This window comes from Macaca fascicularis, chromosome 4 (genome assembly GCF_037993035.2).
Source record: "Macaca fascicularis isolate 582-1 chromosome 4, T2T-MFA8v1.1".
NCBI classification, from domain to species: Eukaryota; Metazoa; Chordata; class Mammalia; order Primates; family Cercopithecidae; genus Macaca; species Macaca fascicularis.
In genome coordinates, this window is record NC_088378.1 from 118860026 (window position 1) to 118972568 (window position 112543).

Consider the following 112543-nt stretch of genomic DNA (forward strand, 5'->3'; position numbering starts at 1 on the left):
AAATGAGGACCTTCAATCACCAGGAGCCACTGAAGGGCTTTAAATCTGAGTGTAATAGATTAGATTGCACTAGGGAGTGAATTTTGTGCAGAGGAGCTCAGTGAGGAAGGTGAATGATAGCAGGCGCATTTGGTGGCCCATGTAACAGTCATTTCTCAGTTTTGTTCTGGCATCACCCTCTCGTGGAATCAGTTCCATCACTGAATTTTGATTAGTCTAAGACAATCATGGTCATGTGTTTATGTGTCCATGTACAACCTTGACTTAAAAGGAGAGAGAAGTCAGCTGAGAAGCTTGCAGGAGAAGTTTCACTTTCTCACAAAAAGACATGCTCAGGAGAAACCCCCTCCTGCCAAAATGTGTCATGGGAAGGCTGTGGTGATCCTCGTCTGGCACAGGTCACAACCTTGATGAAGCCACTCAGTGGAATCACAGGGTCCTGGATCACGTTGTGTTGCCAAGTTAATCATCTCTAGAGATACTTCCAGATTTATTTTGCTTTTATTCCCTAGGCTGGACTGCAGTGGTGCAATCACGGCTCACTGCAGTCTCAACCTTCCAGGCTTAGGTGATTTTTCTACCTCAGCCTCCTGAGTAGCTAAGGAGCACAGGCATGCGCCAACACGCCCAGCTAATTTTTTAATTTTTTGTAGAGACAGGGTCTCGCTGTATTGTGAGACTGGTCTCAAACTCCTGGGTTCAAGGGATCCTCCCACCTTAGCCACCCAAAGTGTTGGGACTACAGGCTCAAGCCACTGCACTTGGCCTGCTTCCAGATTTCTTGCTGAGATGTTATCTTTCTTATTGCTATTCAAAACACTTCTGAGTTTTCTCTTATACGAAGCTGAAAGCATCTTAACTAATATATAGGGAAAACCAAGGGTCAGCGAAGGAGGCTTCCGTAAGAACTCAGGTGACTAATGACAGGGCGAGAAGTAGGGCAGAGGAAGAAGTGTGGGGAGGAAGAGATGGATTTAAACACAATGAAGAGAATCAGCAAACTTGATGGAAGGTTGGGTTTGGGAGTGAGGAAGAGATGGAGGGAAACACATGACTCTCAACCGGCCGCCAACTCCTTAGATTCTTCCAGCAAAATCGTGCTTGTGTTTAACCATATCTATGGGAGGAGTCAGGATTGATGACAGGTTTGCATTTTACACAAATTGAAGCTCAATAGATTCTTTTGAAAATTCATAGTTGCTTCATCTGTTCTTTTATGACATTTTATTGAACGTATCTAGGCATTATTTGATGACAAGTCCTTGGTCAGAAATAAAAGCTATAAATATAACATGGTTTTTAATGGGGGAATACACTTTAATTTATAAAACCTGCTTTAGAACATAGTTTCTAGGATCACATTCTCATGAAAACTTGGGATTCCATTTATTTTTTGAGCCATTGCCTCTGCTGTCTGGATGCAGCCTGTCCCTTCAAGGTCCCAGTCCCAGTAGGTGCAGACAAGTCTCTATGTTGATTGCACTGACCCGCCCTCCCCCTCTCCATCCCTACAACTGGGTGTTTTTGTTTATTGGCCCAAATGATCTTAATTTTTGTGTTTTATTTTGTCTTTAGCTTTGCACTTGCTTTGGATTGCACTTCTGATAACTGAATCTTTGTCTTGGCCCAGACACTCCTTTTGTGAAATTCTACCTGGAAAGTCTCCAGCAGAATTTTATTTTATTTTGTTTATTTATTTATTTATTATTTATTGAGACAGAGTCTATCTCTGTCACCCAGGCTGGAGTACTTTTTTGAAATTTTAAGTTAATTTTTAAACTTAATATATTTTCTTCTTTTCTTTTCTTTTCTTTTTTTTTCTTTTGAGATGGAGTCTCGCTCTGTTGCCCAGGCTGGAGTGCAGTGGCATGATCTTGGCTCACTGCAACCTCAACCTCCCAGGTTCAAGTGATTCTCCTGTCTTAGCCTCCTGAGCAGCTGGGACTACAGGCACCTGCCACCACGCCTAGCTAGTTTTTGTATTTTTAGTAGAGATGGGATTTCACCATATTGGCCAGGCTGGTCTCGAACTCTTGATTTCAAGTGATCCACTCACCTCAGCCTCCCAAAGTACTGGGATTATAGGCGTGAGCCACCACAACCTGCCTCTCGCAGAATTTTAAACACTGCCTTTGCCCAATTAACCAACACTCTGGCCGCCAACCGGCCTCAGAGGCTGAGAGTCTCGCAGTTTGGGCCTTGCTTACACACACATCTCCTGTCTGTCCATACAAAGCTCTACACACATGCTAATAATAATTGTAATAATGGTGACTGTTTTTAATAATTAGCTGCTATTTTACTCATAGTACCTCGTTTAAACCTCACACTAATCTGGTGAGGTAGGTGTTACCATCTCTATTTTACTAATAAAAATTAGGCTCTGAGATACTAAGCAACTTACCTTGTTTACATAATTTAATGAATAGTTGAGCTGGGTTTTGAGCCTAGAACTCAAAGCTCGGTGCTCTTCACGTATCGTTCATGTGATATAAGGAGACACTAAGCTGATAGAATTTAAAGTAAAGCAAAGTTAAACCTATGCCAGTCCACACCATGCTAATGCATATTCTGGGAGGCACTAAATGTGCTATGCAGGGCAATGTAGTTCGGTGCTCTTCCATATTGCATAAGGCTGGCAATGTTAAGTATACAAATCTGTGTCTAGGTCAAGTATATTTCCTTCTGCCTCATTCTTCCTTTCATCTCTTCTTCCTTGCCTCCATTTTCTACTGGAAGTTCCCTTTTGCTTCATCTCTGTTCTGATTTATATTAATTTCTATGAGAAATGATACTATACTAAAATTCCAGTACATTTGATGGGAAAATTAATTTACCCATAATCTCATAACCCAACACACATTATTTTTCTCGTTCTGTGTTCCTCTCAGTATTTGCCCAGGCACATACAAGTCTTCATACTGATAATCATAGTGTAGAAACAACTGAGTATTCTGATTCTTTTTATTACTTGCCTATTTAAAATATTACCTTTTTTCTAAATGTCAAACATAGTACAAGCTTACTGCACAAAACTTGCACACACAAAAAAACCCCAAACCTAAATGCACACACGCACTTAAGAGCTCATGCACGCACACATCACCTCTAATTCCATGAGCCAAAGATAACCATTGTTAATTATGAAAATGTGTATGCATCTCTATTTTTCTATACAGAATCTACAATCTAGTGGGATTAAAGTTTGGCATTTAGGAAGCACTATGATTGATGCAGATATGTAATGATTAAGACTTACAGATCGTGCTTTTATACTATCAGGCCCTGAGCTAAGCACTTAATGTTTAATCCTTAACAACAACCTTATGAAGTAGGTATTATTATCACCCCATTGTATATATGGGGAAACTGATTCATTCCAAGTAATTCATCCCAAGCCACACAGTATCAAGTGCCAGTGCCATGATTTGTTTATTTATTTTTTGGGGGATGGAGTTTTGCTCTTGTTGCCCAAGCTGGAGTGCAATGGTATGATCTTGGCTCATTGCAACCTCCACCTCCCAGGTTCAAGAGATTCTCCTGCCCCAGCTTCCCAAGTAGCTGGGATTACAGGTGCCTGCCACTATGCCTGGCTAATTTTTGTGTTTTTAGTAGAGATGGGATTTCACCACGTTGGCCAGGCTGGTCTCGAACTCCTGACCTCAAGTGATCCACCCGCCTCGACCTCCCAAAGTGCTGGGATTACAGGCTTGAACCACCACACCTGGCCTTGTGCCATGCTTTGAACCCAGGCAGTTTGGCTCCAAGACTGGCTTGCGAACTACACTGACATGAAGCTACACCCTCACCCAGGCCTGGATGTGTGGGTATGTCAGGGAAAGCTTCCAGCAGGCAGTGGCCTTTCTGTGGCCTAGAAGTTTAGAAGGAGGTAGCCAAGAGAGGAGGTGGAAATGAAGACATGCAAGGAGTGTGTTCTAACACTCAACAGCCTGTGCAAAGGCAGTGAGGGCAAGAGGGCAGGAAAGTCTGAAGGTGAGCATGGCTAGGTTAGGGAGGAAGAGTGGCCAACATGAGGCTGGGCAAATAAAGAAGGTGGGTTATGCAGGGCTTTGTAAACTCTGTTGAGTTTGGATTTCACCGTGAGGGCATTAATGACTCACTGAGGGTTTTGAGCCAGAAAATGATGTAGAGGGCCCAAGAACACCGAGTCCAGTGTGCAGGACACTGCAGCAACGGGGCCGGAAGTGAGGGCAACCTGCTGACTGGACAGAGACTGAGAAGGAAATGGCAGGACACATAGGGAGATGGGGGAGTTAGGGTGGACGGCGGATTTCCAGCCTGGGCAACTGGGTGGACCAACAGTGTGGATCTTTAATCTCTAAGATTGGAACTTGACTTCAGTTTGGGACAGGGTCAGTTGGAGTTGCCTGAGAGGTGGGTAGGTGAACATGCCCAGAAGGCAGATGTACAGGATAAGGGGTCTGATGCCCAGGAAAAAGGTTTGGGCAGAGTGTCTTCCCAGAAACCTGCCTTGCAGTTCAGTTGCTGATTTCACTAAACTCTTCCGGCCACATCTAATGAAGTTGATGTGCCCAACTAGAGTTGCCCAGACCTTTCTCTACCTTAGAGACGTGGGAGGGATTGCTGTCCCAGGGGAAAACAGATCTGAGTGGCTCTTCCCAGGGCTAGCTCCAGGTGTGGAAGTTGACACCAATCTGTCTCACTCCATGAGTGTGATGTGCCTGTGTTATAGGAGTCCTAACCAGTGACCAGGACACACTCTCCACTCTCTCTCCTTGCCAACCCCCAACCCCCAACAGAATGGGACCCAAGCCGTGGCAAGTCTACCTCCTAACTACCTCACATATCTCTTTCCTTCTCCTATCCCCTTCCACGTTGTGGGTCAAAGCCTCATGGTTTCTCATCTCCACCACCCCAGGGTCCTCCCAGTGGATCTCCCTGCCAGCAGCTTTGCTTTGCTCTAGTCTCTTCTTCACTTACAACCAGAGTAGGTTTGCTCAAACACAAATCTGAATATCATCGTCTTTCTTCAAATTCTTCAGTGAGTCTCCATGCCACGCAAGATGCATCCTTACCACACTCCTCGATCTCATCTCCAGCTCAATAAGCCCCTTGAGAACAGCAGGGCCTCCTTTCTCCCTGCCTGGGTGCATTTGCTAGCCATGCCTGGCAAGCTCCGTCCCACTGGCCACATCTAACTCCTATCTCATTGCTTCCTGGGAGCTTTGGCCTCTCCTCTGTGCCCTCCACAGAGTCCTGGTGAGCCTCTACTAACACCTGAGGGACACTGTGTCTGCACAATTTTCCTGTGACCTCAGGGTTTGTGGCATGGCCTGCTGGGTCCCCATTCCTGCACCACCAAAGAACAATAACAGCTGCACAGCTCCACACATATTTAGAGGAACTGAGGATATAAGACTGGGCTTTGAGACCTCACAAATCCCCACACCCTCTGCCCTACTCTGCATCTCACCCATTTCTACAAAACATACTGACTTGTGTCCCTCAAATGCTATGTATGGACCTTGCATGGGTCCTGACAAAAATAAACCAATGGCAAAGAAATTTTTATGAGACAATTGAGGAAATTTGCATGCAGTTATTTGACAAAATTAAAAAATATAAATTTTTAGTGTTATAGTAGAATAAAATTATGACGTCTAGAAAATAAGCACTTACATTTTAAAGAAACATACTAAAGTGTACCTCCAGCAATACTAAAATGCATATGCACGGTGTTCTTCATTGCAGCATTGTTTGTAATTCCAAAACATTAGAAACAACCTAAATGTCCACACATATAAGAGTGCTTGCAGGCCAGGCACGGTGACTCACACCTGTAATCCCAGCACTTTGGGAGGCTGAGGTGGGCGGATCGTGAGGTCAGGAGTTCGAGACCAGCCTGGCCAATATGGCGAAACCCTATCTCTAATAAAAATACAAAAATTAGCCAGACATGGTGGTGTGCACCTGTAGTCCCAGCTACTTGGAATGCTGAGGCAGAAGAATTGCCTGAACCTGGGAGGCGGAGGTTGCGGACAGCGGAGATCATGCCACTGGACTCCAGCCTGGGCTACAGAGCAAGACTCCGTCTCAAAAAAATGAGTAAATAAATAAAGAGTGCTTGCATAAACTATGATGCATTCATATGGTGGAGTCTTTTGCAACTGTAGAAAAATAAACGAAGACATCTATGAACTTAGATGGAGGTGATTTCCAGAATTTATCATTAAGTGTGTGTGTGTGTGTGTGTGTGTGGAGGGAGAGGCAACAACCACACAAAACAAGGTGCGAAAGAGTATTATAGTATGCTGCCCTTTATGTAAGAAAGAAAGGGTTATAAGAAAATATGTACTTGAGCAAAAGAAAAACAAAAGGGGAAAGTTAGAAATTAGTGAGATTGGTTATCTACAGGGGGATGAGTGAGAAAAGGGTGGGAAAAAGAGGGACTAGGAATGGGGAATTAGGGACAGAGAGGGACAGTGTCTCCAAAGACAGTTTTTCATTTAACTCTGGCTCTTAGAATCATGGTGAAGTTCTGCATACCGGAAAACTAAGTAATTAATTGAAACCAACCAGGATGTAAGGAAACCCCAAAGTGGAATATACAAACACTAACAACCTAACAGCATTTCAAATGAATAGATAACCAAACTGAAGGAGGTGGGAGGGGGAAAGAACTGACCTAAATAACCATAGAAAACAGCATTTTGACTGGATATTGTAAGGCTCAAGACCAAAAAAAAAAAAAAAAAAAAAAAAAATACAGAAAGAAAGAAAAATACTGTATTCTTGTTAGTAGATTTGTTTTTCACAGAGGTATGCATTGGCAATTCTGCAGCTATTTTATGTGTACTAGGATTAAACGAATATGCAAATATTGTATATTTTAGATAATCATAGCCAGGTTTCTCACTTGTCAGAGAAGTTATAAATAAGGAAAGGAGATGGCTAAATGAATCTATTGAACTGAAATAGTAGGTATCAGTATGAACTCATTTTTAAATCATATTTATACAGGTAGATATATAAATACCTACAGAAGTGTATGTATGTGTGGGTTAATATACATGCATATATTTCCCACTGGGGAGAGCCTAGAAGCATTGAAAACCCAGAAGCAATGAGTACACATAGTTCCGAGATCCTAGTTTTGAAATACCTTCCCCAGTAAAAGGAAACAAGGATCTTTGGCTGACTTCAAGGCTGGGGCACAGACAATACAAGATAAGCCTGGAACATCTTTGGCACAGAAAGTATCTGGAAATACTCACAATAAGAGAGGAGATTTGTCATAAAAGACACAGAAGCCAATCTGAAGGAGCTCCTACAGGCTAAAGCTTTATTTGAGCAATAAAATAGATATTGATGGTATTAGATTATAACCTTTAGAATAAAATATCTATAAATCTGTACTAAGAAAATAATTGAATGAATGGAAGGATAAATAAAGGAGAAGAGACAACTTTTCTTTACAGAAGAATTCCAATTATTAAATGTAGGTGGAAAGAGGGAAATAGAAAGTCACTATCAGATACACATTATAGTAATATTGGCTGCATGCAAGATCCATAATGGATGCTCAAGTTAGTGAGCAGAAGCTTATTTTGAAACTGAATATTTTTATAGTCACAAAGTATCTTCCACAAGATATTTATGAATTCCAAAGGGATAAATAGTAATATTACAGTTGATGAACCTGGCAGACACTACTTTAATCAAGGGATTAAGGCTAAGATCACAATGAGTAAGACATACTATGTCTTGGATATGAAATTATGTGTGGAAATGATAAGCTGAGACTGGAACAACTGCTGTGACATTTTGCAAAAACTGTGTGTCGTCAATTGAGTCATGAGAAAACATCAGATAGACCCAAATTGAGGTACATTCCACAAAATAATTGACCATTACTCTTCAAAAGTGCCACCATCATGAAAGACAAGAAAAGACTGAGGAACTGCTGTAGATTGGAGGTAACATTGGAGATGTGACAATGAAATGCAGTGCTGGGGTCCTGGATGGGATCCTGGGCTAGAAAAAAGATACTGATTGGAAAACTGGTGAAATTCAAGTAAGGCCTGGAGTTTAGTCAATAGTGCATCAATGTTAAATTCCTGGTTTCGATCATTGTACTATGGTTACATAAGATGGTAACATTAGAGGATGCTGGGTGAGGGGTATTTGGGAAACTTGTACTAGTTTTGCAATTTTTCTGCTACATAAACAACTCCCCCCCACAAAAGTCTAAAAGATACACATTAGATTATGGAGGAAAAAACTAAGTCTGATATTTGCTTCAAATATTGTCAATAATTGTTGAAGCAAGGTGATGGGTACATCAAGGCTTTGTAGTGTTCTTTCTAGATTTATGTATGTCAGACAATTTCCTTTAGAAAAATAGAAATTACATATACATGTATTAAGCCCTTTCTATATGCCAGGCACTGTGGTTAGCCATGGGGACTTGGCTAACAACCAGGACTTGAGGCCCCGCCTCAAGGAGCTCACAGTCAACAGAGGGAAAGCAGACATGACACGCAGGGAGTGTAGAAAGAGTGATGTGATAGAGGAAGCACAGGATGCCTGGGAGCAGGCGAGAAAAGAGTGAGCCAAACAGAAGAAACAGCATGCAGAGCCTTGGGCTAGGGAGAAAGGCTAGCTTGTACTTCATAGAGAAAAATCTGCAAATGACCTCAGGGAATGCAGCTGAGGTCTTTTGTCTGCCCAGGGCAAGGACAACTCAGCCAGATTCTTTGGGCCTATAAAACTTTGTGACATTATTTGTAATTTAGTCTTTTTAAACAAATTTAGAAGGCAATCTCTCTATGCTCTTTATCAAATCTCCCTATCCTCTTTCCTGTCATCACCCTCTTATGACACTTTCCTCCTCTCTCCACAATGTTTAATCATCTGTCATAAAGCTGCAGCCTATTTAACCAGATCCTCCTTAAGCAGTGTTTACAGGATACTGGTCCCCAGTGACCTTCTGAGGCAGCCAAATAGATCTGAAATCTTGTTGTGCTTTTATGGATAGCCTTGAAATTAATTGCTGTCATTTTCTTCCTAGCAGAGCTTGGAACTCTGGAGACTAAAGTGGTGTGGGCGTGGCCGCTCCCAACTAGACTCCACCCTCTTCAGAAGGCAGTTGTCATAGTATTAAAACCGCTAACATACACATCAGGAGGTGGCCTTGAGAAGCTGAGCGGAGACCAGCTGGACTTTAATCAGGTTAGTATTGACCTTAAAACTCTTCATAAATGTTCTCATGTCTACTTCACTAAGGAAAAACAATTTTAAATGTGTTAGTTTGTGTGAGTACTTTATGTCCTTGCTGCTTTTGTGTGTGCTTAGGAGACAACTTAAGCATTGTTTGTTAGCTCCTGAAGGACATGTCGGTAAAGAAAAATAATATTCAACGATTAGAAAACAAGGGCAAAGAATTTGATGATATGAGAAAAGTGAGAATGGTATCATTGTGGGCAATCTGAAGATACAACCACATCGGTGACAGGCGACATGCTGCAGCTTGCTTATGGTAAAGTTGTTTATTAAAAACATGTATTCATGTGATTCATACAGGAGTCAACACACAATTATACTAGATTTAAAGTTGGCAGGGTCACACATGTGGGAGCACCACTTGATCAGTGAAAAGAAAATACATCTGGATGGTTGTATTTCTCTAGAACTGGTACTTCCAAATGGGTAACCAATCATCAATGCTTGCCAATCAGAATCTAAATTTACACTTCCATCATTGATTTTACACAGATTAGTTTATTGCTCATACAAGTGACTTTGTGACTGAGCACCAAGTAGCATGCTATTTTTCCTTCTTCTTCTCCTCCTTCTTCCCTCCTTCTCTTTGTTCTCTTTGCCCTCTTTCTTCTTCCTCCCCCTCTTTTTCCTCTGCCGCCTCTTCTTCTTCCACATCCTCCTCCTTCTTGTTCAGCATATCTGGGAACAAAGGGCAAACAGGGTTTAAAGTCTCAAAATTGCAAGTGAATCTAAATATATAGGACTTTTAGGGTAGTAGGCAAGTGGATCTAAGAACAGTAATAACCCCCTCTTAAGCTGTTATATTCCCTGTCCAACAGAATATGTAAAGTCCTTCTATGTGCAAGTTCTTCCTATCTGCCAAATTAAATATTACCCTGGGCTACCCTGCCAAAGCACTTACTCAATTTTTTAAAGTAATTTTTTGTGTAGTCATGATGTTTCTACTATGTGGGAGAGTTTGGTTGCTTTGATCATTCTTTTTAAACAGCAGATTGGTGGGTTTCATAATCAGGATTGGTTATTTTATTGCCATAATCCTAGCTTGTTTTTGTTGTTTTTTTCCCCACACTTTTTGTTTGTCAATTTTGAGACAGTCTTGTTCTGTCACCCAGAGTGGAGTGCAGTGATGTGACCATGGTTCACTGCAGCCTTAACATCTTGGGCTCAAGTGATCTTCCTGCCTCAGCCTCCTGAGTATCTGGGACTACAGGTGTGGAACACCAATCCTGGCTAATTTTTTTGTTTTAAATAGAGACTTTATTTAATTGCCCAGGCCAGTCCTGAACTCCTGAGCTCAAAGCAATCTTCCTTCCTCAGCCTTCCGAAGTGCTGGGATTATAAGTTTGGGCCACCATGCCCAGCCCTGGTTTGTTTTTTAATTACTCTATACACTGTATTCTAAAACAGCGACCCCTATGAGGCAAATGCGAAAAAAAAAAAAAAAAAAGGATTGCTCTTGAGATATCTAGCCATGTTATATCGTATGAAGCACGGACTGAACTTTGAGCAATGCGCTACACTGTGCTTAAAGACGATGACAACTTCTCTGCTTCCCAGGAGCTCACAGTTTGAGGGGTGGGGGACACAGAAATGGTAACTTCCGCAGGCTGTAAATATTCAATCATAAGTCATAACAGGAAGAAACTAGTCTGAATGTCAGAAGACCTAGGTTCTAATCCAGACTTTAACACTAACTAGCTAGTTGGCAAATTGCACAAACCTGGAGGAAGGGCTAGCTAGATCCCTTCTATCTCTATAATTTGGGAAGTCTTGAGGGGAGAGCTAGATATATCAATAGAACATACAGTTTTTATAAGGCACATGAAGTCACCAAACAGGTTGGAACATAATACAAGTTAGTAGTGCCTGGAATAATTACCAACATAAAAATAAATAAATGAAAACAAAGGTCTTACACAGGAAAGCCTCAGAATCTCAGAGGGACCCTGTGAAGTCACATTGGTGTTGGACCTGTCTAGTGCAAACAGAATTCACAGGTGAAAACAATCCTGCTAAGAAGAAGGAAGACACTCCTGTTGTTCCACCATATATATACTATACTAGCATGCATTTTGCTTCTCTAGACTCATTCATTCATCCATTCATGCGTTCATTCATTCATTTTAGAGAAACCAAGAGACTGTTACCATGGCGGGGAAGCCCAAGCTTCACTACTTCAATGGACGGGGCAGAATGGAGCCCATCCGGTGGCTCTTGGCTGCAGCTGGAGTGGAGGTATGTTCTGAGTTAGGTCATCTTAAGTTGGACCTAATTGATTGTATCAAAATGTTTTAGTAAGCCAAGAGACTTCCATACTAGTGACCTGTGAATATTTTGGCCTCCAATAAAAACATCCCCAGTTATTTTTTTTAAAATGGACAAATTTTACCAAATGAAATTTTAAAAATCTGTCCATCAAAGAGCACATGAAAAAGAAGACATGAACAATGAAAATATATTTTGAAAAGAATCATCAACTAATCACAATGAGTGGACCTTATTTGCATTAGGGTTTAAACAAACTATAAAATATAACTTATGACACATAACAATCAGGAACCTGAATATTGATTGAATATTAGATAATATTAAAGAATTATTGTTAAATTTTTAGTGTGATTTTGTGATGTTAGGTATGATGTTTCTGTTATGTTTCTGTTATGTTTCAGAGATACACACTGAAGTATTTAGGATGAGGTAATATGATGCCTCAGATTTGTTTCATATTATGACTAGAGGAGGAGAGAAGCTGGGCATACAAATGAAAGACTGGCTTGGGTTGGGGATTATTGCAGCTAGATGATTGAAACAAAGAGGACTGTTGTATTTTATGTGTATTTTATATACATATGAGAAATTTATACAATAAAATGGTAAGCACATAAGAAACTAAGTGTCATTAAACATAAACTATAAATCACAATAAAGGCAGGGAGGGAGTGGATTGTAACAAACTGCCTGTTAAAGACTGAGCATATTCAGTCAGCAGTTATTTTGTTGTGCACCTACTAAGTGCCAAGTTCTGTCTTGAGGACTGACAGTGAAAAAGGCAGACACAATTCCTGCCCTGAGGCAGACCACATACATGTTTACGAGGACTCAGATAAGTAAACAGGTGATTAAAATCAGGAGTGGGGGCTTCTAGAACACCCAAGCATTCCCCAGTGCTACCAGGCCATCCTTCCAGTGTTTGAGCAGGAAATGCTGGGAGGTGTCTGTGGGACTCCGCTAAGTGCTGCCCTCTAGAGGTGTCACTGAGAAAAACACTTCCCAGTCCAGACAAGAGTCCCTCAGTAACTGCCTGAGGGTTTTCCTCCAGAGAAAGTAATGGAAAAACTCAGAAGATCTTGTCCCTCGGGTGTCAGCAGAAAAGGAGGGTTTCAGGTGAGGTGGAACTTCTAGCACACCCCTTCAGCTTCACAGCGCCACGTGGACCTGAACCTTGGGATGGCGCTTTCTCCATTGCTTCACGAGGGCCTCAAATTTTAGCCTCACCCTTTCTCAATCCGATGAGGAAACAAGCACATAAGAAATCCAAACACTGCCATTCCAGGTTGTTTCTTTGTACAAATGAATACGCTGTTTCACTGTCACCCAGACATCAGTTCTGCAGCTCAGTGCCTTTTCTCCAGTGATGTTCCCTCCCTAATCATGGACATTTGTGAGACCGTGGGGAGGTGAAGTGAACTAAAAGACGGAGCAGGCCAGGAGCAGTGGGTCACACCTTTAATCCCAGCACTTTGGGAGGCCGATGGGGGAGGATTGCTTGAACCCAGGAGTTCAAAATGAGTCTAGACCCCATAGTGAGACCCCAGCACTACAAAATAGAAATAAAAAATTAGCTGGATGTGATGGTGCATAAATATCGTACCAGCTACTCAGGTGGCTGAGGTGGGAGGGTCACTTGGGCCTGGTAGATCAAGGCTGCAATGAGCCGTGATCACACCACTGTACTCAAGCCTGGGCGACAAAGTAAGACTTGGTCTCAAAATAAATAAATAAATGAAAAAGAAGATTGAGCAGTTATATGGTCTGACTCATGCCTGTTTCTTGAGGGATCTAATCTAAATTTCCAAGCAGCCATGACGAACTACTTCTGTATCCCCTGCCAAACTCAGACATCTTATGTTCTCCAAATTATGTACCAGATGGGGGCCATTCAAGGTCACAAGTCTATAATGCTATGGAACGAACTAACAAGAACCCATTTACTGTTTCTGCTTCCAGTTTGAAGAGAAATTTATAGAATCTGCAGAAGATTTGGAAAAGTTAAGAAATGGTAAGATCAAGTCTCTAAGTGCCTCTGATGAGGGTATCTGGTATCTAGTAGAGAAGGTACAGTTGAAGATTTTTTTGTTTGTTTGTTTGAGACAGAGACTGGCTCTGTTGCCCAGGCTGGAGTGCAGTGGCGCGATCTCGGCTCACTGCAAGCTCTGCCTCCCGGGTTCATGCCATTCTCCTGCCTCAGCCTCCCGAGTAACTGGGACTACAGGTGCCCGACACCATGCCAGGCTAGTTTTTTATTTTTAATTTTTTATTATTTTTTATTTTTTTTAGTAGAGACAGGGTTCCACCGTGTTAGCCAGGATGGTCTCTATCTCCTGACCTCGTGATCTGCCTGCCTCGGCCTCCCAAAGTGCTGGGATTACAGGCGTGAGCCACTGCGCCTGGCCATAGTTGAAGATTTTAACACCAGGTGATGCCTATGTGTGTGTAGGGTGGTAGTTGCGTTGGTGGAGAGGGAGAAAGTGGTTAAAGTGGAAGGGATGTGGCTCCCTGAACAGATCTGGTAACTCTCTCCAGGCTAAAAGGCCAGACCTCTCAGAGTATTTGCTAGAGGAACCACTCCCAGTGCCCTGAGAATGCCCTTTCCTTGTTTTCATGCTTGGGGCACCGTGAATGAGCTGTGGTCATCAGCTCAGGATCCCACACAGACTTCCCCATCCAAGGACACACAAGAACATTAATAAGACGAAAAGAATAGAAATAGATGTGGCCATTACCTTGAGTTGTTTTCTTTCATGGGTCATGTGACAAGGTCATATTGTAGTAATATTGTAGGCTTGGAACAACACAGAAAGGGACCTCTACATAAAATTGTGTCTCAGAACCTACTTTAAAGGCCATGGATACCGTGAGACTTACCCTGGGAAGTTCTCATTTTAAATGACATCTTCCTGGCACTCCCATTGTAACCTGTCTCAACTTTTTCCTAAAGTATCATGAAGATAAATCAACGCAAGAAAAATACAAGGGACCTACTATGTACCTGGATGGGGAATAAAAGCATAGATGTAATAACAGGCTAAGAGGTAAAAGGAATCAGATCGGAAAAAGAACTACAGGCAGCTAAAATCAAAATACTATTTCATTTTGGAGGTTAATAGGCAATAATTTCTTTTTCATTTTATAACCTCAGTCATTTCAACTATCGTCTTCTATTTCTGAAATAGTGGGATTCATAGAAATTTCATGCTCCTTTTTTTTTTCCTTCTTTCTAAAGATGGGAGTTTGCTGTTCCAGCAAGTACCAATGGTTGAGATTGATGGGATGAAGCTGGTGCAGACCAGAGCCATTCTCAACTACATTGCCAGCAAATACAACCTCTACGGGAAAGACATAAAGGAGAGAGCCCTGTACGGTATATTTTCTGTTCTTCCATCCACAGCGAACACAGAGTGATTTAGGTCCTTCCCTGAGTGGGTGGGACCATGGCAGGGCATCATGACTAGCAGGAGGCTGGGCCTTGGGCATACATACTAAGGTCCAGTATTGCAGAGTCCCATGGAGATGAGGGAACAGTGGACATGGGGAGGGTTCAGGCAAGGGTGATTCTAGAAGATGATGCAGACCATGGATCCAGCACCCTGACAAAGGTTTCCAAACACTCATAAACCCTATGAACTGAGGGGGATGGGGAATCATGATTCCAGGTGGTCAGGCCTTCAGAGGCTGGACTCCAGCCAACAGCTTAGGACAGGCATAGAATGTTTGAGAGTCTGTAGATGAAGGCCTGGGGAGGGAAGATTGCAAAGAAGCTGAATATCAGGTCCCAGTTATTCCAAGAATGATGACCAGGAACCCAAGTTACCAGCCAATTATATGGACTGGTAAACTTGAGCAGGGCTAGTAGAGGCTGGCACCCAGAACTCTGGGGTTACCCTGACACATTGATTCAAGGCTGAAGCAGCTGGATTTATAGAATACCAGCAAAGCCATGGGGTCTTCTCACTGTTGCCATAGGGCTGCCTGATGCTAAATAACATCCTATGTGAAACTTCAAAAAGTTTAATGTAAAGTTACCAATGACCCAGCAACTCCTCTACTAGGTATATACCAAAAGAATCAAAATACGTCCGTCCCAAATCTTGTACATAAACATACAGTGCACATAACAGCAATTTTCATGGTATTCAAAAAGTAGAAACAACCCAAATGTCTATCAACCAATAAACGGAGGAACAAAGTGTGCCTTAGCCCACTTTCCATGCAATGGAACAATATTTAGTCATGAAAAGAAATGAAGTACTGATGCATGCTACAAGAAAGTTGAGCCTTAAAGACACGTTACATGAAAGAAATTAGACACAGAAGGCCACATATTGTAGGATTGTGTGTATGAAATGTCTAGAATATTCAAACCCGTAGAGGCAGCAAGTAGACGAGTGGTTGCCTGAAGCTAAAGGGTTTGGGGTTTAGGGAAAATGAATACTCAATGGGTACACATGTCCTTATCAGGGTGATAAAAATATTCTAGAATTAGAGTGTGATGGTATTTGCAGAATTCTGTAAATGTAAATAAAAGTGACTGAATAGTATAATTTAATGGGTGACAACTATAATATGTAACTCCACATCAATAAAACTGTTGTTTTAAAAAGTACTGTAGAAAACCCAGTTAAACACAAAAGAAAAAAAGGTCTCCTAAAGTATGTCCTGGTTGTAACTGTGTAAAGAATTTCACCAAAGAAGGGGATCTTTTAGGTGGGGTCTCAAGTAATGCACATGTGGCTAGAGTCAGGCAACAGCACATGGAGAGGGCTGTAGAATTATGTTTCATGGGAGTTACGGGAAAAACTGGTAATATTGGGCACAGAAGTGGGCCTGGGAGATGTAAAATGATGAGACAGGATGAGGAACATGACAGAGATGGCTGTGCCAGGGACTCTCTTGGGATTACTCAGTAGGCAGGTCTTTGACAATTTGACTCACACTAAATTTATGCACAGAACAAACCATAATAAAGATGATCTATCCTGGCACAGCATTGGTGGGTACTGGCAGTGATTCCACCAATTTCTCTCATGACTGTGACTGTAGACAGGTCACCGATGCTCTTTGTACCTGTATTTGGTCATGTGCATAGCAAAGATTTTAGAGATATATCTACCTCGATAAGTTGTTTTAAGAAATAAATGGCAGCCGGGCATGGTGGCTCATGCCTGTAATCCTAGCACTTTGGGAGGCCAAGCCGGGTGGATCACGTGAGGTCAGGAGTTCGTGACCAGCCTGGCCAACATGGCGAAACCCTCTCTCTACTAAAAATACAAAAATTATCTGGGCATATTGGCAGGCATCTGTAAGCTTAGCTACTCAGGAGGCTGAGGCAGGAGAATCCCTTGAACCCTGGAGGCGAAGGTTGCAGTGAGCCAAGATTGTGTAACTTCACTCCGGCTTGGAGAACAAGGGAAACTCCATCTCAAAAAAAAAAAAAAAAAAAGAAAGAGAGAAAGAAGGAAGGAAATGTCAATATACATGCAAAAATCAGAGCATACTGACTAGAATATAAAAGGCACCCACTGGAGATGAATTACTTTGCCACCATCTGACCCTCTATTCTCTTAGGTTTTTATAAACCTACAAAATCTAAGGCAAGAGGCATTTGATGCTTTGGCTGTTTTTGTCTTTCAGAATTGATATGTATACGGAAGGTATGGCAGATTTGAATGAAATGATCCTTCTTCTGCCCTTATGTCGACCTGAGGAAAAAGATGCCAAGATTGCCTTGATCAAAGAGAAAACAAAAAATCGCTACTTCCCTGCCTTCGAAAAAGTAAGTGAAGCTGTTCAGCATTTTGGGGCACTGAGTTTAGAGGCCAGTAGAAAAATAGTGGCTGGGCATTCCTGGGGCACTGACCTTTACTTTCAGTGAGACTTCCTGAACACCAATGCAGCTCTCTGACTCTCAAGGCATTTTATGAAAATTGACTTAGAGGAGCAAAGATACCACTTATCTCCAAGTTATAATTTTCCAGCAAAATTTCAATTTACTAGACTCCAGTATAGAATTCTGTATTCAACAAAATTTTGTTTGTAAGTAGAACGTGGGCTGTGGAAGGCTCTGAATCACATAGAGGTTGCTGTTGAGTCTATGGAACATATGGAGAAATGAAGACTCTGAAATAGTCTACTCCTGGAGGAAGAGTGCTGTCATGAAGGTGGAGTCATTGCCCAAGACAGATTGGAGAGGGAGAGAGCAGAGTGTAGAGCCACATCCTGAATGTCAGGGCTACACACTGTAGGGCCTGGGGCAGACAGAACATGCAGCAGCAGATGCTAAAACCCTGGCCCATGTGGAAAATGCAAGCAGGGTGGGTGGTGTGGATGCCACAGTGATGCGGAATGAGAAGAGAAAATGGAGCCTGGGCTCCAACCCAGGAGTGAGCTAGAGCCACATTCTTGCTCCCTCATTCAATCAGGGAACATAAAGGCCTGGACCTTCACACCATCCAGTTAGGCCACACAGGTGGGAATGTCAGGCTGGAAAGACTCAGGGAGAAGCAGGGGTCCCAGCCTGGGTGGGCATGTGTTTCTGATCTGATGTCTCAAATTCTCCAGGTGTTACAGAGCCATGGACAAGATTACCTTGTTGGCAACAAGCTGAGCCGGGCTGACATTAGCCTGGTGGAACTTCTCTACTATGTGGAAGAGCTTGACTCCAGCCTTATCTCCAGCTTCCCACTGCTGAAGGTGACCCATTTCACAGCCTTCAGAGAGGCAGCTCCACATGTCCCATCTTGGGGTCTAGTATCTGGGTCCTTGGACTGGCCATGTTCTGACCCCAGCCTTTTTCAGGCCTTCACTACCCCCAGGTCTCCAAAATGAGCTTCCAGATTCCAATTTTGAGGCATGAAAGACTCCTGTTATGGAAAGGAAATTTGTGGTGCATGCTACCCCATGAAAAGTATTTTGCCTTTTATCATGGAAAGGACCCAGGGCCCAGCATCTTCCTCCCTCCCCCATTCCTCTGTGGTCTGTTCCTGAGTTTTCTGTGATGCCCTTTATCCCAAGACTGTCCTTGTGTTCCCACACTGAGTTAGTCTGAGAGGGCCCTTTCCATCTGGTTCCTTCCTTAGGCTCTGGCCAGGGTGGCCAGCAGGAGCTGTCAGATAATTGTGTTCCTCTGTGCACAGCTCACCAACCACACTGCCCCCAACCCTGTATCTATCACTGAGAAAAGGTGGTCCCATGGTTTGACTTTAATATTTTCTATAACATTTTACCTTCTAACTAATTTCTCTGTATTTTCACTTCTGCTTAGAGACTGATCTGTGTTGATATCTCTTGGGCACATTATTTTTTCTTGTCTTATACAAGATTCACTAATCTACAGGATTAATATTTAAGGAGAAAGATAGGGATGACTGAACTGATTAAAAGTTTAAGACATCTTTGGGGAAAATAAAGTGAGCTACATGTCCTTCCTCTTATCTTCATTTCTCACTGGGTGTCTGTTTCTGCCTCCATGCTGGTGCTGATGGAGGGGACTTGCTTGGTCTTTGGCAGGAGGGGTCAGATTCCCTGGGCGGTATAAACGGTAATGGCAGGCCCTGGCTTCACTCTGAGGCTGTGCTTTGTGAATTACAGGCCCTGAAAACCAGAATCAGCAACATGCCCACGGTGAAGAAGTTTCTACAGCCTGGCAGCCCAAGGAAACCTCCCCCAGATGCAAAAGCTTTAGAAGAAGCCAGAAAGATTTTCAGATTTTAATAAAGCAGCCATGGAGGCCAAGAACATGCAAGACCAGTATTCTAAAGTTTGCAACAATGAAGTGCTTTACTTAAGTGTTGACTGTGCCTCTTGTAAAGCTAATGAACCCTTTCCAATTACATGCTAATTAAATAATAAAAACTCCTATTTGCCAACTTAGTTAAAATTTAAACCTTTTCATTAGGATCTGATATGAATTCAGATTTCTAATCTCCTCCTAACCTGTCTCTTTCTTGAAATTAAAAATTTAGTAAAAATGTGAAATGTAGGTTATATGATTTGTTTGACTTTTACCAAGAATTATCCTGTAACATTTGTCATACAATCTATTAAAATGTCAATGTAGAAATGCGCTCCTGACATTTTCAGGTATGCACAGGAGAAGAGTTACCATTCTGGGGAATGGCATAAAGCCATTTTCTTCTTTTCCTGGACAGTCATTTTATTTCTGATAAAAGCGTTCTTTCTCCTGCATTTTCAAAACAACGATTCTGTCTGCTGTGGATTCCTGTTTTCTAGGAGGTGAGGAAATATTGAAGAGCAAACAGACCCATCCTCTGCTCTCAGGCCACCCTGTTGTCCCTTACAGTGTGTGTGCTCCTGGCTCATCCTCACACTGCTCCTTAAGGCTCTGTGGGGACCCAAGCATGAACCTTCCCTCAGTTCCCTCAATGCTACTCAGACCTGGGCTGCCAAGATACAGATGGTATATGTGAATTACACACAAATAACTATATGCAAAATCATTTTTCCCTAGTGTGTCATTGTGCCAGAATGCTTAGATTAGGAGTGCTTTCTAGTTTCAGCCCCTACTGGGCCTATAATGTTACTCTCTCCCAGGACACCTGGGCTCTGCAATTTGAGTTCTCCTGTTAGACTGAGCTTCCCCACAGTTGGCAGAGGTGGTTGATGGAGCAGACAGACACACAGGCTTCCTACCTGCAGCTTCACTTTGCTCTAGTCTCTTCTCCACTTACAACCAGAGTAGTTTTTCTGAAATGCAAATCTGAATATCACAGAATTCTTCAGTGAGTCCTGACTGCATGTAGAATGCATCCTCACACCCATCCTCACTCCCTGATCTTCAGCCCAATCAACCCTCTGAGCATGGTGGGGCCTCCTGCCCTCCTGCCTGGGTGCATTTGCTAGCCCTGCCTGGCAAGCTCCTTCCCAGTGGCCACAATTAAGTCTACCCTGTTGCTTTTCAGGAGCACTGGGCTGTTCTCTGTGCCCTCCTCACAGCCCCATTGAGCCTCTAACAACACCTGAGGGCCACTGTGTCTGCTCCCTTGTACTGTGAGCGCAGGTATGGGACACTTACATGAACTAGAATGCTGAAGCTTTGATGAATCTAGGAAATTATAGAATTTTAATATGATGAGAGAATTGTGTGATCATGTTTCAACAAGTAGTTCTTCCTTTCTAGAGATAAATACTAGTATTCACCAAAGAAATGATATGCTGTCTGGCAATTGCTTCAAAAGAATCCCTTGGTAGTGGGAAGTTTGTACTGTTTTCTTGTGACTCTTGTCACAGATTCCTACAAACAAGGTGGCTTGAAACAACAGAAATTCTGAAGGCCAAGAAATCTGAAGTCAAGTTGTGAGGGCCACATTCTTCTGGAAGCTCTAGCGAACAATCCTTCCCTGCCTCCTACAGCTTCTGGGGGCTGTTGACATTTCTGGACTTTCTTGGATCTTGGCCACATCACTCTACTTTCTGCCTGGGGCTTCCAGCACCTCACCCTCTGCGTGTCTGTCTTCTCTGTTGTGGGTACACTTCTTATTGGATTTAGGGCCTATTTAGATATATCGGGATGGTCTCATCTCAAGTTCCTTAACTTCATCTGCAAAGAGCCTTTTTCCAAATACGGTCATATTTACAGGACCCAGGGGTTTGGATATGGACCTATCTTCTGTGGGGGCCAACATAACCCACTGCATGGTGTAGATGAGGAAAGGTTTTTGTCAATTGGTGAATCCAGGTCATGGGTACTTTCAACTTTGTTATGTTATTCTGTCTACTTTTGTATTTGCTAGAATTTTTCCACGTAAATTAAAAAACTTTCGTATTTTAGGAGCTCCTACAATGGCCAGGTTTTGTGCCAGACAATGAGGAATGGAATTAAACAAGGGGAAGAAGGCTTTTCCCTCAGGAGCTCAGGGTCTAGTGAGGAAGCTGATATTGAATACGTCATGTGAAAACAGCATAGGGTAAGAAGACACAGTAGAGAAAATACCGTAGTAGGTGAAAGTAGTGCATTCCAGTCAGGACAATTACCATGTGCAAAGGCCCAGAGGTCAGGAAGGATGACCTGAGTGATGCAGAGAGGAAAGAGTATGCAAATAGGGTGGCTAGATTTGGCAGATAAAATACAAGACACCGAAGTAAATATGAAATTCAGATGAACAATCAATACTATTTTTGTATAATCATATTATCTACAGTGCTTGGGACATACTTATAGTAAAAAGATATTGATTATTTGCCTGAATTGCACATTTTCCTGGGTTCCCTGCATTTTATGTGGCAACCCAGTAAGAGAAGCCTTCCAGAGGGCCATCAACCTGCCCTTCACAGACATCCCTTCCCAGCTATGCTCCCAGCAGAGATTTCTCATCTGCCTTAGTCCTTACATTCAAGTCATGAAAAGTGAGCATCTGCAAAAAGCCAGTTTCTGCTGACTTGTAAAGAGAGCAAAATCTGCTGAAATGTTTTGTTAAACTTTTATTGCCAACCCTGAAAAGGAACATATTAACCAGTTACCTTGTGATAAGAGGATGACTTGCCATTTTTCTTAGAATCTAGTAGGCAGTCCTGTGACCCTGAAACTTGTGGGAGTGGCTTTTTGCTAAATTGACTGTATCTCTTTCAATGGGAGGGAGCTATGGAAAGGAAAATGTAGCTTATAAAAGCATTAGGACCTTAAATTAAGCTGTTGAACTATGAGCGTGACAGCCTTTAACAAACTAAGCACTGATCTTGTAAATCTTCTCACACTGCCTCATATCCTCTCATCTAGGTCACCAGAAAAATACTTTTAAATGTATCCTTCACACAATAAAAACAAATCTGTTTAATACTCACATCAGTGCCTTCTTTGTGTGCTTGGATGAGAGTTCGAGTTGTGCATTCAGCTGCTTTTGGATACATTGTGTCAACTCAATAAACAGAAAGAGACTCTAAAATAAAAGATATTTATTTGGGAATAAAGTTTTGTAATGAGTAAATTACATAGTAAACCACGCATATACTTAGGGAGATAAAGGAAGACAAAGGTTTTTTAAGAAAACAATGAAAAGGATTAAATAAATTTATAAAATACTTATCATTCACTACAAACGTCAATAACAAGGGTGACGTCAGGCCAAGTTTGAACTGGCAGTTGCTGGTCAGATGTCCTTGCAGAAGTTTTTTGTATAATGCTGTGATAACCTTTGTGCAAGATTATGTTTTTTGTAACTTTTTTTCTTATCTGACATAAAAGAATGAAAACCTTTTCTTCATGGCTTTTTCAGCTCTGTTTGTCAAGGTTTTCTTAACATTAGTAACTTCATTTTGTTTCTGATAATGTTCACGATCATTACAGAAATGTAAAAATGAAAAATTTATAAAACTAGGGCATGAGTATATAATAATAGGAAAAAAGTTAATGATCTAAGGTAAAAAAAAAAAAAAAGTGATGGTGCCATTTTAGATAATCTGAGAATACGAGCAGTGCCAGAAGAAACACAGGTGTTTGTGCCAAAGTTGCTTTCTCTAGACAAGCAGTCAATACACCATTGTTGCGAATGAAAATTTGGCAAGATCACAGACCTGGGACTCCCAATGACCAGTGAAAGAGACACGTATCTGCACAGTGCCACGTCTGCAGTTGTTTCTCCAAATCTCCATCTCCTGCTGAGGAAAGAGCCACCAATACCTACCAAACACAATTGTAATTTACAACTTGATGGTAGATATCACACACATTCGTGCTTGCTTCCGGAAGTGCTTTGTGATTTGTTGCCAAGTGTTGACGTCACTGACTTTTCAATATTACTTTAAGGTTGTTATGCTCCAAAGGGCAGGCAAAATCTTCTGTGAGGCACTGTGTAGAACTTGCAGGTTAATCTAAGTCTGTAGAACGTTTAGTTTTATAAAGCAAGATGACCTAGATTTATGATGAAAAAAATTAAGAACAAGAATGCCCTTCTTGTGAATTTTTACATCCTGATTCAATGATTATTTGTTAATCCTTGTCCTTTGCCCAGTTGAACATTTGTCCGAAAACCCTGCTCTTTCCAAATTCCTCCTTCCTTACTCCTTCTGTGCCTACTTAGTGGAACAATCCCATTTCTTTAGTAATTCTGCTTGAACTGCAGAAAATTGAGTCTGACAATCAGGATTGGTTGACCCATTTTCATGATTCTATTATTTAATTTTTCTATTTAATTTTTTCTATATTATTTAATTTTCACATCAAGCAAGCTCGAAAGTGGAAATTGGAGAAATCTCTGTGACCACTAAAATGTATAGCAGTGCTATTCCTATTAGAATAAATTAGTCTCTGAATGTCAGGAAAACTAGAATCTAATTTAGTCTTTGCTACTAATTAACGGGATGACAAGTCACATTCTCTCTCTGGGGTTCAACCAACTCATGACAAACCTAGAAAATAGCTAAGAAAAAGTCTCTCACCCTTGGCATCCCTTGGGTTGGGTAATTATTTGTGTGCAAGAGCTGCCTTGTGCATGAGAGGACATTTCAAGGCATCACTGGCCTCTACCTACCTGATCTTGTAGCACTACGTACCCCCAAGTTGTGACAACCAAAAATGTCTGCAGACATTGCTGAATGGGATAGGGGAGTAAAATCTCTCCTCGTTTAGAATCACTTGACTGCATGACTTTTCAAAGTGTTAAAAGTCAGAAGTCCTGATAGGAGAACTACATAGTCATTCGAGCGTACAACTAGTTTCTAAGAAGTGCCAAAAGGCATCTGACTAGAATGTATGATGTCATTAGAGTACAAGAGTCGACGACGGCCTGGAATAAATGTTTAATATTGAGGGGCAGGAGATGTTATAAAAGGAAGACCAGGAGTTTCAGTGAGATCCTCTTTTTGGATCCAGATTTGAGAGCTATGCAAGCTATAAAATAATTCACAGGAAAGAAATACAGCACCCATGTGAGAAGATGCTGAAATGAGAGTTGCAAGAGGTTACAGAGAGCAATGTGTAAATACAGATGAGTGATCCTACTTTGAAGGGTAGGAAAGCAGACATCTGGGAGGTACAAAATCCACTGAACCTGCGGATTGAGATGCTACTGTGGAAAAAAGGAGCCCACCTGGGCAGAAGAGACTGGGTCCTCAGCTTTTTCTGAGTCTGGCAGCATTTTCCCCTTGCTCTGATTTGCTTGGCTAAGAGAATTATGATTCTTGGGTTGGAATTTTCAGGAACCCATTAAAATGAAGTCACTGCTAAGCACATTCTGTTCTGTTAGTTGTCCACAAGCCTGTTTTTCTTTTTTCTTTTCTCTCTTTTTTTTTTTTTTTTTTTTGAGACAGTCTTGCTCTGTCACCCACGGTGGGGTACAGTGGCATGATCTAGGCTCACTGCAACCTCCACCTCCTGGATTCAAGTGATTCTCCCACTTCACCCTCCCTAGTAGCTGGGACTACAGGCACATGCCACCATGCCAGGCAATTTTTTTTTTGGCATTTTTGGTAGAGGTGAGGTTTCACCATGTTGCGCAGGCTGGTCTCGAACTCCTGGGCTCAAGTGATCACCTGTCTCGGCCTCTGAAAGTGCTGCAATTAGAGGCAAGAGCCACCACACCTGGCCCCACAAAGCTATTTTTCTGACTAGATTTAAACCCTTTAGAGTAAGGACCAAATCAGACCAAATATTTTTTGCTACAAGCCATCATCATTGCTTGAGACACTGAAACTGTTTTTAAAAGAGGCGAATACTCCAGAAACAAGGAATTGAGAAAGGATCAGCAAAATGTCTGCATTTCAGGTAAGTAACAGGATGGGGTAGAGAAGTGACTGTTTTCATCAAGTATTAAGAGTGAGAACCTGCTCAAGAGCTATGAATAGCTGGAGAGAGGCAGTGGGGCTCCCACATGCATGGCTGGAGTTCATGCAAAGGGGGCCTGGCAGTAGGAAAGGCTCAGACTGCCCTGAGCAGGGGGTGAGTGGTAACTGGGCCTAGTCTGAGGAGAGAGGCCCACCAGGTGCAGGGTATGGGAGTCTTTTTCTGGGATATAAATTATCTCTTTTTCAAGGTTAAAAAACAACCTGGGAACCAGGGGTCTGCTGCAGTCTAGGAGTTAAGCAAGACTGTGTTAACGACGGGTCAGGCCTCCTTGAACCTTCACTGAAAACTTCCTGTTAATCCAGTATATTAGTCTGTTCTCATGCTGCTAATAAAGACATACCTGAGACTGAGTCACTTATAAAGTAAAAAGGTTTAATGGACTCATAGTTTCACGTGGGTGGGAGGCCTCACAATCATGGCAGAAGACGAAGGAAGAGTAAAGGGACCTCTTACATGGCAGCAGGCAAGAGAGTGTGTACAGGGGAGCTCCCCTTTATAAAATCTACAGATCTCGCGAGGCTTACTCACTATCAGAACAGCATGGAAAGACCCACCCCCATGAGTCAATTATCTCTCTCTGGGTTCCTCCCGTGACACGCGGGAATCATGAGAGCTACAATTCAAGATGAGATCTGGATGGAGACACAGCCAAACCATATCACCCAGGTTGACTGGATTAGTGAATATCATTAACCTCTGTACAGGAGCTTTATAGAAAAGACCCATTGTATGACTTCTTTGGAAAAAAATCTGGATATACATAAAATCTTTTTTTTTTTTTACCAGAGATTGATGGGTTAAGAGAGACAGAGAGAGAGAGGGGAGACCCCGGTACTACCCAATGTGTTCAGAGAGACTCATCCACATCCCAAGAAGTGGGGGTCGGAGGACACTGTCATTACTCGGTTCCCATTATGAATTTTATGCACATTATTTTATTAGTCTGTTTTCACACTGCTATAAAAAATACCCGAAACTGGGTAATTTATAAAGAAAAGTGGTTTAATTGACTCACAATTCTGCATGGCTGGGGAGGCCTAAGGAAACTTAACAATCATGGTGGAAGGTGAAGGAGAAGGAAGTACCTTCTTCACAATGCAGCAGGAAAAGGAGAGAGCGGGAGAAACCACCGCTTATAAAACCATCAGATCTCACGAGAACTCACTATTGTGAGATCAGCATGGGGGAAACCGCCCCCAAGATCCAATCACCTCCACCAGGTCTCTTCCTCAACATGAGGGGATTATAGAGATTACAATTTGAGATGAGATTTGGGTGGGGACACAGAGCCAAACCAGATCAATTATTTCATTTAACTTTCTCAACAGCCCTCAAAAATAGGTATGGAAATCCCTATGTTTTGTTTGTTTATTTTAGAAAGAATCTCTCTGTGTCACCCAGGCTGGAGTGCAGTGGTGCAATCTCAGCTCACTGTACCTCCATCTCCCGGGTTCAAGAAATTCTCCTGCCTCAGCCTCCCTAGCAGCTGGGACTACAGGCGCCCACCACCACACCTGGCTAATTTTTTAATTTTTAGTAGAGATGGGGTTTCACCATGTTAGCCTGGCTGGTCTCCAACTCCTGATCTTAAATGATCTGCCCATCTCGGCCTCCCAAAGTGCTGGGAGTACAGGCGTGAACCACCACACCTGGCCAACAATCCCTATTTTGAAAAAAGAAAATTAAACTCAGAATTCAGAGAGCCTGCTGAGTTTATGAACCCCATAATGGAAGGAGTTGTGGTTTATCTCAGTCTACCTTCTCTCTGACAAGAAACAGTGTAATTAGGACCACCCAGAGACCTAACTCTTTTAATTTACTACTGGGATTATCATAGGTTATATTTCTTTCAATACAAGCTCATTTTCTAATTGAGGTAAATACACTAGTCCTCAACTCACTCAGGTTTTTAGGTTGTCATATCAGGGAAAGGCACAGTTTCATTAATTTTTTGTTCTAATCAAGCTCCTGAAAAGTTGCTAACAGAAAGGAACTCAAGATTCAGATGTTTGTCTCTTGCCCTCGCCTTTAAACCTTTAGCTGGCTAATGGAGTCTGAATGGGAAAATATGAAACAATTTCTCAGACAGAAGCAGAGCCAGCTTATAGGGTGGAGTGGAAAAGCTCTGGACCTGCAATTAGAAGGAGTTCAGGCTGACCCAACAGGCACCACGTGTGCAGCGTGGGCCAGTCGCTTTAGCTCTTGAACCTCAGTGTGCCCATCTTTCATTAGGATATTAGGAGCCATTTCCCAGGGTTGTTGCAGAAGGTAGACACACTCCCTAGGTATTGACCATGAATGAGGAGCACGTGTGTGTGACTCATGGCAAACCTTTGAGCCTCTCTGGTTCTCAAATTCTGTTCACCCAGCCAAGCTCTGCGTCAAGTTTGTCCCAGTCTTGGTCTGGCTTTTGGAAACCTCATATTGGGAAGGTGATATGTTACTTATAAGCAAGAGCATTATGATAAAATGCTATGTAAGATAACAATTCATTTCCCTTTGAAACATGATCCTCAGTAATGGCTAAGGGTACAAGGGTGCGACTTGAGTCACTCTGTGAACTCTAGTTGATAACAATTAAACAGACACACCCACTCTCTGGGTGAGGTTCACTCTCCCTTTCCTTCTGCTGAATCATGCTATTTGCATTTCCAATGAGAGGGAAGTGCAATGTGCAAAGTCTCTAATTACAAGACAGATGAGTTGATTAAGTATGTTCAAAGAGTTCTTTACTTTCTAAAAGTTAGAGTGAGTTCCACATTTTAAAATGTAAATATTTAAGAGATTTTGATTTCCAAATTCAAGTCATACATACTTTTTTAGAAATACATCTGTTGGTAAAGACAAGTATATTTTTGTACCAATATACCAACCTTGACGACCACAAAAATTTGCAGGAAGAATCTTAATATTTTATTACAGAGCTGGGGGTTTGGAGAGAAAATCCCACTGTTCCTAAGTCCTGGCACTGGAATGCCTGCTTTCAATGAGTCTTGGGTGTTTCCATTCAAACTCATGATAAAATTATTTATGGTCTGTCCCGGTAGACTCGGTTTTCACTCTCTGATACTCTGCTATGTTCCACCTCCCAAGCAGGCTAGGAGAGAGCAAAGGCTATCAAACTTCCTTGACAAGCCCCGATAAATTTATCTCTAACCATTTGCAATGGCCAAAATGAGCTGCACACATGCAAACATCCATACACATAACATACATATAACTGAAACTAAAAACTCATGAAACATTACTTACTCTTCAACATGTCATGCTCTCTGGTATTTTTTATTCTTTTATATCTTACTTTTAAAGTATTGGGTTTCACAGTCTGCTGAAAGATTACCATGTGTATTTGAGAGACATTAACACAAAAAATAAGTCCCAATCTTTTTTTTTTTTTTCTTTTTTGAGACAGAGTCTCACTCTGTTGCCCAAGCTGGATTACAGCAGCCTCTACCTCCTGGGTTCAAGCGGTTCTTGTGCCTCAGCCTCCTTAGTAGCTGGAATTACAGGCGCGCGCCACCATGCCTGGATAATTTTTTGGTATTTTTAATGGAGACAAGGTTTCACCAATGTGGCCAGGCTGGTCTCGAACTCCTGACTTCAGGTGATCCACCCACCTTGGCCTCCCAAAGTGTTGGGATTAGAGGTGTGAGCCACTGCACCCAGCCAGTCTTTGGTTTTGAATAGCAATGGATTTGAATCCCAGATCCACCACTTACTTTGGGCAAGTTACTCAAAAAATCTCAGTACTCTCAACTGTAAAATGACATTAACAACAGCACTCACCTTAGGTGATTTTTGTAGAATAAAATGAAGATAAATTTGTAAGAATGGCCAGTGTGTGACTGACATTGAACAAATGCCAGCTCCTTCCTTTCCCTGCAAAATTGATGCAGCATCTCTTTTTCCAGGTTATAAAACAAAATGCACCCTATAGAGGTAGAAAATAGAATTCTAAGAGAATCAAGAAAATTATGATTCTCTGTCTGTTAAGAATTTGGATCTCATAGTTACAGTTAAGCAAGTCTGAGGCCCTATTTCTCCCTTTGATCAAACGTAGCTGTATTAGTCCATTTTTACACTGCTATAAAGAACTTCTCTGAGCCTGAGTAACTTATAAATGAAAGAATTTTAACTGACTCACAGTTCCACACAGCTGGGGAGGTTTCAGGAAACTTACAGGCATGGTGGAAGGTGAAGCGGAAGCAGGCATCTCTTCCCAAGGCAGCAGCAGAGAGAGAGAGAGAGAGAGAGAGAGAGAGAGAGAAGGGGGAACTGCCCTTTATAAAACCAAGAGATCTCGTGAGAACTCACTCTCAGGAGAACAGCATGGGGGAAACCGCCTCCATGATCCAATCACCTCCCACCAGGTCCATCCCTCAACATGTGGGGATTATGGGGATTACAATTTGAGATGAGATTTAGGTGGGGACACAGAGCCAAACCATATCAGTAGCCTAACAGCCAAAGAGCTGAAGAGTGACTTTGCTCCTTCCTGGTCCTCCTTGTCATGATATCCTCTGGTTTCTTCGTCACTTACTGGGTTCCCAGGGCCTTCACCTAGGTGGGTTCCAGATCTGCCTTCATTTTAGTGAAGTGGGTGTGGATTTTCATGTTTATCACCACCTAGAGTGTGATTGTGGACATTGCATTTCACTTCTCTGATGTTCCATTTCATTAACCAAAAAATGGAGATACTAATAGGTATTTCATGGGACTTAGGAGGATTAAAGATATAACATATTAAAAGGGACTAGCATTGGGGAAGTATCACCAGGATGTTTTTAATAAATATTACTTCTTGAATTCTTCCTCTTCCCGCTACCTTCCATATATGCATTATTACCACAAACTCTCACCTCTTAGCATGACGAGAATGGCTACATTTAACCAATGGGCACGTGAGACTGGTTTGCTAGAATCTGAGGGTGGCCACCGATGGGTAACAATTTGGGCCAAGAAAACATTCCAGGAATTCCTCCAACCCAGTCATGAAGAAGGCAGGTTCATCTTCAGTATTGTTGGTGGTTTTCAACCATACATCCTAATGAACATTTTTTATTCTATGGCTTCATTCATTCATTCATTCATTCATGCTTAGAGAAACCTCCAGGAGTCTGCTATCATGGTGGGAAACCCAAGCTCTACTACCACAATGGACGGGGCAGAATATAGTCCATCCGGTGGTGCCTAGCTGCAGCTGGAGTACAGGTAGGTTCTGAGAGGTCATCTTAAATTGGATCTAAAATTGACCTTACCAGATACTTTTCCCTCAGAAACGATGAGATGTTTCTTACTAAATGACTTGTCAAGTGTTGTACCTTAAATGAAAATTGGCAGTTATTAAGAAAAAGATGATGAATTTGATCTAATAAATTGTGAAAATATCTTTTCATCTAAGAGCATAAACATTAAGATACATTTAAGAAACTAATCAAAATGTGTGAACCTTAACTGAACTTGGATTTAAACAAACTATAAAAAAAATTATGGCATTTATATAACAGTTAGAAACATAGATATCGATTGAATATTTGATGTCATGAAAAAATTATTGTTAATGTTTCATGTGTGATAATGTACTACGGCTATACTTAAAACCATTCTTCTGTTTTAGAGAAACACATTGAGGTATCTAAGAATAAAATATATGGTATCTGGGATTTCCTCACATCATTACAAGGAGAAAGTGGGTGGGCACGTAGGTGAAAACACATTGGCTTTAGTTGGTGTAAACCAAATATAAAATTCTAAGCCTCTTCCCCAGACGCAGCCATCTGAATGGACCCTCTTCTCAGCAAGGGCATTACTAAGCTAACCTGAAAAACCAGTTTAGGCCATGATGGGAAGTGGGGAATTGGACATGCCCTCCTCTCTTTTGGAATTACTGATAGAACAGACTCTAAGTCTGATAAGAAACATAACTTTCAATGGTAAAAACCGTAATTACTTTTGGACCAACCTGACACAATTTATTTTCTCTGAAGCCTGCTACCAGGATGCTTCATCTGCATGATAAAACTGGTCTTCACACCCCCGTATTATCCTAACCCAGATATTCCTTTCTATTGATCCCAGGTCTTTAGATCATAACTCTTTCAATCAACTGCCAATTGGAAAATTTTTAAATCTACACAAAACCTGGAAGCCCACACTTCCAGTTGTCCTGCCTTTCTGGACTGAACCAACGTACATCTCTATAATTGAATGATGTCTCATGTCTCCCTAAAATAAGCTATATCCCAATCACCTTGAGTACACGTTCCCAGAATCTCCTGAGGACTGTATCACGGGCCATTGGTCACTCATATTTGGCTCAGAATAAATCTCTTCAAATATTTTACAGCATTTCACTCTTTTCCCTAACATTGATAATCATTGATTCTATGTGAGGAGTATAAGAAAGGTCATTATACTTTTGTGTTATTTTTATACATGTTAGAAATTTATACAATAAGAGGATAAAAAGGCATAAAATTAGAAAGTGAATGTAAAGTGAAACTGCATACTCACCTGATAAAGACTCAGAATATTAATTCAATGATTACGTTGTTGTGCACCTACTAAGTGCCAGATTCTGTGTGAGGTTCTGGAGGTAGAGAGTGAACAAGACAAACTCAGTCTCTGCCCTCGGGTAGCCTATATATCTATAAGAATGGAGACAAGTAAACAGGTGATTAAAATCAGGAGCTTCCAGGAGAACACCCAAGCATTCCTCAGTGTTACCAGATCATCCAGCCAGCTTCTGAGGAGGAAATGCAGGGAGGTGTCTCTGGGATTCCGTTGAGTGCTGCCCTCTAGAGGTGTCACTGAGAAAAACACTTCCCAGTCCGGACCAGAGTCCCTCAGTAACTGCCTGAGGGTTTTCCGGAGTGAGTCTTGGACAAACTCAGGAGATCTTGTCCCCTGGATGGTAGCAGAAAAAGAGGGTTTCAGGTGAGGTGGTGTCCTGTGAGGGGAACTTCCAGTGAGCCCCTTCAGCCTTACAGAGCCGTGTGGACCTGAACCTCGCGACGGCACTTTCTCCATTGCTTCACGAAGGCTTGGGACTTTAGCCTCACCCTTTCTCAATCCTACGAATAAACAAGCACACAAAAAATCCACACACTGTCAGGTTTTTTTTTTTTTTTTTTCTTTTTTCTTTTGTACAAATGAATACCTCGTTTCACTGTTACCCAGACGTCAGCTCTGCAGCTCAGGGATACGTTCAGAGCCCGGGCAGGAAGAGTTCAGCAGGAGGCAGGGAGGGGCAAGGCAAGGAGGAACCCAGGCTCCCTGGTCTCCTTCCAGTCTGACTTGAAGACGGGGGCAGGGCTCACTGCAGCCCTTGCTCAGGCTTCTGGGGTCTCAGTGCCCTAAGGCTGATGATCACAACCCAGTCCTCAGCCTCACAAGCACATCCCACTTGCCAACCCCACCCCACCTCTGTCACCCTCCTGCCAGGACCACCCACCATTCCTAAGGTTTTTCCTGAACTGGACGCTGGATTAATTGCTGGCACACCCTTTCTGCCCCCGCCTACCCCCACCCCCCCACCCCGCCCCGCCCCGCCCCGCCCCGCCCCACCATGACCTCTAGATCCTGGTCCTGTGTGATCACAGATCCACAACCAACTCTGTTCCACGGAGCAAGCTAGAAACCCCCAAATTCCTGACATTTCACCATAAAGAAGTCTACTAAGGCATAATTAGCCACTTCAAACACCACTACTGTTTATTACTTGATGTATGTGGGTCCGGCCCTGTATGATACATTTTGAAAACATTAAAACATTCTGTTAAGAAAACGTTCTATGCCCATTTTGCAGATGAGGGAACTAACGCTTAAAGATGTTAAGTGCTGATTCCCAGATCACACAGCTATTATGAGGCAGAGCCAAGATTGGAACCAGATCATATTAACAGTGAAATCCTGAAAATCTTTGTAAGTATCTGCTTTAACTTTTATTTTTATAGATTCTGCCTATTAAGTCAACTGCATCATTATGTAACAACTGATTTTCATATTTATATTAAATACCTGCATCCACTCAGAGTTTCTGATCAGATTTAGACAACCTTGCTGGCTGCCATTCCAGCTACTCTCAGGAGAAAGTGTAATTTATTTCAAAGTTTAAATTACTGGACACAGGTCAACAAGAGAGTATATATTCAGTGATCTTTGATTTAAGTTTTTTGAAAAGGGTGCTATGAAATAGCAGCCATCTCTCAGAGTTCCAAAACGTGTATTTAATGAGCATTTATTATATACCTGCTACTTTTCCAAGTGCTTTGCATGACTTTGTAATTTAATTTTCATACCAATCTTTAACAAAACCATCATAAGTATATCCATTTCATAGGTTAGGATACTGAGACACAGAGAGATTCAACAATGTGTCCAAAATCAAGAAGCCAGGACATGAAAATAGTGATATTAAACCCACACAGCCATATCATAAACCAGAGATTTTCATTAAAAATAACATTACTGTGGGGACCCTAATTCCTTCCTCAAATTGAGAATTCTACTCTATTGTGTTCCATTTACTCCAGGAGGGGAAATTATCGTTGCAAGAGTTAAAGTTGTGCAACAGCAGGACCTATCTCATGCTTAGTAGGGCTCCTAACAAGTGGGGTGATATAAACTACAACAGAGGTTCCTTGGTGGCAGAATCTTTGATAGTTGTTAGCCCATTGCATAGCCCACACTGAGGACACAAAGGCTGTGGTCTGATCTCACCCGGAGACACATGGTTTCCTATGATATGACAACACCGAAACTAGAAGAACTGCCTGATCCCTTAACTCCAGTGACATCCTCTCTCAAATCATGACCTAATCACGGACATGGGAGCGATCAGGGTGTACATGAAGTGAACTAAAAGATTGAGTGGCTATGTGCTGTGATCCATGCCTTTTTCTTGATGAATCTAGTCTAAATTTCCCAATGGCCATGACCAGACCCCTCTGTGTGCACTGCCAAACTCAGAAATCTTATAGCCTCCAAATTGTTTACCAGACATTAGCCATTCAAAGTTAAAAGTCTATAATGCTATGGAATGACCTATCAGGAGCCCATTTACTGACTCTGCTTTTGGTTTGAAGAGAAATTTCTAGAATCAGCAGAAGATCCGGAAAAGTTAAGAAATGGTAAGATCAAGTCTCTGCATGTCTCTGACGAAGGTATCTAGTAGAAAGTACACTTGAAGGTTTTAATACCAGGCAGTGTCTATGTGTGTGAAAGGTGGTGGTTGGGGTGGTGGAGAGGGAAAAACATGGTTAAAGTAGAAAGGGTGGGGCTCCTTGAGCAGGTCTGTCAACTCTCTCCAGGTTAAAAGGGCCAAACCCCTTAGAGTATTTGCTAGAGGAGCCATCCCCAGCGAGTTGAGAATGGCCTCTCCTTGCTTTCATGCTTTCGACACTGTGAATGAGCTGTGGTTGGTTCAGGATCCCACATACCCCTCCCCATCTAAGGACACGCACGGACGTGCATTGGAGGAAAGGAATTGAAACAGGTCCATCTTGAATTCATTTCTCTTATTAATTTGACAAGGTGATATTCTTGCAACATTGTAGGCTTAGATGATGAGACAGTGTTGAATTGGTTGGAAGTCCAGGTCAGAGGGTGAGGAGGGACATGAGCCAGGGCAGCAGCAGTAGGGTGAGGAACACAGCACCCACCCTGTGCACACTGTCCAGTGGGGGTATTAAAGAGCACACAAAGGGCCTACATAGAAACTTCTCTCAGAACTGTGTTTAATGTCTTTACACCATGAGATTTACTTTGAAAAATTCCCATGTTAAATGGCGTCTGACTGGTGGGCTTGCAGCAACCTCTCCCAACTTCTTCCTAAAATATCCATGAAGATACACCAACACAAAAAATACAAGGGACCTATTATGTATCTGGAAGAGGAATAAAAACATAAATGAAATAACACGTTAGAAGGCAAGAGGAAGATTAATAAGCAAAAGAAGGACTACAGGAAGCTAAAAACAAATTCTATTTCCTTTGAGAGGTTATACCAGGCAATAATTTCTTTTCTGTTTTATAAATTTAGTCATTTCAGTGAACATTTCTTCATGCTGAAAGACTGGGATTCATAGACATCTCACTCTCCTTTTTTTTCCTTCTTTCTAAAGATGGAAGTTTGATGTTCCAGCAAGTGCCAATAGTTGAGATTGATGGGATGAAGCTGGTGCAGACCAGAGCCATTCTCAACTACATTGCCAGCAAATACAACCTCTATGGGAAAGACATAAAGGAGAGAGCCCTGTACAGTACATTTTCTGTTCTTCCATCCACAGAGAACACAGAGCGATTTAGGTCCTTCCTTGAGTGGGCGGGACCGTGGCAGGGGCATTATGGTCAGCAACAGGCTGGGCCTTGGGCATGTATGCTGAGGTGCAGTATTCCAGAGTCCCATCTCTCGCCCTAGGCATGTCTTTATCTTTTCAGTGGCTACATGATTTGAGCCTCCAAACTACAAAAGAGATTTTTTCACCCAACCGTATGGATTAACACCTAATGGGAATAAAGAAAACCTAAAGTCACAGTCAGTACCCTGCCCCAAGTAGAAACTGTAATCTTCTGCCTGGATCACTGCCAATTTCAAAGAATGACAAGAACAAAAGCCAAGAGTGAAGAACTTCTTTTAGTTTCAGGGATGACCCACAGAAGAGTTTGTACACATGGACAGAGGTCCAGTGAGAACCTCAAACTCAGTGTACGGTGAGATTGTCTTGAAAAACAGGCTTCTGGGCCTATGCCTATGTGCTGCCTCTTTTTTTTTTTTTTTAATGACAAACAACACTTCTTTTTTTTTTTTTTTTTTTTTTGAGACAGAGTCTTGCTCTGTAGCCCGGGCTGGAGTGCAGTGGCCGGATCTCAGCTCACTGCAAGCTCCGCCTCCCGGGTTTGCGCCATTCTCCTGCCTCAGCCTCCTGAGTAGCTGGGACTACAGGCGCCCGCCACCTCGCCCGGCTAGTTTTTTTGTATTTTTAGTAGAGACGGGGTTTCACCGTGTTAGCCAGGATGGTCTCGATCTCCTGACCTCGTGATCCGCCCGTCTCGGCCTCCCAAAGTGCTGGGATTACAGGCTTGAGCCACCGCGCCCGTTCTTGATAGCATGACACAAAGCAGTACCACAAAAGACTGAAAAGAAACAAACAGGCAAAAAAGGCCTGGTTCTATTAAGGATGGTAAGCAGATGGGAACCAATAAAAAACCAAGGTCCAAACTGAGAATAAAAAGTGAAAGAGCTCCAAGCAAAGAGAAAAGAGTTCAGCCCAGGTGCAGACTTGCCACAAGGCACAAGGAGCCTTTGTGGATACTGCACCTGGTTGAAGGCTGGGGTCCATGGCAATGGGCAACATAGACCATGTCTTGTCACAACCTCCAGAAAAACTGTGAAAGTGAGTGAAGACAACCCAAATGAGAATAAGCAAAAGGTGTTTATTTTGAGCTTGCTATAGTAAGGAAGTCAGACACCATCACTTGCATTTGCCAGAGATTCAGAGGCAGTCGGGAAAGTCTGAGAGATTTATGGTGAAAAAACATATGTCCTGATTGCAGGTTGTTGGCATGAAGATGCTATAAGCTGGCTAACTAGAAGCATTAATTTCTATGTGATTGGTCAGATTTACTTTCTGTGTTTGGTCATAAACTGATAGTGGAGGCAAAAATTAGGAAAGTTGGCAGTTATTGACCAAATGCTGGCATATTTGAGTGTTGCAAAGGTCATGATGGAAGCTGTTTAGTCTATAAGGGCACTAAGAGGTAGAGGGTGTCTTAGCAGTTTGGCTGCTATAACAAAATACCATAGACTGGGTAAAGAACATATGTTTCTATCTCACAGCTCTGTAGGCTGGGAAGTACAAGATCAATGTGCCAGCAGATTCCACATCTGGGGAGCGCCTGTTCCTTGGTTCATAGACAACCAATCTCTGACTGTGTCCTCACATGGCAAACATGCCAAGGGAGTTCTCTAAGGTCCCTTTCATAAGGGGACTAATGTCATTCATGAGAGCTCCACCCCATGACTCCTGAAGGCCCCACCTACTAACAGCATCACATCGGGGGTCAGGATCCCAACATATGAATTTTGGGGAAACATAAACATTCAGTCAATAACATAAGGCAACAGAGAAATAGTGCCTGTGCATTTGTGGGACATTGACCTTCATGTCCAAAAAGCCTTCCTTGATGTTAATTGAGCACTTGACTCTCAAGGCATGGTATAAAAATAGACTGTCAGGAAGAATTTCACAGGTTCTACCAAAGAGTCCCATGATACATGACTCTGAACTATGTATGCTACAATATAGCATTTGATGTTGCATTTTCTTTATGTATCAAGTAATTATTTACACTTAGATATATATACACAGTCTGAAAGGGTATTTGTCAAAATGTTACCTTAAATCAGTGATGTTGTATGTTTTCTCATTTTATTATTTATAATGTGAATGTGCTGAAATATTTTAATAAATATCACATATCACTAAAAATTTTGTTATGAAACATTTTATATATTCACAATAGTTGAAAGAAATATTTTAAGACCATATATACACCAACCACCTAGACAGCAAAATTAACATCTCCTCATCTGGGCTTTATCACATGGGGCAGTCACTCCACCCCTGTCTCCCTCAGTCAAACACAATTTTTTTTTTTTTGCATTTCAAAGTAAGTTGCAGACATCAATGCAGTTCACCCTGGATACTGTGGCATGCAGATTATAACACAGTGAAATCAGTAAGCGCCAATGTTTCAAGAAAGGGGATGAATTCAAGTTCACCCAGGTTTACTTCAGATCCTAGAGCAGGAAATAAGGAGAGCATACAAGGAGAAATGAGGACTCTGATATAGTCTCCTCCTGGGGGAAGAGTGCTGTCATGAAGGTGGAGTCACTGCCCAAGAGATATTGGAGAGAGATAGCAGAGTGTAGAATCATGCCCTGAAAGTCAGGGCTGCATGCTGTAGGGTCTGGGGAACCCAGAACATGTTGTAGCAGGTGCTGAGCCCCTGGCCCATGTGGAAGATGCAAGCCAAGTGGGTGGTGTGGATGCTGCAGTGAGGTGGAATGAGAAGAGAAAATGAGAGCCTGAGCTCCAACCAAGGAATTAGCAGAGCTACACTTCTTACTCTCAATGAGTCAGGGAACATGGAGAAAACTCCAGTTCTCTCCACCCATGCAGTGAGGCAGCAGAGGTGGGAGAGTCAGGCTGGAGAAACTCAGGAAGAAGCAGGGGCCCCAGCCTGATTGTGCATGTGTTCCTGATCTGATTCCTCCAGTTATCCAGGTATGAAAGAGCCACGGACAAGATTACCTTGTTGGCAACGAGCTGAGTAGGGCTGACATTCACCTGGTGGAACTTCTCTACTACGTGGAAGAGCTTGACTCCAGCCTTATCTCCAGCTTTCATCTGCTGAAGGTGACCCATTTCACAGCCCAGAGAGGCAGCCCCACATCTCCCATCTTGGGATCTCATATCTGGGCCCTGGGACTGGCCACATTCTGACCCAGCCTTCTCCAGGCCTTCAGTGACCTCACGTCTCCAAAGTGAGCTTCCAGGCCCTGATTCCTCACAATCAGGGAAAGATTCTTGTTATGTCTTGTTCCTCACAAGCAGGGAAAGATTCTTATTACGTTCATGAAATGTGTGGTGCATGCTACCTCATGAAGAGCATTTGCCTTTTATCATGGAAACGACCCAGGGCCCAGCATCTCTCCCCATGCCTCTATTTCAGTGTGGTTTCTGTTCCTGAGTTCTCTGTGATGTCCTTTATCCCACATGTCCCCTTGTCTTCCCGCACCAAGTGTGTCTGAGCAGGGCCCTTTCCATCTGGTTTCCTCCCTGGGCTCTGCCTTCTGCTTTCTGACATTGTGTTCCTCTGTGCACAGCTCTCCAGCACTCTGTCCCACACACTGTATCTCTCACTGAGAAAAGGTGGTCCCACGGTTTGTCTTTAATATTTTCTATAACATTTTACTTTCCAACTCATTTCCCCATATTTTTACTTCTGCTTAGAGACTGATCTGTGTTGATATCTCACAGACACATTGATTTTTCTTGTCTTATACAAGAGTCACTAATCTATAGGATTAATATGTAAGAAGAAACATGGGGATGACTGAGTGGATTAAAATCTGACTGAACGACATCTTTGGGGAAAATACAAGTGAGCTCTTGTATTTTCTTTTTCCTTTTCTCTTTATTTCTCACTCAATGTCTGTTTCTGCCTCCATGCTGGTGCTGATGGCGCAGACTTGCTTGGTCTTTGTGTAGAAGGGTCTCAGATTCCCTGGGCGGTATAAATGGTGGTGGCAGGCCTTGGCTTCACTCTGAGGCTGTGCTTTGTGAATTACAGGCCTGAAAACAAGAATCAGCAACTTGCCCACAGTGAAGAAGTTTCTACAGCCTGGCAACCCAAGGAAGCCTCCCATGGATGTGATAACTTTAGAAGAAGCCAGGAAGACTTTAAGGTTTTAATAAAGCACCCATGGAGGCCAAGAACATGCAAGACCCATATTCTAAAGTTTTGCAGCAATAAAGTACTTTACCTAAGTATCGATTGTTCCTGTTGTAAAGCTAATGAACTCTTTCCAATCACATGCTAATTAAATAATAAATCTCCTATTTGTTGATTTGGTTAAAATTAATTTCTTTTCATTAGGATCTGATATGAATTCAGATTTCCAGTCTCCTCCTAACCTACCACTTTCGTGAAATTAAAAGTTCAGTAAAAAAAATACTGTAGATTACGTGGTTTGTTTACTTTTCCAAGAATTGTCCTGTAACATTTGTCATACAGTCTATTAAAATGTCAATGTAGAAATGCGCTCCTGACATTTTCAGGTATGCACAGGAGAAGAGTTACCATACTGGGTAATGGCATAAAGACATTTTCTTCTTTTCCTGCAGTCATTTTATTTCTGATAAAAGTGTTCTTCCTTAACCATTTGCAAAATAACCATTCTTTCTGCTGCGGATTCCTCAGTTTTCTAGGAGGTGAGGAAATATTGAAGAGCAAACAGACCCACCCTCTTCTCTCAGGCCACCCTGTTGTCCCTTACAGGCGGGTGCTCCTGGCTCATCCTCACTCTGCTCCTTAAGGCTCTGTGGGGCCCCAGTCGTGAGCCTTCCCTCAGTTCCCTCAGTGCTACTCAGGCCAGGGCTGCCAAGATACAGATGGTATATGTGAATTACATACAAATAACTATATGCAAAATCATTTTTTCCCTGTGTGTCATTGTGCCAGAGTGCCTGGATTAGGAGTGCTTTCCAGGAATCTTTCCCTGCATCTTCTAGCTTCTGGGGGCTCTTGGCCTTTCTGGACTTTCATGGATAGTGGCCACATTGCTCTAATTTCTGCCTCTGTCTTCCTGCACCTCACCCTCGCCATGTTGTGTCTTCTTTTCACTCTGCTGTGACGATAATTGTCATTGGATTCAGGGCCTATCCAGATATACCAAGATGATCTCATCTCAAATTCTTTTACTTCATTACATCGGCAAAGAGCCTTTTTCCAAACAAGATCACATTCACAGGGTCTAGGGATTTCCGTATGGACCTATCTTTCTTGGGGGCCAACATAACCACCTAGATGGGACAGATGAAGAAAGATTATTTGCAATTGATGAATCCAGGTGATGGATACTTTCAGATTTGTTATATTATGGGCAATTCGAGTGACGCAAAGAGGAAAGCACATGCAAACAGGGTTCCTGGATTTGGCAGATAAAATACAGGACACCCACCTAAATGTGAATTTCAGATAAACAATAAAGAATATTTCAGTATAATCATGTTTCATGCCATGTTTGGAAATAGCTATAACTACAAAATTATTAATTATTTGCCTGAAATTCACGTTGACATGGATGTTCTATACTTTATTTGGCAACTCGGTAAGAAAAGAGTGCCATCAGCTTGCCCTCCACAGACATCCCCCCCAGCTATGCTCACAATAGAGATTTTTCAGTTGCCCTAGTCCTTGCATCCAACTCATGAAAAAAAGCATCTTTAAAAAGCCAATTTCTGCTGACTTGTAGAGAGAGCAAAATCCAGGTGACATGTATTATTTGAACTTTAATTGCCAACCTTGAAAAGGAACATGTTTAACCAGTTTCTTCTGATAAGCAGATCACTTACTCATGTCTTACAATCCAGTAGGTGGTCCCTTGGCCATGAAATGTGTGGGAGTGGCTTCTCCCTAACTTCACCCTTCTCCTTTCAGTGGGAGGGAACTATTGAAAGGAACAATGACCTTATAAATACATTAGGACCTGGAACTCAGTTGTCGAGCCACGACAGTGACAGCGTTTAACAAAGTAAGTACTGATCTTATAAATCTCTCTACATTGCCTCACACTCTCCTCTCTAGCCTCCTAGAAAAATATGCTAGTATGTGTCCTTAAGACAAGAAAAAGTCTGTTTTTACTCATATCGTGCCATCTTTGTGTGTTTGGGTGACAGGTCAATAATTGTTTATTTCTTTTCTGTTGGATATATCTTTAGAGAAACGTAAAAATGAAGAATTTAGAAAACCAGGGCCTCAGCATTTAATGGTTTGGGAAACAATGACATGAGGCGAAAAAAGAAATGGTAGTAATTTAAACAATCTGAGAATAATCAGTGCTGGAAGAAGTGGCAATGTATGCAAAAATTTCTTTCTCTATGTAAGTAGTCAACACACAATTGCTGTAAATTGTGATACTGTAATACTATATTGGCTGTGAAAATTTAAAACTAAGGTTTATTATAATTAGAGTAAATTAGTTTGAATGTCAGGGGAACTAGATTCTAGTAGAGCCTTTGCCAGTAATTAGCTCCATGACAAGTCATATTTTGTCCCTGGAGTTCTACCGACTCCTGGCCAATCTAGAGGATAGCTAAGAAAGAGACTCTGACTGTTGCTGCCCTTTGAACTGTGTAATTCTTTGTATGGAGAAGTGACCTGCCCACTCTAGGATGTTTCTAGGTATCCCTGCCCTCTACCTACCTGATTTGTAGCCCCCTCTCCCTCCCTGCAGATGTGACAATCCAAAATATCTCTAGATCTTGCTCAATGTCCTCTGGAGCAGAGGAGCCAAATCCCCCTGGTTGAGAACCATGGGACCACATGACCTCATGGGACTAAGCAAGGCCGTGTTACTGATGTGCCCCACTGCTTGGACGTTCACTGAAAACTTCCTGTTAATCCCCATGGACTGATTAATGAATATCATTAACCTCTGTACAGGAGCTAAAAAGGAAAGAGAGAGAGAGAAACAGAGCCATCATATGACAGATTTCATATAAGTCTGGATTCATATAAAAATGTATTCCTATTAGAGTTCTATGGCCAAAATACAGAGATATAGAGAGATGGATACAAGATAGATAATAGATGATGAAGAGACAGATTACAGATAGATAGATGCATAGAATGATAGATAAAATAATACATACGTGGATGGGTAGACAGATAGGGATTATAAATAGATACATATACATAGATTACTGATAGGTAAAATAACTGATGGATAGATAGATCAAAGAAAAAGGATCCATGGGCTACTCAGTGTGTCCAGAGACTCACCCATCTTCTAAGCATTGGGACAAGAGCAAACACCCATTGCTGAGTTCCTACTATGAATTTTTGGTACATTATCTCATTTAACTTTCTCAACAACCCCCAAAAGTAGAAATAACTACCTCTATTCTAAGAATTAAAGAGATTAAACAACCTACAGCTTTTATGAACCTCATAATGGGAGGAGTCGTGATTTATCTCATTCTCCCTTCTCTCTGATAAGAAACAGTGTCATTGGGACAAACTCAGAGATATAAGTAACTCTTTTAATTAACTCCTGGAATTATGAGAGCTTACATTCCGTTAAAACAAGCCCATTTTTAATTGATGTAAATACAGTTATACTAGTCTTCAACTCACTCTGGATTTTAGGTTGTCAAAGTAGAAAAAGGCACACTTTTATTAATTTTTTCTTCCAAGCAAGCCCCTGAAAAGTTGCTCACAGGAGGAACTCAGGAATTAGATGTTCCCGTCTCACCCTCTCCTTCCAACATTTAGTTGGCTAATATACTCTGAATAGGAAAATATAAAACAACTTCTCAGAGAGGAGCTGAGAGCCAGGTTACGGGGTGGAGTGGAAAAGCTCTGGACTTGCAATCAGAAGTTCAGGTTGACCCAACACTCACCAAGTGTGCAGCATGGGACAGGTGCTTTAGCTCTCTGAGACTCGGTGTGCCCATCTTTAATTCAGATAGTAGGAGCCATTTCCCAAGGTTGTTGCAGAAGGTAGACACACTCCCTAGATATTGACCGTGAATGAGCAGCATGTGTATGTGACCCATGGCAAATCCTTGAGCTCTCTGGTTCTCATTTTCTGTTGACCCAGCAAAGCTCAACGGTAACCTTTGTCCTAGTCTTAACCTGACCCTTGGAAACCTCATATTGAGAAGGTGAAATGTTAGTTATCAGCAGGAGAATTGTGATAAAATATTATGTAAGATAAAAATTCATTTCCTGTTGAAACATGATCCTCAATCAATGGCTAAGGGAGCTTAGTGTGGGGATTAGAGTTACAACACTGTGAACTAATCCATAACAATTAAACAACTACACCCCACACTTTCGTGTGAATTTCACTCTCCCTTCCTTTCTGCTGAATAATGCTATTTCCATTTCCCAAGTTAGGAAAGTACAATGTCAAAATATCTAGGTACAAAACAGGTGAGTTGATTCAGTATGATTTCAAAGAATTATTTACTTTTCAAAGGCTAAACTATTGACTCCCACTTTTTAAAATGTAGACATTTAAAAGATTTTGATTTCTATTTATGCATCCAACTAACATATGAAAAAAAGCTCATGATCACTGGTCATTAGAGAAATACAAATCAAAATCACAATGAGATACCATCTTATGCTAGTCAGAATGGCGATCCTTAAAAAGTCAGGAAACAACAGATGCTGGAGAGGATGTGGAGAAATAGGAATGCTTTTATACTGTTGGTAGGAGTGTAAATTAGTTCAACCATTGTGGAAGATAGTGTGGTGCTTCCTCAAGGATCTAGAACTAGAAATACCATTTGACCCAGCAATCCCATTACTGGGTATATACTCAAAGGATTATAAATCATTCTACTATAAAGACTCATGCACACTTATGTTTCTTGCGGCACTGTTCACAATAGCAAAGACTTGGAACCAACCTAAATGCCCATCAGTGATAGAATGGATAAAGAAAATGTGGCACATATACACCAAGGAATACTATGCAGCCATAAAAAAAGGATGAGTTCATATCCTTTGCAGGGACATGGATGATGTTGGAAACCATCATTCTCAGTAAACTAACACAAGAACAGAAAACAAAACACTGCATGTTCCTACTCATAAGTGGGAGTTGAACAAGGAGAACACATGGACACAGGGAGGGGAACATCACACACCGGGACCTATAGTGGGGTGGGGGAGTTGGGGAGGGATAGCATTAGGAGAAATACCTAATGTAGATGACTGGTTGATAGGTGCAGCAAACCAGCATGGCACATGCATACATATGTAACAAACCTGCATATTCTGCACATGTACCCCAGAATTTAAAGTATATAAAAAAGATTTCGATGTCTAAATTTAAGTCATACATACATTTTTAGAAGTACAGTGGTTGAGGGCAGGTGCAGTGGCTCACGCCTGTAATTCCAGCACTTTGGAAGGTTGAGGCAAGCAGATCATCTGAGGTCGGGCATTCGAGACCAGCCTGGCCAACATGCTGAAACCCTGTCTCTACTAAAAATACAAAATTAGCTGTGTGTGGTGGCATGTGCTGGTAGTCCAAGCTACTTGGGAGGCTGAGGCAGGAGAATCACTTGAAACTGGGAGGCTGAGGTTGCATGAGCTGAGATCACGTCATTGTACTCCAGCCTGGGAAAAAACAGTGAAACTCCGTCTCAAAAAAAGAAAAAGAAAAGAAAGAAAAGAAAAGAAAAGAAAAGAAAGAAAGAAAGAAATACATTATTTGTTAAAGGCAAGTATATTTTTCTCCTAAACTCAACAACCACAAAACATTGCAAGAAGAATCTTAATGTTTAATATCAGAGCTAGGGGTTTGGAGAGAAAATGCAACTGTTCCTAAGTCCTGGCACTGGAACTCCTGCTTTCAATGAGTCCTGTGTCTTTCCACTCACATTCATGAGACAATTAGTTGCATCTGTCCCTGCAGTCACTGGTTTTCATTCTCTGATACTCTGCTGTGTTCCACCTCCCAAACAGCCTGGGATAGAGCAAGGGCTATCAAACTTCACTGATGAGCCCACTCAATTTATCTCTAACCATTTACAATGACCAAGTCAGCGTGCACACATGCAAACATCCATACACACAACATACAGATAACTGAAACTAACAACTCATGAAACATTACTTACCCTTCCACATGTCAGACTCACTGATATTTTCTATTCTTTTCTATTTTATTTTAAAAAGTAGTGGGATTTCACAATCTACTGAAAGATTACCATGCATATTTGAGAAACACTAACATAGAAAATAAGACTCAGTGCTTGGTTTTTAATAGCAGTGAGTCTGAATCCCAGATCCACCACTTAATCTGGGCAAGTTATTTTAAAAACCTCAGTATCCTTAACTGTAAAATGAGAATAGCTACAGCATTCACCTTAGGTGATTTTTGTAGGATAAAATGAAGAGAAGTTTAGAAGAATGACCAGTGAGTGACTGACATTGAATAAATGCTAGCTCCTTCCATATCTTGCAAAGTTAATGCAGCAGCATCTCTTTTGCCAGATTATAAAACAAAATGCTCCCCCACAGAGTTAGAATATAGAATGCCAAAAGAAGCAAGGGATTAGCATTCTCTGTCTGTTGAAATAATTTGGATATTCTAGCTATAGTTAAGTCTGAAGCCTAATTTCTGGTTTTGATCAAATGCAGTCTCACAGCCAAAGAGCTGAAGGGTGACTTAGCTCCCTGCTGGTCCTCCCTGTCAGTGACATCCTCTGGGTTCACAACCAGTTCATGGGTTCCCAGGGCATTCACCCAGCTGGCTTCCAGGCATGCCTTCATTTTAGTCCTTGGTGTAGATATTCATGTCCATCACCAACTGGAGGGTGACTGTGAACATTGCATTTCTCTGATGTTCCATTTCATTAACTAAAAAATGGAGATAACAACCATTTCATGGTACTATAAGGAGGGTTAAAGATATAAAATATTAAAAGGGACTAGCATTGAGGAAGGATCATTAGGAAGTTTTCAATAAATACTAGTTCTTGAATTCTTCCTCTTCCCATTAACTCCTATACATGTATTATTACCACATACTCTCACCTCTTAGGCTGCCAAGAAAAGTCACAGTTAGCCAATGAAGACTTGAGACTCGTTTCCTGGAATCTGAGGGTGGTCACTGCTGGGTAACAATTTGGGCCAAGAAAACATTCCAGGAACTCCTCCAACCCAGTCTTGAAGAAGGCAGCTTGTTCTTTAGCATTGTTGGTGGTTCTCAACCACACATCCTAAAGTACATTTTGATTCTATGGCTTCAATTATTCATTCATTCATTCAGGCCTAGAGAAACCTCCAGGAGACTGCTATCATGGCAGAGAAACCCAAGCTCCACTACCTCAATGCACGGGGCAGAATGGAGCCCATCCGGTGGCTCCTGGCTGCAGCTGGAGTAGAGGTAGGTTCTGAGTTACGTCATCTTAAGTTGGATTTAAAATTGCATTATCACATGCTTTTCCCACAGAAACTATGCAATGATTACTTACTGAAGCATTGTGCCTTAAATAAAAATGGACTGTAATTAAGAAAAAGATGAACAGATTTGACCTAACAATTGTTAAAATTTCTTCTCATCTAAGAGCATACATATTAAAATATAATTAAGAAACTAATCACAAAGTGTAGAACTTAAGTGGATTAGAATTTAAACAAAGTGTAAAAAATAATTTATGGCATTCATACAACAATTAGAAACATGAATATTGACTATTTGATGACATGAAAGAATTATTGTTAATATTTAATGTGTGATAATGTACTATGGCTGCCTTTAGAATAGTTTATGTGTTTTAGGAAAACACACTGAAGTATTTAAGGATTAATCATATGGATCTGGGATTTCCTTGGAATTATTACAAGAGGAGAAGTAGGTGGGCATAAATATATTTATTTATTTACCATAAATATATTTATTTATGCCCACCTATATATAATATCACATTGGTTTTGGTTGATAATTATTTATTCTAGGTGAGAAGTATAAGCAGAATTATTACGCTTTTCTGTTTATTTTTATTCTTGTTCATAATTTCCACAATAAAACAATAAAAATACATAATATTAAAAGAAGGTTGTAGTCAGAGGTAAAATGCAAAATGTAAACTACAAATGAGAGGCGGAAGGAAGTGGATTGTAACAAATTACCTATTAAAGATTGACTACATTCACAGCAATTATTTGGTTGAGCACTTATTAATTCCAGGTTCCATACTAGGTCATGGAGATAGACAGTGAAGAAGACAGACACAGTCCCTGCCCTGGGGCGGCCTACATGTCTATGAGGATGTAGACAAGTAAACACGTGGTTAAAATGAGGGGTGGAGGCTTCTAGAACACCCAAGCATTCCCCAGTGTTACCAGGCCATCTTCCTGGATGTTTGAGCAGGAAACGCTGGGAGGTGTCTGTGGGACTCCACTAAGCGCTGCCCTCTAGACGTGTCACTGAGAAAAACACTTCCAAGTCCAGACCAGAGTCCTTCAGTAACTGCCTGAGGGTTTTCCTCGGGGGTAAGTCATGGACAAACTCAGGAGATCTTGTCCCTCAGGTGGCAGCTGAAAAGGAGGGTTTCAGGTGAGGTGGCGTCCTGTGAAGGGAACTTCTAGCGCGCCCCTTCAGCCTCACAGCGCCGTGTGGACCTGAACCTCGGGACGGCACTTTCTCCATTGCTTCACGAAGGCTTGGGACTTAAGCCTCACCCTTTCTCAATCCTATGAAGAAATAATCACACAAGAAATCCAAACACTATCATTCCAGGTTGTTTCCTTTGTACAAATGAACACCCTGTTTCACTGTCACCCAGACATCAGCTCTGCAGCTCAGGGATGTGGTCAGAGCCTGGGCAGGAAGAGTTCAGCAGGAGGGAGGGAGGGAGGGGCAAGGCTGAGAGGAACCCAGGCTGCCTGGTCTCCATCCCGCCTGAATGCAGACCTTGCTCAGGCTTCTGGAGTCTCAGGGCCCTAGTGCTGATGATCATAACCCAGTCCTCAACCTCACAAGCACATCCCACTTGCCAACCCCACCGCACCTCGGCCACCCTCCTGCCTGAACCACCCACCATTCCTTAGGTTTGTCCTGAACTGGACGCTTTGTTAATTGTTGGCACGCACCTCCATGACCTCTAGATCCTGGTCCTGTGTGATCATAGATCTACAACAAACTCTGTTCCATGGAGCAAGCTAGAAACCCCCAAATTCCTGACATTTCACCATAAAGAACTCCCTAAAGTATAATTAGCCACTGCAAACGTCACTACTGTTTATTACTTGATGTATGTGGGTCAGGCCCTGTATCTTGCATTTTGAAAACATTACAAAATTCCATTTAAGAAAATATTGCAGATGAAGAATGTAAGGCTTGAAGATTTTTTTTTTTTTTTTTTTTTTTTTTGAGACGGAGTCTCACTCTGTCGCCCAGGCTGGAGTTCAGTGGCCGGATCTCAGCTCACTGCAAGCTCTGCCTCCCGGGTTCACGCCATTCTCCTGCCTCAGCCTCCCGAGTAGCTGGGACTACAGGCGCCCGCCACCTCGCCCGGCTAGTTTTTTGTATTTTTTAGTAGAGACGGGGTTTCACCGTGTTAGCCAGGATGGTCTCGATCTCCTGACCTCGTGATCCGCCCGTCTCGGCCTCCCAAAGTGCTGGGATTACAGGCTTGAGCCACCGCGCCCGGCCTGCTTGAAGATTTTAAGTAATAATTCCTAGATCACACAGCTATTTTGAGGCAGAGTCAAGATTGGAACCAGATCATAACAACATTGAAGTCCAAAAAACCATGAGAACTTTTGCTTAGACTTTTGGTTTGACATATTCTGCCTACTTAAGTCAACTGCATCATCATGTAATAACTGAATTTCATATCTGTATTAAATACCTGCATCCACCCATAGCTTCTGGTCAGATTGAGACAGTCTTGTTGCTGGCTGCCATTTCTACCAAAGTGACTTGTCCAGGACAAGGTGGAATTTACTCCCAGGTTTAAGTTACTGGATGTAGATAAAGAACTAAGTATAGTTTCAAAATTCTAAAGATAACTTATATTTAATGAGCAGCTACTATACACCTGCTACTTTTCTAAGTGCTTTGTGTGACCTTACAATTTAATCTTGATATCATCCTATACCATAGGTACCGTAAGTATACCCATTTCATAGATTAGCATACTCAGACACAGATTTGGTACATGTCCAAAGTCAAGAAGCCAGTACATGAAAATGGTGATATTGAACCCACAAAACCACATCAGAAACCAGAGGCTTTCATTAAAAATAATGTTAGTGTGGTACTCTAATTCCTTTATTAAATTGATAATTTAACCTATTGGGTTCCATGTACTTGAGAAGAGAAAGTTAGAATTACAAGTGTTAAAGCTGTGCAACAGCGGCGACCTATTTCACCCTTAGCAGGGTTCCCAAGAAGTGGGGCGATATAAATTACAGCAGAGGCTCCTTGGTGGCAGAATATTTGATGGCCATTAGCCCATGGTATACCCCATACTGGGGACAAACAAGGCTGTGGTCTAATCTCACCTGGAGACACAGGCTTTCCTAAGATATGACAACACCATAACTAGAAGAACTGCTCAGTGCCTTTTCTCCAGTGACGTCCCCTCTCAAAACATGACCTAATCATACACATTCATGAGGTCAGGGTGGAGGTGAAGTGAACTAGAAGATTGGGCAGCTACGTGCTGTGACCCATGCACTTTTCTCAATGAATTAGGTCTAAATTTCCAAATGACCATGACCAGACCCCTCTGTGTGTCCTGCCAAACTCAGAAATCTTATATTCTCCAAATCATGCACCAGATGGGGCCATCAAGGTCACAAGTCTATAATAGAATGAACTAACAAGAATCCATTTACTGTTTCTGCTTCCAGTTTGAAGAGAAATTTCTAGAATCTGCAGAAGATTTGGACAAGTTAAGAAATGGTAAGATCAATCTCTAAGTGCCTCTGATGAGTGTATCTAGTAGGAAGTACAGAAGGAGGCTTGAGAAGCCGGGAATGCCTATGTGTGTAGGCGGTGGTATTTGGACATGGTGCAGAGAGAGAAAGTGGTTAAAGTGGAAAGGATATGGCCCCTTGAACAGGTCTGGCAACTCTCTCCAGGCTGAAAGGACCAGACCTCTCAGACTATTTGTTAGAGGAACGATCTCCCACCCCCAGAGAAAGTCCTTTCTTTGTTTTCATGCTTGGGACACCGTGAATGAGCTGTGGTCATCAGTAGAGGATCCCATACAGCCCTCCCCATCCAAGCACATGCAAGAACACGTGCTAGTCGAAAGGAGGAGAAATCGATGTGGCCATTGCCTTGAGGTTTTTCTTTCTTGGGGCAGGGTGTGACAAAGTAACACTGCAGCACTATTGCAGGCTTTGAAGAGCAGAGAAAGGGACCCTTACATAAAAACCTCTCAGAACCTGCCTTAAATGTTACAAACACCATGAAACTTACCCTGCGAACTTCCCGTTTTAAATGGCATCTTGTTGCCAGTCCTATTGTAACTTGTCCCAACCTCTTCCTAAAATATCCATGAAGATAAATCAACACAAAAAATACAAGAGTCTCACTATGTATCTGGAGGGGAAATAAAAACAAAAATGAAATAACAAGATTAAAAAGTAAAAGGAAGCTTCTTAAGAAAAAGAAGAACCACAGGAAGCTTTTAAAAAATGTTGTTTGGGCCTGGTGTGGTGGCTCAGGCCTGTAATCCCGGCTCTTTGGTCATTTGAGGTCAGGAGTTCGAGAACTGTTTGGCCAACATGATGAGACCCCATCTCTACTAAAAATACAAAAATTAGCCAGGTACGTTGGTGCATGCCTGTAATCCCGACTACTCAGGAGGCTGAGGTAGGAGAATTGCTTGAACCCAGGAGGAGGAGGTTACAGTGAGCTGAGATCGTCCCACTGCACTCCAGCCTGGGTGACAGAGTAAGACTCTGTCTCAAAAAACAAAACAAGGAAAAAGGCTGTTTCAGATGAAATCTTACCAGGCAATAATTTCTTTTTCCTTTCACAAATTTAGTCATTTCCAAAACCATTTTTTTCATCCTGAAAGGGTGGGTTTCATAGACATTTAATGCTCCTTTTTTTCCCTTCTTTCTAAAGATGGGAGTTTGCTGTTCCAGCAAGTACCAATGGTTGAGATTGATGGGATGAAGCTGGTGCAGACCAGAGCCATTCTCAACTACATTGCCAGCAAATACAACCTCTACGGGAAAGACATAAAGGAGAGAGCCCTGTACGGTATATTTTCTGTTATTCCATCCACAGAGAACACAGAGTGATTTAGGTCCTTCCCTGAGTGGGTGGGACCGTGGCAGGGCATCATGACCAGCAGCAGGCTGGGCCTTGGGCGTACATACTGAGGTCCAGTATTGCAGAGTCCCGTGGAGATGAGGGAACAGTGAACATGGGGAGGGTTCAGGTGAGGGTGATTCTAGAAGAGGATGCAGTCCATGGATCCAGCACCCTGACAAAGGTTTCCAAACACTCATAAACCCTATGAACTGAGGAGGATAGGGAATCGTGATTCAGGTACTCAGAGCTTCAGAGGCTAGACTCTAGCCAATAGTGTAGGGCAAGGCACAGAATGTTTGAGAGTCTGTAGATGAAGGACTGGGGAGGGAAAGCTGCAAATGAGCTGAATCTCAGATCCCAGTAATTCCAAGAATTATGACCAGGAGCCTAAATTACCAACCAATTATATGGACTGGAATACTTGAGCAGGGCTAGTAGAGGCTGGCGCCCAGGATGCTGCGGTTACCTTGACAAATGGATAGAAGGCTGAAACAGCCAGATTGATTCAATACCAGCAAAACCCTGGGGTCTCCTCTCTGTTGTGAGGAGACCGCATGATTCCAAATAAATCCTGAATGGAACTGTTGGCAGCTTCTCAAAAACTTTAGCATAGTATTACCAATGACCCAGCAGTCGCTCTAGTAGGTACATCCCCAAACAATCAAAAATACATCCACACTACATCTCTTACATAAATGAACAATGCAAATAACAATACTCATAGTATTCAAAAAGTGGAAACAACTCAAATATCCATTAATCAATAAATGGAGGAGAAAAATGTGCCTTAGCCATGCCATGGAATGATGTTTGGTCATGAAAAGTAATGAAGTACTGATGCATGCTACAAGATGGTTAAACCATAAAGACATGTTACATAAAAGAAATGAGATACAGAAGGCCATGCATTATAGAATTCTTTTTGTATGAAATGTCCAGATATTCAAATCCATAGAGGTAGAAAGTAGATTAGTGGTTGCCTGGAGCTAAAGAAGTGGGGCTTGAGGAAAAATGAATACTGCTAATGGTACAGATGTCCTTATCAGGGTGATAAGAATAATTCTGGAATTGGACTGTGATGATTTTTACAGAATTCTGTGAATGCACCAAAAACCACTCAGTAGTATAATTTAACAGATTGCAATTATAGTATGTGCACTTACATCAATAAAGCTCTTGTTTTAAAAAGTATTGTGAAACTCCAGTTTGACACAAAAGAAGAAAAGTTTGCACTGGTTGTAACTGAATAGAGAATTTCACCAGGGAAGGGGATTCTTAGGTGGGGTCTCCAGAAAGTCACACCTGGCTAAAGTTGGGCAATAGCACATGGAGAGGGCTGTGGAAACACGTTTCATGGGTGTAATTGGAAGAACTGATAATCTGGGGCATAGGAGCCCTGGGAGCTGTAAAATGATGAGAGAGGACAAGAAATACGGCTGAGAAGGTTGTGCCAGGGAGTCTCTTAGGATTACTTAGGGGGCAGGTCTTTGGCCATCTGACTCACACTAAGTTCATGCACAGAACAAACCACAATGGAGTTGATAAATCTTGGCACAGCACCAGTGGGTACTGGCAGTGATTCCACCAATTTCTTTCATGACTGTGACCACCGATGCTCTTTTTCCTGTTTTAGGTCATGTGTGTAACAAAATTTAGAGATCTATCTACCTTGATAGGTTGTTTTAAGACATAAATGTTAATATACCTGTAAAAATCAGAGCATAATTACTAGACTATAAAAGGCACTCACTGGAGGTGAATTACTTTGCCACCATCTGACCCTCTATTTTCTTAGGTTTTTATAAACCTATAAAATCTAAGGCAAAAGGCATTTGACCGTTTGCTTGTCTTTCAGGATTGATATGTATACAGAAGGTATAGTAGATTTGACTGAAATGGTCCTTCTTCTGATCACGTGTCAACCTGAGGAAAGAGATGCCAAGACTGCCTTGGTCAAAGAGAAAATTCAAAACCGCTATTTCCCTGCCTTTGAAAAAGTAAGTGAAACTGTTCAGTGTTTGGGGAACTGAGTTTAGAGGCCAGTAGAAAAATAGTGGCTGGGCATTCCTGGGGCACTGACCTTCACTTTCAGTGAGACTTCCTGAACACCAATGCAGCGCTCTGGCTCTCTAGGCATTTTATGAAAATAGGCTTGGAGAAGCAATTGTATCACTTACACCCAAGCCATAATTTTCCAGTAAAATGTTAATTTACGGACCCCAACATTAAATTATCTGTTCAACAAAATCTCGTGTTCATAAGTAGAACATGGGCTGTGGAAGGCTCTTGACCACACTAGAGGTTGCTGTTGAGTCTATGGAACCCCATGGACTTTGATTGAAGACGAACATGATGAAAGTGATCCATCAGAAAACATTCTGGTACCATGTGCAGGAAGACAGGAGACCAATTGCCCAACCAGAGAATACTGTAGTGTTTCAGAGATGGGTATTTTTAAAAAGGAGAGTGATTGTGGGATGCAGAGGAAGATTTTGCAAAATGCATTTTATAGTAAGTTGTAGACATCAGTGCAGTTCACCTGTAAATGCTTCAGCTTGCAGATTATAACATAGTGCCAGTCAGGAGTGAGAGTCAATGCTGTAAGAAAGATGATGAATTCAGGTTCACCCAGGTTTACTACAGATCCCAGGGAGATATAGCGGGGAATGAGGAGAGCAGACAAGGAGAAATGAGGACTCTGAAATAGTCTCCTTCTGGGGGAAGAGTGTTGTCATGAAGGTGGAGTCTCTGCCCAAGGGAGATTGAAGAGGGAGAGAGCAGAATGTAGAGCCATGTCCTGAATGTGAGGGCTCCACATTGTAGGGCCTGGGGTAGACAGAACATGTGGTGGCGGGTGCTATGCCCCTGGCCCATGTGGAAGCAGCAAGCTGGGTGGGTGGTGTAGATGCCACAGCGATGTGGAATGAGAAGAGAAAATGGGAGCCTGAGCTCCAACTGAGGAGTGAGTAGAGTCACATTTCTTACTCTCTCATTCATTCAGATAATGTGGAGAAAGCTCTGGATTTCTGCACCCATGCAGTAAGGCAACAGAGGTGGGGAAAGTCAGGCTGGAGAGGCTCTGAAAGAAGCAGGGGTCCCAGCCCGGGTGGGCATGTGTTCCTGATCTGATTCCTCCAATTCTCCAGGTCTTAAAGAGTCATGGACAAGACTACCTTGTTGGCAACAAGCTGAGCCGGGCTGACATTCACCTGGTGGAACTTCTCTACTACGTGGAAGAGCTTGACTCCAGCCTTATCTCCAGCTTCCCTCTGCTGAAGGTGACCCATTTCGCAGCCCAGAGAGGCAGCCCCACATCTCCCATCTTGGGATCTTGTATCTGGGTCCTGGGACTGACCATGTTTTGACCCCAGCCTTCTCCAGGCCTTCAGTGCCCCAGGGTCTCCAAAATCAGCTTCCAGGCTCCAATGTTGAGGAATGAAAACACTTTTGTTATGGAAAGGAAATTTGTGGTGCATGCTACCCCACAAAGAGTATTTTGCCTTTTATCATGGGAAGGACCCAGGGCCCAGCATCCTCCCCATCCCTCTCTTTCAACGTGGTTTCTGTTCCTGAATTCTCTGTGACCTCCTTTATCCCATATGTGTCCTTGTCTTCCCACATTCAGTCAGTCTGAGCAGGGCCCTTTCCATCTGGTTTTCTCCCTGGGCTCCAGCTCCTGCTGTCAGACATTGTGTTCCTCGCTGCACAGCTCTCCAGCACTCTGCCCCCAACACTGTATCGCTCACTGAGAAAAGGTGGTCCCATGGTTTGTCTTTAATATTTTCTATAACATTTTCCTTTCCAATTCATTTCCCCATATTTTTACTTCTGCTTAGAGACTGATCTGTGTTGATATCTCACAGGCACATTGATTTTTCTTGTCTTATACAAGAGTCACTAATCTATAGGATGAATATGTAAGGAGAAAGGGATGACTGAGCTGCTTAAAATCTGAACGATATCTTTGGGGAAAATAAAGTGAGCTACATGTCCTTCCTCTTATCTTCATTTCTCATTGGGTGTCTGTTTCTGCCTCCATGCTGGCGCTGATGGAGGGGACTCGCTTGGTCTTTGGCAAGAGGGGCTCAGATTCCCTGGGAGGTATTAATGGTGGTGGCAGGCCTTGGCTTCACTCTGAGGCTGTGCTTTGTGAATTACAGGCCCTGAAAACCAGAATCAGCAACCTGCCCACGGTGAAGAAGTTTCTGCAACCTGGCAGCCCCAGGAAACCTCCCATGGATGTGAAAAGTTTCGAAAAAGTAAGGAAGATTTTCAGGTTGTAATAAAGCAGCCATGGAGGCCAAGGACATGCAAGACCAATATTCCAAAGTTTGCAACAATGAAGTGCTTTACCTATGTGTGGACTGTGCCTCTTGTAAAGCTAATAAACTCTTTCCAATTACATGCTAATTAAATAATAAATAACTCTTATTTGTCGACTTAGTTAAAATTGATTTGTTTTCATTAGGATCTGATATGAATTCAGATTTCCAATCTCCTCCTAACCTACCACTTCCTTGGAATTAAAAATTTGATAATAAGAAGAAACTAGAGATTATGTGGTTTGTTTGACCTTTCCAAGAATTGTCTTATAACATTTGTCATACCATCTATTAAAATGTCAATGTAGAAATGCGCTCCTGACATTTTCAGGTATGCACAGGAGAAGAGTTACCATTCGGGGTAATGGCATAAAGACATTTTCTTCTTTTCCTGGACAGTCATTTTATTTCTGATAAAAGTGTTCTTTCTGATGCATTTGCAAAACAATGATTCTGTCTACTGTGGATTCCTCAGTTTTCTAGGAGATGAGGAAATACTGAAGAGCCAGCAGACCCACCTTCTGCTCTCAGGCCACCCTATTGTCCCTTACAGACATGTGCTCCTGGCTCTTCCTCACTCTGCTCCTTAAGGCTCTGTGGGGACCCAGGCATAAGCCTTCTCTTAGTTCCCTCAGTGCCACTCAGGCCTGGGCTGCCAAGATACAGATGGTATATGTGAATTACATACAAATTACAATATGCAAAATTATTTTTCCCTGGTGTGTCATTGTACCAGAATGCTTAGATTAGGAGTGCTTTCTAGCTCCGCCCACATACTGGGCTTATAATGTGAATCTCTCCGGACACCTGGACTTCTGCAATTTGAGCTCTCCTCCTGTTAGAGTGAGCTTCCCCACAGTTGGCAGACGTGGTTGAGGGAGCAGACAGACACACAGGCTTTCTACCTGCAGCTTCACTTTGCTCTAGTCTCTTCTCCATTTACAACCAGAGTAGTGGTTCTAAAATGCAAACAGGAAAATAAAATCACAGAATTCTTCAGTGAGTCCTGACTGCATATAGAATACATCCTCACACCCGTCCTCACTCCTTGATCTCCAGCCCAGTCAACCCTCTGGGCATGGTGGGGCCTCTTGCCTTCCTGCCTGGGTGCATCTGCTAGCCCTGCCTGGCAAGCTTCTTCCCAGTGGACACACTTAACACCACCTCATTGCTTCCCAGGAGTGCTGGGCTGTCCTCTGCCCTCCACATAGCCCCAGGGAGCCTCTGGTAACACCTGAGGGCCACTGTGTCTGCTCCCGTGTACCGTGAGCTCATGGTGTGGGGCTTGGCCTGCTGTGTCCCCAGTGCTGCTTCACCAACGGACAGTGACACCTGCACAGACCCATGCACAGCTCTATGCACCTCCAGAACCCGGGTATATGAGACTGGGCTTTGAGAACATGCAAACCGCCACACACTCTACCTGTCTCTATTCATTCATTAATTTTTTTAAAAAATGGACTCGTATCCCTGAAATGCTTTGTAAGGACCTTGCTTGGATGCTGACCAAAATAAACAAACTGCTAAGAAATTTTTATAGGACACTTAAGTGAACTAGAATGCTGAAGCTTTGATGAAATTAAGGAATTATAGAATTTTAATATGATAAGAGATTATCATATTAAACATAATCATAGTGTGATTGTGTTTGGAAAGGAAGTTCTTCCTTTCTAGAGATGAATACTAGTATTTACAGATGAAATGATACGCTGTCTGGGATTCGCTTGAATAGAATCCCATGGTAGTGGAGGGAGTATGTGGGAGTTTGCATCATTTTCTTGTGGCTCCTGTCACAGATTCCTACAAACTGGGTGGCTTGAAACAACAGAAATGCATTTTCTTACAATTCTGAAGGCCAGAAGTCTGAAGTCAGGGTGTGAGGGCCACATTCCCCTGGAAGCTCTAGGGAACAATCCTTCCCTGCCTCCTACAGCTTCTGGGGGCTCTTGGCATTTCTGGACTTTCACGGATCGTGGCCACATCACTCTACTTTCTGCCTGGGGCTTCCAGCACCTCACCCTCTGCGTGTCTGTGTCTTCTGTTCTCTGTGTTGCAGGGACACTTGTCATTGGATTCAGGGCCTATCTGGATATTCCAGGATGATCTCATCTCAAGTTCCTTAACTTCATCTGCAAAGAGGCTTTTTCCGAATAAGGTCACATTTACAGGACCCAAGGATTTGGACATGGGCCTCTCTTTCTTGGGAGCCAACATAACGTGATCCACTACCTGGTAGAGATGAAGAAATGTTGCTGGAAACTGATGCATCCAGGTCATGGGTACCTTCAAGCTTGTTATATTATTCCCTCTACTTTTGGATTTGCTAGAATTTTTCCATGTACATTTTAAAACTATCTTATTTTAGGAGCTCCTACAATGTCCAGGCTTTGTCCCAGACAATAAGGACTAGATTCAAATAAGAAGAAGGCTCTGCTCTCAGGAGCTCCAGGTTAAGGGGAAATCGGATATTGAATACATCTTGTCAAATTAATGTAGGGAAAGACACAATAGAGAAAATACAGTAGGAGCTGAAAGTAGAGTATTCCAGTCAGGACAAATACCATGTGCAAAGACCCAGATGCCAGGAAGGGTGATTTGAGCAATGCAGAGAGGAAAGAACATAAAAATAGGGTGGCCAGATTTGGTGGATAAGATACAGGACACCCAAATAAGTGTGAATTTTTAGATAAACAATCAATACTTTTTTAGTACAAACATGTTTCCTACAGTGTTTGGAACATATTTATACTAAAAATGACTGATCCTTTGCCTGGAATTCACATTTACCTGGGTGCCCAGTATTTTATGTGGCAACCCAGTAAGAGAAGCCTTCCAGAGGGCCATCAGCCTGCCCTTCACAGACGTACCCTCCCAGCTATGCTCCCAGCAGAGATTTCTCATCTGCCTTAGTCCTTACATCGAAGTCATTAATAGTGATCATCTTCAAAAAGCCAGTTTCTACTGACTTACTGTACAGAGAGCAAAATCTGCTGAAATTTTTGGTTAGACTTTTATTGCCAACCTTGAAAAGGAACATATTAATCAGTTACCTTGTGATAAGAGGATGACTTGCCATTTTTCTCAGAATCTAGTAGGCAGTCCTGCGGCCCTGAAATGTGTGGGAGTGGCTGTTTTTAACTTGACTTTATTCCTTTCAATGGGAGGGAGCTATTGAAATGAACATGTAATTTATAAACCACATTAGGACCTCACAGTAGTTGTTGAGCCACAAGGGTGACAGCCTTTAACAAAGTAAATACTGATCTTAGAAATCTCCCTATATTACACATGTTCTCCCATCTAGGTCACTAAAAAATACTTTAAAATGTGTCCTTGGCACAAGAAAAATCTGGTTTGTACTCATATTAATGCTTTCTCTGTGTGCTTGGATGACAGTTTAAAAGTTCTGCATTCTCCTGCTTTTGGATACATTGTTTCAACTTAAATAATGAACAGAGAGCCTTTCAAATAAAAGATATTTATTTGAGAATTAAGCGTTGTAATGGGTATATGTTTATCACAGTAAGCTATGTATGTATTCAGGGAAGTTAAGAAAGACAAATGTTTTTATAGGAAAAAAATGAGGATTAAATAAACATTTTGAAATATTTATCATTCACTACAAGTATCAATAACAAGGGTAATGCCAGGCCAAGTTTAAACAGGCAGTTGATGGGCAAGTGTCCTAACAGAAGTATTCTTTTATAAGATTGCAATGGCCTTCGTTCAAGGTTGTGTTTTTCCTAGTTTGTTTTGTTATCAGATACAAAAGAGTAAGAATATTCTCTTTATGGCCTTTTTCAGCTCTGTTTGTCAGAGTTTTCCTAACATTTTGACTCCTTTTGACTCTGACAACTCTCACAATTGTTAAAGAAATGCAAAAATGAAGAATTTAGAAAGCTAATTTAATTATAGTAGAAAAATTAATGCCATGAGGGGAAAAAACAGTGATGATGTCATTTTAGGTAATCTGAGAATATGATCATCACCAGAGGAAAGGTAGGTGTTTATGCTAAAGTAACATTCTCTAGACAAGTAATCAACATACAGTTATTGTGAACTTACATTTGGCAAGATTACAGAGTCGGGAATTCCTAGTGACTGGTAAAAGCGGCATACAACTGGACAGTTCCATGTCTGCAGTTGCTTCTCCAAACCTCCATCTCCAGCTGAGAAAAGAGCCACCAACACCTGCCAAACAGAATTCTAATTTACAACTTGGTGGTGGATATCACACATTAATGCTTCCTTCGGGAAGTGCTTTGTGATTTGTTGTCAAGTGTTGATGCCATTGGCTTTCCAATATTTCTTTAAGGTTGTTATGCTCCAAACAGCAGGCAGAATCTTTGAGAACAATTTTCTAGAACTTAGAGGTGAATCTAAGTCTTTAGAACTTTTAGTCCTATAAAGCAAGATGACCTAGATTAAGGACTAACAAAATTAAAAACAATAATGCCCTTCTTGTGAATTTTCACATTCCCGTTTCAACAATTATCTGTTAATCCTTGTCTTTTGCCCAATTAAACACTTGCATGATAACCTTGCTCTTTCCAAATTCCTTCTTCCTTAGTCCTTCTGGGTCTACTCAGTGAGCCACACCCATATCTTTATTAATTCTGTTAAATTGTAGAAAATTGAGTCTGATAATCAGGATTGGTTGATCCATTATCTTGAATCTGTTATTTAATTTTTCTATTTAATTTTTTCTATATCATTTGATTTTCTCATCAAGGAAGTTCAAAAGATGAAATTATAGAAATCTCTGCGACTGCTAAAATGTCTAGCATTACTATGTGCTCTATCCAAGTATCAGTGATATTGTAATACTACCATGTGCAATACACTGTGCTAAAACATACTGTGAGACCTCTCTGCTCTTTGGGAACCTCACAATTTAGTGGGGACACAATGTGTATATAAGCAACTGTAATACTTTATAGCTGTGAAAATTCAAAATTAAGGTTTACTTGTAATAGGAATAAATCAGTTTCTGAATGTCAGGAAAACTAGAATCTGATTCAGTCTTTCCCATTAATTAGCTAGATGACAAGTCACATTCTCTATCTAGGGTTCAACCAACTCACAGCAAACCTTGAAAATGGCTAAGGAAAAGTCTCTCATCTTACCCTTGGCATGCCTTGAGCTAGGTAATTCTTTGGGTGCAGGAGCTGTCCTGTTCATGATAGGATGTTCCAAGGCATCACCGGCCTCCACCTACCTATGTTGAAGTAGTACCCAGCACCTTCTGTCCTGATGTGGCAACCAAGAATGACTACAGATATTGTTGAATGTCCTCTGGGGTATGGGGGCAAAATATTTTCTGGCTTGGAATCTGTAGACTACGTGACTTCTCAAGTATTAAAATTCAGAATTCCTGATAGAATAACAAAATAATTACTGCAGCATATAACTGGCTTTGTTTTGCTTTGTTTTAGAGACAGGGTCTTGCTCCATGGCCCAGCCTGGAGAGCAGAGGCAAAATCATGGCTTGCTGCAATCACAGCCTCCTGGGCTCAATCCTCCCAGCTCAGTCTACTGAGTAGCTGGGACCACAGGTGCATGCCATTACACCTGACTGATTTGTTTATTTTTGTAGAGACGTGGTCTTGCTATGTTGCTCATGCTGCACTCAAGCTCCTGGCTCAAGTGATCCTCCCACTGCCCTCTCCCAAAGTGCTGGGATTACAGGTGTGAGTGACCATAGCCAGCCTTTATAACTAGTTTTTAAATGCACCTAAAGGAACCCAGATAATATGTATAGCGCCATTAGAATATAAGTCAACAGTGTCCTGCAATAAATGTTTAATATTGGGGAAAAATATAAAGGAAAGATTAGGAGCTTCAGTGATGTCCTCCTTTTGGATCCAGATATGAGACCTGTCCAGGCTATAAGTCACAGGAAAATAAAATGACACCCGATATAGTTTGGCTCTCTGTGCGCACCTAAATCCCATGTTGAATTGTCATCACCAGTGTTGGAGGTGGGGCCTGGTGGGAGGTGATTGCACCATGGGGTGTTTTCTAATAGTTTAGCTGTCTTGGATTCCCCTACTGCTGTCTTCTGATAGAGTTCTCATGAGATATGGTTGTTTGAAAGCATGTAGCACCTTCCCGTTCTCTCTCTGTCTCCTGCCAGCCATGTGAATATGTGCTTGCTTCCGCTTCACCTTCCACCATGATTGTAGGTTTCCTAAGGCCTCCCCAGAAGCAGAAGCCTGTACAGCCTGCAGAGCTGTGAACTGATTAAACCCTTTTTCTGTATCAATTACCCAATTTCAGGTATGTCTTCATAGCAGTGTGAAAATGGACTAATGCAAGAAATTGCTTCCAGAAAAGTGGAACATTGCTATGAAGATACCTGAAAATGTGGAAGCAGCTTTAAAATTGGGTAAGGGGCAGAGGTTGGAACAGTTTGGAGAGCTCAGAAGAAGGCATGAAAACGAAGGTAAGTTTGGAACTTCCCAGAAAGTAGTTGAATGGTTGTGACCAAAATGCCGATAGTGAGATGAACAGTGAAGTCCAGGCTGAGGTCTCAGATGGAGATGAGAAACTTTTTGGGAATGGGAACGAAAGTCACTCTTTCAATGCCTTAGCAAAGAGACTGGTGGCTTTGTGCCTCTACTCTAGAGATCTGTGAGACTTTGAACTTGAGAGATGATTTAGGCTATCTGGTAGAAGACATTTCTAAGCTGCAAAGCATTCCATATTTAGCCTGGCTGTTTCTAACAGCATATGTTCATATGTGCTCACAAAGACATGATCTGAAATCTGTCATTGAATCCGAATAAATCAATCTGAAATTGAAACTTATATTTAAAAGGGAAACAGAGCATAAAAGTTTGGAAAATTTGCAGCCTGATCATGTGGTAGAAAAGAAAATCCCATTTTCAGGGGATGAAATCAAGCCAGCAGCAGAAATTTGTAAAACTCTTAGTTATTAACATACTGCTCCTCTTGCAAAAGTTTGGAAATTTGCAAAAGTAGCCAAATGTTAAAAGCAAAGACAATGGGGAAAATGTCTCCAGGGCATGTCCAGGGCTTTGAGACAACCCCTCCCATCACAGACCTAGAGGCCTAGGAGAGGAAAATGGTTTTGTGAGCCAAACCCAGGGCCCTGCTGCTCTCTGCAGCCTTGAGACATGGCATCCTGTGTTCCAGCTGCTCCAGCTCCAACCATGACTATAAAGGGGCCTGGATACATCTCAGACCACTGCTCCAGAGGATGCAAGCTGTAAGGAGCCTTGGCAGCTTCCATGTGTGTTAAGCCTGCATGTGCACAGAGAGCAAGAGTTGAGGCTTGGGAGCCTTTGCCTAGATTTCATAGGATTTAGGAAAACACCTGGATGGCCAGGCAGATGCCTGCTACAGGAGTGGAGCCCTCATGTAGAACTTCTACTAGGGCAGTGGGGAAGGGAAAAGTTGGAGCCCCCACACAGAGTCTCCACTGAGGCACTGCCTCATGGAGCTATGAGAAGAGGGCCATTGTACCCCAGACCCCAGAATGGTAGATCCACCAACAGCTTGTGCAATGCATTTGGAAGAGCTGCCGGTACTCAACACCAGTCAGTGAAAGCAGCCTGGGGAATATACCCTGCAGAGCCCCAGGTGCAGAGCTGTCCAAGGCCTTGGGAGCCCACCCCTTGCATCAGTATGGCCTAGATGTGAGACAAAGAGTCAAAGAAGTCAAAGAAGATTATTGTGAAGCTTTAAGATGTAATGATTTCCCTGCTGGATTTTGGACTTGCATGAGGCCAGCAGCTCTTTTGTTTTGACTGACTTCTCCCTTTTGAAATGAGAGCATTTACCCAATGCCTGTACTCCTATAGTATCTTTCAAGTAATTAACTTGTTCTTGATTTTACAGGCTTGTAGGCAGAAGGGACTTACCTAGTCTCAGACGAGACTTTGGACTTGGACTTTTTAGTTAATGCTGGAATGAGTTAAGATTTGGGGGGAGTATTGGGAAGGCATGATTGTGTTTTGAAATGTTAGGGGCCAGGGTAAAATGGTATTGTTTAACTCTATGTTAAACACGACTGTGTTAATGATGGATCAGGCCTCCCTGAACCTTCACTGAAAACTTTGTTAACCCAGGTTGACTGGATCAGTGCCTGTTATTAACCTCTGTACAGGAGCTTTAAAAAAACAGACTTATAATATGCCTTATTCAGAAAGAAATCTAGATATACATAAAATCATATTTTTGTCAGAGCTTGATGGGTTAAGAGAGAAAGAGTTAAAAGAGAGAGAGGAGATCCATGTGCTACCCAGTGTGTTTAGAGAGACTCATCCACATCCCAAGAAGTGGGGGCAGGAGGTCACTCTCATTATTCAGTTCTTATTATAAATTTTATACATTATCTCATTTAACTTTCTCAATGGCCCTCAAAAATAGATATAACTCTCCTGATTTTGAAAGGAGAAACTTGAGCTCAGAATTTAAAGAGCCTACTGAGTCTATGAACCTCATAATGGAAGGAGTTGTGATTTATCTCAGTCTCCCTTCTCTCTGATAAGAAACAGTAATTAGGAGTACCCAGGGATCAAGAGTATATTAACTCTAATTTACTACTGGAATTTCACCATTTGTATTCCTTTCAAAACAAGCCCATTTTCCGGTTGAGGAAAATACAGTTATACTAGTCCTCAACTCACTCAAGTTTTTAGGTTGTCAAAGTACAGAAAGAAACATTTTTATTATTATTATTTTCTCCAATCAAGCTCCTGAAAAGTTGCTAACAGAAAGGAACTCAAGATTCAGATGGCCCCCTCTCACCCTTCCCTTCCAATCTTTAGTTGGTTAATGGAGTCTGAATGGGAAAACATGAAACAATTTCTCATACAGAAGCAGAGCCAGCTTACAGGGTGGAGTGGAAAAGCTCTGGACCTGCAATCAGAAGGAGTTTGGGCTGGCCCAACACTCACCAAGTGTGCAGCGTGGGCCAGTCGCTTTAACTCTCTGAACCTCAGTGTGCCCATCTTTCATTAGGCTCTTAGGAGCCACTTCCCTGGGTTGTTGCAGAAGGTAGACACACTCCCTAGATATTGACCATGAATGAGGAGCATGTGTGTGTGACCCATGGCAAATCTTTGAGCCTCTCTGGTTCTCGTTTTCTGTTGACCCAATGAAGCTCAATGGTAACCTTTGCCTCAGTGTTGGCCTGGCCTTTGGAAACCTCATATTGTGAAGGTGATATGTTACATATAAGCAAGAGCATTATGATAAAATGTTATGTGAGATGATAATAATTCGTTTCCCTTTGAAACAGGATCCTCAGTAATGGCTAAGGGTGCAAGTGTGTGATTTGAATCACTCTAGAACTCTAGTCCATAACAATTAAAGCACACCCCACTCTCTGTGAGGTTCACTCTCCCTTTCCTTCTGCTGAATCATGCTATTTCCATTTCCAATGGGAGGAAAGTGCAATGTGCAAAGTCTCTAATTACAAGACAGATGAGTTGATTAAGTATGTTCCAAAGAATTATTTACTTTCTAAAAGTTAGACTATTTAGTTCCAGATTTTAATGTCTAAATTCAAGTCATACATGCTTTTTTAGAAATACATCTGTTGGTAAGGACAAGTATATTTTTGTACCAATGTATCAAGCTGGACGACCACAAAACTTTGCAAGAAGAATCTTAATATGTTATATCACAGCTGGGGGTTTGGAGAGAAAATGCCACTGTTTCTAAGTCTTGGAACTCCTGCTTTCAATGAGTCCTGTGTGTTTCCACTCGCATTCATGATACAATTATTTATGGCCTGTCCCTGTACACTCAGTTTTCATTTTCTGGTTCTCTGCTATGTTCCACCTCCCAAGCAGGCTGGGATAGAGCAAGGGCTGTCAAACTTCCTTGATGATCCGCAATGAATTCATCTCTAACCATTTACAATGGCCAAATGAGCGTGAACGCATGCAAACATCCATACACATAACATACATGTAACTGAAACTAAAAACTCATGAAACATTACTTACTCTCCAGCATGTCATGCTCGCTGGTATTTTTTATTGTTTCCTATTTTCTTTAAAAAATATGTGGATTTCACAATTCGCTGAAAAATTACCATGCATATTTGAGAAACACAAACTTAGAAAATAAGGCTCAGTCATTGGTTTTGAATAGCAATGGGTTTGAATCCCAGATCCACCACTTACTCTGGGAAAGTTGCTTAAAAAATCTCAGTATCACCAATTGTAAAATGAGAATAATAATAACATTCAACTTAGGTGATTTTTGTAGGATAAAATGAAGATAAACGTGGAGGAATGGCCAGTGTGTGACTGATGCTGAAGAAATACTATCTCCTTTTCTATCCTGCAAAGTTGATGAAGCAACACATGTATTTCCAGGTTATAAAACAAAATGCACCCCAAAGAGGTAGAATATAGAAAACCAAAAGGCACAAGAAATTAGGGTCCTCTGTCCGTTGAAAGAATTTGGTTCTTCTAGCTATAGTTAAGCAAGCCTGAGGCCTACTTTCTGCTTTTCATCAAATTCAGCCTAACAGCCAAAGAGCTGGTCCTCCTTGTCAGTGATATCCTCTGGTTTCACAGCCACTTCATGGATTCCCAGGGCCTTCACCTGGGTGGGTTCCAGGCCTATCTTCATTTTCGTACTGGGTGTGGATTTTCAAGTTCATCACCATGTGGAGTGTGATAGTGGATACTGCATTTAACTTTTCTGATGTTCCATTTCACTAACTAAAGAATGGAGATAATAACAAGCATTTAATGGGACTCTAAGGAGGAGTCAAAATATAACATATTGAAAGAGACTAGCATTGGGGAAGGAAGGATCAGTCGAAAGTTTTCAATAAATATTAGTTCTTGAATTCTTCCTCTTCCCACTAACTTCCGTACATGCATTATTACCACACAGTCTCACCTCTTAGCATGGCGAGAATGGTCACATTTAACCAATGGGCACAGAGACTGGTTTGCTGGAATCTAAGACTGGTTTGCTGGAACCATAGTTTTTATGTTTTAGGGAAACACTTTGAAGTATCTAAGGATGGAATATATGATATTTGGGATTTCCTCACATTATTACAAGATTGGGGAAGTGGGTGGGCATGTATATGAAAACATATTGGCTTTAGTTGGTGTAAACCATATATAAAATTCTAAGCCCCCTCCCTCACTCTGACCATCTGAATGGACCTCTCTTCTCAGCAAGGCCATTCCAAAGCTAACCTGAAAAATGAATTCAGGCCATGATGGGAAGTTGGGGGGTTGGACAAGTCTCATTATATCTCTTCTCTTTTGGAATTACTAACAGAACAAACACTTTTAGTCTGATAAGAAACATTTACAATCTATTTTCTCTGAAGCCTGCTACTAGGTGACTTCATCTCCATGATGTAGAGAACTTTGTTCTCTACAACCCCTTATTATCCTAAACTACACATTCCTTTCTATTGATTCCAGGTGGTTAGATAGTAACTTAACCCTTTCAACAAATTGCCAATCAGATAAATTTTAAATCTACACACAACCTGGAAGCCCACACTTCTAGTTGTCCCCACTTTTCAGACCAAACCAATATACATCTATATATATTTGATTGATGACTTATGTCTCCCTATAATGTGTAAAATGAAGCTGTACAATCACAATCTTGACCACACATTCTCAGAATCTCCTGAGGGCTGTGTCTCAGGTATTCGACACTCATATTTGGCTCAGAGTAAATCTTCAAATATTTCACAAAGTTTGACTCCTTTCACTAACATTGGTAGTTACTGATTCTATGATAGGAATATAAGGAAGGTAGTGATACTTTTGTGTTATTGTATACGTTAGAAGTTTATATAAGAAGGGGGATAAAATGTATATCAGAAAGTGAACGTAAAGTTAAAATGCATACTACACATGAGAGGTGGAAGACAGTGGATTATAACAAATAACCCATTAAAGACTGAGTATATTAATTCCATGATTATTTTATTGTGTACCTACTAAGTGCCAGGTGCTGTGTGAGGTTCTGAGGGTAGACAGTGAACAAGACAGACTCAGTTCCTGCTCTCGAGTAGCCTACATATCTATAAGAATGGAGACAATAAACAGGTGATTAAAATCAGGAGCTTCCAGGAGAACACCCAAGCAATCCCCAGTGTTACCAGGTCATCCTCCAGGGTTTGAGCAGGAAATGCTGGGAGGTGTCTGTGGGACTCTGCTAAGTGCTGCCCTCTAGAGGTGTCACTGAGAAAAACACTTCCAAGTCCAGACCAGAGTCTCTACCTGAGGGTTTTCCTCAGGGGTAAGTCATGGACAAACTCAGGAAATCTTGACCCTCGGGTAGCAGCCGAAAAGGAGGGTTTCAGGCAAGGTGGCATCCTGTGAAGGGAACTTCTAGCGCGCCCCTTCAGCCTCACAGCACAGTGTGGACCTGAACCTCGGGACGGCACTTTCTCCATTGCTTCACGTGAGCTTGAGACTTTAGCCTCACCCTTTCTCAATCCTATGAAGAAATAAGCACACAAGAAATCCAAACACTGCCATTGCAGGTTGTTTTCTTTGTACAAATGAATACTCTGTTTCACTGTCATCCAGACATCAGCTCTGTAGCTCTGGGATGTGTTCAAAGCCCGGGCAGGAAGAGTTCAGCAGAAGGGAGGGAGGGGCAAGGCTGGGAGGAACCCAGGCTCCCGGGTCTCCATCCAGCCTGACTGAAGGCGGGGGCAGGGCTGACTGCAGCCCTTGCTTGGGCTTCTGGGGTCAGTGCCCTAAGGCTGATGATTACAACCCAGTCCTCAGCCTCACAAGAACATCCCACTTGCCAACCCCACCCCACCTTGGTCACCCTCCTGCCAGGACCACCCACCTTTGCTTAGATTTTTCCTGAACTGGACGCTTTATTAATGTCTAGCACACCCCCCCCCCCATTATCTCTAGATCCTGGTCCTGTGTGATCATAGATCCATAGCAAACTCTGTTCCACGGAGCAAGCTAGAAACCCCCAAATTCCTGACCTGTCACCATAAAGAACTCCATTAAACTGTAAGTAACCACTGCAAACACCACTACCGTTTATTACTTGATGGATGTGGGTCAGGCCCTGTATCTTGCATTTTGAAACATTACAATATTCTGTTTAAGAAAATGTTCTATTCCCATTTTGCAGACGAGGAAACTAAGGCTTCAAGATGTTAAGTGATGATTCCCAGATCACACAGGTATTTTGAGGCAGGTCAAGATTGGTACCAGATCATATCAACAGTGAAATACAGGAAATCTTGTTAAGTGTCTACTTTGACTTTTATTTTTACAGATTCTGCCCCTTAAGTCAACTGCATTGTTATGCAATAACTGGGTTTCATATTTGTATTAAATACCTGCATCCACTCAGAGCTTCTGATCAGATTGAGACAGTCTTATTGCTGGCTGCCATTCCAACCAACGTGACTACTCTCAAGACAAGGTGTGATTTATTTCAAAGTTTACATCACTGGATCTAGATCAACAATAGAGTATATTTTCATCAATATTAGATTGATTTAATTTTTTAATGATGATATGAAATAGCAGCCAACTCTCAGAATCCTAATAGTGTATGTTTAATGAGCACTTATGATACACTTGCTACTTTTCTGAGTGTTTTGCATGATTTTGTAATTTAATCTTCATACCAACCTATAACACAGGTACCATAAGTATACCCACTTCATAGGTTAGATACTAAGACACAGAGAGATTCAACAATGTGTCCAAAGTCAAGAAGCCAGGACACGACAACAGTGATATTAAATGCACACAGGCATGTCACAAGCCAGAGATTTTCATTAAAAATAATGTTACTGTGGGGACTTTAATTCCTTCCTAAAACTGAGAATTCTATTCTATTGTGTCCCATATACTCCAAGAGGGGAAATTGTAATAACAAGAGTTATAACTGTGCAACAGCTATGACTTTAAGGTTTCACCCTTAGCAGGGCTCCTACAAACTGAGCTGATATAAATTACAGCAGAGGGCCCTTGGCAGAATCTTTGGTGGCCATTGGCCCATAGCATACCCATGCTGGGGACACAAAGACTGTGGTCTGATCTCACTCAGAGACACATGCTTTCCTAAGATATGACAACACCATAATTAGAAGAACTGCATGATCCTTTAACTCCAGTGACATCCCCTCTCAAATCATGACCTAATCAGGGACATGGGAGTGATCAAGGTGGAAGTAAAGTGAACTAGAAGATTGAGTGACTATGTGCTGTGATCCATGCCCTTTCCTTGATAACCTAGTGTGGATTTCAAAATGGCCACCACCAGCCTCCTCTGTGTGCTCTACCAAGCTCAGAAATCTTACATTTTCCCAATTATGTACCAGACAGAAGTCATTCAAGGTTGAAAGTCTACAGTGCTATGGAATGAATTAACAAGAGCCCATTTACTGTTTCTGCTTCCAGTTTGAAGAGAAATTTCTGGAATCTGCATAAGATTTGGAAAAGTTAAGAAATAGTAAGATCAAGTCCCTATGTGCCTCTGAGGAGGGTATCTAGTAGAAGGTACATAGGGAGGTTTGAAAAGCCGGGAATTCTTACGTGTGTAGGGGTGTAGTTGGTGATGGTGGAGAGGGAAAATCGTAAAATGGAAAGGATGGGCTCCTAGAGTAGGTCTGGCAATGCTTTCCAGGCTAAAAAGGGCCAGACTTCTATTTGTATTTGCTGGAGAACCATCTCCAGCACCCTGCGGATGCCCTTTTCTTGCTTTCCTGCTTTTGGCACCAAGAGTGAGCTGTGGTCATCAGCTCAGGATCGCACACAGCCCACCCCATCCAAAGACACGCAAGGACATGCTTTAGACAAAAGGAGTTGAAATAGGTCCACTTTGAATGTGTTTCCCTTATAAGTTTGACAAGGTGATATCTTTGCAATGTTGTATGCTTAGATAATGAGACAGTGTTGAATTGGTTGGAAGTCCCGGTCAGAGGGTGAGGAGGGACATGAGCCAGGGTAGCAGCCAGGGGGTAAGAAACACAGAGCCTGCCCTGCACACACTGTCTAATGGGGGTATTGAAGACCACGCAAAGGGCCAACATAGGAACTTCTCTCAGAACTGTATTTAATGTCTTCAACGGCATGAGACTTACTTTGAGAAATTCCCCTGTTAAATGGCATCTGGCTGGTGGCCCTGTTGCAGTCTCTCCCAACTTCTTCCTAAGATATCATGAAGATAAATCAACACAGGCAATACAAGGGAACTATTTTGTAGCTGGATGGGGAATAAAAACATAAATGAAATAACAGGATAAAAAGCAAAAGAAAGCTTGATAAGAAAAAGCATTTCCAGAAGCTAAAAACAAATTCCTATTTCATTTGAACAGTTGCCAGACAATATTTTTTTTTTCATTTTATACATTTAGTCATTTCTACAACCACTTTTTCATCCTGAAAGGGTGGGATTCATAGAAATTTCACTCTGCTTTTTTTTTTTTTTTTCTATTTTCCAAAGACGGGAGTTTGTTTTTCCAACAAGTGCCAGTGGTTGAGATTGACAGGATGAAGCTGATGCAGACCAGAGCCATTCTCAACTACATTGCCAGCAAATACAGCATCTATCAGACAGACACAAAGGAGAGAGCCCCATATAGTACATTTTCTGTTCTTCCATCAACAGAGAACACAGGAGTGATTTAGGTCCTTCTGTGTGTGGGCGGGACCATGGCAGGAGCATCATGACTGGCCGCAGGCTGGGCCCTGGGCATGTATGCTGGGGTCAAGTATTACAGAGTCCCATGGAGATGAGGAAACAGTGAATATGGGGAGTGTTCAGGCGAGTGTGATTCTAGAAGACAATGCAGTCTATAGAGCCAGCACCCTGACAGAGGTTTCCAAACACTGATGAACCGTGAACTCAGGAGGATGGGGAACCATGATTCCAGGTGCTCAGGACTTCAGAGGCTGGACTCCAACCAATAGCTTAGGAAAAAGCATAGAATGTTTGAGACTCTGTAGATGAAGGCCTGCGGAGGGAAGACTGCAAAGGAGCTGAATCTCAGGTTCCAGTAATTCCAAGAATAATGACCAGGAGCCTAAATTTCCAGCCAATTATATGAACTGGTCAACTTGACTAAGGTTAGAGAGGCTGGTGCTCTAGATACTAGGCTTACCTAAGTGAAGCAGGTATCAAATGATACAGACCTAAGCAGCCAGACTGATTATGCACCAGCAAAGCTGGGGGGAGGGGTCTCCTCCCTTGTTGGCGGTTCCTTGAAAAGTCCAATATACAGCTACCAATGACCTAGCAATTCTACTACCAGGTCTACATCCAGGAGAAAGGAAAACACATCCGCACTAATCCATGCACAGAAATGTTCATAGGAGAATTATTCATCATATGCAAAAGGTGCAAACAACCCAAATGTCCACCCATGGAAGAATGGAGGGACAAGATGTGCTGTAGCAGACAATGGAATATTCTTGGGCTATGAAAAGAGATGAAGTACTGATGCATGCTCCAACATTGGTAAGCCTTGAAAACATGTGCTGTAAAAGAAACCAGACACCAAAGGCCACATGTGACATGAATTCTTTTGTATGAACCATCCAGACCATTTGAGTCCAGAAAGGAAATCAGTTGTTGACAGGGGCTGGAGAAAGGGGACAATGGGGAATGGCTGCCAAAGCATGTGCTACTGCCTTCCCAGGTGATAAAAATGTTCTGGAATTAGACAGTGATGGTATATGCAGAATTCTGTAAATGTACTAAAAATTATTGAATAATATTCTATAAAGGGGTGGCAATTATGGTATGTGAATACATGTCAATAAAGCTGTTATTTAAAAGTATTCGCCAGGTACGGTGGCTCACGTTGTAATCCCAGAACTTTGGGAGGCCGAGGCAGGCAGATCACCTGAGGTCGGGAGTTCAAGACCAGCCTGGTCAACATGGGGAAACCTCATCTCTACTCAAAATATAAAAATTAGCCAGGCATGGTGGTAGGTGTCTGTAATCCCAGCTACTCGGGAGGCTGAGGCTGGAGAATCGCTTGAATCTGGGAGGTGGAGGTTGCAGTGAGCTAAGATCGCACCACTGCACTCCAATCTGGATGACAGAGCAAGATTCTGTCTCAAAGAAAAGTAGAATACAGGACTGGGCGTAATGGCTCATGCCTGTAATCCCAGCACTTTGGGAAGCCGAGGTGGGTGGATCACGAAGTCAAGAGATCAAGACCATCCTGGCCATCATGGTGAAACCCAGCCTCCACTAAAAATACAAAAATTAGCCAGGTGTGGTGGCATGCACCTATAGTCCCAGCTACTCAGGAGGCTGAGGCAGAAGAATCACTTGAACCCAAGAAGCAGAGGCTGCAGTGAGCCAAGGTAGCCCCACTGCACTCCAGCCTGGTGACAGAGTGAGACTGTGTATCAAAAAAAATAAAATAAAACAAACAACAACAAACAAACAAAACAAATAAATAAAAGTTTTGTAGGAAACACAGTTTGAAATGAGAAGAAAGAAGATGTCCTATGGTATGCATTGGCTTTAAACATATGAATAATTTTACCATGTTTACTAATTTTACCATGTAAACAATGGTGAAGTCTTGAAACACAATCATGACTAGAACTGGCCAACATCATGTGGAGAAGGTAATGGAACAGTGTTTTATGGAAAATAATTGAGAGAACTTCTTTTTTTTGAAAATTACTAGCTTGCTTGAAAAAATATATTGTTTAGGGATATCTTTTAAATGCATACCTTATTTCCTAGTTTTTCATTTATTTATTTTATTTTTTTCTTTTTTAAGAACTTCTAACATTGGGCATAAAAAGGAGCCTCGGGGGCCGGGCGCGGTGGCTCAAGCCTGTAATCCCAGCACTTTGGGAGGCCGAGACAGGCAGATCATGAGGTCAGGAGATCGAGACCATCCTGGCTAACACGGTGAAACCCCGTCTCTACTAAAAAAATACAAAAAACTAGCCGGGCGAGGTGGCGGGCGCCTGTAGTCCCAGCTACTCGGGAGGCTGAGGCAGGAGAATGGCGTGAACCCGGGAGGCGGAGCTTGCAGTGAGCTGAGATCTGGCCACTGCTCCAGCCTGTGAGACAGAGAGAGACTCCGTCTCAAAAAAAAAAAAAAAAAAAAAAAGGAGCCTGGGATGTGTAGTATGAGGAGAGAGGAAGACGGACACGTTGGAGATGGCTCTGCTGGGGAGGCTGTCTTGGGATTATGTAAATGGCAGGTCTTTAGCCATACGAATCATGCTAAGCTTATGTATAGAACAAACCACAGCAGAGTGAGCAAACCCAAACCTTATTTGTAGCATCAGTAATTACTTGCAGTAATTCCACTAATTTCTCTCATGACTGTGATGCTGGACAGGTCACCGATGTTTCTTGTACCTGTATTTGGTCACGTGTATTACAAACATTTTAGATATAGATCTACCACAGTAGAGTGTTCTGAGAAATAAATGTAAATATACTATAAAAATCATAGCCTAATGACTGACATTTAAAAGGCACCCAGTGTCACTGAATTACTTTGCTATCACCTAACGCTCCATTGTTTCAAGTGTTTAAACCATAAAATCTAAGGCAGAAGGCACTTAGCAGTTTGGTTATATTCGTTCCTTGGTTCATAGACAACCAATCTCTGGCTGTGTCCTCACATGGCAAACATGCCAAGGGAGTTCTCTAAGGTCCCTTTCATAAGGGGACTAATGTCATTCATGAGAGCTCCACCCCCATGACTTGATCATCTCCTGAAAGCCCCACCTACTAATAGCTTGAAAGAATATATATTTTTAGGGATCTCTTCTAAAGACATGGGAGTCAGGATCTCAATGTATGAATTTTTGGGAAACATAAACATTCAGTCCATAACAACAGAAAAACAATGCCTGGGAATTGGTGGGGCACTGACCTTCACGTCCAAAAGGCTTCCCTGATGTTAATGGAGCTCCTGACTCTCAAGGCATGGTATAAAAATAGACTGTGAATAAGAATTCTACCACTTCTACCAAAGAGCCCATGATATGTGCATTTGAACAATGTATATTACAATATAGCATTGAAGTTGTTTTCTTTGTGTACCGAGTAATTATCCATACTTTTGTATGTATACATAGTCTGAAAATATATTTGCCAAAATATTATCTTAAATCAATGATGTCATATGATTTCTCCTTTTATTATTTATGATGTTAATCTGCTGAGATTTTAATAAATATCACATATCACTCAAAAATTTTATTATTAAAAAATGTATACATCCAGTGTAGTCCAAAGAAATGTTTTATGAATTTACATACACCAAGGATCTAAATAGCAAAGTTAACATTTTATCTTTGCTGTATCACATGTCAGTCATTACACCCCTGTTTGCCTCAATCAAACAATTTTTTTTTTTTTTTTTTTTTTTTGCATTTCAAAGTAAGTTGCAGACATCTTCACAGTTCACTCCGGGACACAGTGGCATGCAGATGATAGCATAGGGAAAGCAGTAAGAACCAACATTGCAAGAAAGAGGATGAATTAAAGTTCACCCAGGCTTATTTCACATCCCAGAGCAGGAGATGAGGAGAGCAGATGAGGAGAAATGAGGATTCTGAAAGAGTCTACTCCTGGGAGAAGCGTGCTGTCATGAAGGTGGAGTCGCTACCCAAGAGGGACTGGAGAGAGAGAGAGTGTAAAGCCACTGAACACCAGGGCTGCACGCTGTAGGGCCTGGGGCAGACAGAACATGCTGCAAGATGGGATAAGCCCCTGGCCCATGTGGAAGATGCAAGCTGGGTGGGTGCTGTGGATGCCAAGCTGATGTGGAATGAGAAAAGAAGATGGGAGCCTGGACTCCAACCAAGAAGTGAGCGGAGCCACGCTTCTTACTCTCTCACTAAATCAGGGAACATGGGAAAGGTCTGGATCTTCACACCTGCACAGTAAGGAAAGAGAGGTGGGAGAGGGAGAGTCAGGCTGGACATATTCAGGGATGAAGCAGAGGCCCCAGCTTCACTGCACATGTATTCCTGACCTGATTCCTCCAATTCTTCAGGTGTTGAAGAGCCATGGACAAGACTACCTCATTGGCAACAAGCTGTGCCGGGCTGATATTCACCTGCTGGCACTTCTCTACCATGTGGAAGATTTTGACTCCAGCCTCACCTCCAGCTTCCCTCTGCTGAAGGTGACCCATTTCCCAGTCCTCAAGAGGCAGCTCCTCATCTCCCACCTTGGTATCTAGTATCTGGGCACTTGGACTGGCCACATTCTGACCCCAGCTTTCTACAGGCCTTCAGGACCCCCCATGTCTCCAAAATGAGGTTTCAGGTCCTGATTCTGAGGCATAGAAATTCCTCTTGTGATGCCAAGGAAATTTGATGTGTATGCTACCCCAAGAAGAACATTTCACTTTTTATAATGCTAAGGACCCAGGGCCCAGCATCTCTCCTCATCCCTCTATTTCACTGTGGTTTTTCCTCCTGAGTTCTCTGTGACGCCCTTTATCCCAATATGCCCTTGTCTTCCCACACCAAGCGTGTCTGAGCAGGGCCCTTTCCATCTGGTTCCTTCTTTGGGCTCTGGCTCCTGCTGCCAGATCATTGTGTTCCTTGTGCACAGCTCTCCCAACACGCTGCTCCCCAATGCTATATCTCTCTATGGGAAAACTGGCCCCATGGTTTGCTTTCACATTTTCTATTTTCATTTCTAACTCAATTTTCCCATATCTTCACTTCTTCTGCTTAGAGACTGATCTGTGCTGATATCTCACAGGCACATCGTTCTTTCTCATCTTCTACAAGAGCCATGAATATACAAGATTCAAGTGTAAGAAAGAGGGTAGGAAGACTGAACTGAATAAAGTCTTAAAGACATTGTTTGGGAAAATGCTAGTGAGCTGCATGTTCTTCCTCTTATCTTCGTCTCTCACTTAGTGGCCATTTCTGCCTCCATACTGGTGCTGATAGAGGGAACTCAGTCGGTCTTTGTGTAGGAGGGACTCAGATTTCCTGGGTTGTGTTAATGGTGGTGTCAGCCCTTGGCTTCAGTCTAAGACTGTGCTTTGTGCATTGCGGGCCTGAAAATCAGAATCAGCAAACTCCCCACAGTGAAGAAGTTTTTGCAGCCTGGCAGCCTGAGGAAGTTTCCCATAGATGCAAAAGGTTTAGAAGAAGCAACAAAGATTTTCAAGGTTCGATAAAGCAGGTATGGATGCCAAGAACATGTAATACAAATATTCTAAAGTTTACAACAATAAATTGCTTTATCTAAATGTTGGTTGTGGCTGTTGTGAAGTTAATAAACATTTTTAAAATTATATGCTAATTACATAGTAAAACGTCCATGACCAGATTTAGTTAAAATCGATTTATTTTCATTAGTATCTGATATGAAATCAGATTTCCAATCTTCCCACAAATTTTCTTGGAATTAAAAATTCAGTAAAAACGTAAAATGTAGACTATGTGAGTTGTTTGACTTGTTCAAGAATTGTCCTGTAACATTTGTCAAATGGCCTGTCAAAAAGTCAGGGGTAGAAATTTTCTCCTGACAATCTGCACAAGAAAACAATTACCATTCTGGGGAATGGTAAAATGAAATTTTCTTTTTTTCCTGGACATCTGTTTTATTTCTGATGAAAACACTTTTTCTTATGCATTTTCAAACAACCATTCTGTCTGCTGTGGATCCCTTAGTTTTCTAGGAGGTGAGGAAATTCTAAAGAGCAAACAGACCCACCCTCTGCTCTCAGGCCACTCTGTTGTCCCTTACAGGCGTGTGTTCCTGGCTCATCCTCACTCTACTCCTCAAGGCTCTGTGGGGCCGCAGGCATGAGCCTTCCTTCAGTTCCTTCAGTGCCACTCAGGCCTGGGCTGCCAAGATACAGATGGTATATGTGAATTACACATAAGTAACTATATGCAACATCATTTTTCTCTGGTGTGTCATTGTGCCAACGTGCTTGGATTAGAAGTGATTTCCAGGAATCCTTTCCTGCGTCTTCTAGCTTCTGGGGGCTCTTAGTCTTTCTTGACTTTCATGGATCCTGACCACATCACTCTAATTTCTGCCTCTCTCTTCCAGCACATCACCCTCTGTGTCTTGTGTCTTTTCTTCTCTCTGTGGTGAGGACAATTGTCAATGGATTCGGGGCCTTTCCAGATATGCCAAGAAGAGCTCATCTCAAATTCTTTTACTTCACTACATCTGCAAAGAGTCTTTTTCCAAATTAGATCAAGTTCACAGGGTCTAGGGATTTCTATATGGACCAATCTTTCTTGGGGGCCAACAAAACGCCCTACATGTTATAGATGAAGAAACATTATTTACAATTGATGAATCCAGGTGATGGATACTTTCAGATTTGTTATATTATGGGTGATTTGAGTTGCGTAAAGAGGAAAGCACATGCAAATAGGGTTCCCGGATTTGGCAGATAAAATACAGGACACTCACCTAAATGTGAATTTCAGATAAGCAATAAAGAATATTTCAGTATAATCAGGTTTCATACCATGTTTGGAAATAGCTATAACTACAAAATTATTAATTGTTTGCCTGAAATTCACATCGACATGGATGCCCTTATTTTATTTGTCAACCCAGTAAGTAAAGGGTGGCATCAGCTTGCCATTCACAGACATCCCCCCCAGCTATGCTCACCATAGAAGTTTTTCAGTTGCCATAGTCCTTGCATCCAACTCATGAAAACAAGTGTCTTTAAAAAGCCAGTTTCTGCTGACTTACAAAAAGAGCAAAATCCAGGTGAAATGCATTGTTTAAACTTTAATTGCCAACCTTGAAATGGAACATATTAACCAGTTTCTTCTGATAAGCAGATCACTTACTCATATCTTAGAATACAGTAGGTGTTCCCTTGGCCATGAAATTTGTGGGAGTTGCTTTTCCGTAACTTGACCCTTCTTTCAGTGGGAGGGAACTATTGAAAGGAACAACAAGCTTATAAATACATTAGGACCTGGAAGTCAGTTGACCAGCCACGACAGTGACAGCGTTTAACAAAGTAAGTACTGATCTTATAAATCTCTCTACATTGCCTCACACTCTCCTCTCTAGCCTCCTAGAAAAATATGCTAGTATGTGTTCTTAAGACAAGAAAAAGTCTGTTTTTACCCATATCGTGCTATCTTGGTGTGTTTGGGTGACAGTTCAAGAATTGTTTATTTCTTTTCTGTTGGATACATCTTTAGAGAAATGTAAAAATGAAGAATTTAGAAAACCAGGGCCTCAGCATTTCATGGTATGGGAAACAATGACATGAAGAAAAAAAGAAATGATAGTAATTTAAACAATCTGAAAATAATCAATGCTGGAAGAAGTGGCAATGTATGCAAAAATTTCTCTGTATAAGTAGTCAACACACAATTGTAAATTGTGACACTGTAATACTATATTGGCTGTGAAAATTTAAAACTAAGGTTTATTATAATTAGAGGAAATTAGTTTGAATGTCAGGGGAACTAGATTCTAGTAGAGCCTTTGCCAGTAATTAGCTCCATGACAAGTCATATTCTGTCCCTGGAGTTCTACCGACTCCTGGCCAATCTAGAGGATAGTTAAGAAAGAGACTCCGACTGTTGCTGCCCTTTGAACTGTGTAATTCTTTGTATGGAGATCTGACCTGCCCACTCTAGGATGTTTCTAGGTATCCCTGCCCTCTACCTACCTGATTTGTAGCCCCCTCTCCCTCCTTGCAGATGTTACAACCCAAAATGTCCCTAGACCTTGCTCAATGTCCTCTGGAGCAGAGGAGCCAAATCCCCCTGGTTGAGAACCATGGGACTACATGACCTCATGGGGCTAAGCAAGGCCCTGTTACTGATGTGCCCCACTGCTTGGACATTCACTGAAAACTTCCTGTTAATCCACATGGACTGATTAATGAATATCATTGACCTCTGTACAGGAGCTAAAAAGCAAAGAGAGAGAGAGAGAGAAACAGAGCCATCATACGACAGATTTCATATAAGTCTGGATTCATATGAAATCTTATTCCTACTAGAGTTCTATGGACAAAATATAGAGAACCAGAGAAATGGATACAAGATAGATGATAGATGATGATGAGACAGATTACAGAGAGATAGATAGGTAGAACAACTGATAGATGAAATAACACATATATGGATGGATAGACAGAGATTATGAATAGATACACATACATAGATATTTGATAGGTAAAATAATTGATGGATAGATAGATCAAAGAAAGAGGATCCATGGGCTACTCAATGTGTCCAGAGACTCACCCATCTTCCAAGCACTGGGACCAGAGCAAACACCCATTGCTGAGTTCCTACTATGAATTTTTTGTACATTATCTCATTTAACTTTCTCAACAACCTACAAAAGTAGAAATAACTACCTCTATTCTAAGGAGAGAAAATTGAGGCTCAGAGATTAAACAACCTACTGCGTTTATGAATCTCATAATGGGAGGAGTCGTGATTTATATCATTCTCCCTTCTCTCTGATAAGAAACAGTATCATTGGGACCAACTCAGAGATGGAACTCCTTTAATTTACTCCTGGAATTATGAGAGCTTATATTCCTTTCAAAACAAGCCCATTTTTTAATTGACGTAAATACAGTTATACTAGTCCTCAACTCACTCTGGTTTTTAGGTTGTCAGATCAGAGAAAGGCACACTTTTATTAATTTTTTCTTCCAAGCAAGCCCCTGAAAAGTTGCTCACAGGAGGAACTCAGGAATTAGATGTTCTCCTCTCGCCCTCTCCTTCCAACATTTAGTTGGCTAATATACATTGAATAGGAAAATATAAAACAACTTTTCAGAGAGGAGCTGAGAGCCAGGTTACAGGGTGAAGTGGAAAAGCTCTGGACCTGCAATCAGAAGTTCAGGCTGACCCAACACTCACCAAGTGTGCAGCATGGGACAGGTGCTTTAGCTCTCTGAGACTCAGTGTGCCCATCTTTAATTCGGATAATAGGAGCCATTTCCCAGGGTTGTTGCAGAAGGTAGACACACTCCCTAGATAGTGACCCTGAATGAGCAGCATGTGTGTGTGACCCGTGGCAAATCCTTGAGCTCTCTGGTTCTCATTTTCTGTTGGCCCAACAAAGCTCAATTGTAACCTATGTCCCAGTCTTAGCCTGACCCTTGGAAACCTCACATTGAGAAAGTGGTATGTTAGTTATCAGCAGGAGTGTTGTGATAAAATATTATGAAGATAAAATTTCATTTCCTTTTGAAACATGATCCTCAATCAATGGCTAAGAGAGTTTAGTGTGGGGATTGGAATTACAACACTGTGAACTCTAGTCCATAACAATTAAACAAGCACACCCCACGCTTTCCTGTGAACTTCACTCTCCCTTTCATTCTGCTGAATTATGCTATTTCCATTTCCCAAGTTACTTTAATTTACTCCTGGAGTTATCATAGAAAGTAGAATGCCAAAATATCTAATTACAAAACAGGTGAGTTGATTCAGTATGATTTCAAATAATTCTTTACTTTTCAAAGGTTGAACTATTGACCTCATATTTTAAAATGTAGACATTTAAAAGATTTTGATGCCTAATTTTAGTCATACATACTTTTTTACAAATACATTAGTTGAGGCCAGGTGCGGTGGCTCATTCCTGTAATCCTAGTACTTTGGGAGGCAGAGGCGAGTGGATCACCTGAGGTCTGGCATTCAAGACCAGACTGGCCAACATGCTGAAACCCTGTCTCCACTAAAAATACAAAATTATCCGGGTGCAGTGGAAGGTGCCTCTAATCCCAGCTACTCAGGAGGCTGAGGCATAAGAATCACTTGAACCTGGGAAGCTGAGGTTGCAGTGAGCCAAGATCGCACCGTTGCACTACAGCCTGGGCAAAAACAGTGAAACTCCATCTCAAAAAAAAAAAAAAAAACTAATTAATAAATACATTAGTTGTTAAAGGCAAGTATATTTTTGTTTCACACTCAGCAACCACAAAACTTTGCAAGAAGAATCTTAATGTTTAGTAACAGAGCTGGGAGTTTGGACAGAAAATGCAACTGTTCCTAAGTCCTGGCACTGGAACTCCTGCTTTCAATGAGTCCTGTGTCTTTCCATTCACATTCATGAGACAATTCGTTGCATCTGTCCCTGCAGCCACTGGTTTTCATTCTCTGATACTCTGCTATGTTCCACCTCCCAAACAGCCTGGGATAGAGCAAGGGCTATTAAACTTCACTGATGAGTCCAGTCAATTTACCTCTAACCATTTACAATGACCATGTGAGCATGCACACATGCAAACATCCATACACACAACATGCAGATAACTGAAACTAATAACTCATGAAATATTACTTACCCTTCAACATGTCATGCTCGCTGATATTTTCTATTATATTCTTTTCTTTTTTATTTTTTAAAGTAATGCGGTTTCACAATCTGCTGAAAGATTACCATGCATATTTGAGAAACACTAACATAGAAAATAAGATGCAGTCTTTGGTTTTAAATAGCAGTGAGTCTGCATCCCAGATCCATCATTTACTCTGAGCAAGTTACTTTAAAAACCTCAGTATCCTCAAATGTAAAATGAGAATAACAACAGCATTCACCTTAGGTGATTTTTGTAGGATAAAATGAAGAGAAGTTTAGAAGAATGACCAGTGTGTGACTGACATTGAACAAATGCTAGCTCCTTCCATATCCTACAAAGTTAATGCAGCAAATCTCTTCTTCCAGGTTATAAAACAAAATACCTCCCACAGAGTTAGAATACAGAATTCCAAAAGAAGCAAGGGATTAGCATTTGTTATCTGTTGAAATAATTTGGATATTCTAGCTACAGTTAAACAAGTCTGAGGGCTAATTTCTGGTTTTGATCAAATGCAGTCTCACAGTCAAAGACCTGAAGAGTGACTTAGCTCCCTGCTGGTCCTCCATCAGTGACATCCTCTGGTTTCACGGCCAATTCATGGATTCCCAGCGCCTTCGCCCAGCTGGCTTCCAGGCATGCCTTCATTTTAGTCCTTGGTGTAGATATTCATGTCTATCACCAACCCGAGTGTGACTGTGAACATTGTATTTCTCTGATGTTCCCTTTCATTAACTAAAAAATGGAGATAACAACCATTTCATGGGACTATAAGGAAGGTTAAAGATATAAAATATTAAAAGGGACTAGCATGGTGGAAGGATCATTAGGAAGTTTTCATTAAATATTAGTCCTTTAATTCCTCCTCTTCCCATTAACTCCTATACATGTATTATTACCACATACTCTCACCTCTTAGGCTGCCAAGAAAAGTCACAGTTAGCCAATGAAGACTTGAGACTGGTTTGCTGGAATCTGAGGGTGGCCACTGTTGGGTAACAATCTGAACCAAAAAAACATTCCAGGAACTCCTCCAACCAAGTCATGAAGAAGGCAGGTTCTACCTCAGTATTATGGGTGGTTTTCAACCAAAAGTACATTTTTTTATTCTATGGCTTCAATTATTCATTCATTCATTCAAGCTTAGAGAAACCTCCAGAAGACTGCTATCATGGCAGAGAAACCCAAGCTCCACTACTTCAATGCACGGGGCAGAATGGAGTCCACCCGGTGGCTCCTGGCTGCAGCTGGAGTAGAGGTAGGTTCTGAGTTAGGTCATCGTAAGTTGGATTTAAAATTGCGTTATCACATACTTTTCCCACAGAAACTATGAGATGATTACTTACCGAAGCATTGTGCCTTAAATAAAAATGGACTGTAATTAAGAAAAAGATGAACAGATTTGACCTAGTAATTCTTAAAATTTCTTCTCATCTAAAGGCATACATATTAAAATACATTTAAGAAACTAATCACAAAGTGTAGAACTTAAGTGGATTAGAATTTAAACAAAGTGTAAAAAATAATTTATGGCATTTACACAACAATTAGAAACATGAATATCAATTGAATATTTGATGACATGGAAGAATTATTGTTAATATTTCATGTGTGATGATGTACTATGGCTATCTTTAGAATACTTAATGTGTTTTAGGAAAACACATTGAAGTATTTAAGGATTAATCATACGGATCTGGGATTTCTTTGGAATTATTACAAGAGGAGAAGTAGGTGGGCATACAGATGAAGCCATATTGGTTTTGATTGATAATTATTGATTTTAGGTAAGAAGCATAAGGAGAATCATTCTGCTTTTCTATTTATATTTATTCATGTTCATAATTTCAACAATAAAAAATAAAAATGCATAACATTTTAGAGGTAATTAAAGGTTGTAATTAGAGGTAAAAATGCAAACTACACATGAGAGATGCAAGGGAGTGTATTGTAACAAATTACCTATTAAAGATTGACTACATTCACAGCAATTATTTGGTTGAGTACTTACTAATTCCAGGTCCTGTACTAGGTCATGGAAATAGACAGTGAAGAAGATAGACACGGTCCCTGCCCTGGGGCGGCCTACATGTCTATGAGGATGCAGAGAAATAAACACGTGGTTAAAACGAGGTGGGGAAGCTTCTAGAATACACATGCATTCCCCAGTGGCACAAAACTACATCAGAAACTAGAAGTTTTCATTAAAAATAATATTAGTGTGGGACTCTCATTCCTTTATTAAATTGAGAATTTTACCCTATCGTGTCTCACAAACTTCAGAAGAGAAAATTATAGTTGCAAGTGTTAAAGCTGTGTAACAGCGGTGACCTATTTCACCCTTAGCAGCGTTCCTGAGAAGTGGGGCGATAGGAATTACAGCAGAGGCTCCTTGGTGGCAGAATATTTGATGGCCATTATCCCATGGCACGCCCCATGCTGGGGACACACAAGGTTGTGGTCTGATCTCGCTTGGAGACACAGGCTTTCCTAAGATATGACAACACCATAACTCGGAGAACTGCTCAGTGCCTTTTCTCCAGTGACGTGCCCTCTCAAAACATGACCTAATCATACACATTCATGAGATCAGGGTGAAGGTGAAGTGACCTAGAAGATTAAGCAGCTATGTGCTGTGACCCATGCACTTCTCTCAATGATTTAGGTCTAAATTTCCAAATGGCCATGACCAGTCCCCTCTGGGTACCCTGCCAAACTCAGAAATCTTATATTCTCCAAATTATGCAACAGATAGGGGCCATCCAAGGTCACAAGTCTATAACAGAATGAACTAACAAGAACCCCATTTGCTGTGTCTGCTTCCAGTTTGAAGAGATATATCTAAAATCTGCAGAAGATTTGGACAAGTTAAGAAATGGTAAGATCAATCTCTAAGTGCCTCTGATGAGGGTATCTAGTAGAAGATACAAGGGGATGTTTGAGCAGCCGGCAATGTCTATGTGTATGGGGCGTGATATTTGGACATGGTGCAGAGAGAGAAAATGGTTAAGATGGAAGGGATGTGGCTCTTTGATCAAGTCTGGCAACTCTCTCCAGACTAAAAGGACCAAACCTCTCAAAGTGTTTGCTACAGGAACAATCTCCTGCACCCTGAGAAAGCCCTTTTTTGTTTTCGTGCTTGGGGCACCAGGAATGAGCTGTGGTCATCAGCACAGTATCCCACACAGCCCTCCCCATCCAAGCACATGCAAGAACATGCATTAGATCAAAGGAAGAGAAATAGATGTGGCCAGTGTCTTGAGTTTTTTCTCTCACGGAGGGGGCATGACAAGGTAACACTGCAGCACTATTGCAGACTTTGAAGAGCACAGAAAGGGACCCTTACATAAAAAGCTCTCAGAACCTGCCTTAAATGTCACAAACACCATGAGACTTACTCTGGGAACTTTCTGTTTTAAATAGCATCTTGTTGCCAGTCCTATTGTAACTTGTCCCAACCTCTTCCTAAAATATTCATGAAGGTAAATCAACACAAAAATCACTTGAACCTGTGAGGCAGAGGTTATAGTGAGCTAAGATCATGCCACCCCACTCCAGCCTGGGCGACAGAATGATACTCTGTCTCAAAAAAATAAAAATAATAATAATAAAAGCTGTTTCAAGTGAAGTCTTACTAGACAATAATTTCTTTTTCATTTTACGAATTTAGTCATTTCCACAACCATTTTTTTCATCCTGAAAGTCTGGGTTTCATAGACATTTCACTCTCCTTTTCTTCTTCCTTCTAAAGATGGGAGTTTGATGTTCCAGCAAGTGCCAATGGTTGAGATTGATGGGATGAAGCTGGTGCAGACCAGAGCCATTCTCAACTACATTGCCAGCAAATACAACCTCTATGGGAAAGACATAAAGGAGAGAGCCCTGTACGGTATATTTTCTGTTCTTCCATCCACAGAGAACACAGAATGATTTAGGTCTTTCCTTGAGTGGGTAGGACCATGGCAGGGCATCATGACCAACACCTGGCTGGGCCTTGGGCGTGTACACTGGGGTCCAGTATTGAAGAGTATTGAAGAGTCCATGGAGATGAGGGAATAGTGAACATGGGGTGGGTTCAGGCAAGGGTGATTCTAGAAGAGGATGCAGTCCATAGATCCAGCACCTTATGGTGATTTCCAAACACGGATGAAACATGAATTGAGGAGGATGGAGAATCACAATTCCAGGTGCTCAGGACTTCAGAGGCTGGACTCCAGCCAACAGCTTAGGACAGGCATAGAATATTTGAGAATCTGTAGATGAAGGACTGGGGAGGGAAAGCTGCAAAGACACCAAATCTTAGGTCCCAGTAACTCCAAGAATGATGACCAGGAACCTAAATTACCAACCAATTATAGCAACTGGAATACTTGAGCAGAGCTAGTAGAGGCTGCCACCAAGGATGCTGGGGTTACCTTGACACATGGATAGAAGGCTGAAACAGCCAGATTGATTCAATACCAGCAAAGTCAAGGGGTCTCCTTGCTGTTGTGATCAGACTGCATGATTCCAAATAAATCCTGAATGAAACTGCTGGCAGCTCCTCAAAAACTTTAATATAGTATTACCAATGACCCAGCAATTCCTCTAACAGGTATATCCCCAAACAATCAAAAATACATCTTTTACATAAATGAATAATGCAAATAACAATATTCATAGTATTCAAAAAGTAGAAACAACCCAAATATTCATCAATCAATAAATGGAGGAGAAAATGCACCTTAGCCATGCAATGGAAAGATATTTGGTCATGAAAAGGAATGAAGTACCAATGCATGCTATAAGATGGTTAAACCATAAGACATGTTACACAAAACAAACAAGACACAGAAGGCCAGGTACTATAGAATTCTTTTCATATGAAATGTCCAGATATTCAAATCCATAGAGGTAGAAAGTAGATTAGTGGTTGCTTGGAGCTAAAGAAGTGGGGCGTGGAGAAAAACGAAGAATACTGCTAATAGTACAGATGTCCTTATCAGTGTGATAAAAATAATTCTGGAATTAGACTGTGGTTATTTTTACAGATTTCTGTGAATGCACTAAAAACCACTCAATAGTGTAATATAACTGGTGGCAATTATAGTATGTGAATATGCATCAATAAAGCTCTTGTTTAAAAAGTATTGTGAAACACCAGTTTGACACAAAAGAAGAAAAGTTTGCACTGGTTGTAACTGTATAGAGAATTTCACCAGGGAAGGGGATTCTTAGGTGGGGTCTCAAGAAAGGCACACATGGCTAGAGTTGGGCAACAGAACATGGAGAGGGCTGTGGAAACGTGTTTCATGGGTGTAATTGGAAGAACTGTTAATATGGGGCATAGAAGGAGCTCTAGGAGATGTAAAATGATGAAAGAGGATGAGGAATTTGGCTGAGATGGTCAGGGACTCTCTTAGGATTACTTAGGAAGCAGGTCTTTGGCCATTTGACTCACACTAAGTTCATGCACAGAACAAGCCACAACGGAGATGATAAATCTTGGCACAGCAACAGTGGGTACTGGCAGTGATTCCACGGATTTCTCTCATGCCTGTGACCACCGATGCTCTTTTTCCTGTATTAGGTCATGTGCATAACAAAATGTAGAGATCTGTCTACCTCGATAGGTTGTTTTAATAAATAAATGTTAATATACCTGTAAAAATCAGAGCATAATGACTAGACTCTGAAAAGCACTCACTGGAGGTGAATTATTTTGCCATCACCTGTTACTCTACTCTTTTAGGTTTTTATAAGCATATGAAATCTAAGGCAAAAAGTATTTGACCATTTGGTTGTTTTGGTCTTTTAGGATTGATATGTATACAGAAGGTATAGCAGATTTGGGTGAAATGATCCTCCTTCTGCCCATATGTCCACCTGAGGAAAAAGATGCCAAGATTGCCTTGATCAAAGAGAAAACAAAAAATCGCTACTTCTCTGCCTTTGAAAAAGTAAGTGAAACTGTTCAGTGTTTTGGGGAACTGAGTTTAGAGGCCAGTAGAAAAATAGTGGCTGGGCATTCCTGGGGCTACTGACCTTCACTTTCAGTGAGACTTCCTGAACACCAACACTGCGCTCTGACTCTCAAGGCATTTTATGAAAATAGGCTTGGAGAAACAATTTTATCACTGACACCCACACTATAATTTACCGGTAAACTTTTAATTTACTGAACCCCAACATGGAATTATCTGTTCAACAAAATCTCATGTTCATAAGTAGAATGTGGGCTGTGGAAGGCTCTTGACCACACTAGAGGTTGCTGTTGAGTCTATGGAACCCCATGGACTTTGATTGAAGACGAACATGATGAAAGTGATCCATCAGAAAACATTCTGGTACCATGTGCAGGAAGACAGGAGACCGATTGCCCAGCCAGAGAATACTATAGTGTTTCAGAGATGGGTATTTTTAAAAGGAGAGTGATTGTGGGATGCAGAGGAAGATTTTGTAAAATGCATTATATAGTAAGTTGTAGATATCAGTGCAGTTCACCCGTAAATGCTTCAGCTTGCAGATTATAATATAGTGCCAGTCAGGAGTGAGAGTCAATGCTGTAAGAAAGATGATGAATTCAGGTTCACCCAGGTTTACTACAGATCCCAGGGAGATATAGCGGGGAATGAGGAGAGCAGACAAGGAGAAATGAGGACTCTGAAATAGCCTCCTTCTGGGGGAAGAGTGTTGTCATGAAGGTGGAGTTGCTGTCCAAGGGAAGTTGGAGAGTGAGGGAGCAGAATGTAGAGCCACGTCCTGAATGTGAGGGCTCCATGCTGTAGAGCCTGGGGCAGACATAACATGTGGCGGCGGGTGCTATGCCCCTGGCCCATGTGGAAGCAGCAAGCTGGGTGGGTGGTGTAGATGCCACAGTGATGTGGAATGAGAAGAGAAAATGGGAGCCTGAGCTCCAACTGAGGAGTGATCAGAGTTACACTTCTTACTCTCATTCATTCAGATAATGTGGAGAAAGCCCTGGATTTCTGCACCCATGGAGTAAGGCAACAGAGGTGGGGAAAGTCAGGCTGGAGAGGCTCTGAAAGAAGCAGGGGTCCCAGCCCGGGTGGGCATGTGTTCCTGATCTGATTCCTCCAATGCTCCAGGTCTTAAAGAGCCATGGACAAGACTATCTTGTTGGCAACAAGCTGAGCCGGGCTGACATTCACCTGGTGGAACTTCTCTACTACGTGGAAGAGCTTGACTCCAGCCTTATCTCCAGCTTCCCTCTGCTGAAGGTGACCCATTTCGCAGCCCAGAGAGGCAGCCCCACATCTCCCATCTTGGGATCTTGTATCTGGGCCCTGGGACTGTCCAAGTTTTGATGCCAGCCTTCTCCAGCCCTCAGTGCCCCAAGGTCTCCAAAATGAGCTTCAGGACTCTAGTTTTGAGGAATGAAAACACTTTTGTTATGGAAAGGAAATTTGTGGTGCATGCTACCCCACAGAGTATTTTGCCTTTTATTCTGGAAAGAACCCAGGGCCCAGCATCCTCCCCATCCCTCTGTTTCAATGTGGTTTCTGTTTCTGAATTCTCTGTGACGTCCTTTATCCCACACGTGCACTTGTCTTCCCTCAGTGAGTCGCTCTGAGCAGGGCCCTTTCCATCTGGTTTCCTCCCTGGGCTCCGGCTCCTGCTGTCAGACATTTTGGTGCTCCTGCACAGCTCTCCAGCACTCTGCCCCCCACACTGTATCGCTCACTGAGAAAAGGTGGTCCCATGGTTTGTCTTTATATTTTCTATAGCTATTCCCTTTCCCAACTAATTTCCCCGTATTTTTACTTCTGCTTAGAGACTGATCTGTGTTGATATCTCACAGGCACATTATTTTTTCTTGTCTTATATGAGAGTCACTAATCTACAGGATTAATACGTAAGGAGAAAGATAGGGATGACTGAACTGATTAAAACTTAAAGACATCTTTGGGGAAAATAAAGTGAGCTACATGTTCTTGTTCTTATCTTCATTTCTCACTGGGTGTCTGTTTCTGCCTCCATGCTGGTGATGATGGAGGGGACTCGCTTGATTTTTGGCAGGAGGGTCTAAGACGACCCCAGGGGGGTCGTGTTAATGGTGGTGGCAGGCCTTGGCTTCACTCTGAGGCTGTGCTTTATGAATTACAGGCCCTGAAAACCAGAATCAGCAACCTGCCCACGGTGAAGAAGTTTCTGCAGCCTGGCAGCCCCAGGAAACCTCCCATGGATGCAAAATCTTTAGAAGAAGCAAGGAAGATTTTCAGGTTTTAGTAAAGCAGCCATGGAGGCCAAGAACTTGCAAGACCAGTATTCTAAAGTTTGCAACAATAAAGTGCTTTACCTAAGTGTTGACTGTGCCTGTTGGGAAGCTAATGAACTCTTTCCAATTACATGCTGATTAAATAATACAACTCCTATTCGCCCACTTAGTTAAAATTGATTTGCTTTCATTAGGATCTGATGTGAATTCAGATTTCCAATCTCCTCCTAACCTACCACTTTCTTGGAATTAAAAATTCAGTAAAAAAGGAAACTATAGATTATGTGATTTGTTTGACTTTTCCAAGAATTGTCCTGTAACAAACAATTTCTCATACAATCTATTAAAATGTCAATGTAGAAATGCCCTTCCGACGTTTTCAGGTGTGCACAGGAGAAGAGTTACCATTCTGGGGAATGGCATAAAGACATTTTCTTCTTTTCCTGGACAGTCATTTTATTTCTGATGAAAGCATTCTTTCTTATGCATTTGCAAAATAACGATTCTGTCTGCTGAGGATTCCTCAGTTTTCTAGGAGGTGAGGAAATATTGAAGAGCAAACAGACCCACCCTCTGCTCTCAGGCCACCCTGTTGTCCCTTACAGTGTATGTGCTCCTGACTTATCCTCACTCTGCTTCTTAAGGCTTTGTGGGGTCCCAGGCATCAGCCTTCCCTCAGTTCCCTCAGTGCCACTCAGGCCTGGGCTGCCAATATACAGATGGTATATGTGAATTACATACAAATAAATATATGCAAAATCATTTTTCCCTGGTGTGGCACTGTGCCAGAATGCTTCGATTAGGAGTGCTTTCTAGCTCCGCCCACATACTGGTCCTATAATGTGAATCTCTCTCAGGACACCTGGACTTCTGCATTTTGAGCTCTCCTCCTGTTAGAGTGAGCTTCCCCACAGTTGGCAGACTTGGTTGAGGGAGCAGACAGACACACAGGCTTTCTACCTGCAGCTTCACTTTGCTCTAGTCTCTTCTCCATTTACAACCAGAGTAGTGGTTCTAAAATGCAAATCGGAAAAAAAATCACAGAATTCTTCAGTGAGTCCTGACTGCATAAAGAATACATCCTCACCCCCGTCCTCACTCCTTGATCTCCAGCCCAATCAACCCTCTGAGCATGGTGGGGCCTCTTGCCTTCCTGCCTGGGTGCATCTGCTAGCCCTGCCTGGCAAGCTTCTTCCCAGTGGACACACTTAACACCACCTCACTGCTTCCCAGAAGTGCTGGGCTGTCCTCTGCCCTCCACATAGCCCCAGGGAGCCTCTAATTAAACATCTGAGGGCCACTGTGTCTGCTCCCCTGTACTGTGAACTCATGGTGTGGGGCTTGGCCTGCTGAGTCCCCAGTACTTCTTCACCAACAGACAGTGACACCTGCACAGACCCATGCACAGCTCTATGCACCTCCAGAACCCGGGTATATGAGACTGGGCTTTGAGAACACGCAAACCGCCACACACTCTACCTGTCTCTATTCATTCATAATTTCTTAAAAAAAAAAAAAATTGGCTCATATCCCTCAAATGTTTTGTTAAGATCTTGCTTGGATGCTGACCAAAATAAACAAACTGCTAAGAAATTTTTATGGTACACTTACGTGAACTAGAATGCTGAAGCTTTGATGAAATTAGGGAATTATAGAATTTTAATATGATAAAATTATATGCAACATAATCACAGTGTAATTGTGTTTAGAAAAGAACTTCTTCTTTTCTAGAGATGAATAATAGTATTTACAGATGAAATGATACGCTGTCTGGGATTCACTTGAATAGAATCCCATGGTAGTGGAGGGAGTATGTGGGAGTTTGCATCATTTTCTTGTGGCTCCTGTCACAGATTCCTACAAACTGGATGGCTTGAAACAACAGAAATGCATTTTCTTACAATTCTGAAGGCCAGAAGTCTGAAGTCAGGGTGTGAGGGCCACATTCCCCTGGAAGCTCTAGGGAACAATCCTTCCCTGCCTCCTACAGCTTCTGGGGGCTCTTGGCATTTCTGGACTTTCACGGATCGTGGCCACATCACTCTGCTTTCTGCCTGGGGCTTCCAGCACCTCACCCTCTGCGTGTCTGTGTCTTCTGTTCTCTGTGTTGCAGGGACACTTGTCATTGGATTCAGGGCCTATCTGGATATTCCAGGATGATCTCATCTCAAGTTCCTTAACTTCATCTGCAAAGAGGCTTTTTCCGAATAAGGTCACATTTACAGGACCCAAGGATTTGGACATGGGCCTCTCTTTCTTGGGAGCCAACATAATGTAATCCACTACCTGGTAGAGATGAAGAAATGTTACTGGAAACTGATGCATCCAGGTCATGGGTACCTTCAAGCTTGTTATATTATTCCCTCTACTTTTGGATTTGCTAGAATTTTTCCATGTAAATTTTAAAACTATCTTATTTTAGGAGCTCCTACAATGTCCAGGCTTTGTCCCAGACAATAAGGACAGGACTCAAATAAAAAGAAGGCTCTGCTCTCAGGAGCTCAAGGTCTAAGGGGAAATTGGATATTGAATACATCTTGTCAAATTAATGTAGGGAAAGACACAATAGAGAAAACACAGTAGGAGCTGAAAGTAGAGTATTCCAGTCAGGACAAACACCATGTGCAAAGGTCCAGAGGCCAGGAAGGGTGATTTGAGCAATGCAGAGAGGAAACACTATAAAAATAGGGTGGCCAGATTTGGTGGATAAGATACAGGACACCCAAATAAATGTGAATTTTTAGATAAACAATCAATACTTTTTTAGTATAAACATGTTTCCTACAGCGTTTGGGACACACTTATACTAAAAACATGACTGATCCTTTGCCTGGAATTCATATTTACTTGGGTGCCCTGTATTTTATGTGGCAACCCAGTAAGAGAAGCCTTCCAGAGTGCCATCAGCCTGCCCTTCAGAAACATCCCCTCCCAGCTATGCTCCCAACAGAGATTTCTCATCTGCCTTAGTCCTTACATTCAAGTCATTAAAAGTGAGTGTCGTCAAAAAGCCAGTTTCTACTGACTTACTGTAAAGAGAGCAAAACCTGCTGAAATTTTTGGTTAGACTTTTATTACCAACCTTGAAAAGGAACATATTAACCATTTACCTTGTGATAAGAGGATGATTTGCCATTTTTCTCAGAATCTAGTAGGCAGTCCTGCGGCCCTGAAATGTGTGGGAGTGGCTGTTTTTAACTTGACTCTAGTCCTTTCAGTGGGAGGGAGCTATTGAAATGAACATGTAATTTATAAACCACATTAGGACCTCAGAGTAAGTTGTTGAGCCACAAGCGTGACAGCCTTTAACAAAGAAAATACCAATCTTAGATCTTAGAAATCTCCCTATATTACCTCATGTCCTCCCGTCTAGGTCAACAAAAAGATACTTTGAAATGTGTCCTTGGCACAAGAAAAATCTGTTTTATACTAATATTAATGCCTTCTCTGTGTGCTTGGATGACAGTTTAAAAGTTCTGCATTCATCTGCTTTTGGATACATTGTTTCAACTTAAATAATGAACAGAGAGCCTTTCGAATAAAAGATATTTATTTGAGAATTAAGCATTGTAATGGGTATATGTTTATCATAGTAAACTATGCATGTATTTAGGGAAGTCAAGAAAGACAAATATTTTTCTAGGAAAAAAATGAGGATTAAATAAACATTTTGAAATATTTATCATTCACTACAAATATCAATAACAAGGGTAATGCCAGGCCAAGTTTAAACAGGCAGTTGATGGGCAAGTGTCCTAACAGAAGTATTCTTTTATAAGATTGCAATGGCCTTCGTTCAAGGTTGTGTTTTTCCTAGTTTGTTTTGTTATCAGATACAAAAGAGTAAGAACATTCTCTTTATGGCCTTTTTCAGTCCTGTTTGTCAGAGTTTTCCTAACATTTTGACTCCTTTTGACTCTGACAACTCTCACAATCGTTAAAGAAATGCAAAAATGAAGAATTTAGAAAACTAGACTATGAGAATTTAATGATAGTAGAAAAATTAATGCCATGTGGGGAAAAAATAGTCACGATGTCATTGTAGATAATCTGAGAATATGATCATCGCCAGAGGAAAGGTGGGTGTTTATGCTAAAGTTACATTCTCTAGACAAGTAATCAACACACAATTATTGTGAACTTACATTTGGCAAGATTACAGAGTCGGGAATTCCCAGTGACTGGTAAAAGTGGCCTACAACTGGACAGTTCCATGTCTGCAGTTGCTTCTCCAAACCTCCATCTCCAGCTGAGAAAAGAGCCACCAACACCTGTCAAACAGAATTCTAATTTACAACTTGATGGTAGATATCACACATTAATGCTTCCTTCGGGAAGTGCTTTGTGATTTGTTGTCAAGTGTTGATGCCATTGGCTTTTCAATATTTCTTTAAGGTGGTTATGCTCCAAAAGGCAGGCAGAATCTTTTGAGAGCAATTATCTAGAACTTACAGGTGAATCTAAGTCTTTAGAACTTTTAGTTCTATAAAGCAAGATGACTTAGATTAAGGACTAACAAAATTAAAAACAATAATGCCCTTCTTGTGAATTTTCACATTCCCGATTCAACAATTACCTGTTAATCCTTGTCCTTTGCCTAATTAAACACTTGCCTGATAGGCTTGCTCTTTCCAAATTCCTTCTTCCTTAGTCCTTCTGGGTCTACTCAGTGAGCCACACGCATATCTTTATTAATTCGGTTGAATTGTAGAAAATTGAGTCTGATAATCAGGATTGGTTGATCCATTATCTTGAATCTATTATTTAATTTTTCCCATATCATTTGATTTTCTCATCAAGAAAGTTCAAAAGATGAAATTTATAGAAATCTCTGTGACCGCTAAAATGTCTAGCATTGCTATGTGATCTATCCAAGTACCAGTGATATTGTAATACTATCATGTGCAAAACACTGTGCTAAAACATACTGTGAGACCTCTCTGCTCTTTGGGAACCTCACAATTTAGTGGGGACACAATGTGTATATAAGCAACTGTAATACTTTATAGCTGTGAAAATTCAAAATTAAGGTTAATTTATAATAGGAATAAATCGATTTCTGAATGTCAGGAAAACTAGAATCTGATTCAGTCTTTCCCATTAATTAGCTAGATGACAAGTCACATTCTCTATCTAGGGTTTAACCAACTCACAGCAAACCTTGAAAATGGCTAAGGAAAAGTCTCTCATCTTACCCTTGGCACCCCTTGAGGTGGGTAATTCTTTGGGTGCAGGAGCTGTCCTGTTCATGATAGGATGTTCCAAGGCATCACCGGCCTCCACCTACCTATGTTGAAGCACTACCCAGCACCTTCTGTCCTGATGTGACAACCAAAAATCACTCCAGATATTGCTGAATGCCCTCTGGGGTATGGGAGAAAATATTTTCTGGTTTGGTATCTGTAGACTACATGACTTCTCAAGTGTTAATATTCAGAATTCCTGATAGAGTAACTAAATAATTACTGCAGCATATAACTAGCTTTGTTTTGCTTTGTTTTAGAGACAGGGTCTTGCTCCATGGCCCAGGATGGAGGGCAGTGGCACAATCATGGCTCGCTGCAATCACAACCTCCTGGGTTCAATCAGTCCTCCCAGCTCAGTCTACTGGGTAGCAGGGCTCACAGGTGCACACCACTGCACCTGACTAATTTGTTATTTTTGTAGAGACATGGTCTCTCTATGTTGCTCAGGCTGCACTCAAGCTCCTGGCTCAAGTGATCCTCCCACCGCTGTCTCCCAAAGTGCTGGGAATACAGGTGTGAGTGACCATACCCAGCCTTTATAACTAGTTTTTAAAGTGCACCTAAAGGAATACAGCTAATGTGTATGGTGCCATTAGAATATAAGTCAACAATGTCCTGGAATAAATGTTTAATATTGAGGAAAAATATAAAGGAAAGATTAGGAGCTTCAGTGATGTCCTCCTTTTGGATCTGGATGTGAGACCTGTCTAGGCTATAAAATAAGACACAGGAAGAAAAAATATGACACTTGATATAGTTTGGCTCTGTGTCCCCACCCAAATCTCATGTTGAATTGTCATCCCCAGTGTTGGAGGTGGGACCTGGTGGGAGGTCATTCGACCATGGGGTATTATCTAATGGTTTAGTAGCATCCCTCTTGTGCTGTCTCCTGATAGAGTTCTCATGAGATCTGGTTGTTTGAAAGTGAACCTTCCCGTTCACTCTCTCTCTCCTGCCAGTCGTGTGCTTGCTTCTTCTTCACTTTCCACCATGATTGTAAGTTTCCTAAGGCCTCCCCAGAAGCAGAAGCCTGTACAGCCTGCAGAACTGTGAGCTGATTAAACCTCCCTGCTTTATCAATTACCCAGTTTCAGGTATGTCTTTATAGCATAGTGTGAGAATGAACTGATACAAGAAATTTGTACCAGAAAAGTGGGACATTGCTATGAAGATACCTGAAAATGTGGAAGCAGCCTTAAAATTGGATAAGAGGCAGAGGCTGGTACAGTTTGGAGGGCTCATAAGAAGGCAGGAAAATGAGGGTAAATTTGGAACTTCCTAGAAACTTGTTGAATGGTTGTGACCAAAATGCCGATAGTGAGATGGACAGTGAAGTCCAGGCTGAGATCTCAGATGGAGATGAGAAACTCTTTGGGAATGGGAGTGAAAGTCGCTCTTGCGATGCCTTAGAAAAGAGACTGGTGGCTTTGTGCCCCTGCTCTAGAGATCTGAGAGACTTTGAACTTGAGAGATGATTTAGGGTATCTGGTAGAAGACATTTCTAAGCTGCAAAGCATTCAACATTTAGCCTGGCTGTTTCTAACAACATATGTTCATATGTGTTCACAAAAACATGATCTGAAATCTGTCATTGAATCTGAATGAATCAATCTGAAATTGAAACTTATATTAAAAGGGAAACAGAGCATAAAAGTTTGGAGAATTTGCAGCCTGATCATGTGGTAGAAAAGAAAATCCCATTTTCAGGGGATGAAATCAAGCCAGCAGCAGAAATTTGCAAAACTCTTAGTTATTAACATACTGCTCCTTTTGCAAAAGTTTGGAAATTTGCAAAAGTAGCCAAATGTTAAAAGCAAAGACAATGGGGAAAATGTCTCCAGGGCATGTCCAGGGCTTTGTGACAGCCCCTCCCATCACAGCCTAGAGGCCTAGGAGAGGAAAATGATTTTGTGAGCCAAACCCAGTGCCCTGCTGCTCTGTGCAGCCTTGAGACATGGCATCCTGTGTCCTAGCTGCTCCAGCTCCAACCATGATTATAAAGGGCCCCAGATATGTCTCAGGCCACTGCTCCAGAGGATGCAAGCTGTAAGAAGCCTTGGCAGCTTCCATGTGTGTTAAGCCTACATGTGCACAGAGAGCAAGAGTTGAGGCTTGGGAGCCTTTGCCTAGATTTCAAGGATTTAAGAAAACACCTGGATGACCAGGCAGATACCTGCTGCAGGAGTGGAGCCCTCATGTAGAACTTCTACTAGGGCAGTGGGGAAGGGAAAAGTTGGAGCCCCCACACAGAGGCTCCATTGCGGCACTGCCTAGTGGAACTATGAGAAGAGGGCCATTGTACCCCAGACCCCAGAATGGTAGATCCATCAACAGCCTGCGCAATGCATCTGGAAAAGCTGCAGGTGCTCAACACCAGCCAGGGAAAGCAGCCTGGGAAATGTACCCTGCAGAGCCACCGGTGCAGAGCTGCCCAAGGCCTAGGGAGCCTGGATGTGAGACAGAGTCAAACAAGTTGAAGAGGATTATTGTGAAGCTTTAAGATGTAATGACTTCCCTGCTGGGTTTCGGACTTGCATGAGGCCAGCAGCCCTTTTGTTTTGACTGACTTCTCCCTTTTGAAAGGAGAGACTTTACCCAATGCCTGTATTCCTATAGTGTCTTGCGAGTAATTAACTTGTTCTTGATTTTACAGGCTTATAGGCAGGAGGGACTTACCTAGTCTCAGATGAGACTTTGGACTCAGACTTTTGAGTTAATGCTGAAATGAGTTAAGACTTTGGGAGACTATTGGGGCACGATTGTGTTTTGAAATGTTAGGGGCCGGGGTGGAATGATATTGTTTAACTCTATGTCCCTACCCAAATCTCATGTTGAATTATGATCCCCAGTGTTGGAGGTGGGGCCTGGTGGGAGCTGATTGTATAATGAGGGTGGTTTTCAATGGTTTAGCACCATTCCCCTAGTGCTGTCTTGTGATAGCGTTCTCACGAGATCTGGTTGTTTGAAAGCATGTAGCAGCCACCCCCCATTGTCTCTCTCCTGTCAGCCATGTGAAGATGTGCTTGTTTCTCCTTCACCTTCCGCCATGATAGTCACTTTCCTGAAGCCTCCCCAGAAGCAGAAGCCTGTACAGCCTGCAGAACCATGAGCTGATTAAACCTCTTCTCTTTATTGATTACCAGTCTCAGTTAGGTCCCTACAGCAGCATGAGAACGGACTAATACATCACCCATGTGAGAAGATACTGAAATTACAAGAAATGCATGTTGCAAGGCAATATTTGTACAAGAATGAGGATTGATACTAATTTGAAAGGTAGGAAGGCAGACATTTGGGAGGTACATAATCTACTGAACCTGCAGATTGAGATGCTACCCTGGAAAGATGGAGCCCAACTGGGCAGAAGGGCAAGAGTCCTCAGTTTTCTCAGCCTGGCAGCCTTCTCCCCTTTCTCTGATTTGCTTGGTTAACAGAATCATGATTCCTGGGTTGAAAATGCTAGGAATCCTTTAAAGTGAAATCACTGCTAAGCACATTCTGCTCTGTCAGTTGGTCAGAAGCCTGTTATTCTGACTAGATCTAAACCACTTTAGGGCAGAGACCAAACCCAACCATTTTTTTTTTTTTTTTTTTTTTTGCTATAAGCCATCATCATTGCTTGAGACACTGAAACAGCTCAATGAGTGTTAGGCAGTTTGAATGAAACTTTTTAAAAGAAGAAAATATGCTGAAAACAAGTAATAGAAGAAAGATTAGCAAAATGTCTGCATTTTCAGGTAAGGAACAGGATGCTGTAGAGGAGCAACCATTTTCATCTAGTATTGAGAGTGAGACCTTGCCAAGAGCTATGAATAACTGGAGAGAGAAGCAGTGGGGCTCGCTCTCACACCGCTGGAGTTTATGCAAAGTGGGCCTGGGAGCAGGATAAGTTCACAGTGCTCAGAGCAGGAAGTGGGTGGGAGCTGGGCCTGGCCCGAGGAGAGAGGCCCACCAGGTGCAGGGCATGGCAGCCTTTTTCCGGGTTATAAAACATCTCTTTTTCCAGGTTATAAAACAACCTGGGAACCAAGGGTCTGCTGCAGTCTAGGAGTTAAGCAAGGCTGTGTTAATGACAGGTCAGGCCTCCCTGAACCTTCACTGAAAACTTTGTTAACCCAGGTTGACTGGATCAGTGACTATCATTAACTTCTCTACAGGAGTTTTAAAAAAAGAGACTCATTATATGCCTTATTCAAAAAGAAATCTTGATATACGTAAAATCTTATTTTTACCAGAGCTTGATGGGTTAAGAGAGGAAGAGTTAAAAGAGAGAGAGGAGATCCATATGCTACCCAGTGTGTTCCCAGAGACTCGTCCACATCCCAAGAAGTGGGGCAGGAGGTCACTCTCATTATTCAGTTCCTATTATAAATTTTATATACAATATCTCATTTAACTTTCTCAACAGCCCTCAAAAATAGATATAACTCTCCCTATTTTGAAAGGAGAAACTTGAGCTCAGAATTTAGAGAGCCCACTGAGTCTATGAACCTCATAATGGCAGAAGTTGTGATTTATCTCAGTCTCCCTTCTCTCTGACAAGAAACAGTAATTAGGACCACCCAGGGACCAAGAGTAAATTAACTCTAATTTACTACTGGAATTTCACAATTTGTATTCCTTTCAAAACAAGCCCATTTTCTAGTTGAGGAAAATACAGTTATACTAGTCCTCAACTCACTCAAGTTTTTAGGTTATCAAAGTAGAGAAAGAAACACGTTTATTATTATTATTTTCTCCAATCAAGCTCCTGAAAAGTTGCTAACAGAAAGGAACTCAAGATTCAGATGGCCCCCTCTCACCCTTCCCTTCCAAATTTAGTTGGTTAATGGAGTCTGAATGGGAAAACATGAAACAATTTCTCAGACAGAAGCAGAGCCAGCTTACAGGGTGGAGTGGAAAAGCTCTGAACCTGCAATCAGAAGGAGTTCAGGCTGACCCAACAGGCACTGGACACTCATATTTGGCTCAGAATAAATCTTCAAATACTTTACAGTTTGACTGTTTTCACTAACATTGGTAGTTACTGATTCTATGATAGGAATACAAGGAAGGTAGTGATACTTTTGTGTTATTTTATACGTTACAAATTTATATAAGGGGATAAAATGTATATCAGAAAGTGAACGTAAAGTTAAAATGCGTACCACACATGAGAGGTGGAAGACAGTGGGTTATAATAAATAACCCGTTAAAGACTGAGTATATTAATTCCATGATTGTTTTATTGTGCACCTACTAAGTGCCAGGTGCTGTGTGAGGTTCTGAGGGTAGACAGTGAACAAGACAGACTCAGTTCCTGCTCTCGAGTAGCCTACATATCTATAAGAATGGAGACAATAAACAGGTGATTAAAATCAGGAGCTTCCAGGAGAACACCCAAGCAATCCCCAGTGTTACCAGGTCATCCTTCCAGGGTTTGAGCAGGAAACGCTGGGAGGTGTCTGTGGGACTCCACTAAGCGCTGCCCTCTAGACGTGTCACTGAGAAAAACACTTCCCAGTCCAGACCAGAGTCCCTCAGTAACTGCCTGAGGGTTTTCCTCGGGGGTAAGTCATGGACAAACTCAGGAGATCTTGTCCCTCAGGTGGCAGCTGAAAAGGAGGGTTTCAGGTGAGGTGGCGTCCTGTGAAGGGAACTTCTAGGGCGCCCCTTCAGCCTCACAGCGCCGTTGTGGACCTGAACCTCGGGACGGCACTTTCTCCATTGCTTCACGAAGGCTTGGGACTTAAGCCTCACCCTTTCTCAATCCTATGAAGAAATAAGCCCCAAGATCCGAACACTATCATTCCAGGTTGTTTTCTTTGTACAAATGAACACCCTGTTTCACTGTCACCCAGACATCAGCTCTGTAGCTCTGGGATGTGTTCAAAGCCCCGGCAGGAAGAGTTCAGCAGGAGGGAGGGAGGGGCAAGGCTGGGAGGAACCCAGGCTCCCTGGTCTCCATCCAGCCTGACTGAAGGCGGGGGCAGGGCTGACTGCAGCCCTTGCTCAGGTTTCTGGGGTCTCAGTGCCCTAAGGTTGATGATCACAACCCAGTCCTCAGCCTCACAAGCACATCCCACTTGCCAATCCCACCCCACCTCGGCCACCTTCCTGGCAGGACCATCTGCCGTTCCTTAGATTTTTCCTGAACAGGACGCTTTATTAATTGCTGGCACACACCCCTCATGATCTTTAGATCCTGGTCCTGTGTGATCATAGATCCACAACAAACTCTGTTCCATGGAGCAAGCTAGAAACCCCCACATTCCTGACCTATCACCATAAAGAACTCCATTAAACTGTAAGTAACCACTGCAAACACCACTACCATTTATTACTTGATGGATGTTGGTCAGGCCCTGTATCTTGCATTCTGAAAACATTACAATATTCTGTTTAAGGCTTAAAGATGTTAAGTGATGATTCCCAGATCACACAGCTATTTTGAGGCAGAGTCAAGATTGGAACCAGATCATATCAACAGTGAAATACAGGAAATCTTGATAAGTGTCTACTTTGACTTTTATTTTTATAGATTCTGCCCATTAAGTCAACTGCATTGTTATGCAATAACTGGTTTTCATATTTGTATTAAATACCTGCATCCACTCAGACAGAGCTGCTGATAAGATTGAGACAGCCTTATTGCTGGCTGCCATTCCAACCAACGTGACTGCTCTCAGGACAAGGTGTGATTTATTTCAAAGTTTAAATCACTGGATCTAGATCAACAATAGAGTATATTTTCATCAATATTAGATTGATTTAATTTTTTAATGATGATATGAAATACCAGCCATCTCTGAGAATCTTAATAGTGTGTATTTAATAAGCACTTATTATACACTTGCTACTTTTCTGAGTGCTTTGCATGACTTTGTAATTTAATCTTCATACCAACCTATAACACAGGTACCATAAGTATACCCACTTCATAGGTTAGATACTAAGACACAGAGAGATTCAACAATGTGTCCAAAGTCAAGAAGCCAGGACATGACAACAGTGATATTAAACCCACACAGGCATGTCGCAAGCCAGAGATTTTCATTAAAAATAATAATGTTGCTGTGGGGACTTTAATTCCTTCCTAAAACTGAGAATTCTATTCTATTGTGTCACATATACTCCAGGAGGAGAAATTGTAATAGCAAGAGTTATAATTGTGCAACAGCTATGACCTATTTCACCCTTAGCAGGACTCCTACAAACTGAGCTGATGTAAATTACAGCAGAGGGCCCTTGGTGGAAGAATCTTTGGTGGCCATTGGCCCATGGCATACCCATGCTGGGGACACAAAGGCTGTGGTCTGATCTCACTCACAGACACACGCTTTCCTAAGATATGACAACACCATAATTAGAAGAACTGCATGATCCTTTAACTCCAGTGACATCCCCTCTCAAATCATGACTTAATCAGGGGCATGGGAGTGATCAAGGTGGAAGTAAAGTGAACTAGAAGATTGAGCAACTATGTGCTGTGATCCATGCCCTTTTCTTGATGATCTAGTGTGGATTTCAAAATGGCCACCACCAGCCTCCTCTGTGTGCTCTACCAAGCTCAGAAATCTTATATTTTCCCAATTATGTACCAGACAGAAGTCATTCAAGGTTGAAAGTCTACAGTGCTATGGAATGAATTAACAAGAGCCCATTTACTGTTTCTGCTTCTAGTTTGAAGAGAAATTTCTGGAATCTGCAAAAGATTTGGAAAAATTAAGAAATAGTAAAATCAAGTCCCTATGTGCCTCTGAGGAGGGTATCTAGTAGAAGGTACACAGGGAGGTTTGAAGAGCTGGCAATGCTTACGTGTATAGTGGTGTAGTTGGTGATGGTGGAGAGGGAGAAAATCGTAAAATGGAAAGGATGGGCTCCTAGAGTAGGTCTGGCAACTCTTTCCAGGCTAAAAAGGGCCAGACTTCTATTTGTATTTGCTGGAGAACCATCTCCAGCACCCTGTGGATGCCCTTTTCTTGCTTTCCTGCTTTTGGCACCAAGAGTGAGCTGTGGTCATCAGCTCAGGATCGCATACAGCCCACCCCATCCAAAGACACGCAAGGACATGCTTTAGACAAAAGGAGTTGAAATAGGTCCACTTTGAATGTGTTTCCCTTATAAGTTTGACAAGGTGATATCTTTGCAATGTTGTATGCTTAGATAACGAGACAGTGTTGAATTGGTTGGAAGTCCCGGTCAGAGGGTGAGGAGGGACATGAGCCAGGGTAGCAGCCAGGGGATAAGAAACACAGAGCCTGCCCTGCACACACTGTCTAATGGGGGTATTGAAGACCACGCAAAGGGCCAATGTAGAAACTTCTCTCAGAACTGTACTTAATGTCTTCAACGGCATGAGACTTACTTTGAGAAATTCCCCTGTTAAATGGCATCTGGCTGGTGGCCCTGTTGCAGTCTCTCCCAACTTCTTCCTAAGATATCATGAAGATAAATCAACACAGGCAATACAAGGGAACTATTTTGTAGCTGGATGGGGAATAAAAACATAAATGAAATAACAGGATAAAAAGCAAAAGAAAGCTTGATAAGAAAAAGCATTTCCAGAAGCTAAAAACAAATTCCTATTTCATTTGAACAGTTGCTAGGCAATATTTTTTTTTCATTTTATACATTTAGTCATTTCCACAACACTTTTTCATCCTGAAAGGGTGGGATTCCTAGAAATTTCACTCTGCCTTTTTTTTTTCTATTTAGTAAAGATAGGAGTATGTTTTTCCAACAAGTGCCAATGGTTGAGATTGACGGGATGAAGCTGGTGCAGACCAGAGCCATTCTCAACTACATTGCCAGCAAATACAGCATCTATCAGACAGACACAAAGGAGAGAGCCCCATATAGTGTATTTTCTGTTCTTCCATCAGCAGAGAACACAGGAGCGATTTAAGTCCTTCCATGAGTGGGTGGGACCGTGGAAGGAGCATCATGACTAGCAGCAGGCTGGGCCTTGGGCGAGTATGCTGGGTCCAGTATTGCAGAGTCCCATGGAGATGAGGAAACAGTGAACATGGGGAGGGTTCAGGTGAGGGTGATTCTAGAAGAGGACGCAGTTCATGGATCCAGTACCCTTATAGAGGTTTCCACACACTGACGAACCGTGAACTTAGCAGGATGGGGAATCATGATTCCAGGTGCTCAGGCCTTCAGAGGCTGGACTCCAACAAACAGCTTAGGCCAAGTCATAGAACATTTGAGAGTCTGTAGATGAAGGAATTGGGAGGGAAGACTGCAAAAGAGCTGAATCTCAGGTTCCACTAATTCCAAGAATAATGACCAGGAACCTAAGTTTCCAGCCAATTATATGAACTGGTCAACTTGACTAAGGTTAGAGAGGCTGGTGCCCAAGATACTAGACTTACCTAAAGTGAAGCATTTGATACAGACCTAAGCAGCCAGACTGATTTTGCACCAGCAAAGCTGGGAGGAGGGGTCTCCTCCCTTGTTGGCAGTTCCTTGGAAAGTCCAATATAGAGTTACCAATGACCTAGCAATTCCATTACCAGGTCTACATCCAGGAGAAAGGAAAACACATCTGCACTAATCCATGCATGGAAATGTTCATAGGAGAATTATTCATCATATGCAAAAGGTGCAAATAACCCAAATGTCCACCCATGGAAGAATGGAGGAACAAGATGTGCTGTAGCAGACAATGGAATATTCTTGGGCTATGAAAAGAGATGAAGTACTGATGCATGCTCCAACGTTGGTAAGCCTTGAAAACATGTGCTGTAAAAGAAACCAGACACCAAAGGCCACATGTGACATGAATGCTTTTGTATGAACCATCCAGACCATTTGAGTCCAGAAAGGAAATCAGTTGTTGACAGGGGCTGGAGAAAGGGGACAATGGGGAATGGCTGCCAAAGCATGTGCTACTGCCTTCCCAGGTGATAAAAATGTTCTGGAATTAGACAGTGATGGTATATGCAGAATTCTGTAAATGTACTAAAAATTATTCAATAATATTCTATAAAGGGGTGGCAATTATGATATGTGAATACATGTCAATAAAGCCGTTATTTTAAAAGTATTTGCCAGGTATGGTGACTCATGCCTGTAATCCCAGCACTTTGGGAGGCCGAGGCAGGCAGATCACCTGAGGTCAGGAGTTCAAGACCAGCCTGGCCAACATGGGGAAACCCCATCTCTTCTCAGAATACCAAAATTAGCTGGGTGTAGTGGCAGGTGTCTGTAATCCCAGCTACTCGGGAGGCTGAGGCAGGAGAATAGCTTGAATCTGGGAGGCAGAGGTTGCAGTGAGCCAAGATCGTACCACTGCACTCCAGCCTGGGCGACAGAGCAATACTCTGTCTCAAAGAAAAATAAAATACAGGGCAAGGCACAGTGGCTCATGCCTGTAATCCCAGCACTTTGGGAGGTCGAGGCACGTGGGTCATGAGGTCAAGAGATCAAGACCATCCTGGCCATCGTGGTGAAACCCAGTCTCTACTAAAAATAAAAAAATTAGCCGGGTGTGGTGGCGTGCACCTATAATCCTAGCTACTCAGGAGGCTGAGGCAGGAGAATCACTTGGACCTAGGAAGCAGAGGTTGCAATGAACTGAGATCGCCCCACTGCACTCTAGCCTGGTGACAGAGCGAGACTCTGTCTCAAAAAACAAAAACAAAAACAAAAACCAACCAACCAAACAAACAAACAAATAAAAGTTTTGTAGGAAACACAGTTTGAAATGAGAAGAAAGAAGATATCCTATAGGATGCACTGGCTTTATATGAATAATTTTACCATGTTTACCAATTTTACCATGTAAACAATTTTCTCATGTTACCATGGGAATATTAGGTGAGGTCTTGAAACACAGTCATGACTAGAATTGGCCAACATCATGTGGAGAAGGTAATGGAACAACGTTTTATGGAAAATAATTGAGAGAATTTCTTTTTTTTTAATTTCCTTGAAATAATATAGTTTTTAGACATACCTTATTTCCTAGTTTTTCATTTATTTATTTTAATTTTTTCTATTTTAAGAACTTCTAGTGTTGGGCATAAAAACGAGCCTGGAATGTGTAGTATGAGGAGAGAGGAAAACGGACACGTTCGAGGTGGCTGTGCTGGGGAGGCTATCAAATTGCAGGTCTTCAGCCATATGAATCATGCTAAACTTATGTATAGAACAAACCACAGCAGAGTGAGCAAACCTTATTTGTAGCATCAGTAGTTATGTGCAGTGATTCCACTAATTTCTCGTGACTGTGACACTGGACAGGTCACCGATGTTTCTTGTACCTGTATTTGGTCACGTGTATTACAAACATTTTAGATATAGATCTACCACAGTAGAGTGTTCTGAGAAATAAATGTAAATATATTTATAAAAATCATAGCCTAATGACTGGCATTTGAAAGGCACCCAATGGAGCTGAATTACTTTGCTATCACCTAATGCTCCATTGTCTCAAGTGTTTAAACCATAAAATCTAAGGCAGAAGGCACTTAGCAGTTTGGTTATTTTCGTCTTACAGGGTCGATATGTATATAGAAGGTAGGGCAGGTTTGAGTGAAAAGCTTCTTCATTACTCATCGCATACACCTGAGGAAAAAGAAACAAAGCTTGACCTGATCAAAGGGGGAACAACAAGCCATTATTTTCCTGTCTTTGAAACTGTACCTGGGAGCTTCTGGATAGCTGAACACATGGAACTTCTTGGAGGGTGGACTGTCCAGGGAAGGCATGGAAGCTCCATGCCACTTCCCCTGATCTCGCCCTAGGCATTTCTTCAGCTTTTCAGTGGCTACATGATTTGAGCCTCAAAACTACAATAGAGAATTATTCAGTGAGCAGTATGGATTGCCACCTAACAAGGATAAAGTAAACCTAAAGTCACAGTCACTACTCTGCCCCAAGTGGAAACTGTGATGTTTCTGTCTGGATCACTGCCAAGTTTGTAAAACAACAAGAACCAAAAATCAAGAGAGGAGAACTTCATTCAGTTTTAGGGGTGACCCACAGCAAAGTTTGTACGAATGGAAAGAGGTCCAGTGAGAACCTCAAACTTAATGTACTGTGAGGCTATCTTGAAAAACAGGCTTCTGGGCCTCTGCTCTTATGCTGCTTCTTTTATGACAACACCTTTAGATTGCACGACAAAAAACAGTAACACGAAAGACTACAAAAGAAATCAAAAGAAAGTCCTGATTCTACAAAGGAGGCTAAGCAGATGAGAACCAATACCAAAACCAAGGGCCAACCTGAGAATAAAAAGTCAAAGAGCTCACTGCAAAGAGAAGAGATTTCAGTCCAGGTGCTGACTTGCCACAAGGCATGAGGAGCCTTTGTGGATACTGCACCTGGTTGACGGCCGGGGTCCTTGGCAACGGGTAACATAGACCATGCCTTGTTGGAACTTCCAGAAAAACTGTGGAAGCCAAGACAATCCAAATGAGAATAAGCAAAGGGTGTTTATACAGAGCTTGCTATAGAAAGGAAGTCAGCCACCAACAGTCGCATTTGTCAGAGATTCAGAGGTAGGCAGGAAAGTCTGAGAGATTTATGGTAGAAAAAGTTATGCCCTGATTGCAGGTTGCTGGCCTAGGGATGCTGTAAGCTGGCTAACTAGAAGCATGGATTTCTATGTGATTGGTTGGAGATTCATATTTTGCTTTCTGTGGTTGGTCATAAATTGAAAATAGAGGCAAAAATTAGGGAAGTTGGCAGTTATTGACCAAACGCTGGTGTATTTGACTAACTGTTGTAAAGGTCATGATAGAAGCTGTTTAGTCTATAAGGGCGCTAAGAGTTTAGAGGGTTTCTTAGCAATTTGGCTGCTACAACAAAATACCATAGACTAGGTAAAGAACAGATGTTTCTGTCTCACAGCTCTGTAGGCTGGGAAGTACAAGATCAATGTGCCAGCAGATTTCACAACTGGGGAGCGCCTGTTCCTTGATTCATAGACATCCAATCTCTGGCTGTGTCCTCACATGGCAAACATGCCAAGGTAGTTCTCTAAGGTCCCTTTTATAAGAGGACTAATGTCATTCATGAAAGCTCCACCCCCATGACTTGATCATCTCCTGAAAGCCCCACCTACTAATGGCTTGAAAGAATATATATTTTTAGGGATCTCTTCTAAAGACATGGGAGTCAGGATCTCAATGTGTGAATTTTTGGGAAACATAAACATTCAGTCCATAACATAAGGCAACAGAAAAATAGTGCCTGGGAATTGGTGGGGCACTGACCTTCACGTCCAAAAGCCTTCCCTGATGTTAATGGAGCTCCTGACTCTCAAGGCATGGTATAAAAATAGACTGTGAATAAGAATTCCACCAGTTCTACCAAAGAGCCCATGACATGTGCATTTGAACAATGTATATTACAATATAGCATTGAAGTTGTTTTCTTTGTGCACTGAGTAATTATCCATACTTTTGTATGTATACATAGTCTGAAAATATATTTGGCAAAATATTATCTTAAATCAATGGTGCCATATGATTTCTCCTTTTATTATTTATGATGTTAATCTGCTGAGATATTTTAATAAATATCACATATCACTCAAAATTTTTATTATTAAAAAATGTATACATCCAGTGTAGTCCAAAGAAATGTTTTATGAACTTACATACACCAAGGATCTAAATAGCAAAGTTAACATTTTATCTTTGCTGTATCACATGTCACTACACCCCTGTTTGCCTCAGTCAAACAATTTTTTTTTTTTTTTTTTTTTTTGCATTTCAAAGTAAGTTGCAGACATCTTCACAGTTCACTCCGGGACACAGTGGCATGCAGATGATAGCATAGGGAAAGCAGTAAGAACCAACATTGCAAGAAAGAGGATGAATTAAAGTTCACCCAGGCTTATTTCACATCCCAGAGCAGGAGATGAGGAGAGCAGATGAGGAGAAATGAGGATTCTGAAAGAGTCTACTCCTGGGAGAAGCGTGCTGTCATGAAAGTGGAGTCGCTACTCAAGAGGGACTGGAGAGAGATAGAGTGTAAAGCCACTGAACACCAGGACTGCACGCTGTAGGGCATGGGGCAGACAGAACATGCTGCAAGAGGGCATAAGCCCCTGGCCCATGTGGAAGATGCAAGCTGGGTGGGTGCTGTGGATGCCACAGCTGATGTGGAATAAGAAGAGAAAATGGGAGCCTGGACTCCAACCAAGAAGTGAGCGGAGCCACGCTTCTTACTCTCTCACTGAATCAGGGAACATGGAGAAAGATCTGGATCTTCGCACCTGCCCAGTAAGGAAGCAGAGGTGGGAGAGGGAGATCCAGGCTGGACATATTCAGGGATGAAGCAGAGGCCCCAGCTTCACTGCACATGTGTTCCTGACCTGATTCCTCCAATTCTTCAGGTGCTGAAGAGCCATGGACAAGACTACCTCATTGGCAACAAGCTGAGCCGGGCTGATATTCACCTGGTGGCACTTCTCTACCATGTGGAAGAGTTTGACTCCAGCCTTATCTCCAGCTTCCCTCTGCTGAAGGTGACCCATTTCCCAGTCCTCAAGAGGCAGCTCCTCATCTCCCACCTTGGTATCTAGTATCTGGGCACTTGGACTGGCCACATTCTGATCCCAGCCTTCTCCAGGCCTTCAGGACCTCCCATGTCTCCAAAATGAGCTTCCAGGTCCTGATTCTGAGGCATGGAAATGCCTCCTTGTGATGCCAAGGAAATTTGATGGGCATGCTACCCCAAGAAGAACATTTCACTTTATGTAATGCCAAGGACCCAGGGCCCAGCATCTCTCCTCATCCCTGTATTTCACTGTGGTTTTTGCTGCTGAGTTCTCTGTGATGCCCTTTATCCCAATATGCCCTTGTCTTCCCACACCAAGCGTGTCTGAGCAGGGCCCTTTCCATCTGGTTCCTTCATTGGGCTCTGGCTCCTGCTGCCAGATCATTGTGTTCCTTGTGCACAGCTCTCCCAACACGCTGCCCCCCAACGCTATATCTCTCTATGGGAAAACTGGCCCCATGGTTTGCTTTCATATTTTTTATTTTCATTTCTAACTCAATTTTCCCATATCTTCACTTCTTCTGCTTAGAGTCTGATCTGTGCTGATATCTCACAGGCACTTTGTTCTTTCTCGTCTCCTACAAGAGTCATGAATATACAAGATTCAAGTGTAAGAAAGAGGGTAGGAAGACTGAACTGAATAAAGTCTTAAAGACATTGTTTGGGAAAATGCTAATGAGCTGCATGTTCTTCCTCTTATCTTCATCTCTCACTTAGTGGCTGTTTCTGCCTCCATACTGGTGCTGATAGAGGGAACTCAGTCGGTCTTTGTGTAGGAGGGACTCAGATTCCCTGGGTTGTGTTAATGGTGGTGTCAGCCCTTGGCTTCAGTCTAAGACTGTGCTTTGTGCATTGCCGGCCCTGAAAACCAGAATCAGCAAACTCCCCACAGTGAAGAAGTTTTTGCAGCCTGGCAGCCTGAGGAAGTTTCCCATAGATGCAAAAGGCTTAGAAGCAGCAAAGAAGATTTTCAACGTTTGATAAAGCAGGTATGGATGCCAAGAACATGCAATAAGAATATTCTAAAATTTTGCAACAATAAATTGCTTTATCTAAATGTTGGTGGTGGCTGTTGTGAAGTTAATAAACTTTTTAAAAATTATATGCTATTACATAGTAAAACATCCATGACCAGATTTAGTTAAAATTGCTTTATTTTCATTAGTATCTGATATGAAATCAGATTTCCATTCTCCCCATAAATTTTCTTGCAATTAAAAATTTAGTAAAAAAGTAAAATGTAGACTATGTGAGTTGTTTGACTTGTTCAAGAATTGTCCTGTAACATTTGTCAAATGACCTATAAAAAGGTCAGGTGTAGAAATTCACTTCTGACATTCTGCACAAGAAAACAATTACCATTCTGGGGAATGGCAAAATGAAATTTTCTTTTTTTCCGTGACATACATTTTATTTCTCATGAAAGCACTTTTTCTTATGCATTTTTAAACAACCATTCTGTCTGCTGTGGATCCCTCAGTTTTCTAGGAGGTGAGGAAATACTGAAGAGCAAACAGACCCACTCTCTGCTCTCAGGCCACCCTGTTGTCCCTTACAGGCGTGTGTTCCTGGCTCATCCTCACTCTGTTCCTCAAGGCTCCGTGGGGCCCCAGGCATGAGCCTTCCCTCAGTTCCCTCAGTGCCACTCAGGCCTGGGCTGCCAAGATACAGATAGTATATGTGAATTACACATAAGTAACTATATGCAACATCATTTTTCTCTGGTGTGTCATTGTGCCAATGTGCTTGGATTAGAAGTGATTTCCAGGAATCCTTTCCTGCGTCTTCTAGCTTCTGGAGGCTCTTGGTCTTTCTTGACTTTCATGGGTCATGACCACATCACTCTAATTTCTGCCTCTCTCTTCCAGCACATCACCCTCTGTGTCTGGTGTCTTTTCTTCTGTCTGTGGTGAGGACAATTGTCAGTGGATTCGGGGCCTTTCCAGATATACCAAGACGATCTCATCTCAAATTCTTTTACTTCATTACATCTGCAAAGAGCCTTTTTCCAAATTAGATCAAGTTCACAGGGTCTA

At 41.9% G+C, this 112543-nt stretch overlaps 3 protein-coding genes and 3 long non-coding RNA genes across 8 annotated transcripts; 4 read left to right on the plus strand and 2 right to left on the minus strand.

Annotated features, from left to right (window-relative positions):
* Window positions 1–9168: 9168 nt before the first annotated feature.
* On the plus strand, window positions 9169–19518 carry LOC102114846 (glutathione S-transferase A3). Of its 2 annotated transcripts, XM_045391029.3 has the most exons (7): window positions 9169–9213; window positions 11392–11499; window positions 13492–13543; window positions 14768–14900; window positions 17176–17317; window positions 18103–18234; window positions 19132–19518. In XM_045391029.3, exons 2-7 carry the CDS (start codon window positions 11413–11415, stop codon window positions 19252–19254), a joined length of 669 nt encoding a protein of 222 aa, XP_045246964.2. In that variant the 5' UTR covers window positions 9169–9213; window positions 11392–11412; the 3' UTR covers window positions 19255–19518. The 2 variants fall into 2 exon arrangements, with proteins under 2 accessions (XP_045246964.2, XP_073893926.1); XM_074037825.1 differs by lacking the exon at window positions 13492–13543.
* Window positions 9809–29606, minus strand: LOC135970609 (uncharacterized). The gene is made up of 3 exons (XR_010586381.2): window positions 29520–29606; window positions 29126–29218; window positions 9809–9942 (listed from the first exon to the last, which is right to left on the minus strand). It is a non-coding gene; the product is annotated as an uncharacterized lncRNA (long non-coding RNA).
* LOC102147137 (uncharacterized) lies at window positions 24348–37830 on the plus strand. Its single transcript, XR_006697596.2, has 4 exons — window positions 24348–25258; window positions 30441–30550; window positions 33147–33262; window positions 35464–37830. It is a non-coding gene; the product is annotated as an uncharacterized lncRNA (long non-coding RNA).
* Window positions 37831–41628: 3798 nt separating this feature from the next.
* LOC102146042 (glutathione S-transferase A5) lies at window positions 41629–56480 on the plus strand. Its single transcript, XM_065543918.2, has 7 exons — window positions 41629–41660; window positions 46920–47036; window positions 50513–50564; window positions 51741–51873; window positions 53788–53929; window positions 55079–55210; window positions 56093–56480. The coding sequence occupies exons 2-7, from the start codon at window positions 46950–46952 to the stop codon at window positions 56213–56215; spliced, it is 669 nt and encodes a 222-aa protein (XP_065399990.1). The 5' UTR covers window positions 41629–41660; window positions 46920–46949; the 3' UTR covers window positions 56216–56480.
* Window positions 56481–65756: 9276 nt separating this feature from the next.
* Window positions 65757–68686, minus strand: LOC135970429 (uncharacterized). Of its 2 annotated transcripts, XR_010586105.2 has the most exons (3): window positions 68500–68686; window positions 68218–68300; window positions 65757–66960 (listed from the first exon to the last, which is right to left on the minus strand). It is a non-coding gene; the product is annotated as an uncharacterized lncRNA (long non-coding RNA). The 2 variants fall into 2 exon arrangements; XR_012434361.1 differs by lacking the exon at window positions 68218–68300.
* Window positions 68687–79191: 10505 nt separating this feature from the next.
* Window positions 79192–90847, plus strand: LOC123572957 (glutathione S-transferase A1). Its single transcript, XM_045391025.2, has 7 exons — window positions 79192–79223; window positions 83687–83802; window positions 85371–85422; window positions 86296–86428; window positions 88342–88483; window positions 89633–89764; window positions 90651–90847. The coding sequence occupies exons 2-7, from the start codon at window positions 83716–83718 to the stop codon at window positions 90771–90773; spliced, it is 669 nt and encodes a 222-aa protein (XP_045246960.1). The 5' UTR covers window positions 79192–79223; window positions 83687–83715; the 3' UTR covers window positions 90774–90847.
* The last annotated feature ends 21696 nt before the right edge of the window (window positions 90848–112543 follow it).

What these genes read in the sequence shown, in the direction of transcription:
- LOC102114846 (XM_045391029.3), top strand. Translation starts at nt 11,413, where the DNA reads ATGGCGGGGAAGCCCAAGCTTCACTACTTCAATGGACGGGGCAGAATG. An exon ending in GACATAAAGGAGAGAGCCCT is followed by an intron (nt 14,901 to 17,175) that starts GTACGGTATATT and finishes TTTGTCTTTCAG; the next exon opens with AATTGATATGTATACGGAAG. An exon ending in ACTTCCCTGCCTTCGAAAAA is followed by an intron (nt 17,318 to 18,102) that starts GTAAGTGAAGCT and finishes CAAATTCTCCAG; the next exon opens with GTGTTACAGAGCCATGGACA.
- LOC102146042 (XM_065543918.2), top strand. Translation starts at nt 46,950, where the DNA reads ATGGCAGAGAAACCCAAGCTCCACTACCTCAATGCACGGGGCAGAATG. An exon ending in TGGCTGCAGCTGGAGTAGAG is followed by an intron (nt 47,037 to 50,512) that starts GTAGGTTCTGAG and finishes TTCTGCTTCCAG; the next exon opens with TTTGAAGAGAAATTTCTAGA. An exon ending in CCAGCTTCCCTCTGCTGAAG is followed by an intron (nt 55,211 to 56,092) that starts GTGACCCATTTC and finishes TGTGAATTACAG; the next exon opens with GCCCTGAAAACCAGAATCAG.
- LOC123572957 (XM_045391025.2), top strand. Translation starts at nt 83,716, where the DNA reads ATGGCAGAGAAACCCAAGCTCCACTACTTCAATGCACGGGGCAGAATG. An exon ending in TTTGGACAAGTTAAGAAATG is followed by an intron (nt 85,423 to 86,295) that starts GTAAGATCAATC and finishes TTCCTTCTAAAG; the next exon opens with ATGGGAGTTTGATGTTCCAG. An exon ending in CCAGCTTCCCTCTGCTGAAG is followed by an intron (nt 89,765 to 90,650) that starts GTGACCCATTTC and finishes TATGAATTACAG; the next exon opens with GCCCTGAAAACCAGAATCAG.